Genomic DNA, 144,179 nt, shown 5'->3' on the forward strand with positions numbered 1-144,179 from the left:
ATTTGGAATGAAATGGAATGGAATGTGGCATGGAAAGGAATGGAATTCACAATGGAATGGAATATTATGGAATGCGGAATGGAATGGAATCGAATGTGGAATGGAATGGAATGGGATGTGGAATTGAATGGAATGGGAAGTGGAATGGAATGGAATGGAATGTGGAATGGAAAGGAATGGAAGGTGGAATGGAAGGTGAAATGGAATGTGGAATGGAACATGGAATGAAACCCCTAATGGAAAGTGGAATGGAACGTGGAATGGAATGGAGAGCAATGTGGGATGCAACGTGGAATGGAATGGAATGGAATGTGGAATGCAATGTGGAATGGAAGGTGGAATGGAATGGAATGGATTGCATCATGGAATGCAATGGAATGGAATTGAATGGGATGTGGAATGGAATGGAATTGAATAGAATGTGGAATGCAATGAAAAGGAATGGAATGCGAAATACAATGGAATGGAATGTGGAATGGAATGGAATGGAATGTAATTTGGGGTAGAATGGAATGCAGTGGAATGTGAAATGGAATGTGGAATGGAATGGAATGGAATGTGGAATGGAGTGTGGAATGGAATGGAATGGAATATGGAATGCAATGTGGAATGAAAAGAAATAGAATGTGGAATAGAAAGGAAAGGAATAAGGAAAGGAATGTGGAATGGAAAGGAATGGCAAGTGGAATTGAATGGAATGGAAAGTGGAATGAAATGGAATGGAACGCGGGAAAGAATGTGGAATGGAATGCGGAATTAAATGGAATGTAATGTGGAATGGAATGCAATGGAATGTGGAATAGAATGGAATGGAATAGAGTGGAATGGTAATGGAAAGTGGAATGAAATGGAATAGAATAAAATGTGGAATTGAATGGAATGGAATGTGGAACGGAATGCAATGGAATGTGGAATGGAAGAGAATAGAACGTGGAATGGAATGAGGAGTGGACTGGAATGGAATGTAGAATGAAATGGAATGGAATGTGGAATGGAAAGTGGAATGGAATGGAATGGAATGTGGAATGGAATGGAATATGGAATACAATGGAATAGAATGGAATGTGGAATGGAATGTGCAATGGAATGGAATGGAATGTGGAATGGAATGGAATAGAATTTGGAATGGAACATGGAATGGAATGTAGAATAGAATGGAAAGGAATGTGGAATGGAATGGAACAGAACATGGAATGGAATGGTAAGTGGAATGGAAGGGAATGGAACGTGGAATGGAATGGAATGGAACGTGGAATGAAATGTGGAATGGAACGTGCAATGGAATGTCGGTTGGAATGGAATGCAACATTGAAGGCAATGGAACGGAAAGTGGAATGGAATCGAATGGAAAGTGGAATGGAAAGTGTAATGGAATGTGGAATGGAATGTGGAGTGGAATGGAAAGGAATGTGGAATGGACGGTGGAATGGAATCTATTGAAATGTGCAATGGAATGTGGAATGGAATGGAATGAAATGTGGAATAGACTGGAATGAATTAAAATGGAATGCGGAATGGAATGGAGTGGACTGTGGAATGCAATGGAAAGGAATGGAATGTGGAATTGAATGGAATGGAATGTGGAATGGAATGAAATCGAATGTGGAATGGAAAGGAATGCAATACGGATTGCAATGGAATGGTATGGAAGGTGGAAAAGAATGGAAAGGAATCGAATGGAATATGGAATGAAATGGAAGGGAATTTGGAATGGAATGGAATGGAACGTGGAATACAATGTGGAATGGAATATGGAATGGAATGGGGAATGGAATGTAACGGAATGTGGAATGGAATGGAATGGAATGTGGAATAGAATGGAATGGAATGGAATGAAATGCGGAATGGAATGGAAAGGAATGTGGAATGCAATGGAATGGAATGCAACGAGGAAATGTATTTAATAGAATGGGGAATGGAATGTGGAAAGTAATGTGGAATAGAATGTGGAATGGAATGGAATGGAATGTAGAGTGGAATGGAATTGAATGGGGAATGGAAAGGAATGGAAAGGAACGTGGAATGCGGGACAGATTGCAATGGAATGTGGATTGGAATGTGGAATGCAATGGAATGGAATGACAAATTGAATGTGGATGGGAAGGTGGAATGGAACGCGGAATGCAATGGAATGGAATGTGGAATAGAATGGAATGGAAAGTGGAATGGAACTTGTAATCGAATGTGGAATGGAATGGAATGTGGAATGGAATGTGAAATGGAATGGAATGGAATTTTTAGACGGAATGGAAAGGAATGTGGAATGGTATGTGGACAGGAATGGAATGCACTGTGGAATGGAATGTGGAATGGAATGGAATGGAATGTGGAATAGAATGCTCAGTGTAGTGTGGAATGGAACGTGAAATGGAATCTATTGGAATGTGCAATGGAATGTGTAATGGAACGTTGAATGAAACGTAATGGAACGTGGAATGGAATGTGGAATGGAATGTGGAATGGAAAGTGGAATGGAATGGAATGGAATGGAATGTGGAATGGAATGTGGAATGGAACTTGGAATGATATGGAATGGAAGGTGGAATCTAACTTGTAATGGAATGTGAAATGGAATGTGGAATGGAACGTGCAATGTGGAATGGAATGAGGAATGGAATGTGGAATGGAAAAGAAAGCATTGTGGAATGGAATCTGGAATGGAGTGTGCAAATGAAAGTGGAATGGAACAGAATGGAATGTGGAATGGAACAGGGAATTGAATGGAATGGAACATGGAATGGAACATGGAGGGAGTGGAATGGAACGTGTAATGGAACGTGGAATGAAACGTCGAATGCAACGAGGAATGGAACGACGAATGCAATGGGCATTGGAATGTGGAATGGAACGTGGAATAGAATGTAATGGAAAGTGGAATTGCACGTGGAATGTAACGAAATGGAACGAGGAATGGAATCTGGAATGGAATGTTGAATGGAACGTTGAATGGAACGTGGAAGGTAACAGAATGGAACGTGGAATGGAAAGTGGAATGGAATGTGGAATGGAAAGTGGAATGGAATGTTGAATGGAATGGAATGGAATGTGAAATGTAATGGAGTGGAATGTGGAATGGTATGGAATGGAATGTGAAATGGAATGTGGACTGCAATGAAATGCAATGTGGAATGGAATGTGGAATGGAACGGAAAGGAATGTGGAACGGAATGTGGAATGGATTGGAATGGAATGTGGAATGGAATGTGGAATGGAACGGAATGGAATGTGGAATGGTATGTGGAACGGAATGTGGAATGGATTCTGGAATGGAATGGAATGAAATGTGGAATGGAACATGGAATGGAATCGACAGGAACGTGAAATAGTACTTGGAATGAAACGTGGAATGGAACGTGGAATGGAATGTGGAAAGGAGCGTGGAATGGAATGTGAAACGGAACGCGGAATGGAACGTGGAATGGAAGGGAATGGAACATGGAACGGAATGTGGAATGGAATGGAATTTAACGTGGAATGGAATATGAAACGGAATATGGGATGAAACGTATAATGGAAAGTGGAATGGAATGGAATGAAATGGAACGTGAAATGGAATGTGGAATGGAATATGGAATGGAAAGTGGAATGTAATGTGGAATGCAATGTGGAATGGAAAGGAATTTAATGTGGAATAAAATGTGGAATAGAATGGAATGGAATGCAGAATGGAATGAGGAATGGAATGGAATGGAGTGGAATGTGGAATGGAATGTGGAATGGAATGGAATGGAATGTGGAATAGAAAGTTGAATGGAATGGAATGGAATGTGAAATGGAATGGAATGGAATGTATAATGGAATGTGGAATGGAATGGAATGGAATGTGGAATGGAATGCAATGGAATGTGGAATGGAATGGAATGGAGTGGAATGTGGAATGGAATGCAATGGAAATTGGAATGGAATGTGGAATGGAATGGAATGGAATGTGGATCGAAATGTGGAATGGAACGCGAAATGCAATGGAATGCAGCGTGGAATGGAATATGGTTTGGATCGTGGAATGCAACATGGAATGGCATGTATAAAGGAATGTGGAATGGATTTTCGAATGGAACGTGACTTTGAACGGAATGAAATGTTGAATGGAAAGTGGAATGGAATGGAATGGAACGTGGAATCCAATGTGGAAAGTAATATGGCATGGAACGTCGAATGGAAAGTGGAATGGAATGGAATGGAACGTGGAATCCAATGTGGAATGTAATATGGCATGGAACGTCGAATGAAACGTGGAATGAAATGGAATCAAATGTGGAATGGAGTGAGGAATGGAATGGTATGTAATGTGGAATGCAATGTGGAATGGAATGAAAGGAATGTGGAATGCAATGCGGAATGGAATGGAATCGAATGTGGAATGGAAGGTGGAATGGAATGGAATGTAATGTGAAACGGAATGTTGAATGGAATGTGGAATAGAATGTGGAATGGAGTGGAATGTGGAATAGAATGTGGTACGGAATGTTGAATGGAAGAGAATGTAATGTGGAATGGAATGTGAAATGGAATGTGGAAAAGAAACTGGAATGGAATGAAATGGAATGTGGAATGCAAGGTGGAATTGAATGAAGTGGAACGTGGAATGGATTGTAGAATGGAATGAGGAATGGAATGTGGAACGAAACATGGAATGGAATGTGGAATGGAATGTGGAATAGAATGTGGAATGGAATGTGGAAAGGAATGGAATCGATTGTGGAATGGAATGGAATGCAATGGTATGGAATGTGAAATGCAATGGAATGAAATGTGGAATGGCATTTGGAAGGGAATGTGGAATGAAACGTGGAATGTAAAGTGGAACGAAAAGTGGAATGGAATGGAAGGGAACGTGGAATGGAATGTGGAACGGAATGGAATAGAATGGAATGAGGAATGGAAGTGGAATGGAAAGTGGAATGGAATGGAATGGAACATGGAGTGGAATGTGGAGTGGAATGGAATGGAATGTGGAGTGGAATGGAAAGTGGAATTGAATGGAATGGAACATGGAGTGGAATGTGGAGTGGAATGGAATGGAATGTGGAATGGAATGGAATGGAATGTGGAATGGAAAGGAATGGAATGAGGAATCGAACATGGAATAGAATGTGGAATGCAACGTGGAATGGAACGTGGAATGGAATGTGAAATGGAGTGGAATGGAATGTTAAATGGAATGGAATGGAATGGAATGTGGAATGGAATGAAATGGAATGTGGAATGGAATGGAATGCAATGGAGTGCAAAGTGTAATGGAAGGGAATTTAACGAGGAATGGAACATGGATTAGAACGTGGAATGCAACGTGAAATGGAACGTGGAATGGAATGTGAAATGGAATGGAATGGAAAGTGGAATGAAAAGTAATGAAATGTTTAATTGAATGCAATGGAATGTGGAATGGAATGGAATGGAGTGGAAAGTGGAATGGAACGGAATGGAATGGAATGCGGAATGCAATGGAATGAAATATGGAATGGAATGGATTGGAATGGAATGTAATGAAATCTAAAGAAAATTGAAACTGAATGGAATGGAATGTGGATTGCAATGCAATGGAATGTGGAATGGAATGCAGAATGGAATGTGGAATAGAACAGAATGCAATGTGGAATGGAATGTGGAATGGAATGTGCAAAGAAAGTGGAATGGAATGGAATGGAATGTGGAATGGAACATGGAATTGAATGGAAAGGAACGTGGAATTCAAAGTAGAATGGAATATAAAGGAAAGTGGAATGGAACGTGGAATGGAACGTTTAATGGAATGAGCAATGGAATGTGTAATGAAACGTGGAATTGAATGGAATGGAAAGTGGAATGGGACGCGGAATGGAATGTGGAATGGAATGTGGAATGCAATGTGGAATGGAACAGAATTCCATGCGGAATGCAATGTGTAGTGAAATGTCCAAAGTAAAGTGGAATGGAAAGGAATGGATTGTGGAATGGAGCTTGGAATTGAATGGAATGGAACGTGGAATGTAAAGTGGAATCAAACGTGGAATGGATCGAGAAACGTAAAGAGGAATGGAAAGTGGAATGGAATGTGGAATGGAAGGGAATGCAATGTGGAATGGAATGTGCAATGGAATGTGGAATGGAATGTGGAATATAATTGAGTGGAATGTGGAATGTAATGCAGTGGAATGAAATGTGGAATTGAATGGAATGGAATGTGGAATGGAATGGAATGGAATGTGGAATGGAATGGAACATGGAATGGAACGTGGAATGGAATGTGGAATGGAATGTTGAATGGAATGGAATGGAAAGTGCAATGCAATGTGGAATGGAAAGGAATGGAATGTGGAATGGAATGGAATGTGGAATGGATAGGAATGAAATGAGGAATGGAATGTGGAATCGAACGGAATGGCATGTGGAATGGAATGGAAAGGAATGAGGAAAGGAATGTGGAATGGAATGGAATGGCATATGGAATGGAATGGAATGGAATGTGGAATGAAATGGTATTTAACATGGAATAGAATATGGAATGGAATGTGGAGTGGAAAGTGGAATGGAATGTAATGGAACGCGGAATGGAATCGACTGGAATGTTTAATAGAATGGAATGGTAATGGAATGTAATGTAATGTGGAATGCAATGGAATGGAATGAAATGAGGAATTGAATGGAATGGATGTGTAATGGAATGGAATCTAATGGGGAATGGAATGGAATGGAATGTGGAATGCAATTGAATGGAATGAAGTGAGGAATTGAATGGAATGGAATGTGGAATGAAGTGGAATGGAAGGTGTAATGCAATGGAATGGAATGAAATGAGGAAATGAATGGAATGGAATGTGGAATGAAATGGAATGGAATGTGGAAAGGAATGGAATAGAATGTGGAATGGAATGCAGAATATACTGGAATGGAATGTGCAATGAAATGGAACAGAACATTGAATAGAATGTGGAAGGAAATGGAATGGAATGGAATGTGGAATGGAAAGGAACGTGTAATTGAATGGAATGGAACATGGAATGGAAGGGAATGGAATGTGGAATGGAATGGAATGTGGATTGGAATGGAATGGAATTTGTAATGCAATGGAAAGGAATGTGCAATGACATGTGAAATGGTAAGGAGTGGAATGTGGAATACAATGGAATCGAATGGAATGCAATGCGGAATGGAATGGAATGAAATGTGGAATGGAATGGAAAGTATTGTGAAATAGAATGGAATGGAATATGGAACGGAATGTGGAATGGAATGTGGAAAGGAATATGTAATGGGATGTGGAAGGAAATGTGGAATGGAATGTGAAATGGAAAAGATTGGAATGTCTAATGGAATGTGGAATGGAATGTGGAAAGGAATATGGAATGAAATGTCAAATGGAATGTGGAAGGGAACGGAATGGAATGTGGAATTGAACAATTGGATTGTGGAATGGAATGTGGAATGGAATGTGGAATGAAATGTGGAATGAAAAGTGGATTGGAAGGGAATGGAAAGTGGAATGCAATGCGGCATGGAATGGCATGGAATGTGGAATGGAAGGTGTAATTGAATGTGCAATAGAACGAAATGGTATGTGGAACGTAATTTGGAGTGAAAAGGAATAGAATGTGGAAAGGAACGTGGAATGGAATGGAATGCAATGTGCAATGGAAAGTGGAATGAAATGGAATGGAATGTGGAATGCAAAGTGGAATGGAAAGCAACGGAATGTGGAATTGAATGGTTTGGAATGTGGAACAGAATGTGGAATGGAATGTGGAATTGAATGGAATGAAATGTGGAATAGAATTGAATTGAATGGAATGGAATGGGAATGGAATGAAATGGAATGATGAATGCAGTGGAATGGAATCAAATGAGGAATTGAATGGAATAGAATGTGGAATTGAATGGAATGGAATGTGGAATGGAATGGAATGGAAAGTGGAATGCAATCGAATGGAATGAAATGAGGAATTCAATGGAATTTAATGGGAATGGAATGGAATTGAAAGTGGAATGCAATGGAATTGAATGAAATGAGGAATTGAATGGAATAGAATGTGGAATGGACTGGAATGGAAGGTGTAATGCAATGGAATGGAAAGAAATGAGGAATTGAATGGAATGGAATGTGGACTGGAATGGAATGGAATGTGGAAAGGAATGGAATAGAACGTGGAATGGAAAGTGGAATGGACTGGAATGGAATGTGCAATGAAATGGAACGGAACGTTGAATAGAATGTGGAATGGAATGGAATGGAATGGAATGTGGAATGGAAAGAAACCTGTAATGGAATCGAATGGAATATGAAATGGAATGGAATGGAATGTGGAATGGAATGGAATGTAGATTGGAATGGAATGGAATTTGTAATGGAATGTAGTGGAACGTGCAATGGATTCTGGAATGAAATGTGGAATGGAATGTTGAATGGTATGGGGAATAGAATGTGCAATCTGTAATGGAAAGGAATGGAATGTGGAATGGAATGTGGAATAGAATGTGGAAAGGAAGGTGGAATGGAACGTGGAATGGAATGGAAAGGAACGGAACGTGGATTGGAACCTCGAATGGAATGGAACACGGAATGTAATGGGGAATTTAATGGAATGGAATGTGGAATGGAATGTGCAATGGAATGTGGAATGGAATGGAATGGAATGTGGATTGCAATGGAATGGAAGGAAATGTGGAACTGAATGGAAAGGAATGTGGAATGGAATGTAATGGAATGTGGAACAGAATGGAATGGAAAGTGGAATGGAATGTGGAATGGAATCTTGAATGGTATGTGGAATAGAATGTAGAATGGAAAGGAATGGAACGTTGAATTGAATGGAACGGAACATGGAACAGAATGCAATGGCATGGAATGTGGAAGGCAATGTGGAATGGAATGGAACGGAATGTGGAAAGGAATGGAATGGAATGTGGAATTGAACGTGTAACAGAATGGAATGCAATGAAGAATGGAATGTAGAATGGAATGGAATGGAATGGAAAGTGTAATGGAATAGAATGGAATGTGGAGTGGAATGGAATAGAATGTGGAAAGGAACGTGGAACAGAATGGAATGGAATGCAATGTGCAATGGAATGGAATGGAATTGAAAAGAATGTGGAATGGGAGGTGTAATGGAATGGTATATACTGTGAAATGAAATGGAACGGAAAGTGGAATGGAATGGAATGGAATGTGGAATGGAATGGAATGGAATGTGGAGTGGAATGGAATGAAATATGGAGTGGAATGTAATGGAATGTGGAACGGAATGCAATGGAACTTAGAATAGAATGTGGAATGGAATGTGGAATGGAATGGAATGGAATGTGGAATAGAATGGAAAGGAAAAGAATGGAATGCGGAAAGGAATGGAATGAAATGTGGATTGGAATGGAATGGAATGTGGAATGGTATATGGAATGAAATGTGAAATGCAATGTGGAGACGAACGGAATGGAATGTGGAATTGAACAGATTGTAATGTGGAATGGAATGTGAAATGGATTGTGGAATTAATCTTGGAATGGAATGCAATGGAAAATGGAAAGCAATGCGGCATGGAATGGAATGGAATGTGAAATGGAATGTGTAATGGACTGTGGAATAGAATGGAATGGTATGTGGAACGTAATTTTGAGTGGAAAGGAATTTGGAATGGAATGTGGAATGGAATGGAATGGAATGTGGAATGGAATGTGTAATGGAACGTGGAACGGAAAGGAATGGAATGTGGAATGGAATGGAATGTGGAATGGAATGAAATAGAACGTGGAACAGAATGGAATGGAATGCAATGTGGATTGGAATGTGGAATGGAATGTGGAATTGTATGTGGAATGGAATGTGGAATGGAATGGAATGGAATGTTTAATGCAATGGAATGGAATGTGGAATAGAATGGAATGGAATTAAATGTGGAATGGATTGGAATGGAATGTGCAATGAAATGGAATGGAATATGGAATGGAATGGAGAGGAATGTGGAATGGAATGAAGTGGAATGTGGAATGGAATGGAATGAAATGGAATGTGGAATGGAATGGAATGGAATGTGGAATGGAATGGAATAGAATGGAATGTGGAATGGAATGGAATTGAACGTGGAATACAATGTGGAATGGAATGTGGAATGAAATGTCGAATGGAAAGTAATGCAATGTGGAATAGAATGGAATGGAATGAAATGGAATGTGGAATGGAATGGAATAGAATGTGGATTGGAATGGAATGGAATGTGGAATGGAATGGAATGGAATGGAATGCGAAATGGAATGTGGAATGGAATGTGAAATGTAATGTGGAATGGAACGTGGAACGACATGAAATGGAAGTGGAATTGGATGGAATGGAACGTGGAATGGAATGGAATGGAACATGGAATGGAACTTGGAATGGAACGTTTAATGGAATGTGGAATGGACTGTGGAATGGAATGGAATGGAATGTGGAATGGAATGTGGAATGGAATGTGGAAAGGAATAGCAACGATTGAGGAATGGAATGTGGAATGGAGTGTGGAATGGAATGTGGAATGGAATGGAATGTAATCGTATGTTTCATGTATTGTGGAATGGAATGTGGAATGGAATGGAATGGAATGTGGAGTGGAATGGAATGGAATGTGGAATGAAATGCGGAAAGGAATGGAATGGAATGTGGAATGGAATGTGGAAAGGGATGTGGAATGGAACAGAAAGGAATGTGAAATGGAATGGAATGGAATTTGGAATAGAATGTTTAAAGGAACGGAATGGAATGTGGAATGGAATGCAATGGAACGTGGAATGGAATGTGGAAAGTAATGTGTAATGGAACGGAATGGAATTTGAAATGGAATGGAATGGAATGTGGAAATGTATGTGGAATGGAATGTGGAATTGAATGGAATGGAATGTGGAATGGAATGGAATGGAATATGGAATGGAATGGAGCATGGAGAGGAATGTGGAATGGAATGTGGAATGGAATGGATGGAATGTTGAAAGGAATGGAATGGAATGTGGAATAGAATGGAATTGAATGTAGAACGGAATGGATTGGAATATGGAATGGAAAGGAATGAAATATGGAATGGAAAGGAATGGAATGTGGAATGCAATCGAAAGGAATGGAATGGAATGTGGAATGGAATTGAATGGAATGTGGAATGGAATGTGGAATGGTTTGGAATGGAATGTGGAATGGAATGTGGTAAGGAACGGAATGGAATGTGGAATGGATTGATGAATGGAATGGAACGGAATGTGGAATGGAATGTGGTGTGGAAAGGAATGCAAAGTTGAATGGAACGGAATGGACTGAGGAATGGAATTGAATGGAATGGAATTTAATGTGGAATGCAATGTGAAGTGGAATTGAATGGAATGTGGAACGGAATGGAATGGAATCTGGAATGGAATGGAATGGAATGTAGAATGGAATGGAACGGAATGTGGAATGAAATGGAATGGAATTTGGAACGGAATGGAACGGAATGTGGAATGTAATGGAACGTGGAATGGAATGGAATGTGGATTGGAATGTAATGGAATGTGGAATGCAATGGAATGAAATGTGGATTGGAATGGAATGTAATGTGGAATGCAATGGAATGGAATGGAATGCGAAATGGAATGTGGACTGGAATGTGAAATGGAATGTGGAAGGGAACGTGGAATGGCATGAAATGTAACTTGGAATGGAATGGAATGGAACGAGGTATGGAATGGAAAGGAACGTGGAAAGGAACGTGGAATGGAACATAGATTGGAATGTGGAAAGGAATGTGGAATGGAACGGAATGTGGTATGCAATGGAATGTAATGGAAAGGAATGTGGAATTTAATGTGGAATGGAACAGAATGCATTGTTGAACGGAATGTGGAATGTACTGTGGAATGAAATCTGGAATGGAACGGAAAAGAATACGTAATTCAATGTGGAATTTAATGGGGAATGGAATGTGGAATGGAGTGTGGAATGGAATGTGGAATGGAACTGAATGGAGTGTGAGATGGAATGTGGAATGGAATGGAAAGAACGTGGAATGCAATGTAGAATTGAAAGTGAAATGAAACGGAATTGAATGTGGAATGGAACGTGTAATGGAATGTAACGGGACGTGGAATGGAACGTGAAATGGGAAGTGGCACAAGATGAAATGGAAAGTGAAATGGAATGTGGAATGGAATGTGGAAAGGAATGGAATGGAATGTGGAATGGAATGTTGAAAGGAGTGGAATGGAATGAGGAATGGAGTGGAATGGAATGGGAAATGTAACGTGGAATGGAATGTGAAAAGGAAAGTAGAATTTAAAGTGGATTGGAATGGAATGGAACGTGGAATGGAATGGAATGGAACGTGGAATGGAACGTGGAATGGAATGTGTACAGGAACGTAGAATGTAACGTGGAATGGAATGAAATGGAATGTGCAATGGAGTGGAGTGCAATGTGGAAGGAAATGTGGAATGGAATGGAATGGAAGGTGGAAAGGAATAGAATGGAATGTGGAATGGATTGTGGAACGGAATGTGGAATGGAATGGAATGGAATGTGGAATGGAATTTGGAAAGGAATGTGGAATGGAATGGTATGTGGAATGCAATGTGGAATGCAACGTGGAATGGAATGGAATGGAATGTGAAAAGGAATGTGGAATGGAACGGAATGGAATGTGACATGGAAAGGAATGAAATATGGAATGGAATGTGGAATGGAATGGAATGGAATAGAATGTGGAACGGAATGTGGAATGGAATGTGGAAAGTAATGTGGAATGGACAGGAATGGAATGTGAAATGGAATGTGAAATGCAGTGTGGAGTGGAATACAGAATGTAACGGAATGGAATGTGGAACGGACTGTGGAATGGAATGTGGAATGGAATGGAATGGAATGTTGAATGGAATGCAATGGAATGTGTAATAGAATGGATTGGAATAAATGGAATGTCAAATGGAATGTGGAATGGAATGGAATGGAATGTGGAATGGAATGGAAGAGAATATGGAATGGAATGGAGTGGAAAGTGGAATGGAATGTGGAATGGAATATGGAACGAAAAGGAATGGAATGAAATGTTGAATAGAATGTAATGTAATGGAATTTGGAATGGAATAGAATGGAATGTGGAATGCAAAGAATGGAGTGTGGATTGGAATGGATTGGAATGTGGAATGGAATGGAAGGTGGAATGGTATGGAATGCAATATGGATTGGAATGGAGTGCAATGTGGAATGAATTGGAATGAATTGGAATGCGAAAAGGAATGTGGAATGGAATGTGAAATGGAATGTGCAACGGAACGTTGAATGGGAGGAAATGGAAAGTTTAATGGAATGGAATTGAAGGAGGAATGTAATGGGGTAGAACGTGGAATGGAACGTTGAATGGAATGTGGAATGTAATGTGGTAAGGAATGTGGAATGGAATGGAATGGAATGTGGAATGGAATGAAATGGAATGGAATGGAATGTGGAATGCAATGGAATGGAATGGAAAGGAATGTGGAATGGAATGTGGAAAGGAATGTGGAATGCAATGGAATGGAAAGTGGAACGCGATGGAATAGAAAGTGAAATGGAATGTGGAATGGAATGTGGAAATGAATGGAATGGAATGTGGAATGGAATGTGGAATGGATTGGAATGGAATGGGGAATGGAATGGAATGGAAAGTGAAATGTAATGTGGAATGGAATGTGAAACGGGAAGTGAAATTTAATGTGGAATGAAATGGAATGGAACGTGGAAAGGAATGTAATCGAACGTGGAATGGAATGTGGAGTGAAACGTGGACAGGAACGTAAAATTTTACGTGGAATGGAATGAAGTTTAATGTGGAATGGAGTCGAATGGAATGTGGAATGGAGTGGAATTGAATGTGGAATGAAATGTGGAATGGAATGGAATGGAATGTTGAATGGAATGTGGAATGGAATGTGGAATGGAATGTGGAATGGAATGGAATGGAAAGTGGAATGGAATGTGGAATGGAAAGTGGAATGGGATGTAAAGGTATGTGGAATGGAATGTGGAATAGATTATGGAATGGAATGGAATGGAATGTGTAATGGAAAGGAATGGAATACGGAATAGAATGTGGAATGGAATGGAAAGTGGATTGGAATGGAATGGAATGGAATGGAATTGAATGGAATCTGCAATGGAATGGAATGGAATTGAGTGTGGAATGGAATGGAATTTAATATTGAAAGGAATGGTAAGGAATTTGGAAAGGAATGCAGTGGAATATGGAATGGAATGGAATAGAAATTAATGTGAAATTGAATGGAAAGGAATTTTGAATGTAATGGAACGGAATGTGGAATGGAATTGAAAGGAGTGTTGAATGTAATGGAATGCGGAATGGAATGGAATGGAATGTGGAATGGAATTCAATGGAATTTGGAAGGGAATGCAATGGAATGTGGAACGTAATGGAATGGAACGTGGAATGGAACGTGGAATGGAACGTCCAATGTAACATGGAATGGAATGGAACGCATGGTGGAATGGAATGTGGAATGTAGTGGAATGGAATGTGGAATGGAATTGAAAGGAATGTGGAATATAAAGGAATGGAATGTGGGATGGAAATGAATGGAATGTTGAATGGAATCGAAAGGAATCTGGAATATAATGGAATGGAATGTGGGATGGAAAAGAATGGAATGTGGAATGGAATGAAATGGAATGGAATGTGGAACAGAATGCAATGGAACGGAATGTGGAATGGAATGGAATTGAATGGAAGTTGGAATGGATTGTGGAATGGAATGGAATGGAATGTGGAATAGAAAGTTTAGTGGAATTTAATGGAATGTGGAATGGAATGTCGAATGGAATGTGGAATAGAATGGAATGGAATGTGGAATGGAATGGAATGGAACGTGGAATGGAATGGAATGGAACGAGGAATGGAACGTTTAATGGAACGTGGAATGTAATGGAATGGAATGTGGAATGGAATGTGGAATGGAATTGAATGGAATGTGGAGTTGAATGTGGAATGGAAAGGAATGGAATATGGAATGGAATGGAATGGAATGTCTAATGGAATGTGGACTGAACAAAGGAATTGAATGTGGAATAGAATGGAATCGAACGGAATGTGGAATGGAATTCTGAATGAAATGTGGAATGGAATGGAATGAAATGGAATGTGGAATGCAATGGAATGGAATGTGGAATGGAATGTGGAATAGAATATGAAATTGAATGGAATGGAATGGAATGCAATGTGGAATGTTATGGAATGGAATGGAATGTTATGAGGAATGGAAGGGAATGGAATGTGAATGGAATGGAATGGAACGTGCAATAGAATGGAATGGAATGTGGAATGGAATGGAATGGAATGTAAAGCGGAATAGAATGTTAAATGGAATGGAATGGAACGGAATGGAATTTGGAATGGAATTGAATGGAATCTGGAATTTAATAGAATGGAATGGAATGTGTAATGCAATGTAATGAAATGTGGAATGGAATGTGGAATAGAATGGAATGGAATGTGTAATGTAATGGAATGGAATGGAATATGGAATGGTACGGAATGGAATGGAAAATTATGTGGAATGGAAGTGAATGGAATACGCAATGGAATGGAATAGAACCTCGAATGGAATGTGGAATGGAATGGAATGGAAAGCGGAATGAAATGTGGAATGGAATGGAATGGAAAGCGGAATGAAATGTGGAATGGAATGGAATGGAATGTGGAATGCAATGGAATGGAATGTGGAATGGAATGTGGAACAGAATATGAAATGGAATGGAATGTAATGGAATGGAACATGGAATAAAATGAAATGCAATGTTCTTTGGAATGGAATGGATGGAATGTGGAATGGAGTGGAATGGAATTTAATGGAATGTGAAATTGAATGGCAAGAGGAAAGGAAAGTGTAATGGAATGGAATGGAATGGAATATGGAATGGAATGTGAAATGCATTGGAATGGAATGGAATGGAATCTGGAATGGAATGGAATGCTATGGGGAATGGATTTGAACGGAATGGAATGTGGAATGGAATGGAATAAAATGTGGAAGGTAATGGAATGGAATATGGAAGGGAATGGAATGTGTAATTGAATGGAATGGAATGGAATGTGGAAATTGGAATGGAATGCCATGTAATGGAATGTGGAATGAAATGGAATGTGGAATGGAATGGAATAGAATGGAATGTGGAATGGAATGGATTGGAATGGAAGGCGGTATGGAATGGAATGTGGAATGGAGTGGAATGGAATGTGAAATGGAATGGAAGGCGGAAATGAATGGAATGGAATGTGGAATTGAATGTGGAATGGAACGTGGAATGGAATGGAAGGGAATGTAACGTGAAATGGAACATGGAATGCAACGTGGAATGTGGAATGGTATGGAATGTGGAATGAAATGGATTGGAATGGAATGTGGAATGGAATGGAATGTGCAATGGAATGGGGTGGAATGGAATGTTGAATGTGAAATGGATTGGAATGGAATGTTGAATGAAATGGAATGTGCAATGGAATGGGGTGGAATGGAATGTTGAATGTGAAATGGATTGGAATTGAATGTGGAATGGAATATAATGGAGTGGAATGCAATGGAAAATGGAATGGAATGGAACGGAATGGAATGTGGAATGGAACGGAATGGAATTTTTTGGAATGTAAAGTAATGTGGAATGTAATGGAATGGAATGTGAAATGGAATGGAATGCAATGTGGAATGGAATGGAATGTCTAATGGAACGGAATGGAATATGGAATGGAAGAGAATGGAATGTGTATTGGAATGGAATGGAGTGTGGAATGGAATGGAATGGAATTTGGAATGGAATGGAATGGAATGTGGAATGGAAAGGAATGGAATATGGAATGGAATGGAATGGAATGTCTAATGGAATGGGGACTGGACAGTGGAATTGAATGTGGAATAGAATGGAATCGAATGGAATGTGGAATGGAATTCTGAATGAAATGTGGAATGGAATGGAATGAAATGGAATGTGGAATGCAATGGAATGGAATGTGGAATGGAATGTGGAATAGAATATGAAATGGAATGGAATGGAATGTGGAATGGAATGGAATGTGGAATGTTATGGAATGGAATGGAATGTTATGAGGAATGGAAGGGAATGGAATGTGAATGGAATGGAATGGAACGTGCAATAGAATGGAATGGAATGTGGAATGGAATGGAATGGAATGTAAAGGGGAATGGAATGTGAAATGGAATGGAATGGAATGGAATTTGGAATGGAGTTGAATGGAATGTGGAATTTAATGTAATGAAATGGAATTTGTAATGCAATGTAATGAAATGTGGAATGGAATGTGGAATAGAATGGAATGGAATGTGTAATGTAATGGAATGGAATGTAATATTGAATGGTATGGAATGGAATGGAAAATTATGTGGAATGGAAGTGAATGGAATATGCAATGGAATGGAATAGAACATGGAATGGAATGAAATGGAATGTGGAATGGAATGGAATGGAAAGAGGAATGAAATGTGGAATGGAATGGAATGGAATATGGAATAGAAATGAATGGAATGTGGAATGGAAAGGAATGGAATGTGGAATGGAAAGGAATGGAATATGGAATGGAATGGAATGTAATGGAATGGAACATGGAATAAAATAAAATGGAATGTGCTATGGAATGGAATGGATGGAATGTGGAATGGAGTGGAATGGAATTTAATGGAATGTGAAATTGAATGGCAAGAGGAAAGGAAAGTGTAATGGAATGGAATGGAATGGAATGTGGAATGGAATGGAATGTGAAAAGAAATGGAAAGTGGAATGGAATGAAATGTAGCATGGAATGGAATGTGTAATGGATGGAATGGAACGGAATGTGGACTGGAATGGAATTTGGAATGGAATGGAATTGAATGGAATGTGGAATGGAATGGAATGGAATGGAATGTGGACTTGAATGGAATGGAATGTGGAATTTAATGCAATGGAATGTGGAATGCTGTGTGGAATATAATGGAATGGAAGGTGGAATATAATGGAATGGAATGTGGAATGGAATGGAATGGAATGTGGAATGGAATGTGAAATGGATTGGAAGGAAATGGAATGGAATGTGGAATGGAATGGAATGCTATGGGGAATGGATTTGAATGGAATGTAAGGTGGAATGGAACGGAATAAAATGTGGAATGTAATGGAATGGAATATGGAATGGAATGGAAGGTGTAATTGAATGGAATGGAATGGAATGTGGAAATTGGAATGGAATGCAATTTAATGGAATGTGGAATGAAATGGAATGTGGAATGGAATGGAATAGAATGGAATGTGGAATGGAATGGATTGGATTGTAAGGCGGTATGGAATGGAATGTGGAATTGAATGTGGAATGGAACGTGAAATGGAATGGAATGGAATGGAACGTGAAATGGAACATGGAATGCAACATGGAATGTGGAATGGAATGGAATGGAATGTGGAATGGAACGGAATGGAATGGAATGTGGAATGGAATGGAATGTGCAATGGAATGGGGTGGAATGGAATGTTGAATGTGAAATGGATTGGAATTGACTGTGGAATGGAATATAATGGAATGGAATGCAATGGAAATTGGAATGAAATGGAGTTGAATGGAATGTGGAATGGAACGGAATGGAATTTTTTGGAATGTAATGTAATGTGGAATGTAATGGAATGGAATGTGGAATGGAATGGAATGGAATGGAATGTGAAGTGGAATGGAATGCAATGTGGAATGGAATGGAATGTCTAATGGAATGGAATGGAATATGGAATGGAGGAGAATGGAATGTGTATTGGAATGGATTGGAATGTGGAATGGAATGGAATGGAATTTGGAATGGAATGGAATGGAATGTGGAATGGAATGGAATGGAATACAGAATGGAATGGAACGGAATGGAATGTAGAATCGAATGGAATTGAATTGAATGGAATGGAATGTGGAATGGAATGGAATGGAATGTGGAATGGAACGTTGAATGGAATGTGGAATGAAGTGGAATGGAACGTGGAATGGAATGGAATGGATTGGAATGGAGTGTGGAATGAAATTGAGTGGAATGTGGAATTTAGTTTGGAATGGAATTGAATGGAATGTGGAATGTAATGTTGAATGGAATAGAATGGAATGGATTGGAGTGTGGAATGGAATTGAATGTAATGTGGAAAGTATTGGAAAGGAATGTGGAATGGAATGGAATGGAATGTGGAATGGAATGGAATGCAATGTGGAATGGAATGTGGAATGGAATGTAATTGAATGTGGGATGGAATATGTAATGGAAAGGAGTGGAATGCTGAATCAAATGAAATGGAAGGTGGAATGAATGGAACAGAATGTGGAATCGAATGTGGAGTGGAATGGAATAGAATGTGGAATTGAATGTGGAATGGAGTGGAATGTAATGAGGAGTGGAATCGAAAGGAATGTGGAATGTAATGGAATATATTGTGGGATGGAAACGAATGGAATGTTGAATGGAAAGGAATGGAATGTGAAATGGAGTCTAATGGAATGTGGAATGGAATGAAATGGAATGGAATGTGCAATAGAATGCAATGGAATAGAATGGAATGGAATGGAATGCAATGGACTGGAAAGGAATGGAATGGAGTGGAGTGAAATGGAATGGAATGGAGTAGTGTATTGGAATGTAAAGGAGTGGAAAGGAATGGAGTGGCTTGGCGTGGAGTTGATTGGAATGGAGTCTAATGGAGGGAAGCGTAGTGGAATGGAGAGGAATGGAATTTAATGGAGTGGAATGGAGTGGAATGTAATGCAGTGTAGTGGAATGGAATGGAGTGGAGTGGAGTTTATTGGAGTGGAATAGAGTGGAATGGAATGGAGTGGAGTGGAACGCAGTGGAGTGGAGTGGAGTGGTTTGGATTGGAATGGAATGGAGTGGAATAGGATGGAGTGGAATGGAGTGAAGTGGAGTGGATTGGGGTGGAGAGGAATGAAATGGAATGGAGTGTAATGCAGTGGAATTGAATGGATTGGAGTGGAATGGAATGGAATGAAATGGAGTGGAGTGGAATGGAATGGAGTAGAATAGACAGGAATGGAATGGAGTGGAATGGATTGGAGTAGAGTGGAATGGAATGGAATGGAATGGAGTCGAATGGAATGGGATGGAGTTAAGTGGAGTGTAGTGGAGTGGATTGAAGTGGAGTGGAATGGAGTCGAATGGAATGGAGTGGAGTGAAATTGAATGGAGTGTAGTGTAATGGAGTGAAGTAGAATGGAACGGAAGTGGTTGGAATGGAATGCAATGGAATGATGAAAAGCAAGGTGAGCTGAGACTGTGTCACTGCATTCCAGCATTTGTGACAGAGTGAGATCCTTTGGAAAGAAAGGATTGGAATGGAATGGAGTGGAATGCAATGGAATGGAGTAGACCGGAATGGAGTGGAGTTGGGTGCAATGGAATGGAGTATAGCAGAATGTCATGGAGTGGAATGGATTGGTGTGGAGTGGAATGGAGTTGACAGAAGTGTAACGAAATGGAGTGGCGTGGAATGGAATGGAGTGGAGTGGACTGGAGTGGAGTTGAGTAGAATGGAATGGAATGGAGTGGAATGCAATGGAGTGGAGTGGAATGGAATGGAGAGGAGTGGAAAGGGATGGTATGGAATGGAGTGGAGTGCAATGGAATGGAGTGGAGTTGAATGGAATGGAGTGGAGTGGAATGGAATGGAGTGAAATGATATGGAATGGAATGTAGTGGAGTGGAATCGTGTGGAGTTGAGTGGAATGGAATTGAGTGGAGCAGAAAGGAATGGAGTGGAGTGGAATGGAATGGAGAGGCATGGAATGGGATGGAATGGAATGGAGTGGACGGGCATGAAATCTAGAGGACTGGAATGGAATGGAATGGAATAGAGTGGAGTGGAATGGAGTATAGTGGTGTGGAGGTGAGTGGAATGGAGTGGAACGGAATCGGATGAAATAGAAGTAGTGAGTTGGAGTAGAGTGGAGTGGAATGGATTGGAACGGAATGGAACGGAATGGAACAGAACGGAGCGGAACAGAACAGAGAAGTGTGTGCTGAGGTTGTGCCACTGCGCTACAGCCTTGTGACAGATGGAAATCGTGTTGAAAGAAAGGAGTGAAATGGAATGGAATGGATTGGAGTGGAGTGTAGTAGAATTGAGTGGAATGGAATCGATTGGAATGACATGGAACGGAATGGAATGGAATGGAGTGGAATGTAATGGAAGGGTGTGGAGTTGAATGTCATGGAATGGAGTGGAAAGCAATGGAGTGGAATGCAACGTAATTGAGTGGAGTGGAGTGGAGTGGAATGGATTGGATTGGAGTGTATTGGAGTGGAGTGGAGGCGAGTGGAATGGAGTGGAATGTAATGGAATTGAATGGAGTGGATTGAAATGCAATGGAGTGGAATAGAGTGCAACTGACTGGAATGGAGTGTAATGCAATGGAGTGGAATGGAAAGGAGTGGAGTGGATTGGAGTGAAGTGGAATGGAATGGAGTGGAGTGGAATGGAGTGGAGTGGAGTGGAATAGAGTGGAGTGGAGTAGAGTGGAATGGAGTGGAGTGCAATGGATTGGAGTGGAATGCAATGGAGTGGAATGAAGTGGTGTGGAGTGCAGTGGAATGGAGTGGAGTGGAATGGAATTGAGTTGAGTGGATTGGAATGGACAGGAGTGGAATGCTGTGGAATGGGATGGAGTGGAGTGAAATGGAATGAAGAGTAGTGGAATGAATGGAATGGAGTGGAGTGGAATGGACAGAAATGGAATGGAATGGAATGGAGTGGAGTGAAGAGGAGTGCAGTGGAATGGAGTGGAGTGGAATGGAGTGGAGTGGAGTGGAATGGAATGGAGTGGAGTAGAATCTAATGGAATGGAGTGGAGTGGAATAGAATGGATTGGAGTGGAACGGAATGGAATCGAGTGGAATTGAATGGAATCGAATGGAATTGAATGGAATGAAGTGGAATGGAATGGAGTGTAGTGGAATTGAATGGAGTGGAGTGGAATAGAATGGACTGGAGTGGAATCGAGTGGAGTGGAGTGTAATGGAGTGGAGTGGAGTGGAGTGGAATAGCGTGGAATAGAATGGAATTCATTGGAATTGAAAGGAAAGGAAAGGAATGGAAAGCTTTGGAATGTAATGGAATAGAATGCAGTGCAATGGAAAGTTGTCCTGTAATCTGAGCTGAGATTGTGCCACTGCACTAAAGCCTGGCTGACACAGTGATATCCTGTCGAAAGAAAGGAATGGAACGCAATGGAGTGAAATGAAATGGAATGGAATGGAGGGGAATGAAGTGGAGTGCAGTGGAGTTGAATGGACTCGAATGGAAATGGAAGTAGTGGAATGGAATGGTGTGGAGTGGTGTGTAGTGGAGTGAAATTGAATGGAATGAAATGGAATGGGATGGAATGGAATGCAATGGAATGATGAAAAGAAATGTGAGCTGAGATTGTGCCACTGCACTCCAGCCTTTGTGACAGGGTGAGATCCTGTGGAAAGAAAGGAATGGAATGGAATGGAGTTTAATTGTATGAAATAGAGTGGAGTGGAGTGGAGTGGAGTGGATTGGAATGGAATGGAGTGGAGTGGAACGGAATGGATAGCAGTGGAATCCTATGGAAAAGGATGGAGTGGAGTGCAATGGTATGAAGATGAGTGGAATGAAATGGAGAGGAATGGAATGTAGTGGAGTAGAATGGAAAAGAATGGAGTAGAGTGGAGTGCAGTGGAGTGGAATGGAGTGGAATGGAATGGACTGGAGAGGAGTGCAGGGAAATGGAATATAATGAGGTGGAATGGAGTGGCATGGAATGGAGTGGAGTGGAATGTAATGGAATAGAATGGAGTGGAATGGAAAGGAGTGGAGTGGAATGGAATGAAATGGAGTGGAATAGAATGGAATGGAATGCAGTGGAATGGAATGTAGTGAAGTGGAAATGAATGGACGGGAGTGGAATGGAATTGAATGGAGTGGAATCGAGTGGAGAGGAGTGGAGTGGAGTGGAATGGAGTGGAGTTGACTAGAATGGAGTGGAGTGGAGTGGAGTGGAGTGAAGTGGAATGGAGTGCTGTCCAGTGGAGTGGAGTGGAATGGAGTGGAATGGAGCAGAGTGGAGTGGAATGGAGTGGGGTGGAATGGAGTGGAGTGGAGTTCAATGGAATAGAGTGGAGTGGTGTGGAGTGGAATGGAGTCCAGTGGAGTGTAGTGGAGTGGAGACTACTGAAGTGGAGTGGAGTGGAGTGGACTGCAATGGAATGGAATGGAATGGAATCAATTGGAGTGGATAGGAATGGAATGGAATGGAAGGGAATGGAATAATGAAATATAAGCTGAGATTGTGCTACTGCGCTCCAGGCTGGGTGACAGAGTGAGATAATCTAGAAACAAAGGAATGTAACGGAATGCAGTGGCATGTATTGGAATGGAGTGGACTGGAGTGGAGTGGAGTGAAGTGGAGTGAAGTGGAATGGAGTGGAATGGAATGGAGTGGAGTGGAATGTAATGGAATGCAGTGGAGTGGAATGGAAAGGAGTGGAGTGAAGTGGAGTGGAGTGGAATGGAGTGGAATGGAATGGAGTGGAGTGGAATGTAATGGAATGGAGTGGAGTGGAATGGAAAGGAGTCTTGTGGAATGGAATGAAATGGAGTGGAATGGAAAGGAATGGAATGCAGCGGAATGGAATGGAGTGGAGTGGAAATGAATGGACGGGAGTGGAATGGAATTGAATGGAGTGGAATTGAATGGAGAGGAGTGAAGTGGAGTGGAGTGGATTGGAGTGGAGTTGACTGGAATGGAGTGGAGTGCAGTGGAGTGGAGTGGAGTGAAGTGGAGTGGAGTGCTGTCGAGTGGAGTGGAGTGCTGTCGAGTGGAGTGGAGTGGAATGGAGTGGAATGGAACGGAGTGGATTGGAGTTGAATGGAGTGGAATGGAACGGAGTGGAGTGGAATGGAGTGGGGTGGAATGGAGTGGAGTGGAGTGAAGTTGAATTGAATAGATTGGAGTGGTGTGGAGTGGAATGGAGTCCAGTGGAGTGAAGTGTACTGGAATGGAAAGTACTGAAGTGGAGTGGAGTGGAGTGGAGTGGAGTGGAATGGAATGCAGTGGAGTGAAGTGTACTGGAATGGAAAGTACTGAAGTGGAGTGGAGTGGAGTGGAGTTTAATGGAATGGAATGGAATCTAATGGAATGAACTGGGGTGGAATGTGATGGAATGGTATGGAATGGAAGGGAATGGAATAATGAAATATGAGCTGAGATTGTGCTACTGTGCTCCAGGCTGGGTGACAGAGTGAGATAATCTAGAAAGAAAGGAATGCAATGGAATGCAGTGGCATGTATTGGAATGGAGTGGACTTGAGTGGAGTGGAATGAAGTGGAGTGGAGTGTAATGGAGAGGAATGGAATGGGATGGAATGGAATGGAATGAAGTGGAGTGGAGTGTGGTGGTGTGGTGTGCGGTGGAATGGATCGTATTGGAATGGAATGGAGTGGAATGGATAGAAGTGCAGTGTATTGCAGGGGTCAGGAGTGGAAAGGAGTGGAATGGAATCGGATGTCATGGAATGTAATGGAGTGGAGTGGTGTGGAGTGGTACAAGATGGAATGGAATGGTATTAAATGGAATGAAATGAAATGCAATGGAATTCAACAGAATGCAACGGAATAGCATGCAATGCAATGGAAAGTTGACGTGTAATGTGAGCTGAGATTGTGCCACTCCACTCCAGACTGGGTGACACAGTGATGTCGTGTGGAAAGAAAGGAATGAAATGGAGTGTAGTGGGTTTGAATCGAGAGGAGTGGAAGGGAATGGAGTGGAGTTGAAAAGAATGGAGTGGATTTGAAAGGAATGGAATGGACAGGAGTGGAATGGAATGGAGTGCATTGGTATGGAGAGGAATGGAATAGAATGGAGTGGCTTGGAGTGGAGTGGATTGGAATGGAGTCGAATGGAGTGGAGCGTAGTGGAGTGGAATGGAATGGAATTTAATGGAGTGGAATGTAATGGAGTGGAGTGCAATGGAATGGAGTGGAGTGGAGTGTATTGGAGTGGAGTAGAGTGGAATGGAATGGAGTGGAGTAGAATGGAGTGGAGTGGAGTGGATTGGAATGGAAGGGAGTGGAATAGAATGGAGTGGAATGGAGTGGAGTGGAGTGGATTGCAGTGGAGAGGAATGAAATGGAATGGAGTGGAATGCAGTGGAATGGAATGGAGTGGAGTGGAATGGAATGGAATGGAATGGATAGGAATGAAATGGAGTGGAAAGGAATGGAGGTGAGTGGAATGGAATGGAGTGGAATGTATAGGAATGGAATGGAATGGAGTGGAGTGGAGTGGAGTTGAGTGTATTGAAGTGGAGTGGAATGGAGTCGAATGGAGTGGAATGGAGTGGAATGGAATGGATTGGAGTGTAATGGAGTGAAATAGAATGGAATGGAATTGGATGGAACGGATTGCAATGGAATGGTGAAAAGAAACGTGAGCTGAGACTGTGTCACTGAACTCCAGCATTTGTGAGAGAGTGAGATCCTTTGGAGAGATAGGAATGGAATGGAATGGAGTTTAATGCAATGGAATGGAGGGGAATGGAATATAGTGGAGTGGAATGGAGTGGAGTTGAGTGCAATGGAATGGAGTGGAGCAGAATGTCGTGGAGTGGAAGGGATTGGTGTGGAGTGGAATTGAGTTGACTGGAGTGGAATGGAATGCAGTGGCATGGAATGGAATGTAGTGGAGTGGACTGGAGTGTAGTTGAGTAGAATGGAATGGAGTGGAGTGGAATGCAATGGAGTGGAGTGGAATGGAATGGAGAGGTGTGGAAAGGGATGGAATGGAATGGAATGGAGTGGAATGCAATAGAGTGGAGTTGAATGGAATGGGGTGGAGTGGAGTGGAGTGGAATGGAGAGGAGTGGAGTGGAATGGAATGGAGTGGAAGGAGATGGAGAAGAATGGAAAGGTGTGGAGTGGAATGGAGTGGAGTTGAGTGGAATGGAATTGAGTGGAGCATAGTGGAATGGAGTGGAGTGGAATGGAATGGAAAGGCGTGGAATGGGAAGGAATGGAATGGAGTGGAGTGGAATGGAATCTAGAGGAGTGGAATGGGGTGGAATGGAATGGAATGGGATGGAGTGGAATGGAATAGAGTGGAGTGGAATGGAGTGGATTGGAGTGCAATGGAGTTGAGGGGATTGGAATGGAGTGGAACAGAGTCGGATATAATGGAATGTAGTGGAGTGGAACAGACTGGAGGGGAATGGACAGGAATGGAACAGAACGGAATGGAACAGAACAGAGCGGAACGGAACAGAGAAATGTGTGCTGAGATTGTGCCACTGTGCTACAGCCATGTGACAGACGCAGATCCTGTCGAAAGAAAGGAGTGAAATGGAACGGAATGGATTGGAGTGGACTGGAATTGAGTGGAATGGAACAGAATGGAAATGCATGGAATGGAATGAAATGGAGTGGAATTGAACGTAAGGGTGTGGAGTGGAATGCAATGGAATGGAGTGGAATGCAATGGAGTGGAATGCAGTGGAATTGAGTGGAGTGGAGTGGAGTGGGATGGATTGTATTGGAGTGGATTGGAGGGGAGTGGAGTGGAGTATAATGGAGTAGATTGGAAAGGAATGGAGTGTAAAAGAGTACAATGGAGTGGAATGGAGTGTAATGGAATGGAGTGGAATGGAAAGGAGTGGAGTGGAATGGAACGGAATGGAATAGATCGGAGTGGAGTGGAATAGAGTGGAATGGATTGGAATGGAGGGGAATGGAATGGAGTGGAATGGAATTGAATGGAGTGGATTGGAATGAAATGGAATGGAATAGAGTGCAATGGAGTGGAATGGAGAGTAACTGAATGGAGTGGAATGGAATGGAGTGGAGTGGAGTGAAGTGGAATAGAAAGGAGTGGAGAGTAATGGAGTGGAGTGGAGTGGAATAGAGTAGAGTGGAGTGGAGTGGAATGGAGTGGAGTGAAGTGGAATGGAGTGGAGTGGAATGGAATGGAGTGGAGTGGAATGGAATGGAGCAGAGTGGAAAGCAGTGGAGCTGACTGGAATGGAATGGAGTGCAGTGGGATGGAGTAGAGTGGAGTGGAATGGAATGGAGAGGAGTGGAATGCTATGGAATGGGATGGAGTGGAGTGCAATGGAATGAAGAGGAGTTTAATGGAATGGAATGGAGTAGAGTTGAAAGGAATGGTATGGAGTGGAATGGAATGGAGTGGAGTGGAGTTGATTGGAGTGCAGTGGAGTGGAGTGGAATGGAATAGAGTGGAACGGAATGGAGCGGAAAGGACTGGAATGGAATGGAGTGGAGTGGAGTGCAGTGGAATGAAGCAGAGTGGAACAGAATGGAGTGGATTGTAAAGGAATGGATTGGAGTGGAGTGGAATGGAATGGATTGGTGTGGAATGGATTGGAATGGAGATGATTGGAATGGAAGGGAGTGGAGGGGAATGGAATAGAGTGGTTGGGAAAGCAATGTAACGGAGTGGAGTGGAATGGATTGGAATGGAGTGGAGTGTATTGGATTGGAGAGGAGTGGAATGGAATGGAGTGGCACGGCGTGGAGTGGATTGGAATGTAGTGAAATGGAGTGGAGTGGAGTGAAGTGAAATGGACTTTAATGTGAGTGGAATGGAGTGGAAGAGAATGAAGTGGAATGGAATGCAATGGAGTGGAGTGGAATGTATTGGAGTGGGGTAGAATGGAATGGAATGGAGTGGAGTGGAATGGAGTGGAGTGGAGTGGAATGGAATGGAGTGGAATAGAATGGAGTGGAATGGAGTGGAATGGAGTGAAGTGGAATGAAATGGAATAGAGTGGACTACAGTGGAATGGTATGGAGTGGATTGGAATGGAATGGAGTGAAATTGACAAGAATGGAATGGAGTGGAGTGGAGCGGAGTGGAGTGGAATGGAGTGGAGGGGAATGGAGTGGAATAGAGTGGTATGGAATGGAATGGATTGGAGTGTAATTGAGTGGAATGGAATGGAATGGATAGGAATGGCATGGAGTGGAGTGGATGGGAGTGGAGTGCAGTGGAGTGGAGTGGAGATGAGTGGAGTGGAGTGGAGTGGAATGGAATGGAATGGAATGGAGTACAGTGCAATGCAATGGAATGGAACGGTATGAAATGGAGTGGAATAATGAAATGTGAGCTGACATTGTGCCATTGCACTCCAGGCTTGTTGACAGAGTGGGATACTCTTGTAGGAAAGGAATCGAATGGAATGCAGTGCAGTGGAATGGAATGGAATGGAATGGAGTGCAGTGAAGTGAAGTGGAGTGTAGTAGAATGGAGAGGATTGGAAAGGAACGAGATGGAGTGGAATGAAGTGGAATATAGTGCGGTTTAGTTGAGTGCAGTGGAATGGAGAAGAATGGAATGTGATGGAATGTAATGTAGAGGAGTGGAGCGAAGTGGAGTGGACAGGAGTGGAAAGGAGTGGAATAGATTCAGATCTAATGGAATGTACTGTAGTGGACTGCAGTGGAGTGTAACGGAACGGAATGGAACGGAACAGAACGGAACAGAAAGGAACGGAAAGGAGAAATGTGTGCTGAGATTGTGCCACTGCACTACAACCTGTGTGACACAGGGAGATCCTGTTGAAAGAAAGGAGTGTAATGGAATGGAGTGGAATGGAATGGAATGTAGAAGAGAGGAGTGGAATGGAGTGGAATGGAATGGAATGGAATGGAATGCAATGGAATGCAAGGGAATAGAATGCAATGCAATGGAAAGTTTGCATGTAATGTGAGCTGAGATTGTGTCACTGAACTCCAGCTTGGGTGACAGTGATATCCTGTCGAAAGAAAGGAATGGAATGCAATGGAGTGAAATGGAATGGAATGTTATACAATGGAGTGGAGGGGAGTGACATAAAATGGAGTGGGAAGGAATGGAGTGTAGGGGAACGGAGTGGAGTGGAATGCAATGGAATGGAGGGGAGTGAAGTGGAGTGGAGTGGAATGGAGTGGAGAGGAGTGGAATGGCATGTAATGTAATGGAATGGAGTTGAGTGCAGTGGAATGCAATGGAGTGGAGTACAACTGAAAGTAAGGAGTGGAGTGAAGTGGAGTGGAATGGAATGGAGAGCAATGGGATGGAATGGAATCAGTGGAGTGAAGTGGAGTGGAATGCAATGGAGTGGAGTGGAGTGCAGTAGAGTGGAGTGGAGTGGATTGGAATGGAGTCTAATGGAATGGAGTGGAATGGAATGGAGTGGAATGGAGTTGAGGGGAATGGGGTGGAGTGGAGTGTAATGGAATGGCATGGAGTGGATTGGAGTGGAATGGAATGACTAGGAGTGGAATGGAAGAGACTGGAATGGAATGGAGAGGAGTGGTATGGAATTGAAAGGAATGGAGTGGAATGGATTGGAGTGGATTGGAATGGAATGGAGTTAAGTGGAGTGCAGTGTAATCGAGGTGAGCGGAAGGGAGTGGAGTGGAGGGGATTGGACTGGAGTGGAAAGGAGGCGAGTGAAATGGAGTGGAGTGGAGTGGATTTTAGTGAAATGGAATGGAATGGAATGCAATAGAGTGGAATGGAGTGGAGTGGAATAGAGTGGAGTCGAGAGGAATGGAATGGAATGAAGTGGAATGGAGTAGAATGGAATAGAGTGGAGTGGAATGGAATGGATTGGAATGGAATGGAATGGAGTAGAGTGGAGTGCAGTGGAATGGAATGGAGTTTAGTGGAATGGATACGAATGGAGTGGAATGGGATGGAATGGAGAATAATGGATTGGAGAGGAGTGGAACAGAATGGAATGGAGTGGAATGTAATGGAGTGGAGTGGAATAGCGTGGAGCGGAGTAAAGTGGAGTGGAATGGAGTGGAATGGAGTGGAATGGAATGCAGTAGAATGGAGTGGAGTGGAATGGCGTGGAGTGGAGTCGAAAGGAATAGAATGGAGAGGAAAGGAGTGGAGTGGAATGAAGTGGAGTGGGATGAAATAGAATGGAATGAAATGGAGAGGAGTGGAATGGAATGGAATGAAATGGAGTGGAATGATGTGGAGTGGAAAGGAATGGAATGGAATGGAATGGGGTGAAGTGGATTGTAGTGGAGTGGATTCGAGTGGAGTGGAATGGAGTGTAGTGGTATGGAGTGGAATGGAGTGGAGTTGAATGGAATGGAATGGAGTGGAAACGTGTGGAGTGGAATGGATTGGAATGTAATGGAGTCGAGTGGAGTGGAGTGGAATAAAGTAGAGTGGAACGGAATGGAATGGTGTGGAGTGGAATGGAATGGAGAGGAGTGGAATGGAATGTAAGGGAAGGGAGTGGAGTGGAATGGAATGGAGAGGAGTGGAATGAGATGGAGTGAAATGGAACGTAGTGGAATGGAATGTGGTGGGCTGGAATGGAGTGGAGTAGAGTGGAGTTGGGTGGAATGGAATGAAGTGGAATGGAATGGAGTGGAATGGAGTGGAGTGGAGTGGAATGGAATGGGTTCGAATGGAGTGGAGTGGAATACACTGGCGTGGAGTGGAATGGAAAGGAATGGAATGGGGTAGAATGGAGTGGAATGTAATAGACTGCATGGGACTGGAAAGGAATGCAATGGAATGGGGTGGAGTAGAGTGGTGTGGAGAGGAGGGGAGTGGAATGGAGTGCAGTGGAGAGGAGTGGAGTGGATTGGAATGGAATGGGTTTGAATAGAATGGAGTGGAATGCAGTGGAGTGGAGTGGAGTGAAATGAAATGGAATGCAGTGAAATGCAGAACAATGGAAGGGAGTGGAGTGTAATGGAATGGAACGGAGTGGAGTGGAATGGAAAGTTCTGGAGTGAAATGGAATGGATTTGTGTTTAAAGGAGTGGAGAGGAGTGGAATGGAATGCAGTACAGTGGAGTGGAGTGGAATGGAGTGGAAGAGAATGGAGTGTAGTGGAATGTATTGGAGTTGATTGGAAGGATTTGGAATGCAGTGGAACGGAACGGAGTGAAGTGGAACCTAACGGAGTGGAATGGAATGGTTTGGAATGGAGTGTAGTGGAATGGAATGGAGTGGAATGGAATGGAGTGGAGTGGAAAAGAGTGGAGTGGAATGGAATGCAATGCAGTGGAGTGGAATGGTATGGAATGGAGTAGAATGGGGTGTAATGGAGTGGAGTGGAGTGAAGTGGAATGAAATGGATCAGAATCGAATGGATTGGATTGGAATGGAGTGGAGTGGAGTGAAACGGAGTGAAGTGGAGTGGAGAGGAGTGGAACGGAGTGGAGTGGAAAGGGGTGGAGTGGAATGGAGTGGAGTGGAGTGGAACGGAGTGGAGTGGAGAGGAACGGAGTGGGGTGGCTAGGAACGTAATTAAGTGGAGTGGAACGTAATGGAGAGGAGTGGAATGGAATGGAAAGGAGTGGAATGGAATGAAATGGAATGCAATGGAAGGTAATGGAAAGGAATGGAACGCAATGGAATGGAATGCAATGGAATGGAATGGAATGGAATAAAGTATTGCGAGCTGAAATTGTGCAACTGCGCTCCAGGCTGGGTGTCAGAGTGAGATACTCTCGAAACTACGGAATGGAATGGAATGCAGTGGAATGAAATGGAATGGAATGGAATGGAGTGGACTGGAGTGAAGTAGAGTGAAGTGGAATGGAGTGGAATGCCGAGGAAAGAAATGGGATGGAATGGAATGGAATGAAGTAGAGTGGATTTAGGTGGAGTGGACTGCAGTGAAATGGTGAGGAATGGAATAGGATGGAGTGAAGTGGAGTGGTGTGGAGTGGAGAGGAGTGTTATGGAGAAGAATGGAATTGGATGTAATGGAATGTAGTGGAGTGGAGTGGAATGGAACGGAACGGAACGAGACAGAAAGCCATGGAATGGGACGGAATGGAGAAATGTGTGCTGAGATTGTGCCACTGAGCTACAGGTTGTATGACATGGGGTGATCCTGTCGAAAGAAAGAAGTGGAATGGAATGGATTGGAAAGTAGTGGAGTGGAATTGAGTGGAATGGAATGGAATGGAATGGAAGGGAATGGAGTGGATTGGAGGAGAGCGGAACAGAAAGGAATGGAACGTTATGTAACGGGATGGAATGTGAGATGAGATTTTGCCATTGTGCTACACACTTGGTGACAGAGTGAGATACTCTCGAAAAAAAGGAATGGAATGGAATGCAGTGGAAAGGAATGGAATACAATGGAGTGGAGTGTAGTGGAGGGGAGTGAAATGGAGTGGAATGGAGAGGAATGGAATGGGATGGAATGTAATCGAATGAAGTGGAGTGGAGTGGGTTGGAGTGGAGTGGAATAGAATCGGATGTAATGGAGTGGAGTGGAGTGGAGTGGAGTGGAGTGGAACGGAGTGGATTGGAATGGAATGGAATACAATGGATTGGAATGCAATGGAATGCAATGGAATGGATAGAATGCAATGAAACGTTGTCATGTAATGTGAGCTGAAATTGGGCTACTGTACTCCAGCCCAGGTCTCACAGTGATAGCCTGTTGAAATAAAGGAATGGAATGCAATGGAATGAAATGGAATGGAATGGAATGCAATGGAGTGGAGTGGAGTGGAATGGAGTGGAATGGATTGCGATGGAGTGGAATGGAATGCAGTATAGTGGAGTGGAGTGGAGTGAAATAGAATGGAATGGAATGGGATGGAATGGTTGCAATAGAATGGTGAAAAGAAATGTGGGCTGAGTTTGTACCACTGCAGTACGGACTTTGTGACAGAGTGAGATCCTGTGGAAAGAAAGGAATGGAAAGGAATCGAGTGGAATGGAATGGAATGGAGTGGAGTGGTGTTGAGTGGAGTGATATTGAATGGAGTGGAGAAGGGTGGAAAGGAGTGGAGAGGAGTGGATTGGAGTGGAGTGGAATGGACTGGAGTGGAGTGGAATGGAATGGAGTGGAATGGATTGGAAAGGAATGGAATGGAGAGTAGTGCAGTGGAATGGAATGGAGTGGAGTGGAATGGAATGGAGTGAAGTGGAAAGGAATGGAATGGAGAAGAGTGTAATGAAATAGAATGGAATGGAGTGGATTGGAATGGAGTGGAGTGGATTGGAATGCAGTGGAGCAGAATTGAAAAGAGTGAATAGTGGTGGAGTGGATTGGGCAGGAGTGGAATGGAGTGGAGTGGATTGGATTGGAATGGAATGGAGTAAAATGGAGTGCAATCGAATAGAGTGGAGTGGAATGGAATGGAGTGGAATGGACGGGAATGGAATGGAATGGAGTGGAGTGGAGTGGAATGGAATGGAGTGAAGTGGAAAGGAATGGAATGAAGTAAAGTGGAATGGAATGCAATGCAGTGGAGCTGTATGGAATGGAGTGGAGTGGAGTGTAAAGGAGTGGAGTGGAGTGCAACATAATGGAATTGAATGAAACGGAATCAAGAAATGTGTGCTGAGATTGTGTCACTGCTCTTCATCCTGTGTGACAGAGGGAGATCCTGTCGAAAGAAAGGAGTGGAATGGAAGGGTTTGGAATGGAATATCATGGAATGGATTCGATTGGAATGGAATGGAATTGAGTGGATTGGATTGGAGTGCAATGGAATGGAATGGAATGGAATGGTGAAATGAAAAGTGAGCTGAGATTGTGCCAATGCACACCAGGATGGGTGACAGAGTGAGATCCTGTCAAAAGAAAGGAATGCAATGGAAGGGAGTGGAATGGAATGACATGGATTGGAGTGGAGTGGAGTGGAGTGCAAAGGAGTGGAGTTGAATGGAATGGAGGGGAGTGGAATGGAATGGACTGCAGTGGAGTGGAACAGAGAGGATTGGAATGGATTTGAGTGTAGTGGAGTGCAATGGAATGGAGTGGAGTGGAATGGAATGGAGTGCAGTGTAATTGAATGGAATGGGATGGAATGGAAAGGACTGGAGTGGACTGGAATGGAGTGGAGTTGAGGGAGTGGAATTGATTGGAGTGGAGTGGAGTGGAATGGATTAGAATGGAAGGGAATGGTGTGGATTGGAGTGGAGTGGAATGGAGTGGAAAGGAATTTAGTGGAATGGAATGGAATGGAGTGGAGAAGAATGGAATGGAGTGCAGTGGAATGGAGTGCAGTGGAATGGAGTGCAGTGGAATGGAGTGGATTGGAGTGGAATTGAGTAGAGTGGAATGGAACGGAGTGGAGTAGAATGGAATGGAGTGGAATGGAATGGAGTAGTGTGGAGTGGAATGCAATGGAGTGGAATGGAATGGAATGAAGTGGAATGGAATGGAGTGGAGTGGAATGGAATGGAGTGAATTGCAGTAGAGTGGAATGGAATGGAGTGGAGTGTGGTGGAGTGGAATTCAGTGGAACGGAGTGGAATCGAATGGACGGGAGTGGAATGGAATGGAGTGGAGAGGAGGGGAATGGAATGGAGTTTGGTGGAATGGAATGGAATGGAGTGGAAAGGAGTGGAGTGGAATGGAATGGAGCAGTATGGAACGGATTGGAGTGGAGTGAAATGGAATTTAGTGGTGTGGTGTGGAGTGGAGTGGAGTGGAGTGGAACAGAATGGAATGGAATGGAATGAAGAAATGTGGGCTGAGATTGTGACACTTCTCTTGAGCCTGTGTGACAGAGGGAGATTCTGTCGAAAGAAAGGTGTTGAATGGAAGGGATTGGAATGGAATAGCATGCAATGGATTGGAGAGGAGTGGAGTGGAATTGAGTGGAATGGAGTGGAGTGAAGTGGAATGGAATGGAATGCAATGGAATGGAATGGAATGTTGAAATGAAACCTGAGCTGAGATTGTGCCACTGCACACCAGGAGGGGTATCAGAGTGTGATCCTGTCAGAAAATGGAATGGAATGGAATGGAATGGAGTCGAACAGAGTGAAATGGAGTGGAGTGGAGTAGAGTGCAGTGCAAAGGAGTGGAGTTGAAAAGAATAGACTGGAGTGCAATGGAATGGACTGGAGTGGAGTGGAAAGGAAAGGATGGAATGGAGTCTAGTGGAGTGGATTACAACGGAATTGAGTGGAGTGTAATGGAATGCAGTGGATTGGAATGGAATAGAGTGGAGTGGAATGCAATGGAATGGGATGAATGGAAAGGAGTGGCGTGTACAGGAATGGAGTGGAGTAGAGGGAGTGGAATTGATTGTAGTGGAGTGGAGTGGATTGTAGTGGAGTGGAATGGAATGGAATGGAATGAAGTAGACTGGAGTGGATTGGAAAGGAGTTAAATGGTGGGCAATGGAATGGAGTGTAACGGAATGGAATGTTGTGGAGTGGAATGGAAAGGATTGGAGTGGAGTGAAGTGGAGTGGAATGGAATGGAGTGGAGTGGAATGGAATGGGTGTTGTGGAATTGAATGGAGTGGAGTGGAATGGAGTGGGTGGGGTCGAGTAGAATTTAGTGGAGTGGAATAGAGTGGAATGAAGTGGAATGGAGTGCAGTGGAATGGAATGGAGTGGAATGGAATCGAGTGTAGTGGAATGGAATGGAGTGGAATGGAATGCAATCGTCTGGAGTGGAATGGAATGGAGTGGAAATGAATGGAATGGAGTGGAGTGGAGTGGAATGGAATGGAGTGGAGTGGAATGGAGTGGAGTGGAGTGGAATGGAGTGGAGTGGAGTGGAATGGAGTGGAGTGGAGTGGAATGGAATGGAATGGAGGGGAATGGAATGGAGTGGAGTGGAATGAATTGGAGTGGAGTTGAATGGAGTGGAGTGGAGCGGAATGGAGTGGAGTGGAGTGGAATGGAGTGGAGAGTAGCGGAATGGAGTGGAGTGGAATGGAGTGGAGTGGAGTGGATTGGAATTCAATTGCGTGGAATGGAATGGAATGGAGTGGAGTGGAATGGAAAGATATGGAGTGGAATGGAATGGAGTGGAGTGGAATGGAGTGGAGCGGAGTGGAATTCAGAGGAATGGAATGGATTGGAATTATATAGAGTGGAATGGAGTGGAGTGGAGTGGAGTTAAATGAAGTGGAATTGAGGGGAATGGAGTGGAATAATGAAATGTGAGCTGAGATTGTGCCACTGTACTCCAGGCTGGGTGAAAGAGTGAGACACTCTCGAAAGAAAAGAATGGAATGGAATGCAGTAGAATGGAATGGAATGGAATGGAGTGGACTGCAGTGGAGTGGAGTGGAGTGAAGGGGAATGGAGTGGAAAGGAGAGGAATGGAATGGAATGCAATGGAAGGGAATGAAGTGGAGTAGAGTGGGGTGGGGTGGAGTGCAGTGGAATGGAGCGGAATGGAATGGTATGGAGTTGTATTGAGTGCAGTGGAGTTCAGTGGAGTCTAGAGGAATGGAATGGAGTGGAGTGGAATCAGATGTAATGGAATGCATTTTAGTGGACTTGTATGGAGCACAAAGGAATGGAATGGAATCGAACGGAATGGAACAGAACGGAAAGGAATGGAATGGAATGGCGAAATATGTGTGCAGATTGTGGCACTGCACTATAAGCTGTGTGACAGAAGGAGATCCTGTCGAAAGAAAAGAGAGGATTGGAATGGAATGCATTGGTGTGGAGTGAAGTGAAATTCAGTGGAATGGAATGGAATGGAACGGAATGGAAAGGAGTGGAATGGAATGGAATGGAAAGGAATGGAATGGAGAGGATTGGAGGGGAGTGGACTGAAGCAGAATGGAATGGAATGGAATGGAATGTGAGCTAAGATTGTGCCACTGTGCTCCAGGCTGTGTGAGAGAGTAAGATACTCTCCAAGGAAAGGAATGGAATGGAATGTAGTGGAATGGAATGGAATAGAATGGAGTGGACTGGTGTTGAGTGGACTGAAGTGAAGTAGAGTAGAGTGGAGTGGAGAGGAATGGAATGGGATGGAATGGAATGGAATGAAGTGAAGTTGAGTGGGGTGCAGTGGAGTGCCATGTAATGGAGTGTAATGGAATGGGTTGGAGTTGAATGGAGAGGAGTGGAGTGCGGTGGAGTCTGGAGGAGTGGAATGGAGTGGAGTGGAATCGGATGTAATGAACTATAGTGCAGTGGAGGGGAGTGGAGTGGAACGGAATGGGTTTCAACGGAATGGAACCGAATGAAATATAATGGAATAGAACGGAGTGGAATGGAATGGAATGAAATGTAATTTGTTGGAATGAAATGCAATGCCTGGCAATAGAATACAATGCAATGCAATGGAAAGTTGACATCCAATGTTAGCTGAGATTGTGCCACTAAACTCCAGCCTGGGTGACACAATGATATCCTGTTGAAAGAAAGGAATGGAATGCAATGGAGTGAAATGGAATGGAATGGAATGGATTGCAGTGGAGTGGAGTGGAGTTGAGTAGAGTGGAGTGGAGTGGGATGGAGTGGAATGGAGTCGAATGGAATGCAATGGGGTGGAATGGAATGGAGTGAAGTGGAGTGAAGTGGAGTGAAATAGAATGGAATGGAATGGTATGGAATGGAATGCAATGGAATGGTGAAAAGAATTGTGAGCTGAGATTGTGATACTGCACTCCAGCCATTGTTAACAGAGTGAGATGCTGTGCAAAAAAGGAATGGAAAGGAATGGATTGGAATGGAATGGAACGAAGTGGAGTGGAGTAGAGTGGAATGAAGTGAGTGGAGTGGAATTGAGGGGAGTGGAACGGAGTGGAGTGGAAAGGACTGGAGTGGAATGGAAAGGAATGGAGTGGATTGGAATGCAATGGAGTGGAGTGGAATGGAATGGAGTGGAATGGAATGGAATGGGGTGGAGTGGAATGCAATGGCGTGGAATGGAATGGAGTGAAGTGGAACGCAGTGGAGTTGAGTGAAATGCAGTGGAGGGAGTGGAATGGAATGGAATGGAGTGGAATGGAATAAAGTGGAGTGGGATGGAGTGTAGTGGAGTGTATGGAGTGGAAAGGAGTTGAGTGGAATGGAATGCAGTGCGGTGGAAAGGAGAGGAGTGGAATGGAATGGAGTGGAGTGGAATCGAACGGATTGGAAAGGAATGGAATGGAGTGGAATGGAATGGAATGGAGTGGAATGGACTGTAGTGGAGTAGAATGGAATGGGTTGGAGTGGAATGGAATGGAGTGGAGAGGTATGGACGGGAGTGGAGTGGATTGGAATGGGTTGGAGTGGAATGGAATGGAGTGGAGTGTAATGGAGGGGAGTGGAGTTAAATGGAATGGAGTGCAATGGAATGGAGTGGAGATCTATGGAGTGGAGTGGAGTGGAATGGAATGGATTGGAGTGGAATGTAATGGAGTGGAATGGATTGGAATGGAATGGAGTGGAGTGGGATGGAGTGTAGTGCAATAGACTGGAATAGAATGGAATGGAATGTAGTGGATTGGAATGGAATGGAGTGAACTTCAATGAAATGGAGTGGAGAGGAAAGGAATGGAATGGAGTGGTGTGGAATGGAATGTAACGGAAGAGAGCAGAATTGAATGGAGTGGAGTGGAGTGGAAGGAAATGGAGTGGAGTGGGATGAAAGGGAATGGAGTGCAGTCGAGTGGAATGGAGAGGAAGGGAATGGAATAGAGTGGAGTGGAATGGAATGCACTAGAGTGGAGTGGAATGGTATGCACTAGAGTGGAGTGGAATGAAATGGAGTGGAATGGAGTGGAGTGGAGAGGAGTGGAGTGGAGTAGAGAGAAGTGGAGTGGAATCGAGTGGAGTGGAATGGAATGGAGTGTAGTGGAGTGGAGTGGAGAGTAGTGAAATGGAATGGTATGGCGTGGAATGGATAGGAGTAGACTGGAAGGGAATGGAGTGGAGTGGAAAGGAATGGATTGGGCTGGAAAGGAAAGGAATGGGTTGGAGAGGGGTGGAGTGGAGTGCAGTGGAGTGGAAAGGAATGGAATGGAGTGGTGTGGAATAGAATGGTATGGAATGGAGCAGAATGGAATGGAGTGGATTTTAGTGGAATGGAGTGGAGTGGAATGGAACGGAATATAGTGGAATGGAGTTCATTGGAATGGAGTGGAGTGGAATGGATTTGAGTGGAGTGGAATGGAATGTAGTCAAATGAAGTGGAATGGAATGGAGTGGAGAGGAATGGATTGGAGTGAAATGGACTGCAGTAGAATGGAATGGAGTGGAGTGGAAGGGAATGGAGTAGAGTGGAAAGGAATGGAATGGAGAGGTGTGGAATGGATTGGAATGGAATGGAGTGGAACGGAATGCAGTGGAGTGGAGTGAACTGGAATGAATTGAAGCAGAAAGAAATGAAGTGGAGTGGAGTGGAAAAGAGTGGAGTGGAATGGAATAGAGTGGAGTGGAATTGAGTGGAATGGATTGGAGTGGAGTGGAGTGGAGTGAAATGGAATTGAATGGAATGGAATGAAGAAATGTGTGCTTAGATTTTTCCACTGCGCTGTAGCTTGTGTGACAGATGGAGATCCTATTGAAAGAAAGGAGTGGAATAGAAGTGATTGGAAAAGCATGGCAAAAAATGGATAGGAGTGGAGTGGAGAGGAGTGCAACGGAATAAAATGGAATGGAATGGAATGGAATGGAAAGGAATGGAATAGAATGGAATGGTGAAAAGAAATGTGACCTGAGATTCTGCCACTTCACACAATCCTGGGTGAAAGAGGGAGATCCTGTAGAAAGTACGGAATGGAATGGAATGTATTGGAATGGATTGAAATGGAGTGGAGTGGAGTGGAGTGGAGTGGAAAAGAGTGGAGTGGAATAGAATGGAGTGGAGTGGAACGGAATGGACAGGAGTGGAGTGCAATGGAATGGAGTGGAATGGAGTGGAGTGGAATGAAATTGACTGGAGTGGAAAAGAATGAAGTGGAGTGGAATGAAATGTAATGGAGTGGAGGGTAGTGGGGTGGAGTGGAATGGAGTGGAGTGGAGGGGAATGGAGTGGAGTGGAGTAGTGTGGAATTGATTGGCATGGAGTGGAAAAGAGTGGAGTGAAGTGGAACGGAATGAGATGGAATGGAAAGGAGTGGAGTGGACTGGAATGGAGTGGAGAAGACTGAAATGGTTTGGAATGGAGTTCAATGGAATGGAGTGGAGTGGAAAGGAATGGAATGGAGTCTAGTGGAATGGAATGAAGTGCAGTGGAATGGAGTGGAGTTGAGTGGGGTGGAGTGGAATGGAATGGAGTGCAATGGAATGGAGTGGAATGAAGTGGAGTGGAGTGGATTGGAGTGGAGTGCAGTGGAATGGAATGTAACAGAGTGGAATGGAATGGAACTGGGTGGAATAGAGTGGAATGGAATGAAGTGGAATGGAATGCAGTACAGTGGAATGGAATGGAGTGAAATGGATAGGAATAGAATGGAATGAATTGGGGTGGATTGGAGTGGAGTGAATTGGAGTGAACTGGAATGGAGTCGAATGGAATGGGATGGAGTGGAATGGAATGGAGTGGAGTGGAGTGGAGTGCAATAGAATGGAATACAATGGTATGGAATGGAATGCAATGGAATGGTGAAAAGAAATGAGAGCTGAGACGGTTTCATTGCATTCCAGCATTTGTGACAGAGTGAGATCCTGTGGAAAGAAAGTAGTGAACTGCAATAGAGAGGAATGCAATGAAATGGAGTAGAATCGAATGAAATGGAGTGGAATGGAGTGGAGTTGAGTGCAATGGAATGGAATGAAGTGGAGAGGAGTGGAGAGGAGTGGAGTGGAGTAAAATTGAGTGGAGTGGAGAGGAAAAGATTGGAGTGAAATGGAATGGAATCAGATGGAATAGAAAGGAGTGGAGTGGACTGGAATGGAATGGAGTGCAGTGAAATGGATTGGAATGGAGTTCAGTGGAATGGAGTGTTGTGGAAAGGAATGGAATGGAATCTAGTGGAATGGAATGGAGTGGAGTGGAATGGAGTGAAGTTGAGTGGGGTTGAGAGGAATGGAACGCAGCGCAATGGAATGGAGTGGAGTGGAGTGGATTGGAGTAGAGTTCAGTAGAATGGAATGGAACGGAGTGGAATAGAGTGGAATGCAATGGAACGGAGTGGAATAGTGTGGAATGGAATGGAGTGGAATGGAATGCAATAGAGTGGAATGGAATGGAGTGGAATGGATAGGAATGGAATGGAATGAATTGGAGTGGATAGGATTGGAGTGAATTGGAATAAAGTACAATGGAGTCGAATGGAATGGGATGGAGTGGAATGGAATGGAGTGGAGTGTAGTGGAGTGAAATAGAATGGAATGGAATGGGATTGAATGGAATGCAATGGAATGGTGAAAAGAAATGTGAGCTGAGACTGTATCACTGCACTCAAGCATTTGTGACACAGTGGGATCCTGTGGAAAGAAAGTAATGAACTGGAATGGAGTGGAATGCAATGGAATGGAGTAGAATCAAATGGAGTGGAGTGGAATGGAGTGGAGTTGAGTGCAATGGAATGGAGTGGAGTTGAATGGAGTGGAGTGGAATGGATTGGAGTGGAGTCGAATGGAGAGGATTGGAGTGGAATGGAATGGAGTGGAGTGGAACGGAATGGAGTGGAGTGGAATGGAGTGGACTTGAGTGGAATGGGAAGGAGTGGAGTGGATTGGAGTGGAGTGGCGTGGAATGGAGTGGAATGGAGTGGAGGGGAAAGGAATGGAGTGGAATGGAATGGAGTGGAGTAGAATGGATTGGAGTGGAGTGGAATGGAATGGAGATGAGTATAATGGGATGGAATGGAATGGAATAGAGTGGAATGGAATGGAGAGGAATGGAATGGCATGGAATGGAATGGAATGGAGTGGAATGGAATGGAGTGGAGTGGAGTACAGTGGAGTGGAGGTGAGGGGAATGTAGTGGAAAGGAATCGAATGTAATGGAATATAGTGCAGTGGAGTAGAGTGGAGTGGAATGGAGTGGAATGGAACAGAAGAGAAAGGAACAGAATGGAATGGAATGGAACGGAGAAATGTGTTTTGTTATTGTGCTACTGCGCTACAGCTCTGTGACAGAGGGAGATACTGGGGAAAGAAACGAGTGGAATGGAATGCAAAGGAATGGAATGGAATGGATTGGTGTGGAGAGGAGTGGGATTGAGTGGGATGGAATGGAATGAAATGGAATAGAATGGAATTGAATAGAGTGGAGTGGAAAGGAATGGTGTAGAGTGGAATGGAATGGAATGGAATGTAGTGGAATGGAATGGAGTGGAGTGGAAATGAGTGGAGTGAAGTGGAATGGAGTAGAGTGGAGTGGAATGGAGTAGAGTGGATTGGAGTGGAATGGAATGGAGCAGATTGGAATGGAAAGGAGTGAAATTTAGTGGATTGGAATGAAATGGTGAGGAGTGGAATGGAATGGAATGGAATGGAGTGGAATGCAATTGAGCGGAGTGGAGTGGATTGGAATGGAGTGGAGTGGAGTGGAATGGAGTGGATTGAAAAGGAGTGGAGTGGAGTTGAGTGGAGTGGAATAGAATGGAGTGGAATGGAATGGAGAGGAATGAAGTTGAGTGGAATGGAGTCGAGTGGAGTGGAGTGGAATGGAATGGAATGGAGTGGAGTGGAAGGGGTGGAGTAGAATGGAAAGGAGTGGAATGGATTGGTAAGGAATGGAATGGAGTGGAGTGGAGTTGAATGGAATGGAGTGGAGTTGAATGGAATTGAGTGGAGTGGAATGGAATGGAGTTTAGTGGAATGTAATGCAATGGAGTGGAGTGAAATGCAGTGGAGTGGAATGGAATGGAGTGAAGTGGAGAGGAGTGGATTGGGCTGAAGTGGAATGGAGTGAAGTGGGCTGGAATGGAGTGGAATGGAATGGAAAGGAGTGGAATGGAGTGGAATGTAATGGAGTGGAATAGACTGCAATGGAATGGAATGGAATGGAGTGGAGGGAATGGAATGGAATGCAGTGGAAAGGAATGGAATGGAGTGGATTGTAATGGAATGGAATGGGGCTTTATGGAAAGGAGTGGAGTGGAGTGGAATGGAATGCAGTGTATTGGAATGGAATGGAGTGGAATGGACTGGAATGGAATGGAATGGAGAGGAGTGGAGTGCAATGGAATGCAGTGGAGTTGAAAGGAACAGAATGGAGTGGAGTGGAGTGGAATGGAACGGAGTGGAGTGGAAGGGAATGGAGTGGAGTGGAGTGGAGTGGAATGGAATGGAATGCAGTGGAGTTGAAAGGAATTGAATGGAGTGGAGTGGAGTGGAATTGAACGGAGTGGAGTGGAATGGATAGGAGTGGAGTGGAATGGAATGGAGTGAAGTGGAGTGGAGTGGAATTGAATGGAAAGGAATAAAGTGAAGTGGAGTGTAATGGAGTCGAGTGGAATGGAATGGTGTGGAGTTGGGTTGAGTGTAGTGGATTAGAATGGAATGGAATGGAATGGAATGGAATGGAATGAAGAAATGTGTGCTGAGATTTTGACACTGCTTTTTCAGCCTTTGTGACAGAGGAAGATCCTGTTGAAAGAAAGGAGTCGAATGGAAGGGATTAAAATGGAATGGCATGGAATGGATGAGTGTGGAGTGGATTGGAATTGAGTGGATTGGAGTGGTTTGCAGTGGAATGGAATCGAATAGAATGGAATGGAATGAAATGGTGAAATGAAATGTAAGCTGAGATTGTGCCACTGCACACCAGGATTGGTTACAGAATGAGATCCTGTCCAAAGAGAGGAATGGAACGCAATGGAGTGGAATGGAATGAATTGGAGAGGAGTAGAGTGGAGTGCAAAGGAGTGGAGTTGCATTGTTTGGACTGCAGTGGAATGAAATGGACTGGAGTGGAGTGGAATGGAAAGGTGTAGAATGGAGTGGAGTGAAGTGGAGTTGAATGGAATGGAGGGGAGTGGAGTGGAATGGAGTGGAGTGGAATGGAATGGAATGGAATGGAGTGGAGTGGAATGGAATTGAGTGGAGTAGAGTGGAATGGAGTGGAGTGGAGTGGAGTGGAATGGAAAGGAGTGCAGTAGAATGGAATGGAGTGGAAAGTAATGGAGTGGAGAGGAATGGAATGGAATGGAGTGGAATGGAATTCAATGGATTGGAACGGAATGGAATGGAGTGGAATTTAATGGAGTGGAGTGAAATAGAATGGAATGGAATGGGATGGAATGGATTGCAATGCAATGGTGAAAAGAAATGTGGGATGAGATTGTGCTACTGCACTGCTGCCTTTGTGCCAGAATGAGATCCTGTGCAAAGAAAGGAATGGAATGGAATGGGGTGGAATGGAATGGAAAGGATTGAAGTGGAGTGGAGAGGAGTGGAGCGGAGTGGGAAGGAAGGGAGTAGAATAGAATGGAATGGAGCCGACTGGATTAGAATGGAATGGAGTAGAGTGAAATGGAAAAGACTGGAATGGATTGGAATGGAATGGAATTGAGTGGAGTGGAGTGGAATGGAATTGAGCAGAGTGGAAAGGAATGGAGTGTAGTGGAATGGAATGGAGTGGAGTGGAGTGAAATGCAGGGGAGTGGAATGGAATGGAGTGAAGTGGAGTGGAGTGGATTGGACTGAAGTGGAATGGAGCGGAGTGGGCTGGAGTGGAGTGGAATGGAATGGAATGGAGTGGAATGGAGTGGAATGGAATGGAGTGGACTGGAATGGAATGGAGTGGAATGGACTGGAATGGAATGGAATGGAGTGCAGTGGAGGGAATGGAATGGAGTGCAATGGAAAGGAATGGAATGAAGTGGAGTGGAATGGAATGGAATGGAACTTTATGGAAAGGAGTGGAGTGGAGTGGAATGGAATGGAGCATAATGAAATGGAATGGAGTGCAGTGGAGTGGAGTAGAATGAAATAGAGTGGAATTGAGTGGAGTGAAGTGGAATTGAGTGGAGTGGAGTGGAGAGGAGTGAAGTGGAATGGAATGGAATGGAATGGAATGCAATGGAATGAAGAAATGTTTGCTGATATTGTGCCACTGCTCTACAGCCTGTGTGACAGAGGGAGATGATGTAGAAAGAATGGAGTGGAATGGAAGGGATTTGGAATGGAATGGCATGGAATGGAGTTGGGTGGAATGGAATTCAGTGGATTGGAGTGGAGTGCAGTGCAATGGAATGGAATGGAATGGTATGGTGAAATGGAATGTGAACTGAGATTGTGCCAATGCACACCAGTATGGGTGACAGAGTGAGACCATGTCTAAAGAAAGGAATGGGATGGAATGGAGTGGAATGGATTGAAATGGAGTGGACTGGAGTGGACTGGTGTGCAAAGAAGTGGAGTTGAATGGAATGGAGTGGAGTGGAATGGAATGGAATGGAGTGGAGTAGAATGGAGTCGAGTGTAGTGGAATGGAATGGAATGAAGAGGAGTGGATTGGAATGCAGTGGCGTGGAATGGAATGGAGTTACTCAGAGTGGAGTGGATTGGACAGGAGTGGTATGTAGTGGAGTAGAGAGGAGTGGAGTGCAATGGAATGGAATGGAGTGGAATGAAATGGAGTGGAGTGGAATGGAAAGGAATGCAATGGAGTAGAGTGGAATGGAATTGAGTGGATTGGAGTGGAGTGGAGTGGAATGGAGTGGAGTGGAGTGCCATGGAGTGGAATGGAGTGGAGTGGAGAGGAAAGGAACAGAGTGGAATAGAATGGATTAGAATGTAGTAGAATGGAGTGGAGAGGAATGGAATGAAATGGAATGGAGTGGAATGGAATGTAGTGGAGTGGAATGGAGTGGAGTGGAGTGGACTGCAATGGAATGGAATGGAGTGGAATTGACTGGAATGTAGTGGAGTGGAATGGAATGGAGTTAAGTGGAGTGGAGTGCATTGGACAGGAGCGGTATGTAGTGGAGTGGATTGGACTGGATTGGGTGGAGTGCAATGCAATGGAATGGAGTGTAATGGAGTGTTGAGGAATGGAGTGGAGTTGAGTGGAATGGAATTGAGTGGAGTGAAATGGTATGGAATGGAGTGGAATAGAGTGGAGTGGAGTAGAGTGGAGTGCAAACGAGTGGCGTGGAATGGAATGGAGTGGAATGGACTGGAATGGAGTGGAGTGGAATGGAATGGAGTGCAGAGGAATTGAGTGGAATGGAGAGGAATTGAATGGATTGGTGAGGAATGAAATGGAGTGGAGTGGAATGGAGTGGAGTGGAGTGGAATGGAATGGAGTAGAGAGGTGTGGAATGGAGTGGAGTGGAGAAGAGTGCAGTGGATTGCAATGGAATGGAGTGTACTCAAATGGAATGGAGTGGAGAGGAATGTAATGGAGTGGAGTTGAATGGAGTGTAGTGGATTGGAAATGAGTGGAATTGAATGGAGTGGAATGGAATGGAATATAATGGAGTGGAATGGAGTGGAGTGGAGTGGAATGGAGTGGAGTGGAGAGGAGTGGAATGGAGTGGAGTGGAGTGGAATGGAGTGGAATGGGGTGTAGGTGAGTGGAATGGAAAGAAGTGGAGTGGAATGGAATGGAATGGAGTGGAATGCAATGGAGTGGAGTGGAGTGGAGTGGAGATGAGTGGAGTGGAAAAAAATGGAATGGATTCGAATGGAGTGGAATGGAATAGAGTGGAGTGGAATGGAATGGAGTGGAGTGGAGTAGAGGGGAATGGAGTGAAGTGGAGTGGATTGGAATGCAGTGGAGTGGAATGGAATGGAATGGAGGGAAGAGGAATTGAATGGAATGGAATGGAATAGAATGGAATGGAATGGAATTGACTGGATTGAAGTACAGTGGAGTGGATTGGAGTGGAGTGGGGTTTAATGGAGTGGAAAGGAGCGGAGTGGAAAGGAATGGAATAGAGTGAAGTGAAGTGTAATGGGATGGAATCGAACGGTATGGTTTGTAGTGGGGTGGAGTGGAAAGTGATGGAGTGGAAAGTGATAGAGTGGAGTGGAATGGAATGGAGTGGAATGGAGTGCAATGGAGTTCAGTGGAATGGACTGGAGTGGACTGGAATGGAGTGGAGTGAAGTGGAAGGAAATGGAATGGAGTCTAATTGAAAGAAGAAATGTGTGCTGAGATTGTGCTACCACGCTTACACCTGTGTGACAGAATGAGATCCTGTAGAAAGAAAAGAGTGGAATGGAAGAGATTGGAATGGAATGGAATGGAACAGATTGGAGAGGAGTGGAGTGGAATTGAATGGAGTGGAGAGGAGTGCAGTGGAATGAAATGGAATGGAATGGAATGGTGAAATGAAATGTGAGCTGAGATTGTGCCACTGCACACCAGGATGGGTGACAGAGAGAGATCCTGTCAAAAGAAAGGAATGCAATGGAATGGAGTGGCATGGAATGGAATGGAGTGACATGGAATGAAATGGAGTGGAGTAAGGTGGAGTGGAAAGGAGTGGAGTGGAACTGAATTTAGAGGAGTGAGAAGGAACGGACTGGAATGTAGTGGAATGGAATGGAGTGGAATGGAGTGTAGTGTAGTGGAATGAAATGGAGTGCAGTGGAATGCAATGCAGTGGAGTGGAATTTAATGGAATGCGATGCAATGGAAAAGGGTGGAGTGGACTGGAATGGAGTGGAGTAGAGGGAGTGAAATTGAATGAAGTGGAGTGGAGTGGAATGGAATGGAATGGAATGGGACCGAGTGGAGTGGAGTGGACTGGAATGGAATGGAAAAGAGTGGAATGGAATGGAGTGGAATGGAAAGAAATGGAGTGGAGTGGAATGGAATGTAGAGGAGTGGCATGGAGTGGAGTTGAGTGTAACGGATTTGAGTAGTGAGGAATGGAGTGGAGTGGAAAGGAATGTAGTGGAGTGGAGTGGAATGGAGTGGAGTGGAGTGGAGTGGAATGGAGTGGAGTGGAGTTGAATGAAGTGGAAAGGATCTGAATGGAGTGGAATAATGAAATGCGAGCTTTAATTGTGCCACTGCACTCCAGGCTGGGTGACAGTGAGATACTCTAGAAAGAAAGGTTTGGAATGGAATACAGTGGAATGCAATGAAACGGAGTGGACTGGAGTGTAGTGGAGTGAAGTGCAGTGGAGTGGAATGGAGAGGAATGGAATGCTATGGAATTGGATGGCCTGAAATGGAATGAAGTGGGGTAGAGTGGGGCAGAGTGGCATGCAGTGGAATGGAGCAGAATGGAATGGGATGGAGTGGAATTGAGTGGAGTGGAGTGCAGTGGAGTGGAGAGGAGTTGAATGTAGATAAACGGAATCGGATGTTATGGAATGAAGTGAGTGGAGTGGAGTGGAGTGGAACACAGAGGAACGGAATGGAATGAAAAAGAATTGAACGGAATGGACCAGAACGAAATGGAGAAATCTGCTTTGGGATTTTGCCACTGAGCTACAGCCTGTGTGACAGAAGGAGATCCTGTCGAAAGAAACGAGTGGAATGGAATGGAATGGATTGTACTGGAACGAAGTGGTATTCAGTGGAATGAAATGGAATGGAAAAGAATGGAATGGAGCGGATGGAGCAGAGTGGAGTGGAGTGGAATGGAACGGAATGGAATGTGAGATGAGATTGTGATACTGCACTCCAGGCTGGGTGACAGAGTGAGATACTCTCGAAAGAAAGGAATGGAATGGAATGCAGTGAAATGGAATGGATTGGAGTGGAGTGGAGTGGATTGGAATGGAATGGAGTGGAGTGGAATGGATTGGAGTGGAGTGGAGTGGAGTGGATTGGAATGGAATGGAGTGGAGTGGAATGGAGTGGAATGGAATGGAATGGAGTGGTATCGAATGGAAAGGAGTGGAATGAAATGGAGTGGATTGGAATGGAATGCATCGGAATGGAATGGAATGAAGTGGAATGGAGTGGAATGGAATAGCATGGAGTTGAATGGAGTGGAATGGAATTTAGTGGAATGGAGTGGAGTGGAGTGGAATGGATTAGACTGGATTGGAATGGATTGGATTGGATTGGAATGGAAAGGAGTGGAGTGGAATTGAGTGGAGTGAAATGGAATGGAGTGGAGTGGAATGGAGTGGAGAGTAGTGGAATGGAATGGAGTGGAGTGGATTGGAGTGGAGTGAAATGGAATGGAGTGAAGTGGAATGGAATGGAATGGAGTGGAGTGGAATGGAATGGAGTGGATTGGAGTGGAGTGCAATGGAATGGATTGGAATGGAGAGGACTGGAGTGTCATGGAGTGGAGTGGAGTGGACTTGAGTGGAGTTGAGTGGAGTGGAACGAAATGGAATGGAATGGAAGGAAGAAATTTGTGCTGAGATTGTGCCACTGTGCTTCAGCCTGTGTGACAGAGGGAGATCTTGTCAAAGAAAGGAGTGTAATGGGAGAGACTGGAAAGGTATGGGATGGAATGGATTGGAGTGGAGTAGAGTGGAATTGAGTGGAGTGGAGAGGAGTGCAGTGGAATGGAATGAAATGGAATGGTGAAATGAAATGTGAGCTGAGATTGTGTAACTCCACACCAGCATGGGTGACAGAGTGAGATCCTGTCAAAAGAAAGTAATGGAACGGAATGGAGTGGAATGGAATGAAATGCAGTGGAGTGTAGTGGAGATGACTGGAGGGGAGTGGAATGGAGTGGATTGGAATGGAAAGGAATGGAGTGGCATGGAATGGAAAGGAGTGGAGTGGAATGGAATGGAGTGGGGTGGTATGCAGAGAAGTGGAAACGACTGGAGTGGAGTGGAATGAAATGGAGTGGAGTGGAATTGAATGGAGTGGAGTGGAATGGTATGGAAAGGAGTGGAAAGGAGTGGGGTGGATTGGAGTGGAGTGGTGTGGAGTGGAAAGCAGTGGAGCGGAATAGAACGCAGTGGAGTGGCATGGAGTGGAGTGGAATGGAAAGGAGTGGAGTGGAATGGAGTGGAGAAGAATAAAGGGAAGTTGAGTGGAATGGGATGGGGTCAAGAGGAATGGTGTGGAATGGAGTGGAATTGAGTGGAGTGGAGTAGAGTGGACTGGAAAGGAGTGGAGTGAAATGGAATGGAATGGAGTGGAGTGGAACGTATTGGAGTGGAATGGAATGCAGTAGAATGGAATGGAGTGGATTGGAATGGAATGGAGTGGAGTGTAATGAAGTGGAGTGGAGTGGAATGGAAGTGGAGTGGAGTGGAATGGAATATGATGGAATGGAATGGAATGGAGTGGAGTGGAATGGAGTGGAATCGAGTGGACTGGAATAGAATGGAGTGGAATGGAATAGAATGGAGTGGAATGGAGTTGAGTGGAGTGCAGTGGAATGGAGCTGTATGGAATGGAGTGGAGTAGAATGGAATGGATTGTAGTGGAATGGAGTGGAGTGGAACAGAGTGGATTGGAGTGGAATTGAGTGGAGTGGAATGGAATGGAGTGGAGTGGAATGGAATGGAGTGGAGTGGAATGGAATGGAGTGGAGGGGCCTGGAATGGAGTTGAGTGTAATGTAATGGAGTGGAGTGGAATGCTATGGAATGGAGGGGAATGAAGTGGAGTGGAGTGGAATGGAATGGAGTTGAATAAAATGTAGTGAAATTTATTGGAATGGAATGGAGTGGAGTGGAATGGAATGGAGTGCAGTGGAATGGAGTGGAGTGCAGTGGAATTGAGTGGCATCGAATGGACTGGATTGGAATGGAGTGGAGAGGAATGGAATGGAATAGAATGGAGTGGAATGGAGTGTAGTGGAATGGAAAGGAATGGAATAGAATGGAACAGAGTTGAGTGCGGTGGAGACGAGTAGATTGGAGTGGAATGGATTGGAGTGGAATGGAATGGAGTTAAGTGGAATGGAGTGGACTGGAGTGGAGAGGATTGGTATGAATTGGAGTGTGGTGGCGTGGGGTGGAGTGGAATGGAATGAAGAAGAGTGGAATGGAATTGAGTAGATTGGAGTGGAATGGAGTGGAGTTGAATGGAGTGGAGTGGAGTGGAATGGAATAGAATGGAGTGGAATAGAGCGGAGTGGAATGGAATGGACAGGAGTGGAATGGAGTGGAGTGGAGTTGAATTGACTGGAATGGAACGAAGTGGAGTTGGATGGAGTGGAGTGGAGTGGAATGGAAGAGAATGGAGTGGAATGGAGTGGAGTGGAGTGGAGTGGAATGGAGTGGAGTGGAGTGGAGTGGAATGGAGTGGAGTGGAGTGGAATGGAGTGGAGTGGAGTGGAATGGAATGGATTGGTGTGGAATGGAATGAAATGGAGTGGAATACAATGGAGTGCAGAAAAGTTGAGTGGAGTGGAACGGAATATAATGAAATGGAGTGGAATGGAGTGGAATGTTATGGAGTAGAGTGGAATGAATTGTAGTGGAGCAGAATAGAGTGGAGTGGAGGAGAATGGAGTAGTGTGAAGTGTAGTGGAACGGAGTGTAGAGGAATGGAATTGAATGGAGTGGAAAGGAGTGGAGTGGAATGAAATGGAATGGAATGGAGCAGAGTGGAGTGGAGTGGAGTGGAGTGGAGCCGCATGGAATGGAGTGCAGTGGAGTTTAATGGAATGGAGTGGAGTGTAATGGAATGGATTGGACTGGAATGGAGTGAAATGGAATGGAGTGAAGTGGAGTGGAATTGAGTGTAATGGAATGGGGTTGAGTGGAGTGGAGTGGAGTGAAATGAAATGAAATGGAGTGGAGTGGAATGGAGTGTATTGGAAAGGGTCGGAGTTTAATGGAATGGAGTGGAGTGGAGTAGAGTGGAGTGGGAAGGAATGGACTGGAATCTAGTGGAATAGTAGAGTGAATAAGAGTGGAGTGGAGAATATTGGTGCAAAAATTTGCAAAACACCTAGCAAACTGAATTAAACAATACATAAATAGGTAATTCATAATGACCAAGTGGGATTTATCCCAAGGATGCAAGGATAGTTCAACATGCAAATCAATGAATGTGATAGATCACATAAAGAGAATGAAAGGGCCAGGAACAGTGGTTCACACCTGTAATCTCAGCAATTTGGGAAGCCGAGGTGGATGGATCACCTGAGGTCAGGAGTTTGAAACCAGTCTAGCCAACTTGGCGAAGCTACATCTGTACTAAAAATACAAAAATTAGCCAGGCATGGTGGTGAGCAGCTGTAATCCCAGCTACTCAGGAGGCTGAAGAAGGAGAATCACTTGAACCCGGGAGGCAGAGGTTGCATTGAGCTGAGATCATGCCATTACACTCCAGCCTGGGTGACAGAGGGAGACTACATCTCAAAAAGCAAAACAAAACAAAACAAAAAAACAAGGACAAAATCCATATAATCATTACAATTATGCTAAAAAGTTTTGATAAAATTTAATATTCTTTAATAATAAAAAGCCCTTTGAAAACTGGGTATAGAATGAACATACCTCAACATAATAAAGTCATATATGACAGACCCACAGCTAGTATCACACTAAGTGGGGAAAAACTAAAAGCCTTTTCTCTAAAATCTGGAAGATGACAAGAATGACCACTTTTACCACTGTTATTCAACATAATGCTGAAAGTCCTATCTGGAGCAATCAGACAGGAGAAAGCAATAAAACGCATCCCAACTGGAAAAGAAGTCAAATTACCTTTTTTTTTTTTTTTTGCCAATGTTATAATGTTATATTGGAAAAGGCATAAATACTCCTCTGATAGGGTTTGAATGTGTATTCCCTCCCAAATCTCATATTTAAATGTAATTCTCAATGTTGGAGATGGGCCTGTTGAAAGGTGATTTAACCATTGGGGTGGATTACTTTAAATGGCTTAGCACCATCCCATTTGGTGCTATCCTCATGATAGTGAGTGAGTTCCCATAAAATCTGGTTATTTAAAACTGTGCAAAAACTCGCCCCTCTGTTTTTGGCTTCTGCTTTTTGCCCTATGATGTGCAAGATTCTGCTTCAACTTCTGCCATGACTGTAAACTTCCAGAGACCTCCCCAGAAGCATATTCCAGTACTATATGTTTTCTCTACAGCCTGTAGAATCATAAGCCACTTAAACCTACTTTGTAAAAAACAAATTATCCAGTCCTACTGTCATAGTGTTGCAAAAGCATATTCCAGTACTATGTTTTCTCAACAGCCTGTAGAATCATAAGCAACTTAAACCTACTTTGTAAAAAATTAATTATCCAGTCCCACTCTCATAGTGTTGCAAAAATAGCTTAATACAAAAATTGGCACCAAGGAATTGAAAATAGTTATAAGAATACCCCACAATGTGGAATCAGCTTTGTAATTGGGTAAACAGGCAGAAGTTGGAAGAATTTGTGGGATTCAGAAGACAGAAAAATGAGGGAAAGTTGAGATTTTCTTAGAGACTGGTTGAATGTCTGTGACCAAAATGCTGATAGTGATCTGGACAGTGAAGGCCGGGCTGAGAAGCTGTCAGATGAAAACTAGAAACTTATTGGGAGTGAAACAAAGGTCATGCATGTCGTCTTAGCAAAGTGGTTGGCTGAATTTCTGTCATGCACTAGGGATATAAAAAAGTTTGAATTTGAAATTGATGATTTAGGGTTTCTGTTGGAAAAATGTCTAAGCAGCAAAGCATTTGTGATGTGACCTGGCTGCCTCTAACAACCTATGCTCACATGTTCTAGCAAAAAAAAAATAAAATAAAATAAGTAGTAACTATACTTACAAAAGAAGCATAGTGTAAAAGCTTGAAAACTTTGCAGCCTAGTCATGTGGCTGAAATATAAAAAGCTTTTATAAGAGAGGAACTCAAGCAGCATATGGGTCAACCACTTGTTAGAGATATTTGTATAACCTAAAAAAAAGCAAGTGTTGATAGCCAAGACAATGGGAAAGAGAAACTGAAGGCATTTTAGAAATCTGAAAGGCAGCAACCCATCACAGGCCCTGAGGCATAAAAGAAGAGAATAGTTTCTGGGATCAGGTCTAGGACCTGCTGCCTTGGGTAGCTTTGGAACAAGGCTCACTGCATCCTTGCCACTGCTTCAGCTCAAGGTGTAGCTCATATTGACCCAGTTACAACTCCAGTCACTGCTTCAGAGGGTGCAAGCCATAATCTTGGTAGCTTCCATGTGGTGTTAGGACTGTGGGTTTACCAAATGCGAGTAGTTGAGACTTTGGAGCCTCCACCTTTATTTCAAAGGATGTATGAAAAGACAGGGTGTGCAGGCAGAAGCATGTTGCAGGTGTGGAGCCCTGATGGAGATCCTCTACTAAAACAATGGAGAAAAGAAATATGGGGTGACAGTCCCCAGGAAGGCTCCCCACTGGGTCATGGCCTAGTAGATATGTGAGGAGAGGATCATTGTCCTCCAGACCTCAGACCCCAGAATGGTAGATCTAGCTACAGCCTGCTCCTTGCACCTTGAAAAGCCAGAGGCACAGTATGCCAGCCCATGAGAGAAGCTGTGGGGGCTGAACCATGCAAAGTCACAAGGTAGAACCTTCCCAAGGCATTAGCATGCCCTCGAAATGGGACACAGAGTCAAAAATAATTATTTGGGAGCCTTACAATTCAATAACTGCCCTTCTGGGTTTCAGACTATCATAGATCCTGTGACCGCTTTCTTTTGGCTGATTTCTTCCTTTTAGAATAGGAGTATTTACCCAATGCCTCAGCCTCATTTGTATCTTGGAAGAACCTAATTTGTTTCTTTATGTTACAGGCTTATAGGAGGAAGAAATTAGCTTTGTCTTAGATGAGACTTTTGCCTTTTGAGTTAAGGCTGAAATTAGTTAAGACTTTGGGGATTATTGGGAAGTCATGATTGTATTTTGAAATATGAGAAGGATTTGAGATTTGGAACGGCCAGGGGCAAAATGATACAGTTTGGATGTGTATTCCCACCAAAATCTTATATTGAAATATAATCCTCAATGTTGGAAGTGGGCCTAGAGGGGAGGTGATTGAATCATGAGGGCAAGATTTCCAGGGACAGTTTGGCATCATTTCCTTTGGTGCCATTCCCACAATAGTAAGTTTTTATCAGAGCTGGTTATCTATAAGTGTGTGTAACACTTCCCCCCTGCCCTCGCACTTACCATGTGATGTGCAAGCACTGGATTTATTTTTCACCTTGTCAGTTGTCAGAGGCTTCCCCAGAAGCAGAAGCCAGTGCTATGCTTTCTGTACAGCCTGTAGAAACATGAACCAATGAAACCTATTTTCTTTATAAATTAACCTGTCACTGATTACTTTTTATAGCAATATGAGAATGGCCTAATACATCCACCAAAATATATTAGAGGTAATAACTTGAGTAAATTTGCAGAATACGAAATCAACACATACAAATCAGTAAGGTTTCTATACGCCAACAGTCAACAAACTGAAAAAGAATTCAAAAATGTAATACTATTTGCAGTAGCCACAAATAAAAAAAATATGTGGGAATTTACCAAAGAAATAAAAGTTCTCAACAATTAAAACTGTAAAACACTGATAAAAGAAATGAAAAAGGACTCAAAAATTGGAAAGATATTTTTATGTTCACAGATTGGAAGAATCAGCATTTTTTAAAAAATGTCCGTATGATCCATAGCAATCTATACACTTCATGCCATCTCTATCAAAATAACAGGCCAGGGGCAGTGGCTCATGCCTGTAATCCCAGCACTTTGGGAGGCTGAAGTTGGTGGATCATGAGGTCAGGAGTTCAAGACCAGCCTGGCCAACTTGGTGAAACCCCACCTCTACTAATAATACAAAAAATTAGCCAGGTATGGTGGTGGGTGCCTGTAATCCCAGCTATTCAGGAGGCTGAGGCAAAGAATTGCTTGGACCCAGGAGGTGGAGGTGGCATTGTGCCCAGATCACATCACTGCACTCCAGTCTAGGTGACAGAGCAAGATGCCACCAAAAAAAAAAAAAAAAAAGAAAAAAAAAAAAGAAAAAGAAGAAGACATTCCTCACAGATATAGAAAAAAAATTCTGAAATTTATATGGAAACATCAGAAAACACCATAATAGTCAAAGCTATGCTGAGTATATAAAACAAAACTGGAGGAATTCCATTACCTGGTTTTAAATTATACTACTAAGTTGTAGTAATTAAAACAACATGACACTAGCATAAAAACAGACATAAAGACAGATGGAACGAAATAGAGACCTGAGAAACAAACTCATACAGCTAAATTAATTTTCAACAAAAGTGCCAAGAACATACAATAAAAAATAAGACAGTTTTTGTAATAAATATGGCTGGTAAAACTGGCATTCTGTGTGAGGGACAAACATTCAGACGCTCATAGCAGTGTTCTGGAATCCTATGTGAGGGACAAACATTCAGACCACAGCAGGAGTGTTCTGGAATCCCCTGTGAGGAACAAACATTCAGACCCTCGTAGCAGTGTTCTGGAATCTTATGTGATAAACGTTTGGAACCCAGCAGCAGTGTTCTGGAACCTATGCGAGGGACAAACATTCAGACCCTCATAGCAGTGTTCTGAAATCCTATGGGAGGGGCAGCTAAATTAATTTTCAACAAAAGTGCCAAGAACATACAATAAAAAATTAGACAGCTTTTGTAATAAATAGGGCTGGCAAAACTGGCAAGCCATAGGCAGAAGAATAAAACTAGAACCCTATTTCTTGCCACTTACAAAAATCAAATTAAAATGAATTAAAGACTTAAACCTAACGCCTCAAACCATCAAACTTTTACAAGAAAACATTGGGGAAACTCTTTAGGGCATTGGTTTGGGCAAAAACTCCTTAAATAATGCCCCAGAAGCACAGACAACTAAAACAAACATGGACAAATCGGATTACAGAAAGTCAGAAAGCCTTTTTAAAGTGAAAGAAACAAGAAACAAAGTGAAGAGAAAATCCACAGAATGGGAGAAAATATTTGTAAATTATCCATCTGAAAAGCAATTAATAGCTACATGATATGGTTAGGATTTGTGTCCCCACCCAAATCTCATATTGAATTGTAATCCCCAGATGTTGAGGGAGAGATTGGTAGAAGGTGATTGGATCATGGGGGTGGCTTTCCCCATGCTGTTCTTCTGATAGTGAGTGATTTCTCATGAAATCTGATGGTTTTATAAGGGACTTTTCCCCCTTTGCTTCACATACATGCTCTCTCTCCTGCTGTCATGTAAGAGGTGCCTGCTTCCCCATCTGCCATTATTGGAAGTTTCCTGAGTCCTCCCCGGCCATGTGGAACTGTGAGTCAATTAAACCCATTTCCTTTATAAATTACCCAGTCTTGCCAGGTGCCATGGCTCATGCCTGTAATCTCACCACTTTGGGAGGCTGAGGAGGGTGGATCACGAGGTCAGGAGTTCAAGACCAGCCTGGCCAAGATGGTGAAACCCTGTCTCCAATAAAAATACAAACATTAGCCAGGCATGGTGGCAGGTGCCAGTAATCCCAGCTATTCAGGAGCTGAGGCAGAGAATTGCTTGAATCAGAAGGTGCAGGTTGCAGTGAGCCGAGATTGCACCACTGCATTTCAGTCGGGGCAACAGATCAAGACTACATCTCAGTAAATAAATAGATAACACAGTCTCAGGTATTTTTTTATAGCAGTGCAGGAACAGACTAATACACTACAATATATTGAGTTCAAAAAAGTCCATAGAAAAAATTAATAACCCAAATAAAGAGTGGACAAAAAATTTAAATAGACATTTATGAAAAGAAGACATACAAATGTGAAACAGGCAAATGAAAAGGTGCTCCAGATTACTGATCATCATGGAAATGCAAATCAAACCCAAAATGAGATATCATTTCACCCCAGTTAAGGTGGCTTTTATCCAGAAGTCAGTAAAAAACAAATGCTGGTGAGTATGTCGAGTGAAGGGAACCCTTGTACACTGCCGTTGGGAGCACATTTAAGGACAGTTTGGATGTTCCCGATATAACTAAAAATAGAGCTTCTATATGGTCCAGCAATCCCACTGCTCATTATATGCCTACAAGAAAAAAAATTAGTGAATCAAAGACCTATTGGCACTCTCATGTTTGCTACAGCAAGGTTTATAATAGCCAAGATTTGGAAGGAACCTAAATGTCCATCAACAGATGACTGGATAGAGAAAATGTGGTACATATACACAATGGAGTACTATTCAGCTGTAAGAAAGAATGAGAGCCTTCCATTTGCAATAACAAAAATGGAACTGAAAGTCTTTATGGTAAGTGAAATGTCAGGCACAGAAAGACAAATGTCACATGTTCTCACTATTTGTGGGTGCTAAAATTCAAAACAATTGGTGTCATAGAGGTAGAGAGTACAAGGACGGTTACCAGAGGCTGGGAAGGGCAGGGAGGGAACAAGGGGATAGTGGGGATGCTAAATGGGTAAAAAAAAATTGTTAGAAAGAATGAATAAGACAGCATTTGATAGCACAACACGGTGATTTTAGTAAAAAATAATTTAATTCCACATTTAAAAAAACTAAAAGAGTATAATTGGATTGTTTATAACACAAGCTATAAATGCTTGAGGGGACAGATACCCCATTTTTTATTATGTATTACTCATTGCATGACTGCATCAAAGTGTGTCATGTACCCCCAAGAATATATACACCAACTATGTACCCACAAAAATAAATTAAAAATTGAAATTGAAATTAAAATTAAAACAAAAGGGAGGAGAGTATAATGAGGCATGTGTGACCCATGGCTTGAACTAGCTTTTCAGGTTAACTTTGGAAAGTCCTTATCCAAGAAGAGAGGTCCATTTAATCAACAGGGGATTAGAAATTTATTTTTAGTTTATAAATGGAAAAAAGAAGGATTTTAAATCTTGAGCCATAATTCTCAGTCAATCAATCATTGCAGGGAACTCTGTTCTTTACTCTGGAGATAAACACTAGTTTTCTTTTCCATGGAATAACATCGCATTTCAAAATGTGGGGAAACATCTTGCAACTAAGAGGTGTGGCCTTATTAAATTTGATTTGGTTTCCATTGTAATTAATTTAATCACATGTGTTCTAGAGTTTGTCCTCAGTCTTCCCCTAGTATAGGCCCATGATCTGTTGAATTTGCTCAGCTCCCTGCTCAACAGCAGGAAATCAGAATTATTTAAAAACCTCAATGTGGCTGGGAATGGTGGCTCTCGCCTGTAATCCCAGCTATTTGGGAGGCCAAGGTGGGCAGATCGCTTGTTGTCAGGGGTTTGAGACCAGCCTGGCCAACAGAGGGAAACCCCATCTCTACTAAAGATACAAATATTAACTGGGTGTAGTGATTCATGCCTGTAATCCCAGCTACTTGGGAGGCTGAGGCAGAAGAATTGCTTGAACCAGGGAGGCACAGGTTTCAGTGAGCCAAGATAGTGCAGTGCATTGCAGCCTGGGCAACAGAGCAAGACTCTGTCTCAAAATAATTAATAATAATAATAATAAATAAGTAACAATAAAAATCTCATTTTGTTTCAAACAAAATTTATTTTGAATATCAACTGTATCAACTTGCATATTAACTATAATCATTTTGTTTATTTGATATCCAATCTTGAGAAATCTTTGAGGAGTAATTTCACTCTTTTCTGCCATTTTGGTAAACATACCAAATGCCATTAAACAAAATGCACAAAATTCCTGAGAAATACATTTTCTCCTTGAGGAGTAGACTTGCTGTGTTAGAGGAACTCATGGTTACCTAGCTTCTAGTTTAATAAACATGACTAGAATATTCTATCTTAATATGAGTAGCTAGGTACTCACAGGGCATCTAGAAGATTAATGTTCATGGTCTGAAAATAGTCACATTTTTTAACTGGCCACAAATTACAATTGCAGAATATTTGTGATCATACAAGACATCTTCCACCAAGTCTGAAAAATATATAAATGTCCTAGGAGTGCAGCATTTTTTGTAAGGATATTATTAATGAGCTAGCTTAGGTCAATGGGTTAATGGTTATTGTTAAAACGAATAGCCACGACTTTAGTGACTACATCTGCACCTTCCAAGTTTAATTATAACGCTTTATCTTTATAGTTACTTCTAAGTAGAGACACTAACAAAAGACAATGCATTCCTGCTCTTGTTTTCTGAGGATGTCCAACTCTGTAATGGAGTAATTTCTAATAAACTTGCTTCTTTCACTGTGCTCTCTAACTCACCTCAAATTTTTTCCTGCAGAAGATCTAGGAATCCTACTTTGTGGTCTGTATCAGGACCCTCATTTCCAGCAACATCTTTCAGCAACACCATGAACGGACAACAAGACAAGACCCCCACTCCAAGGAAAACAATCCACACGGAATCAATCAGCTGACACCTGGCAAGTGGGCTGTCTTTTAGAGTCGTGAAGCCATTCTGGTGGGCAACAATGATTATCCACTATTATCATACTCAGATTAGAGGCCAAGCCCACAGGGTTAGAGGCCCTGGGGAATATTGAGAAGAATGGATTTGGCTAAACAAGATGTTTGCCACTTTCTCTTTTTGGACTGTCCACCTTGTGCTTTTGGTCCCTCAACTGAGTGCTCTACATCTTGTCACCTTTCTGCTCATCACCTCTGTTTTGCAGTAGGCTGGAGGCTGCCCCAGGACAGAGGTCCCAAACAGTTTAGCTTTTACTTTCCTCAGCGATCCTCTGACTCTGAACTGACTGCTTGTTTAATTTGCCACTTGTCCAAGTAACACTGAAAAAAAGAATTGTCTTGGAACCTAGAATTTTTTTACCTTAATTTTCAGAAAAGCTCAGCAGTAACCTCGCCATCATGACTGAAGTTGAAATGTGGTATTTAAGAGCTCTACATGATAAGATCAGATATGCCCGTTTAGTGACAGCCTCTTTTATGACAACCCTTTGCAAACAATTACCCTCAAGATGGAGAACATGAGACATTTTCTTAACACTTTTCTCTCATTTCTTAACCATAACACCATCTTTGATGAGCTGGTATAGGGCAGCTGGACCCTGCTTTCTTAACCCAGCAGGTCACTTTTTCCTGAGAGAGTTTTGTCAGATTTGTTGTAGCAGTGTGAAAATGGACTAATACCATCAGAGTGAAAAGGTAACCTACAAAATGGGAGAAAATTTTCGCAACCTAGTCATCTGACAAATGGCTAATATCCAGAATCTACAATGAACTCAAACAAGTTTACAAGAAAAAACAAACAACCCCATCAAAAACTGGGCAAAGGATATGAACAGACCCTTCTTAAAAGAAGACATTTATGCAGCCAAAAGACACATGAAAAAATTCTCATCATCACTGGCCATCAGAGAAATGCAAATCAAAACCACAATGAGATACCATCTCACACCAGTTAGAATGGAGATCATTAAAAAGTCAGGAGACAACAGGTGCTGGAGAGGATGTGGAGAAATAGGAACACTTTTACACTGTTGGTGGGACTGTAAACTAGTTCAACCATGGTGGAAGTCAGTGTGGAGATTCCTCAGGGATCTAGAACTAGAAATACCATTTGACCCAGCCATCCCATTACTGGGTATATACCCAAAGGATTATAAATCATGCTGCTTTAAAGACACATGCACAGGTGTGTTTATTGTGGCACTATTCACAATAGCAAAGATTTGGAACCAACCCAAATGTCCAACAATGATAGACTGGATTAAGAAAATGTGGCACATATACACCATGGAATACTATGCAGCCATAAAAAATGATGAGTTCATGTTCTTTGTAGAGACATGGATGAAATTGGAAATCATCATTCTCAGTAAACTATCGCAAGGACAAAAAACCAAACACTGCATGTTCTCACTCATAGCTGGGAATTGAACAATGAGAACACATGGACACAGGAAGGGGAACATCACACTCTGGGGACTGTTGTGGGGTGGGTCTGGGGGGAGGGATAGCATTAGGAGATATACCTAATGCTAAATGACGAGTTAATGGGTGCAGCACACCAGCATGGCACATGTATACGTATGTAACTAACCTGTACATTGTGCACATGTACCCTAAAACTTAAAGTATATATATATATATATAAAAGAAAATGGACTAATATATTACAATATACAAGTTACAGCCTTCCTATTTCTCTTGTTTGATCTGACTCCTATTTTGCAGCTTCATTTGTTTTATAGAAGAGAAACTAAGAGGGAGGAAGTACATTATATACAGGCTTCTCTGATGCTTGGTCAGGATAAAAATTAAAATGGGCTTCTATATGTTTGATGGAGGAAAAGACAAAACAGGGATGGCACATAATTGATTACCCTTTTAATGCAAGTTACTCTTAATATTAGGCTTTTCTTAGCTGGGGCTGAACTCCCCCTGCCAATCAAGTAGGAGGCACAGCAGTGCCTGACTAGGACCCAAAAGAACTAGAATCTAGAAAAAACTAATGAATTAGGAAGAAAGTAGGATATATAGAGAAAAAATTATGATTGACTCCGTGAAGGAATAAAAAGTGTGATACAGCTTTTTAGTTTTATAAATTCTGGAAAATTACTCAGGGAAAAGATGAAAACCTAGCCTTATTACAAGGGTGGATAATTTAGACCTTGAGGAAATACACTAACACTGACCCTGACTCCAAAAAGGGACAGTCATTTCTAGGAGTTTAATTTATAGCACTGTCTCCTTCTTATATCTGCAGGAAGCTGCCAAAAGCAACCTTAGGCTTCCAGACTCCCATGGATCAGATTTTAGACTTGGATTTTGCAGTTTTCCATCACAGGAATTGAGCAGAGAAAACATAAAATAAAGCAAATCTTCCAAGAGGCCCAGCTTCTAGCTGCAGCCTTGTGCTCTCTACCACTTCAGAGGCAGCCCCGTAACCCCTGGCCCTCACAGAGGAAGTGAGAAGGTGAAAATCGCAGTATGTGCCTCTGGGCCACTGCGCCTTGGGTATAAATCTGTGTGCCTTCTGTAGGAAGGTAAGCCTCTGCCGAAGGAAATGCACTGTGCTTCCAAGGGAGCCATCATCAGAGCCCAGCAGACTCAAAAGTGGCGGGGCCTGATATTTCCTACCTCCACTCCCATTGGACTACTAGCTATCGAGAGATGAAGGAGCCTCAGGTGACTCTTGAAGTAGCAGGTAGGGGTATTAACTTCGTATTAGGTGTGGGAGCAGATTACTCTGTCCTGATTTAATACAATGTTCTCCTGTCTTCTCATGATGGACAAGCCCCAAAACACTCCTTTTTGTATCTTCTAAATTGTCCTCCAGAGTCTCTAGGTTTCTCGCCTGCCTTTTTAGTACTGTCTGATTGCCTGAACTCTTACTGGGGAGAGGTTTATTGACTGAGGAGACCAAGTCATGGTCACCTTCACAGATCATAAAGCATAGAAACTGTTACTTTTGTTCCTGACCCATCAGGGGAAAAAATAAGTTAAGAATGAGCTGTCACATTTACCACCTGAGGTGTTGTCTTAAGTAAATCTTGAGGTTTGGGCCACACAGGCTCTGGGAAATGCACTAAACACCTCCCCCATTGAAATCCAACTTCAGCCTAGTACTCCTCGACCTCAGAAGAGACAATATATTTTAAGGCAAGAAGCATGATGGGAAATTCAACCCCTTATTGCCAAATTCTTGCCATATGAGTTATTAAGCCCATGAGAGTCTCCTTACAATACTCGCATATTACCAGATAAAAAGCCTAATGGCAAGTACAGATTTGTCAGAACCCTTAGAGCATTAAGAAATGCCGTTGTCCCCATACACCTCATTGTCCCCAATACTTACCAAGTTCCAGAAGATGCAAGCTGGTTTACATTCTTAAATCTGAAAGATGCACTTTTCAGGATCGCAATGCATCCAGATTCATAATATGTTTGCCTTTGAGTGGACTGATCCAGATATGCATTCAGCCTCAAAACTAACCTGGACAGTAATCTCTGAAGGGTTCTGAGATAGCCCCCACTTATTTGAAAATGCTCTAGCTAAGGACTTAAAAATCTACAATTGGAAAGGGACACAATTATTCAGTATGTAGGTGACTTGCTCATTGCTAGCCCAACTAAAGAAGACTCATAATAATAATGTTAAGTTGGTAAATTTCCTGGGAACTTGCAGATATAGGGCATCACCACACAGAGCTCAGATTTTGATTGAAAGACTTAAATATTTGGAATCTGTCTTAACCTCTGGAACTGATCAAAATCCCTAGAAGATAAAAAAGTTATTTTAGTCACCCAAGAGTCCCTGTCCAAAAAATGACTGTGGGCTTTTTTAGGAGACTGCTGAGTACTGCTGCTTATGGGTGCCCAGATTTGGGCATGTAGCCAAGCCTTTATATGATACACTAAAGGGAAAGATTTAGAGCTCCTAGAATGTAATGAGAACTGCAAGCAAACCTTCAATACTCTCAAGGAGAAATTGGGCTCTGCTGCAGCCATGGGAGTCCCCAAGTTGGATGAACCATGTGTTCTTTATGTGACCAAAAAGCAAGGCATAGGCCTTCGGTAATCTTGTCCCAAAACTGGGGGACATTCCAAGGACAGTAGCCTAATTTTCTAAGAAGATAGACCAGGTGGCCTCAGGGTGGTCTTGATGTCTTAGAGCTATTGCTGCTACCACTTTTCTAGCAGGCAAAGCTAATAAAGTAACATTAGAACAGCACCTACAGGTTTTTGACTCCACACCAAGGGAAGGTGGTCCTAGAAGCTAAAGGGCAGCAGTGGATAATAAGAGAACGTTTACGAAAGTATCAGGCCTTATTGCTAGACATTCCAGACATAACCCTTAAAGCCTGCCAAACCATAAACCCAGCTACTTATCTGCCAGAGTCCACAGGTGCTTCTAGCCTTTCTGGCATACAGGTTGTATTAGTCTGTTGTCATGCTGCTAATAAAGACATATCTGAGGCTGAGTAATTTATAAAGAAAAGAGGTTTAATTGACTTACAGTTCCACATGGTCAGGGAAGCCTCACACTCATGGCAGAAGGCAAATGAGGAGCAATGTCACATCTCTTACATGGCAGCAAACAAAAGGGCTTGTGTAGGGAAACTCCCCTTTATAAAACCAAGAGCTGTAATCCCAGCACTTTGGGAGGCCAATGCAGGGGATGATCTGAAGTGAGGAGATCGAGGCTAGCCTGGCAAACATGGTGAAACCCCGTCTATACTAAAAGTACAAAAATTAGACAAGTATGGTGGTAGTCGCCTTTAATCCCAGCTACTCGGGAGGCTGAGGCAGGAGAATCGCTTGAACCCAGGAGTCAGAGGTTGCAGTGAGCCAAGGTCATGATAATGCACTCCAGCTGAGCAACAGAGCAAGACTATGTCTAAAAAATAAATAAATAAACCATCAGATCTCATGAGGCTTATTCACTGTCACGAGAACAGCATGGGAAAGACCCATCCCCCGATGCGATTACCTCCCACTAGGTCCCTCCCATGATATATAGGAATTATGGGAGCTACAAATCAAGATAAGATTTGACTGGAGACACAGCCAAAGCATGTCACAGGTTATGAAACAAACTTATTCTAGCAGGCCAGACTTAAGAAGGATGAGCCCCTAGACCATCCCAAGGAAGATTGGTTAACAGATGTAAGTTGTTTTATGCATCAGGAAAACGGGAGGGGTAGATATGCTATTAGTAGTAGGCACAAGCCTTGCTGCCCTCGACCTCAGCTCAAAAAGCTGAGTTAATTGAACTTACTCAGCCCCTGCAGTTGGGAAAGGATTTAAAAGTTATCATTTACACTGATTCCAAGTATGACTTTTTAGTGCTTCATGCTTATGGTGCAATTTGGAATGGGTAGGGACTCCTGACCCCCAAGGGCTTTTCCATACAACATCATTCAAATTTTGAGCTTGTTAGAATGCTGCTTTTCTTCCAAAAAGTGACTATAATTAATTGCAGAGGACATCAAAAGAGAGACTGACCATGTAAAAGGAAATGCCCTTGTAGATGCCACAGCCAAGGCCCCTGCACTGAAAGGGCCACTGAAGCTTATGGGCGTGCTAGACAGCATACATAGAACTGGGCCAGAACACTCTGAAGAAGAACAAAAATGGGCCAGGGTTTGCACTTCAGTCCAGGGCCCCTCTGGCTGGCTGAATGGTGGTAATAAATTGCTAATGCCAAGTACCAATCATAGGAATATAATTCAGCACTTTCATGATTATTTTCACCCTCGAAGGGATTCTTGGTTTCTGTTAATGTCTCATTTGTTTATAGGTGTAAATCTTTTCAAGACACCAAAACAGGTGACTCAGCCCTGTGATCTCTGTGCCTGACATGACCCAAATGGCCAGCAATTTTCTCCTTCTCCAGGGAAACCTGTGCAAAATTGAGGAACCTATTCAGGTAAGAACTGGCAACTCTAATTTACTCAGATACCTTTCTGCAGGAGATTCAAATATTTGCTAATGCTTACTGATAACTTCACTGGTTAGATCGAGGCATTCCCCACCCCATCTGAAAAATGTTTTCCAGAAGAAATAACTCCTCAGTTTGGGTAATCTAAAAGCCTGCAAAGTGGCAATGGCCTGTCTTTCACAGCAGGTGTATCCCAACACCTATCCTCAGCTTTAAGAATCCAATATTACCTTCACTCTGTGTGCAGAATGCAGTCCTCTGAAAAGGTGAGAGGGCTAATGCTACTCTAAAGAAGACTCCAGCTAAATCAGGCGCCTGACTATCTCTAACACCCATAGCTTACTGCGGGTTTGGACTGCTCCAAAGTAAAACTTATAATTAAATCCTGTTGAGTTAACATTCGGAAGACCTTTCCTAAGCATAGATCTCCTAATAGATGAAAAGACTCATCAATTACAACAATATGTCATCAATCTACGACAGGTGCAAAGGCACTCTGTGAATATGGAAACAAGAGTCTTCTCCTCCCACATGGGAGGAAAATTCAGTTTCAGCTCAGCTAGGGATTTAGTCTTACTAAAGATGTGGGAGGAAGTTCTCCAGCTGACCTGCATTCCCCAACGTGGAAAGGACCACAGCAGGACACCTGAGCTCTCCAACAGACGTTCAACGCCAAGGGATTCACAGGGGGGTACACCTGTGTGGAAGTAAAGCTGTTGCTTATTCTGGGAGCCAAATCCGAGGCTGAGGGAGGTGGGAGCGGGGCTATTTCAGCGTTGATGGAGGGCGGGCTGGGTAGCTGTGCGTCTGCTCCACCTTCTCGTGTTTCTCCTGCCGCTCTAATCCCGCCTTGGCCATGAGGGAAATCATGCTCACGCAGGCCGGGCAGTACGGGAACCAGATCGGCGCCAAGGTTGTATTTGACTCCATAAAAATTAAAATTTTGTATGAGAGAAAACTGCCTCAAAGTCAAAAGTCAACAGACTGGGAAAATAGATCTGCAACGTACATGACAGACAAAAAGCTAATTTGGGATATGTATATATATACATATAAATATATATACATATAAATATATAGATAGATAGATGTAAATATCCGTTTTTAACACTATTTAAAAAAGTATCGTCCTTTCCCCATTGAACAGTGTTGACACCCTTGTTAAAAATCATGACTATATATTTTTTTCTTTATTTCTATTGCATTCGTCCTTGTGTCCGTCTCTATGCTTGTACAGCATTGTTTTGCTTACTGAAGTTTGAAACCAGGAGGTGTTAGTCCTCTAACTTTGTTAGTTTCTAAGATTGATTTGGCCGCTTGGGGTTTTCGAGATTTCATCTGAATTTTAGAATAGGTTTTTCTATTTTTACAAATATTGGAATTTTTGTAGTGATTTTATTGAATCTGTAGAAGACTATAGATAACAATGGCACCTTGACAAGATTTTGTCTTCCAGTCCATAAACACATGACGTCTTTTCATTTATTTGTGTCATCTTTAATACTTTCATGCCATGTTTATAGTTTTTGTTGTACAGGCTTTTCATTTCCTTGGTTAAATGGGTTTCTAAGTATTTTATTCTTTTGATGCTATCATACAGGATACTGTTGTCTTGATTTCTTCTTCAGATAGTTTATTGTTATTGTAGAAATATAACTGATTTTTGTGTATTATTTTGTATCATGCAGCTTTGCTGAATTTTATTTATTGCATCTGAAAGTTTATTTCACAGAAACTAAAAGATTTTTAATATATAAAGTTATGTCATCTGCAAACAGATAATTTTACTTTCTAAAAAAATTGGAATATCTTTATTTATTTTACTCACCTTACTGTTTTAACTAACCAGAACCTTCAGTACTATATTAAATAGAAGTAGTAAAAGCAGGCATCCTTGTTTTTGCTCTTAGGGTAAAAGCTTTCAGTCTTTCACCATGTTAGCTGTGTTTTTTTTGTTTTGTTTCGTTTTTTGTATAGCATTATGTTAAGGTGTTTTCTTTCTTTTTATAGTTTATATTTTATCATGAATGTGGGTTAAATTTTGACAAATGATATTTCTTCTTTGATTAAGATGATGACATGAGGGTTTTTTCCTTCTTTATGTTAATGTGATATTATGCTGATTTTCATGTGTTGAAACATACTTTTATTTCAGGAGTCAATTATACCCATTCATAGTGTATAATCCTTTTAATGTACTGCTAAGTTTGAGTTGCTGGTATTTCGTTGAGGATTTTTGCATCAGCATTTATAAGGGATGTTTGTTTGTAGTTTTCTTATGGTGCCTTTGTCTGGCTTGGTGTCAGGGTAATACTGGACTCATAGAATAAGTTAGAAAAAATTATCTCCTCTTCAAAGTTCTGAAAAAGTGGTGTTAATTCTGCTTTAAACATTGGGTAGAATTCAACAGTGAAGCCCTCTGCTCCAGGCTTTTCTTTGTTGCTGGGTTTTTGATTACTGATGCAATCTTCCTGCTGAATCTCCTTGCTGAATAGGTTTAGGTTTATTCAACTTTTCTGATTCAGTCTTAGTAGGTTTTTTGTTTCTAGGAATTTGTTCATTTTATTTAGACTATTCAATTTTTTAATGTATAGTTCCTTGTGGTACTCTCCTACATCCCTTTTTTACTCCAAAAATTTGTTAGTAATGTACCCATTTTATTTTTGAGTTTAGTAATTTGAATATTGCCTTTTTTTCTTAGTCAATCTAGATAAAATTTTGTCAATTTTGATCTTTTTCAGAGAACAAACTAGGTTTTGTTGAGTTTTGATATTGTTTTTCTATTCTCTATTTCACTTATTTCCACTGTTATCTTTATCATTTTTTAAATTTTGCTAGCTTTTAGTTGTCCCTCTTTAATAGTCCCTCTTTTTCCCTCTGTTTTTAGTTCCTTAGGAGTAAAGTTGTTGATTCGGTATCTTATTTTTTATAATCACTTATAGCTACAAATTTTTCCCTTATGGTACTGTTTTTGATGTATTTCTTAACTTTTGGGATTTCATGTTTTTAATTGTCTCTAGATATTTTCTATTTTCTCTTGTGATTTCTTCTTTTATCCATCCTTGAGTGTTTCATACCTATATTTTTAGACATAAAATGTGTAACCTACAAAATTTTCTTGATTTGTTAGTTTTATTTGTTGTAAGTTTTTATTTCAGAATTAAGTGTGTGTATCAACATTTGTTATGTTCTCATAAACTTTGTAATACCTGGAGATTCCTGGTCCACATATGTAAGTCTCTACATGAATATTATTTTGAAGAATTTAACCTTCTGTTTTAATATTTCAAAGGTCTAAATGAAATTGAGATTTTGGTTTCTGAGATGAAATCATGGTAGGTGACTGAGAAATGCTTAAAAATTAGCCAGAACTTAAAATTAAGTTGAAGTTTACCTTCAACATTCAACCTGAATAAGTCACCCTGTATTGCTGGAATAAAGAATATGTCTTTAATGGTATAAAAGGAAACTTCAAAGAATGTTTTTCTTTCCCCAGTTGACATATAAATTAAAAGATGTAAAAAATTTTTATGGCCTCATGCATTTTTTGCTTTAGAATTCCAACTTTTTCTGGTTAAAATTTTTCCAAACATATTCCTGTGTATTTGAAAGACAATTTTTTAGTTGAAATGCTTAAGCAGTTAAATAAGGCCATGAAAGTTTCTTGAACTTGTGAGAATCCATGAGAAAATCTGACATTATGTTCTATTCTCTTGGAAGGTAGAAATATCGTTTGACTTCTGTTTTGCTGACAAGAAATGTCCTGAGCAAGACTACCTGGGACAATGATCTCACACATGGAAAACGTTGGAACTCATCTGCTTCCAATCTGCTTTTTTCCAAAAATTAGGGAAGTTCAGTTTTCCCTTCGATACTCTCTGTTACTACAAATCCCAATGCCAGGGCTGTCCTGCTACTACAAGTGACAATGACAAATATAGGCCTGAAGAAAGATGAACTGATGGCATTCCCAGCTTATTACCTCTCCTTGGGGGCCTTATCTCACGTACATGGATTCAACTCATAGACTCAGCTGGGTGAGGATCTATTATTCAGCTACATTAGAAGTGACTGCTTAAGACTCAGGTTTGTGGTGAAATGAGGCAGAATTTTCTCAATGAAGAGTAAGAATAATTTTCTCTTCAGAATTACCATCTTACTATCACCAAATCATAGCTAAAATGGGGAAATTATTCAAGAAGAAATAGAAATGTAACCTTATGAGGACATAAATTTAGAGATTTGTTGAGAGCACTTCATAATTTTATGGTGTTCTCTTTGAGCTGAGATTATTGTTGACTTTTCATTATAATGTATTAGCTGTTCTAGACTTTATGTATTTATGTAAAGTTTTCTTTGTTGTACTTTATGTTCTGTGATACATGGGCAGACCATGCAGTTTTGTTACATAGTTATACAAGTGCCATGGTGGTTTGCTGCTCCTATCAACCCGTCATCTACATAGGTATTTCTCTTAACGCTATTCCTCCTCTAGCCTCCCACCCCACGACAGGCCCCAGTGTGTGATGTTCCCCTCCCTGTGTCCATGTGTCCTCATTTTTCAACTCCCATTTATGAGTGGGAAAATACAGTGTTTGGTTTTCTTTTCTTTTTTCTTTTTCTTTCTCTCTCTCTCTTTTTTGAGACAATGTTTCAAGCTTGTTGCCCAGGTTGGAGTGTAATGGCATGATCTCGGCTCAACCCAGCCTCTGCATCCTGGGTTCAAGTGATTCTCCTGCCTCAGCCTCCCAAGTAGCTATGATTACAGGTATGTGCCAACATGCCTGGCTAATTGTTTGTATTTTTAGTAGAGACGGGGTTTCTCCATGTTGGTCAGGCTGATCTCAAACTCACTTCCTCAGCCTCCCAAAGTTCGGAGACTACAGGCATGAGTCACTCCTCCTGGCCTGGTTTTCTTTTCTTGTGTTAGTTTGCTGAGAATGATGGTTTCCAGCTTCATCCATGTCCCTGGAAAAGACATAAATGCATAGTATTCCATGGTGTATATGTGCCACATTTTCTTTATCCAGTTTATCATTAATGGGCATTTGGGTTGGTTCCAAGTCTTTGCTATTGTGAATAGCGCTGAAATAAACATGCAGTGCTGAAATAAACATAAAGTGCATGTGTCTTTATAGTATAATAATTTATAATGCTTTGGGTATATACCCTATAATGGGATTGCTGGGTCAAATGGTATTTATGGTTCTACATCTTTGAGGAATTTTCACACTGTCTTCCACAATGACTGAACTAATTTACACTCCTACCAACAGTGTAAAAGCATTCCTATTTCTCCACAGCCTCATTAGCATCTGCTGTTTCCTGACTTTAACAATCGCCATTATAACTGGCGTGAGATGGTATCTCATTGTGGTTTTGATTTGCATTCATCTAATGACCAGTGATGATGAGCTTTTTTTCATGTTTGTTGGCCGCATAAATGTCTTCTTTTGAGAAGTGTCTGCTGGTTTCCTTTGGCCACTTTTTGATGGGGCTTTTTTTTCCTTGTAAATTTGTTTAAGTTCTTTGTAGATTCTGGATATTAGCCCTTTGTCAGACAGATAGATTGCAAAAATATTCTCCCAATCTGTAGGTTGTCTGTTCACTCTGATGACAGTTTATTTTGCTGTGCAAAAGCTCTTTAGTTTAATTAGATCTCATTTGTCAATTTGGGTTTTGTTGCCATTGCTTTTGGTGTTTTAGTCACAAAGTCTTTGCCCATGCCTATGTCCTGAATGGTATTGCCTAGGTTTTCTTCAATGGTTTTTATGGTTTTAGGTCTTATGTTTAAGTCTTTATTCCATCTTGAGTTATTTTTTGTGTAAGGTATAAGGAAGAAGTCCAGTTTCAGTTTCTGCATATGGCTAGTCAGTTTTCCCAACATGATTTATTAAATAAGGAATCATTTCCCCATTGCTTGTGTTTGTCAGATTTTCAAAGATCAGATAGTTGTATGTGTATGGTCTTGTTTCAGAGTTCTCTATTCTGTTTCATTGGTTGTTTTTGTACCAGTAACATGCTGTTTTGGTTACTGTAGCATTATAGTGTAGTTTGAAGTTGGGTAGTGTAATGCTTCCATCTTTGTTCTTTTTGCTTAGAATTGCTTTGGCTATTTGGGGTCTTCTTTGGTTCATGAGAATTTAAAAATACTTTCTTCTAATTCTGTGAAGAATTTCATTGGTGGTTTAATGGGAATAGCATTGAATTCTTTTATAAATTACTTTGGGCAGTATGGATATTTTCAGGAATGAATTCTTCCCTATCTATGATCATGGAATTATTCTCCATTTGTTTGTGTCCTATCTGACTTCTCTGAGCAGTGGTTTGTAGTCCTCCTTGAAGAGGTTCTTCACTTCTCTTGTTAGCTGTATTCCTATGTGTTTTATTCTTTTTGTAGCAATTGTGAATGAATTTCATTCACGATTTGGCTCTCTACTTGCCTGTTGTTTGTTTATAGGAACACTAGCAATTTTTGCGCACTGATTTTGTATCCTGAGATTCTGTTGATGTGGTTTATCAGCTTAAGAAGCTCTTGGGCTGAGATGATCGGGTTTTCTAGATATAGGATCATGCCATCTGCAAACAAAGATAATTTGACTTCATCTCTTCCTATTTAAATACATTTATTTCTTTCTCCTTCCTGATTGCCCTGGCCAGAAATTCCAGTACTACGTTGAATAGGAGTGGTGAGAGAGGCCATCCTTTTCTTGTGTCAGTTTTCAAGGGGAACGTTTCCAGCTTTTGCTCACTCAGTATGATATTGGCTGTGGGTCTGTCATATATGGCTCTTATTATTTTGAGTAGTGATCTTTCAATACCTAGCTTATTGAGAGTTTTTAACATGAAGGGATGTTGAATTTTACTGAAGGCCTTTCCTGCATCTATTGAGATAACCGTGTTGTTTTTGTGTTTAGTTCTGTTTATGGGATGAATTACATTTATAGATTTGCCTGTGTTGAACCGACTTTGTATCCCAGGGATGAAGCCGTCTTGATCATGGTGGGTCAAGGTACCCTTATCAGTCTTAAGTTCAGTCTGTTTACATAATCTCATATTTCTTGAAGGTTTTGTTGTTCTTTCTTTTTTATTCTTCTTTCTCTATTCTTCTCTTCCTGTCTTATATCAGACAGATAGTTTTGAAGCTCTGAGATTCTTTCCTCCACTTGGCCTATTCTGTGAGTGATAGTTGTGGTTGTGTTGTGAAGTTCTCATGTTGTGTTTTTCAGCTCCATCATGTCAGTTATGTTCCTCTCTAAACTGAATATTCTGGTTATCAGCTACTGTGTTCTTTTATGATTTTTAGTTACATGCATTAAGTTAGAACGTGCTCCCTCAGCTCAGAGAAATTTGTTATTACCCACTTCCTAAAGCCTACTTTTGTCAATTCAGCCATCTCAGCCTCGGGTCAGTTCTGTGCCCTTGCTTGGTAGGTGTTGTTGTCATTTAGAGGAGAAGAGGCATTCTGCCTTTTTGAGTTTTCAGCGTTTTTGTGTTGATGCTTTCTCATCTTTGTGGGCTTATCTACCTTTGATCTTTGACGTTGCTGACTTTGTACAGAGTTTTTCATGGGGTCGTTTTGTTGATGTTGTTGTTGTTGTTTTCTGTTTGTTTTTAACAGTCAGACCTCTCTTCCCTAGGGCTAGGGCTCCTGTGGTTTTTGGGGGTCCACTGTGGACCCTAGTCACATCAGTCTCTCCTGCACCTGGTGGTATCACCAGTGAAGGCTGTAAAACAGCAAAGATGGCAACCTGTTCCTTCCTCTGGGAGCACCAGTCCAAGGGATTACTGACTTCATGCCAGCTGGAACCCTCCTGTAGGAGGTGTCTGGAGACCCCGGTTGGGAGGTCTCACCGAGTCAGGAGGAACAGGATCAGGGACTGCTTAAAGAAGCAGTCTGGCTGACCTTTGGCAGAGGAGGTGTGTTGTTCTGACCCCCAGGACTCTCCAGAGCCAGCTGGCTGAAAAAGTTCAGTTGGCTGAACTGGAGAGACAGCAGCTACCCCTCTCCCTGTGGACTTCATCCCAGGGAAAAATTAGAGTTCTGTCCATAGAACTCTGGCTGGAGTTGCTAAAATTCTATGGGGAGGCCCTGTCCAGTGAGGAGGGATGGATTTTGGTCTCACTTAAAGAAGCAGCCTGGCCACGATCAGTCACAACAGCTGTACTATGTTATAGGGGACTCTTCCTGTTCCCTGGTGCCAGCAGGCTAGAGTGGTCAACTCAAACCAAAGATAGAGCAGCTGCCTCTCTCCCTGCAAACTCGGTCCTCCTCTGGCTTTCTCCAGCCTGCTGCGACTGGCCAGCTGGAATTCCAAGCCAATGGGTATTGTGAGGTGCTGTGGGAGTGGGGCCTCAGAATGATGTCACCTGGCTCCCTGGATTCAGCCCCCTTCCTAAGGGAATGCAGAGATGTATCTCCCGCTTTGCTGGAATTCTCGGGGCAGAGTATGCAAAATTCCTGGGTTTCCATGCATGCCCCAGTAAGCCGGCAAGCACTCTGCTGAGACTCCACACAGCTCTTTGCTTCAGACCCAAGGCCGTGGTGGGTGAGCTCATGAAGGGACTTCCTGATTTGCAGGTTACAAAGATCCATTGCAGAAGCATGGTTTCCCGGGCAGAGTCACACAATTACTCATAGCCTCCCTTGCCTGCGAGTGAGGGCTCAGCTAGCTCCGTGCCACACCTGGGTGGATCATTGACTCACTTGCTTTTCCTGACTCTCTGTGGGTCGAGCTGTCTGCCTAGTCAGTCCTAATGCAAGAATCTGAATACCTCAACTGAAGGTGCTGAATTCACTCACAGTTTTCATTGCTCTCTGTGAAAGCCACGGGCCACAGCTGCTTCTAATCGGCCAGCTTGGCCCCATCTAAAGTATGATTTTGCAATACATGGGATGTTTTAAGTACGTAACAATAATGATATTTATTACAAATGTATTTTGTCTCAATGTGATACACAAATTGCTAATAAATCAATTCTTTTTTGGTTACTACAAAGCTATCTGGAAATGTAACGTCTGCCATTTATAAAATTTTTGTAGAGTTAATAGAACTTTACTTGAAGGAAGGCTGGCAATATGCATCAAGACTTCAAGCACTGGCAGTGAATTTGTGGAGTTTGAAGTGTTACTCGCATCTTGTTACTGGGATTATAAATTAGTACAAACTATATCAATTGTGATTAAACAATATATACCAAAATTATAAATGGAAATACCCTCTGATTCAGCAAATTCGTTTCCAGAAACTTACCCTACAGACATACTCATGATGCCTGGAATTATGTATGAATGGGAGAAAGTATTATACCATCTTTTTAATTAACAAAAGTCTAGAAATCACCTTAATGTTTATCAATCACATTAATGATTATCACCTTACTGTTTATTGAAATTATGGTTATTCATATGATAGAATACTATGTAGCTATTTGAAAAAATAAATTTTAAAAGGATGCTCAAAAATGATGTCCAAGATATGTTACAAAGTAATAATTCTGGGTGCAGAGGCAATTGTCTGATATGCCTCCATTCCTATAAAATCAGAATGTATATAAATTCATAGAGTATCTCTATTAACTTGTAACTGTTACAAAATTCAAAGTTAATGCAAGCAAGGCCTTTCTTTTTTAATGCTAAGACTCCAAGGAACTGCACAACATTTGAGAATTTCCAACACATGTCAATCTACCTTTGATCCTACAGATTTTAGGAAATGAAGCTCTTGAAAAATCAAGCATTAATATTCCTAGCTACAGTTGTTTGGGACATCATAATTAGAATGATCCATTCTTTGAAAGTCTGTAAAGTTTGCTCATACAATCATCTGGGCCTTGTCCTTCCTTTGTGAAAGATTTTATTTTACTAGAGGTTTTATGTTCTTCATGTTATAGTACTTCTTAGGTTTTCTATTTCTTCTTGATTTTTGAGTCAATTTTGGTACCACTTACTACCCCACAGGGTGCTTGGGCTCAGAACACATCAGTCAAAGAAAGAGAGAAGAAAGGAAGGCAGGAAGGAGGAAGGAAGAAAGGAAGGAAAGAAGGGGGCAAAGAAGGAAAGAGAGAAGGAAGGATGGAGGGAGAGAAAGATGGAGAGAGAGAGAAAGAAAGAGAGAGGGAAATGAGAGAGAAAGAAGGAAGGAGGGAGAGAAACAGGGAAACGGAAAGAAGGAAAGAAACAAGGAAGCAGGGAGGGAGAGAAAGAAGAAGGCAGAGGAAGGAAGAAAGGAAGGAATGAGGGACGGAAGGAAGGGAGAGAGAGAGGGAGGGAGGGAAAGAAAGAGAGAAAGGTGAAAGGTGGAGATGGGAAGAGAAGAGGAGCCAGCCACAGGCTACAGGCTGTTTGTTCACTCTTTTAGTTGACCCAGGCAGTTCTGCTTTTTAAATATTCCACCTTCTGCCATGAGTTACACTGTTCAATATTCATTCCTCAGAGCACTCAAAGGTCTATGTGTGCCCTGCCATGATGGAGCATGGCTTCAGCTCCCAAACACAACTCTCAGCCAAAATATTCATGACTGGTCCCTCCCATATACTCATCAATCCCCCATGTACGGTCTGCATTTGTCCCCCAGAGCTCAATTGTTGGAAACTTAATCCTCTATGTGACAGTGTTGAGATGTGGGGCCTAATAAGAGTGATTGGTTTATGAGATTCTGTCCCCATGCATGGATTAATGTCACTATCTCAGGAATAGGTTAGTTATCTTGGAGGTAGGTTACTTACCTTGGGAGTGGGCTTGTATAAAAAGCAAGTTCAGCCCCTTTTGCTCTCTTTCTTTTTCCAAGTCTTGCTCAGCTGCCTTCAGCCATGAGATAACACAGCAAGAAGGCCCTCACCAGATGCAGAGCCCTCATCCTTGGATTTCCTAGCCTCCAGAACTCTAAGAAATAAATTCCTTTTCTTTATAGATTCTCTAGTCTATGGTATTCTGTTATAGCAGCACAAAATCGGTTAAGATGTCCCATTACAGGGAGAGTGCTGTATCCACAGGGTTGAGATCATTGACTTAGGAATTGGAGTCTTATACAACATTCCTATGGGAGTTGGCCTCCATATTCCCTAACTTCCAGGAATCTCAAATGGTTATCTCAGAACAAAATATAGCCCAGATATTTTGCATTTGGCAATATTGCCCACTTTTCCACAACTTTATCATGGCAGCTTTGATGTGATCACTTCTATGATCCCTGAAAGGATATGAGTCCAAGATACTGCAAGGTTACAATCCAAGGATAGAAAAGCCCAGAAAAGGGTCCCATCACCTAGGTGATCAGTGCAGAGATATGTCACAAAGCCCCCGTAGGCAGAGCCTAGACAAGAGTTACATCACCTGGGTGACAGGCAAACAACAATGGCAACTTATTTTCATCCCCACTTCAGTCTTTGAGGTTAGACAGACCTGGATTCAAATCCAAGCTCCACCCCTCGCTGTGTGACCTTGCTCATGCTCCTAACCTCTCTGAGACTTGACTCTTCATTTGTGAAATGAGGATGAAGCCCCTTCTCTCAGGGGCTGTGGCAAGGATGAAATGAGTCATGCATTCATCAGGACAGGTGATGCAGTGTGACAAAGAAGCCACGAAACCTCAGTGGCTTCAACAGCAAAGTTGACTTCTTTTCTTTTTTTTTTTTTTTCAGGGGGTGGGGTGCGGTGGATGGAATCTCGCTGTGTCGACCATGCTGGAGTTCAGTGGTGCAATCTCAGCTCACTTCAACCTCCACCTCCTGAGTTCAAGAGATTCTCCTGCCTCAGCCTCCTGAGTAGCTGGGGCTACAGGCGCCTGCCACCACACCTGGCTAATTTTTTTGTATTTTTAGTAGAGACTGGATTTCACCATCTTAGTCAAGATGGTCTTGATTACCTGACCTTATGATCTGCCCACCTCAGCCTCTCAAGGTGCTGGGATTACAGGTGTGAGCCACCGCACCCGGCCTTGACTTCTCAATTAATTTCACATCCATCATGGGTCAACAAGGGGGCTCTGGTGGTCGTAGTCATTCAGAAACTCAAACAGATAGACCTTATCCCAGAAGATGCTCCCACAGTTCCAGAAAGAGTGCAAAGAAAACACAATCAGCCATGAACCACTTCTTAAATCCCATGCCCGGAAGGGATACACATTTCGTCTGTCACAGCTGTTGCCCAAAATGTCTCAGATGGCCGGGCACACTGGCTCACATCTGTAATCTCAGCCTTTTGGGAGGCATAGGCGGGCAGATATCCTGATGTCAGGAGTTGAAGACCAGTCTGACCAACATGGAGAAACCCTATCTCTACCAATAATACGAAAGTTTGCCGGTCATTGTGGTGGGTGCCTGTTAGCCCCAGCTACTCTGGAAGCTGAGGCAGAAGAATCACTTGGACCTGGGAGGCAGAGATTTCAATGAGCTGAGACCAGGCCACTGCACCCCAGCCTGAGTGACAGAGTGAGACTTCATCTCAAAAAAAAAAAAAAAGTCTCAGGCTGTGTCTGAACTAGGAAGGTAGAAAGAATAGTCATTTCAGTTGCCCCAAACCATCGAAACAAAGATGCAGATCGTTGATGTAAAATTACAATTAGTTCCTACCCACTCCTTTTCAGCTTCTCTTCGTTGCTATGAGCGAGCGTCTCCAGTGTCAGTTTTCAGTCTGTTGCCTCCCAGCTCCTAGCGCACGTTTCAATAAGTGCACTGTGATAAACTGGGAAACACCGTTCAATATACCCTCTGGAAATGAACATTCTGCGGGCATCTAGGTAGAGGATGGAGAGACTGCAGGGGTCAGGAGCTCTCTGGCTGGGCCTTGATCATGTTCAAGCCCCAACCACAGACCTAGGTATGGTCCCTCAGCCAACTTGTAGCCTTGGCTTGCAATATCTTGACATGGAAACCAAAACGCAGCAGGGACCATGTGATCAGAAAGTTCCTGAAATTTTCCCAGACCCCCTCTAGTACCCCTTTTGCAATCTGCACATAGTGACCTGTATTCTAGAGGATGCACACAGAACTGCCATTTCTTCTGTCAGACCCTGCGGGACTCACGCATTCTGGAGGCTTCCTTCCCTACAAAGGTAGCCAGACTCCCGCCATGCATCCCTGCACCAGCGATTCACGGCCAGCTCCCTCAACTGCACTCCAGTGGCTCGTGGCCGGCTCCCTCACCTGCCACAACGCCTCATGGCCTGCTCCCTCCCCTGCACAACAGCGGTTCATGGCCAGCTCCCTCCCCTGCATTCCAGCAGCTCACGGCTGGCTCCCTCACCTGCACCAGTGGCTGACAGCAGGCTCCCTCACCTGCACTCCAGTGGGTGGCCTAGTGCTTGTGCAAAAGCTGCTGACGAGCTCCAGCCTGCCCAAATCCACAAACGTCTCATATGTGGTGGCTGAACCATATTTTATGACGTCCGAACACCTTTCAAATCTGTACTTCCTTGGGTACCTCCCTCTGCACTAGGGCACAAGGCAGAGTTGCTTTATGTCTTACAGTGACTCTTTTATCATAGTTGCAATCCTTTATACTACACTTCCCCTTTAGACACACTATGTGGTTTCTATCTCTTGATGGAACCCAGGCTGCTACACAACTTAACCCATGCAATTGCACTTCATTGGCTCTTCACCATTGGCCCAAGATCATGCTCCACCACCCCTCTCTGCCCCCTGGCTTTCTTTCCTTAAGTGAAATTCCTAAACGCCCTCTTTGTGCTCAAAGCTTACCTGCTCTTCCTTCCCTATATTCTTGTCCAGACACAAAAATCTGATGCTCTGGCAAATGCAGAAATGGGGAGAAGGCAGGGGAATCATTTATCCTCCTTTAGGTAAGCACTGAGGGTTATGTCATTCCATTGTGTGAGGAATAAATAAATGAGGCATAGAGAGCTGCCATGATTTGCCTAGACCAATGAAGTTGTCATGGCTGAAGTGGAACAAAGGTTTAGGTGTCCCGAATATCAGTCCAGCTCCTATGCCTTCAGAACATGCCATGGAGGGAGGCACCAAGGGACCCCACTTATGCTGAGCACTCAGGGGTACCCAGGTGCTGAGAGTGGGGACGTGACAGGCTGAGTTGTCTCAGTCCAGTCCTCCTACACCAAATAAGGATGGAAACCCTCACATAATAGAGAGGGAACAAAGCCAGGAACTATTAAGAGGCTGATGCCTGGAAGGCCTGGGAAGAATGACAGGGAGATTGGAGCAGAACAGAGGCCCTAAATGGGGACAAGGGGAAGGAAGTGGCCTCAGTGGCCAAATGGCACCTGCCCACTGCACAGAGGCTGGAGACTTGAGTTCCATCTAGTCCTTATCAACTACAATCATTCTGCCCTATGGCTCAACTAGTCCTGGAGAAAATGTGTTTTCTGCAGTCTGGGGAGGTGAGAATAAAACAATTCAGCCTTAAGAAGTTGAAAGCCCAGGAAATCATAGCACGTGGAGATGGGATTCATATGTAAACTTCCTGCCCTTGACTTCTGGTTTGGCCACGTGACTCACTTTGGCCAGTGGATGTGGTAAAGTGGTTGTCCGCCCATTCTCAGCCTGGGTGGTGAGCTAAGAGCCCTTCACATTTCCCTTTGTTCTTTGCACTCCTGCCATTGCCATGAGAAGAAGGCACCCTGGCAGGCCCCAAACCCAGGAGGATCAGAGACACTTGGAGCAGATCCAGCTCAGCCACCACAGTTCGAGCTGAAACCTCCCAAGAAACCCATGCCCATGAGTGAGAAATTGTGACCTATGGTCGTAGGCCTCTGAGTTGTGGGGTTATTTGTTACAAAACGAGAGTTAACTAATAGAGATTTCTACCTCATATCCCTATGAATCAAAGAACAAAGGAAATAAAACAAAACGTGAAAAGCAGATTTCCAATTTTTAGAAGAAAACAGAGGACAGATTTTATGACACTAAGCAGAGAAAAGCTTTTTTTAATATGACACAAAACACAGACACCATAAAAGAAATTACTGATAAATTCAATCGTATTAAATGTAGAAGCTTTGATGTGACAAAAGAGGCAATGAATAAAGTTAAAAGACAAAGACAGTGCATGATATGGTTTGGCTGTGTGTCCCCACCCAAATCTCATCTTGAATTGTCCTCCCATCATTCTCCTGTGTCGTGTGAGGGACCTGGTGGGAGATAATTGGAATCATGGGAGCGGCTCCCCCATACTGTTCTCCTGGTAGTGAATAAGTCTCACGAGAACTGACAGTTTTATCAGGGGGTTCCACTTTTGCATCGTCTTCATTTTTCTCTGGCCACCGCCATGTGAGAAGTGCCTTTCACCTCCCACCATGATTCTGAGGCCTCTTCAGTCATGTGGAACTGTAAGTCCAATTAAACCTCTTTTTCTTCCCAGTCTGGGGTATCTCTTTATTGGCAGTGTGAAAATGGACTAATATAGTGCACCAAAAGGGAAAACATATTTGTAAGGTATTTGGCCGAAAAAGCGTTGATATCCAGATCATTAAAATCAAAATTGGCCAGACGTGGTGAGTCATGCCTGTAATCCCAGCACTTTGGGAAGCTGAGGTGGGTGGATCACCTGAGGTCGGGAGTTCGAGACCAGTCTGACCAACGTGGAGAAACCCTGTCTCTACTAAAAATACAAAATTAGCCAGGCGTGGTGGCACTTACCTGTAATCCCAGCTACTCAGTAGGCTGAGGCAGGAGAATCGCTTGAACCCAGGAGGCAGAAGTCGTGGTGAGTTGCAATCATGCCATTGCACTCCCACCTAGGCATCAAGTGCAAAACACCATCTAAAAAAAAAACAAAAAAAGCACTTACAAGTCAGCAAGGAGAAGCCAAAGACCCAACAGACATATGGGACAGGAGCAATTCACAGAGGAGGAGACCCGAAAGGCTGGGAAAATCAAGGTAGGCATTCAGCTGCACAGCAAAATCCACAAACAATATCAGAAAGTGCGATAACAAATATTGACGAAGATGAGTGAAGATGGATGTGCACACTGCTGGCGAGGGGCATAGTGAGGTATCCAGCCCCAAGGTCATCTGGCTGTGCTTCGTAGGAAGGAAGGGCTGACAACAGACCTGTCCCAAGACTCCAAGCCTCACCAGGTTGTGTGCAGGCCTTGGACCAGAACATCAGCATCACCTTGAGGTGGGGGTTGCAGGGGGGGTTGCTCGTCCTCTCCTCACCAGAAATGCAGAATTCTAGATTCATCTGGAAGACATAGTTGGAGGGAAAAGCAACTTTCAGGAGAGTATGTACGGACTGATATTTGTATAGAATTGTAAAAACAGACCAAAGAGCACTATCTATTCTTCATGGACAGGCACACTAGGTATTAATCATGGATGTAAAGACACACATTGACTTCAGAATAGTGGGGAAGGAGGCGGTAACTGGCCTAGAAAAGGGACATATAACTCGAGAGTCAGCATAAACAAGGCTGAATCCGTAGTTTTCTTCCCTTAAACTCTGGAGCAAATGCATCCAAAATCTGCCACGTTTGAATTTTAACTGGGAGGTACATGAAAGTTTGATGTCATTATCCTCTACATAGTCCTGTGTATTTGTAATATTGAGCCATATTTTTTAAACAATTGACACAGCATGAAAGGAAGCTTGCCTACATGGTAACAATGGTTATCTTTAGGTAGCAGAATTCAAGACTGCTTATTTTTCTTTTTTTCCTACTTGTATATTATCTCTATTTCCCTGTGTGAGGATTTAAGACTGTTGTGATGAAAAGGCTAGTATCCTAACTCCATGCATCATAAGCACACACCGTGCCCTGGCTGGCAGGACGGGGAGGAGGGAGCATGTCTGTTCACCTGGCCAGCCCTGGGAAACTCTGCAGAGAAAGACACAGACACTTTCTCTCTGCAGCCAAAGAGTTAAGAAGGCTTGATGTGAAATGAATTATTCCAGGGGAGCTAAATCCCAGCCTTATCTAATTCTGTATCCTGAGGCTGATTAATTTCAACTCTAAAATAAAATAAACATCATCTATAAATAGGGATTAAATACTCAGCTGGGTCCTTATTTGAACAAACTGACATATATTTTATGGTATGGATTCATGGGGCCTGTGGTGGGGCGAGGGGTATCTGTGGGGATGCTCTCTGAGCTAAGGTGAGAAAATCGACAGGGCTCCTGGATTCCGGAGTGCATTCACCTTTAGCTTCTTGTCTGGATGCCTGCAGAAAACCAAAGAGCCACCCTGTGGCAGGATCTTCACACAGGAAGTGGGCTTGTGCCCTGTGTCCCTGAGGGAGAAGGGATTAGTGGAGGGAGTAGGTGAAGATTTTGGAGGAAGCCCCTGATGTTCTTAGAAAACAGTAGGAAAGAGATTCCCTTGCCTGGGCATTGTTCCCAAATAGGAGACAAGAGCATCAACTAAAAACAGAGACTCCCAGCTCCCTCCATGGTCCCTGAGTTCAGAAGGGAACCCATGGAGGTGGGGCAACTAAAAAATTGAGTGTGCTATCTGACATGTGCCTGGAGGGACCCACGAACCTGAATCAGGCATGAGAGTGGGCAGCTGGTGGATTCTGCCAGGCTGGCAGCACAAAGTCAGGCCGAAGTCCCAAGAACAAGCCATGTCTGCAGAGGCCTCTACTGCATCCCTGCCTCATGGGCACAATGTCACAGGACAGAATTACATCATGTGGGAGACCATGGGCAGTGTAGGTGTCATAATGGAGCTGGACCCAGAAGGTCCCAGACCCAGGTACATCTATGTCTTTGCTATAGTCAATGTTTTTGTGCCCCTAAAATCCGTGGTTGAAACCTAACCCCTGATAGGTTAGGTTTGAATTAGGAGGCAAAGACTTTAGGAAGTGATTTAATCATGAAAGCAAAGACCCCATGAATGGGATAAGTGGCCTTGTAAAAGGGAACCAAGGGAGCTTGTTCTCTCCTTCCACCATGTGAGGACACAGCTAGGAGGTGCCGTCCATAAGGAACAGGCCCTCAACAGACACCCAATCTGCCACTACCTTGACCTTCCACTTGCCAGCATCCAGACCTATGAGACATACATTTCTGCTGCTTATAAGCCCCCTAGGCTAAGGTATTTTGTTATGGTACCCCAAATGGAATAAGAGAGCCTCTGACCATCTTGAGCAACTCACTTATCTGCTGAACTCTCCACAGATTTAACTGTGATGAAATCCCTTCAATAGATGTATATTGAATACTTACTTTGTATAAGGACACACTGTGTTATTAGATAGGGTGTAAAACAATTCACAGTTCCCCAGGGGTAGGTACTGACATAACTGAAGAGCAAGCCCAAGTTGCTGTGGCCAATGGGGGAAGGGGTGGGTGTCAGAGAAGAAGAGAACATGCTAGAGTCCCTGTCTGCAGCAATATTGGAACGTCTAATGGATGGTTCCCAAAGTGGTGACTTCTCATCTTCTTACAAAAACTCATAGTTGTCCCTGTGTAAAGTCTTCCAGAAATGCAGAACAGCTGAGAATATGCAGATCAGAAAAGAGAAGAGGACAGAGAGAGCACATTCTTCGCATCAGCAACCACGGACTTCTTGCAGGAAGGAAAGCATTTCTCCTGGATCCCTGGGTAGCAGATAAACGTACAGAAATACATTTGTTGGGTATTTGGTTCATGGACATTGAACATTTGCAGACTGGAAGGCTGAGAATCTTCTCCAACTAGATGGTGTGGGGCGTGGAAGTACAGGAAGGGATCAAAGTAGGAGGAAAACAGAGCAATGAGAAGGGAGCTCTCAGCATGACCAATACAGAGACCTGTGTCTCTCCTACCAACATTACGAGCTAATGTATAATGATTGCAGGTCTGCAAAAGGCATGGTTTCCATATCACATGTGGCAAGTTCTGATGACTACCCTGTGTGACAGGTATTGTTGTCAGAGGTAGAGAGTTGCTAAATAACCACACGCAACTGGTGGAATGCCGGAGAGTTTGTTTTAATTGGTCATCTTCCTGTTTGCTTTCTATTTGTCCCATATGTAGTTTGTTGTCCTTTTCCTCTTTCTCTGACTTCTTTTGAATTTGTTGAGTATTTTTATTTCATTTAATCTTCTTTGTTGGCCTTTTACATATAACTATTTTTGCTTGGTTTGGTTTTGAGTTTTAATCATTACTCTATGGTTTATGGTATATCATATGGTTTGGATCTGTGTCCCTACCCAAATCTCTTGTGGAAATCTAATCCCCAATGCCAAACGTGGGGACTGCAGGGATGTGATTGCATCATGGAGCCAGTTTCTCATGGTTTAACACCATCCCCGCTTGGTATCACATAGCAAGTGAGTTCTCACAAGATCTGGTTTTTTAATAGTGTGTGGCAACTCCTCCTCTCTCTCTTCCTCCTGCTCCAGTCACATAAGATGCGCCCGCTTCCCCTTTGCCTTCTGTCATGATTGTAAGCTCCCTGAGGCCTCCCCAGAAGCCAAGCAGAAGACAGAATCACGTTTCCTGTACAGCCTGCAGAACTGTGAGCCAATTAAACCTCTTTTCATCATAAATTCCCCAGTCTCAGACATTTTTTTTTTTTTTGAGACGTAGTCTCACTCTGTCGCCCAGGCTGCAGTGCAGTGGTGCGATCTTGGCTTACTGCAACCTCTGCCTCCCTGGTTCAAGTGATTCTGCTGCCTCAGCCTCCAAAGTGGCTTAGCTGGAACTACAGGCATATGCCACCAAGCCCACCTAATATTTTTTGTATTTTTAGTAGAGACAGGGTTTCACCATGTTGGCCAGGATGGTCTCAATCTCTTGAACTCATAATACACCTGCCTCAGCCTCCCAAAGTGCTGGGATTACAGGCGAAAACCACCATGCCCAGCCCCAGTCTCAGACATTTCTTTTTTTTTTAGTTTATTTATCATTTTTTAAAATTATTATTATACTTTAAGTTTTAGGTTACATGTGCACAATGTGCAAGTTTGTTACATATGAATACATGTGTCATGTTGGTCTGCTGCACCCATTAACTCGTCATTTAGCATTAGGTATGTTTCCTAATGCCTTACTCCCCCCTTCCCCCAACCCACAACAGTACCCGGTGTGTGATGTCCCCCTTCCTGTGTCCATGTGTTCTCATTGTTCAATTCCTACCTATGAGTGAGAACGTAGAGTTTCGTTTTTTATCCTTGTGATAGTTTGCTCAGAATGATGGTTTCCAGCTTTATCCATGTCTCTACAAAAGACATGAACTCAACATTTTTTATGGCTGCATAGTATTCCATGGTGTATATGTGCCACATTTTCTTAATCCAGTCTATCATTGTTGGACATTTGTGTTGACTCCAAGTCTTTGCTATTGGGAATAGCGTGGCAATAAACATAAGTGTGCATGTGTCTTTATAGCAGCATGATTTATAATCCTTTGAGTATACACCCAGTAATGGGATGGCTGGGTCAAATGGTATTTCTAGAAGAATTGCCACCCTGACTTCCACAATGGTTGAGCTAGTTTACAGTCCCACCAACAGTGTAAAAGTGTTCCTATTTCTCCGCATCCTCTCCAGCGCCTGTTGTTTCCTGACTTTTTAATGATCTCCATTCTAACTGGTGTGAGATGGTATCTCATTGTGGTTTTGATTTGCATTTCTCTGATGGCCAGTGACGATATTGTGGTTTTGATTCACATTTCTCTGATGGCCAGTGATGATGAGCATTTTTCCATGTGTTTTTTTGCTGCATAAATGTCTTATTTTCAGAAGTGTCAGACATTTCTTTATAACAGTTCAAGAACAGACTAACACAGTATATGTTTTAAACTTAGCATTGGCTGCCATCTACATTATACCACTTCACATAGTGGATAAGAACCTTAAAACAGTGCCCATTCATTTCCCTCCTTTTGGGTTTTGTGTTATTGTTTTCATGCATTTTACTTCTATATGTGCTGTAAACTCACATTAATTTGTTATCATTTTTTGCCTTAGACAGTCAATTATCTTTTTAAAAAGCTTTTTATTTTTTATTTTATTTATTTATTTTTTGAACAGACAACCTACAAAACAGGAGAAAATTTTTGCAACGTACTCATCTGACAAAGGGCTAATATCCAGAATCTACAATGAACCCCAACAAATTTACAAGAAAAAAACAAACAACCCCATCAAAAAGTGGGCGAAGGACATGAACAGACACTTCTCAAAAGAAGACATTTATGCAGCCAAAAAACACATGAAAAAATGCTCACCATCACTGGCCATCAGAGAAATGCAAATCAAAACCACAATGAGATACCATCTGACACCAGTTAGAATGGCAATCATTAAAAAGTCAGGAAACAACAGGTGCTGGAGAGGATGTGGAGAAATAGGAACACTTTTACACTGTTGGTGGGACTGTAAACTAGTTCAACCCTTGTGGAAGTCAGTGTGGCGATTCCTCAAGGACCTAGAACTAGAAATTCCATTTGACCCAGCCATCCCATTACTGGGTATATACCCAAAGGACTATAAATCATTCTCCTATAAAGACACATGCACACGTATGTTTATTGCAGCATTATTCACAATAGCAAAGACTTGGAACCAACCCAAATGTCCAACAATGATAGTCTGGATTAAGAAAATGTGGCACATATACACCATGGAATACTATGCAGCCATAAAAAAGGATGAGTTCATGTCCTTTGTAGGGACATGGATGAAATTGGAAATCATCATTCTCAGTAAACTATCGCAAGAACAAAAAACCAAACACCGCATATTCTCACTCATAGGTGGGAATTGAACAATGAGAACACATGGTCACTGGAAGGGGAACATCACACTTCGGGGACTGTTGTGGGGTGGGGGGAGGGGGGAGGGATAGCATTGGGAGATATACCTAATGCTAGATGACGAGTTGGTGGGTGCAGCGCACCAGCATGGCACATGTATACATATGTAACTTACCTGCACGTTGCGCACATGTACCATAGAGCCTAAAGTATAATAATAATAAGAAGAAGAATAATAATAATAAAAAGAAAAAAATGCTTTTTAATGTTGTATTTTTGCTCAAACATTTGCCATCTCAGGTGCTCTACATTCTTTGGTGTACATCTAGACTTCTATCTGGTTTCACTTTCCCTCTGCCTGAAGGATTTCCTTTAATATTCCTTGCAGTGAGGACTTGCTGGTAATGTATTCTTCAAGCTTTTCAATGTCTGAAAGTCTTTACTGCACTATCATCTTTGAAAGCTATTTTTGCTGGGTGTAGAATTCTATACTGACAATCGTTTTATCCTTAAGTATTTTATAGAAGTCACTCTACAATCCTTTGGTTTGCATTGTTTCTGTTTTTTTTTATTTTTTTTTTTGAGACAGGGTCTCACTCTGTCACCCAGGCTGCAGTGCAGTGGCATGATTTCAGCTCACTGAAACTTTTACTTCGTGGTTTCAAGCAATCCTCTTGCCCCAGCCTCCCAAGTAGCTGGGACTACAGGCATGCGCCACCACAGCCAGCTAATTTTTGCATTTTATGTAGAGGCCAGGTTTTGCCATATTGCCCAGGCTGGTCTAGAACTCCTGGGCTCAAGTGATCATCCTGCCTTGGCCTCCCAAATTGCTGGGATAACAGGCATGCACCAACACATCTGGCATTGCGTTGTTTCTAACCAGAATCTGCCATCTTTTTTTTTTTTTTTTTTCTTTTGAGACAGAATCTCGCTCTGTTGCCCAGGCTGGAGTGCAATGGCACCATCTCAGCTCACTGCAACCTCTGCCTCACAGGGTCAAGCGATTCTCGCTGCCTCAGCCTCCTGAGTAGCTGAGGTTACAGATGCATGTCACCATGCCCTGCTAATTTTTGTGTGTTTAGTAGAGACGGGGTTTTCCCATGTTGCCCAGGCTGGTCTTGAACTCCTGGGCTAAAGTGATCATCCTGCCTCAGCCTCCCAAAGTGCTGGGATTACAGGTGTGAGCCACCACGCTCAGCCCATTTTCATCCTTGTTCCTCTCTGTATAATGTCCTTTTCCCTTTGGTAACTTTTCAGATTTTCTCTTTGTCACTGGTTTGGGGCAATTTGATTATGATGTGCTTCAGTGTGTCATCCTCATGTCTCTTGTGCTAAGGGTTCATTGGTTCTTAGATCTCTGGGATTACAGTTTTTCTCAAATTTAAAATTTTTCAGCCACAGTTTTTTCAAATATTTTTTCTCCTACTCCGCCCCACCTTCTTCAGGAACTGCAATTACAAATATATTAGTCCTGTTGGTGCTGATTTTCTGTTCAATTTTTTCCATTATTTTCTCCATGTTCCATTTTTGATAGTTTCTACTGCTACATCTTCCAGTTGACTAATCCTTTTTTGTATAACATCTATTCTATTTTAAATGCCATTTAGTATATTTTTCATCTCAGACATTGTATTTTTCATCTCTAGAAGTTCAAGCTGGGTCTTCCATGTCTCTACTTCCATGTTGTAGCTTCCCTTTACTTTCTTATTGTGGAATGTTATCATTACAATAACTGTTTTAATATCGTTGCCTACTAATTCCATCTTATTTGCAATTTCTGCATCTATTGATCATGTTTTCTTCTCATTATTGAGACATTTCCTTTTTCTTCACATGCCTGGTAATTTTCAGCTGGATGGCAGACAACATGAAATATATCTTATTGTGTGTTGGATATTGTTGGGTTCCTATAAATATTATTGAGCTATGTTCTAAGATGCAGTTAAATTATCTGGAAAGATTTTGGTTCTTTGAGGGTTTTCTTTTAGGTCTTGTTATTTAGGACCTTAGCAGCCTCGGCCTAGATCTAATCTTTCACACTGCTGAGGCAATTCTTTTCTGAGTGTTCCATCCAATCGTCCGGGAAGTATAAGATTTGTCCACTGTTGCTGGTGGGAACACCAAATATGCCTGGTTGCGTGGGAGGTTCAAGCATTGTTCTTTCTGTTTCCTTCAGGTATTTTTTCCCCCAGACTTGTAGTTTACACACATACATGTGCTGATCAGTATCTAACTGAAGACTCTGGAGCGTTTTCATTTTGTGACTTTGTCCTTTTCATGCCCTGAATACTCTGCCCTGCAGAGTTTATCTGAGCTTCTTTGGTCTCCCTGGACTCCGAGGTTATCTCCTCAACTCAGGACCATCACCAGGCTCAGCCTTGGTTCTCCCTTCCTGAGCTGTGGCCAAGAAATGGACTCCACTCCCTGATTCCCTTCTGTTCACCGCACCTGGGCAGTCCAGAGTCACAAGAAACCCTAGGCCATGTGGCAGAATGCCCACTATCCCCACTTCACCACACTGTACTCTCTCCATCCAGTGCTAGCTGCTGCCATGCTGTCTCACAGTCCAGAATGCTAGCCAGAGACCAGGCTTTCTGCAGTGCCTTGGCTGGGGCCCACATATAAGGATGGCCAAGCAGTGCTCCCAGAAACCAACAGATACCATCAATCGGTTTTACATCCGCCAGGCACTGAGAATCTCTGGACACCAGAAGTGTCCTCTGTTGCCAGAGCTGAACTCTCAGGTGAAGACTCCAGAAGGTCCTGAAATGTGGGCAGGCTCCCATCATTGTCTATCTGTGACCACAAGGACAAAGACTCTTTCCAGGGCTGGTGAGATGTCCAGCACACGTGGGACTCTGGAAAGCCCCTTTTCAACTTTAGGCCTTAGCTGGGCTCTCAATTTACCTCATGCCAGGCAGTGCACATTATGGGGGACACCACTGGGTGCTGGGAGGAGAATGGCAGTTGGCATGTGAGCTAGGATTGAGAGCCCACTGCTGTCTTCCCCCACCTGGCAGTGGGCCTGTTACCATCTCTGGCTTCTGTCCTCTTATCAGCCTCCTCTGCTACAATTGCATTTCTGGCAGGCAGTGGATCAGGGAAGCACTGGCAGTTGAGGACCATGTGGAGAACCTCTACTGGCCAAGCATTCCCAACCTGACATCAGAACAGGAGTACAGCAGTGCTGAGGTGAACCTGACAGGGAACTTTGAGACCATGAAGGCAGCCAACACTTCCAACTTACCACAACCTGCCTCTCCCATAGATTTATTGTAGACCATCTCAACCATCTCCATGTCAACAAGAAATGGTCCTCACTCTAAGCCATCACCCTTGGATTTAGATCATGGGGCTGTCATCTCTTTAGTATGGAAATGAAAAGCTTCAATTTCCACAAAAATGTAAGGTTTTGGGCTACAGCCTTATTAAAACAAAGAAATATGAGCATAGTGGTCTACAGATGGAATATCTGCGGCTCTACACAAACTGCTACTTCAAAGTATGATCACTGTCTTTTTGTCTGTTTCTTTAGCGTGGTAGGAAAATGTCAGAAATTTCCTTGGTCATAGGGAATATAAACCATAGTTTGAACAAAAGCAGCAATAAAGCTACAAACTATTTTTTGGTGAATTTGCTTAAGTATAAGATAGCTGATTGGGGCTTTATCATGTAAGGCTAGTTTGCTTAGTTTTCATTAAGTTTGTTAAACTTGAATTGTGAATAAATATATGGCTGATTCATATTGTAATTAAACTGCACATTGACATAAACTATACATTAAAAGTTGCTGCACATTGTCATCCAAAATAATACTTAGTTAAAACCAAAAATACTATGAACCAATGTCAATGAACCTACCCTAAAATAAAAATACAATTAACATGGAATTGCAAAACTAGAATGGGAGAAATATTTACCCATAAAATCTTGTTTGGAACATTGGTATAACACTAGAAAATATTTTTTCTAAATAACTACAATGTTCAACTGTGACTGTGCATCTGTGAAGACCAGGCATTTTGAATCATTGCCCTGTAGTGTGTGGCAGTACAATTTTACAGAAATACACTACAATAATTAATGAAATTCTCTAATGGGAAGATTTTAATGAATAAGTATTTACACTATAAATATTTATAATATTGGTGCTATTATTTCACAAAATAAAAAAGCTGTATTACAGCCTTTAAAAGCAAATAATAGCCTTACATTTCTAAATAAAGAAAAAATATAAATTTTATGAAATATTGTTAAAAGTAATTGATAAAATAAAAATTGGGGCACAAATTACATTATAGTTTGGATAGAGGTTGAAAAAAGTGAATGAAAGTTTTAAGGAGCCCTTTTTGCCTGCACTAAACTTAATCTTATAGGAGAACATTATAATATATATAGGGTTCCTACTGGCTATCTAATTTACTTTTCACACAATGTATAAGTCCTAGCCTATTGGTCTTAATATTTGAACCTAAAATAACACAAAAACATACAAGAGAACAAAATTAGGAAGAAATGTATGGAGACAGTGACATTATCAAGGTGGTGGAATAGGAGGTCCCTACTTTTGTATTCTCCTGCAGCAATAAAAACTAGTCAGCCATCCATCAACCAAAGTAACTTTATGAGAGATCCAGGCACAGTGGCTCATGACAGTAATCTCCTCCATTCAGGAGTCTGAGGTGGGAGGACTGCCAGGCCAGGAGTTCAAGAACAGCCTTGGCAATATAGTGAGCTTTGGGATAAAGGGCATTATGAAACCTTGCTAAAACCCAAGATCGAAAAGTGTCATTTTGAGAAGGCAGGCCCTTTGGTTAATAAGGTGTCATATTATCCAAAGCAATCTGTAAGTTAACTCAAATCCTTATCAAAATCCCTGTCCCACTTTTTATAGTAATAGAAAATGTAAGCCTACAATGTAGGCTGAATGGCCAAGCCAATCATGAGGAATAAGAAAAAAGCTGGGGACGTCATACTCGTGACTCACACAAAACAGTTCAAAAATCACTGTTTGTAGATAAACTGGGGAAACCGTTCTAAGTACTCAGTGGGAGCCACACTCACCCACACATCTGCAATTAGGCCCAGCATATAGCAGAACCTGCCCTAGTGCCTGCTCCACAGAACAAAGCCCTGAAGACAATCCAGCCTGCCCAAAAACATGACAGAACTCACAACTACACGTTCTCCTGGCAACAAACCCACTAAAAGTAAAACTCACTTCAGATTCGGCAGCCACCTTGTGACGCAGCTACAAGACTTTTTACTGCAAACCCAGTACAGATCTCATCAGCCTTGAGACCCAACAGATGAAGATCTTTACCTACTAAAAGCAGTTTATAAAAATGAAAAGAGGTGGCTGGGCACTGTGGCCGAAACCTGTAATCCCAGCATTTTGGGAGGCCGAGGTCAGGCGTTCAAGACCAGCCTGGACAAGATGGCGAAACACTGTCCCTACTAAAAATACAAAAATTAGCCAGGCATGGTGGTTGGCGCCTGTAATCCCAGCTACTCGGGATGCTGAGGCAGAGAATTGCTTGAATCCAGGAGGTGAAGATTGCAGTGAGCCAAGATCGTGCCACAGCACTCCAGCCTGGGTGACAAAGCGAGACTCCATCTGAAAAACAAAATAACAACAACAAAAAAATGAAAAGAGGTGTTTGCTAATTCAAATGCACAAACACCAATGCAAGTCTATATTATGACCATTCTAACGGTTCTATTTTAACATAGAACTGGAAGTCCAACATAGACTAATTAAGTCCTACGTCAAAAAATTAAGCCAGAAAAGCTAAAAGATCCAAATTGAAAAGAAGAAATAACGTCACTGTTTGTAGATGACATAATATTATATATAAAAAACATAAATAATACATTTAAATAGTGCATTTAGCTCATCTGTATATAAATAGTGCATCTAATAAATGCACTCAGTAAAGAAGCAGAGTATACAATTAACATACAGATATCAGTTTTGTTTCTATATGCTAGCAACAAACCAATAAAAAAGAAAAAAAATCTCATTTACAATAGCAACAAAATAATAGATTTCTCAGCAGTAAATTTAACCAGTGTGGTGAAAGATCTTTACAATAAAAAATAAAATATATTGATGAAAAAATTAAAAAAACACAAATAAATGTAAATATATTGCATGTTTATGGATTAGAAGAATATTGTCTAAGAGCCATATTATCCAAAGCAATCTGTAGATTAATTCAACTTCCTATCAAAATTCCTGTGCCACTTTTTACAGTAATAGAAAATAAATTCTGCAATGTATATAAAACTATAAGAAATATTGAAAGGCCAAAGCAATCATGAGGAATAAAACGAAAACTGGGGACATTATACTTTATTATTTAAAACTACATTTCAAGACTACAGTAAACATAATAGAATGGCATGTTTATAGGAACCCACACAAAAACCAATGGAACAGAATACAGAGCCCAGAAGTAAAACTATGCATCTAAAGTTAATCTTTGACAAGGGCCCTATGAATAAGCAATACAAAAAGTGTAGCCTTTTCAATACTTAGTGCTGGGAAAACTGGATACTCACAAGCACAATGATAAAACTTGATCATATTTCTTACGCCAGACACAAAAATTGACTTAAATTTAATACATAAATCCTTAAAAGAAAATCTTTAAAAAAGCATATGAAAAGCCTCCATGATACTGGCCTTGGCAATTTTTTTAAATATGATATCAAAAGTATAGCAATAAAACCAGACATAAAGCTGCAGTGTATTAAACAATTGTGAAAAGCAAAAAATAAGAAAACATTTAAGATGGGATAAAATATTTGCAAACCATATATGATAAGAGGATAGTATTCAAAATACAGCAGAAACTCATACAAATCAGAAACTAAACAATAATATTTATAATACCCAACTAAAAAATAGGCAAAAGACTAAACATTATTTTTTAATATTATTATACTTTAACTTTTAGGGTACATGTGCACAACGTGCAAGTTTGTTACATATGTATACATATGCCATGTTGTTGTGCTGCACCCATTAACTCGTCATTTAGCATTAGGAATATCTCCTAATGCCATCCCTCCCCCCTCCCACCACCCCACAACAGTCCCCAGTGTGTGATGTTCCCCTTCCTCTGTCCATGTGTTCTCATTGTTCAATTCCCACCTATGAGTGAGAACATGCGGTGTTTGGTTTTTTGTCCTTGAGATAGTTTGCTGAGAATGATGGTTTCCAGATTCATCCATGTCCCTACAAAGGACATGAACTCATCGTTTTTCATGTCTGCCTAGTACTCCATGGTGTATATGTGCCACATTTTCTTAACCCACTGTATCATTGTTGGACATTCTGTTGGTTCCAAGTCTTTGCTATTGTGAATAGTGCTGCAATAAACATACGTGTGCATGTGTCTTTATAGCAGCATGATTTACAATCCTTTGAGTATATACCCAGTAATGGGATTGCTGGGTCAAAAGGTATTTCTAGTTCTAGATCCCTGAGGAAACGCCACACTGCCTTCCACAATGGTTGAACTAGTTTACAGTCTCACCAGCAGTGTGAAAGTGTTCCTATTTCTCCACATCCTCTCCAGCACCTGTTGTTTCCTAACTTTTTAATGATCGCCATTCTAACTGACGTGAGATGGTATCTCATTGTGGTTTTAATTTGCATTTCTCTGATGGCCAGTGATGATGACCATTTTTTCATCTGTTTTTTGGATGCATACACATCTTCTTTTGAGAAGTGTCTGTTCATATCCTTCGCCCAATTTTTGATGGGTTGTTTGTTTTTTTCTTGTAAATTTGTTTGAGTTCGTTGTAGATTCTGGATATTAGCCCTTTGTCAGATGAGTAGATTGCAAAAATTTTCTCCCATTCTGTAGGTTGCCTGTTCACTCTGATGGTGGTTTCTTTTGCTCTACAGAAGCTCTTTAGTTTAATTAGATCCTGTTTGCCAATTTTGGCCTCTGTTGTCATTCATTTTGGTGTTTTAGACATGAGGTCCTTGCCCATGCCTATGTCCTGAATGGTATTGCCTAGGTTTTCCCCTAGTGTTATTATGGTTTTAAGTCTAACATGTAAGTCTTTAATCCATCTTGAATTAATTTTTGTATAAGGTGTAAGGAAGGGATCAAGTTTCAGCTTTCTATATATGTCTAGCTAGTTTTCCCAGCACCATTTGTTAAATAGGGAATCCTTTCCCCATTTCTTGTTTTTCTCAGGTTTGTCAAAGATCAGATAGTTGTAGATATGCGGCATTATGAGGGCTCTATTCTGTTCCATTGGTCTATATCTCTGTTTTGGTACCAGTACCATGCTGTTTTGGTGACTGTAGACTTGTAGTATGGTTTGAAGTCAGGCAGTGTAATGCCTCCAGCTTTGTTCTTTTGGCTTAGGATTGACTTGGTGATGCGGGCTCTTTTTTGGTTCCATATGGCCTTTAAAGTAGTTTTTTCTAATACTGTGAAGAAAGTCACTATTAGCTTGATGGGGATGGCATTGAATCTATAAATTACCTTGGGCAGTATGGCAATTTTCACAATATTTATTCTTCCTACCCATGAGCATGGAATGTTCTTCCATTCTTTGTATCCTATTTTATTTCATTGAGCAGTGGTTTGTAGTTCCCCTTGAAGAGGTCCTTCCTATCCCTTGTAAGTTGGATTCCTAGGTATTTTATTCTCTTTGAATCAATTGTGAATGGGAGTTCACTCATGATTTGGCTCTCTGTTTGTCTGTTATTGGTGTATAAGAATGCTTGTGATTTTTGCACATCGATTTTGTATCCTGAGACATTGCTGAAGTTGCTTATCAGCTTAAGGAGGTTTTGGGCTGAGATGATGGGTTTTTCTGGATATACAATCATGTCATCTGAAAACAGGGACTGTGTGACTTCCTCTTTTCCTAATTGAATGCCTTTTATTCCCTTCTTCTGCCTGATTGCCCTGGCCAGAACTTCCAACTCTATGTTGAATAGGAGTGGTGAGAGAGGGCATCCCTGTCTTGTGCCAGTTTTCAAAGGGAATGCTTCCAGTTTTTGTCCATTCAGTATGATATTGGCTGTGGGTTTGTCATAGACAGCTCTTGTTATTTTGAGAAAAGTCCCATCAATACCTAATTTATTGAGAGTTCTTAGCATGAAATGTTGAATTTTTTCAAAGGTCTTTTCTGCATCTATTGAGATAATCAAGTGGTTTTTGTCTTTCGTTCTGTTTATATGCTAGATTTCGTTTATTGATTTTCGTATGTTGAACCAGCCTTGTATCCCCAAGGATGAAGCCAACTTGATCATGGTAGATAAGGTTTTTGACATGTTGCTGGATTTGGTTTGCCAGTATTTTATTGAGGATTTTTGCATCAATGTTCATCAAGGTTATTGGTCTAAAATTCTCTTTTTTGGTTGTGTCTCTGCCCGGCTTTGGTAACAGGATGATGCTGGCATCATAAAATGAGTTAGGGAGGATTCCCTCTTTTTTATTGATTGGAAACATTTCTGAAGGAATGGTACCAGCTCCTCCTTTTACCTCTGGTAGAATTCGGCTCTGAATCCATCTGGTCCTGGACTTTTTTTGGTTGGTAAGCTATTAATTATTGCCTCAATTTCAGAGCCTGTTATTGGTGTATTCAGAGATTCCACTTCTTCATGGTTTAGTCTTGGGAGGGTGTATGTGTCCAGGAATTTATCCATTTCCTCTAGATTTTCTAGTTTATTTATGTGGAGGTGTTTATAGTATTCTCTGATGCTAGTTTGTATTTCTGTGGGATCCGTGGTGATATCCCCTTTGTCTTTTTTTTTTTTTGCGTCTATTTGATTCTTCTCTCTTTTCTTCTTTATTAGTCTTGCTAGTGGTATATCAATTTTGTTGATCTTTTCAAAAAAACAGCTCCTGGATTCATTAATTTTTTGAAGGGTTTTTTGTGTCTCTATTTCCATCAGTTCTGCTCTGATTTTAGTTACTTCTTGCCTTCCACCAGCTTTTGAATGTGTTTACTCTTGCTTCTCTAGTTCTTTCAATTGTGATGTTAGGGTGTCAATTTTAGATCTTTCCTGCTTTCTCTTGTGGGCATTTAGTGCTATAAATTTCCCTCTACACACTGCTTTGAAGGTGTCCCAGAGATTCTGGTATGTTGTGTCTTGGTTCTCATTGGTTTCAAAGAACATCTTTATTTCTGCCTTCATTTAGTTAAGTACCCAGTAGTCATTCAGGAGCAGGTTATTCAGTTTCCATGTAGTTGAGCGGTTTTGAGTGAGTTTCTTAATCCTGAGTTCTAGATTGATTGCACTGTGGTCTGAGAGACAGTTTGTTATGATTTCTGTTCTTTTACATTTGCTGAGGAGTGCTTTACTTCCAACTATGTGGTCAATTTTGGAATAGGTGTGGTGTGGTGCTGAAAATAATGTATATTCTGTTGATTTGGGGTGGAGAGTTCTGTAGTTGCCTATTAGGTCCGCTTGGTGCAGAGCTGATTTCAATTCCTAGGTATCCTTGTTGACTTTCTGTCTCGTTGATCTGTCTAATGTTGACAATGGGGTGTTAAAATCTCCCATTATTATTGTGTGGGTGTGTAAGTCCCTTTGTAGGTCACTAAGGACTTGCTTTATGAATCTGGGTGCTCCTGTATTGGGTGCATATATATTTAGGATAGTTAGCTCTTCTTTTTGAAATGATCTCTTTACCATTATGTAATGGCCTTCTTTGTCTCTTTTGATCTTGTTGGTTTAAAGTCTGTTTTATCAGAGACTGGGATTGCAATCCCTGCCTTTTTTGTTTTCCATTTGTTTGGTAGATCTTCCTCCATCCCTTTATTTTGAGCCTATGTGTGTCTCTGCACGTGAGATGGGTTTCCAGAATACAGCACACTGATGGGTCTTCACTCTTTTCCAATTTGCCAGTCTGTTCCTTTTAATTCAAGAATTTAGCCCATTTACATTTAAGGTTAGTATTGTTAAGTGTGAACTTGATCCTATCATTATGATATTAGCTGGTTATTTTGCTCGTTAGTTGATGCAGTTTCTTCCTAGCCTGGATGGTCTTTACAATTTGGCATATTTTTGCAGTGACTGTTACCGGTTGTTCCTTTCCATGTTTAGTGCTTCCTTCAGGAGCTCTTTTACGGCATTTCTGGTGCTGACAAAATCTCTCAGCATTTGCTTGTCTGTAAAGGATTTTATTTCTCCTTCACTTCTGAAGCTTAGTTTGGCTGGATATGACATTCTGGGTCCAAATTCTTTTCTTTAAGAATGTTGACCATTGGCCTCCACTCTCTTCTTTCTTGTAGAGTTTCTGCTACCAGATCTGCTGTTAGTCTGATATGCTTCCCTTTGTGGGTAATCCGACCTTTCTGGCTGCCCTTAACATTTTTTCCTTCATTTCAACTTTGGTGAATCTGATAATGTTGTGTCTTAAAGTTCACTTCTCGAGGAGTATCTTTGTGGTGTTCTCTGTATTTCCTGAATTTGAATGTTGGCCTGCCTTGCTTGATTTGGGAATTTCTCCTGTATAATATCCTGCTGATTGTTTTGCAACTTGTTTCAATTCTCCCCGTCACCTTCAGGTCCACCAACTAGACGTAGATTTGGTCTTTACACATAGTCCCATATTTCTTGGAGGCTTTGTTCGTTTCTTTTTATTCTTTTTTCTCTACACTTCTCTTCACGCTTCATTCCATTCATTTCATCTTCTATCGCTGATACCATTTCTTCCAGTTGATCGCGTTGGTTACGGAGGCTTGTTTATTCATCACGTAGTTCTGATGTCATGGTTTTCAGCTCCATCAGGTCCTTTAAGGACTTCTCTGCATTGGTTATTCTAGTTATCCATTTGTCTAATTTTTTTTCAAAGTTTTTATCTTCTTTGCCATTGGTTTAAACTTCCTCCTTTAGTTTGGAGTAGTTTGATCTTCTGAAGTCTTCCTCTCTCAACTCATCAAAGTCATTCTCTATCCAGCTACGTTCCATTGCTGGTGAAGAGCTGCGTTCCTTTGAAGGAGGAGAGGTGCTATGATTTTTAGAGTTTCCAGTTTTTCTGGTCTTTTTTTCCTCATCTTTGTGGTTTTATCTACCTTTGGTCTTTGATGATGGTGATGTACAGATGGGCTTTTGGTGTGGATGTCCTTTCTGTTTGTTAGTTTTCCTTCTTACAGTCAGGACCCTCAGTTGCAGGTCTGTTGGAGTTTACTGGAGGTCTACCCCAGACGCTGTTTGCCTTGGTATTGGCAGTGGTAGTTGCAGAAAAACGGATATTGTTGAACCAAAAATGCTGCTGCCTGATCTTTCCCCTGGAAGTTTTGTCTCAGAGGAGTACCTGGCCGTGTGAGGTGTCAGTCCAACCCTACTGGGGGGTACCTCCCAATTAGGCTACTCAGGGGTCTCGGACCCACTTGAAGAGGCAATCTTCCCATTCTCAGATCTTAAGCTGCGTGCTGGAAGAATGACTACTCTCTTCAAAGCTGTGGGACAGGGAAATTAATATCTGCAGAGGTTATTGCTGTCTTTTGTTTGTCTGTGCCCTGCCTCCAGAGGGGGAGCCTACAGAGACAGGCAGACCTCCTTGAGCTGTGGTGGGCTCCACCCAGTTCGAGATTCCCAGCCACTTTGTTTACCTACTCAAGCTTGAGCAATGGCAGGCACACCTCCCACAGCCTCACTGCCACCTTGCAGTTTGATCTCAGACTGCTGTGCTAGCAATGAGCGAGGTTCTGAGGCCATAGGAACCTCTGAGCCAGGTGCAGGATATAATCTCCTGGTGTGATATTTGTGAAGCCCATTGGAAAAGTGCAGTATTAGGGTGGGAATGACCCAATTTTCCAGGTGCCATCTGTCTCCCCTTTCTTTGACTAGGAAAGGGAATTCCCTGACCCCTTGCAGTTCCCAGGTGACACGATGCCTCACCCTGCTTTGGTTTATGTGTGGCGCACTGTACCCACTGTCCAGTACCCACTGACCAGCACTCCCCAGTGAGATGAGCCTGGTACTTTAGTTGGAAATGCAGAAATCACCCATCTTCTGCGTCACTCAAGCTGGGATCTGTAGACTGGAGCTGTTCCTATTTAGCCATCTTGGCTCCACCGACCAAGACTAAATATTTTTTACAAACATATTCAAATGTCCAACAGGTGTGTAGAAATATGCTAAACATTACCATTCATGAGAAAATTGCAAATCAAAAGATATCACTTTACAGCAGTAGGAATGGCAAATATCAAAAAAAGAAATATGACAAGTGTTAACAAGGATGTGACAAAATATTTCTGTACAGTCTTAATGAGTTGTAAACTGGAAGAGTCATTATGAAAATTAGTATGCAGGTTATTTTAAAAAATTGAACTATCATACAATCCCGAAATTCCACTTCTGTCTATAAACAAAATAAAATCAGCATCTCAAAAATAATCTGCACCCCTGTATTCAATGAAGCGTTATTCACAACTGTCAAGGGTAGTTTTTTTTAAAAAAATGACTTATCTGTAGATGATGAATGGATAAGGAAAATGTGGTATAAATAGACAACCACATATTATTCACCCATAAAAAAGAATGAAATTCTGCTATTTCAACAACATGAATGGACCTGAGTACATTATGCTACACAAAATAGGTTGGGCACAGAAAAACAAACAGTGTATGTTCTCACTTAAATTGAGAATTTAAAAAGCCTGAACTCACAGAAGCTGAGAGTACAATGGTAAAGAACAGGCCTGGAGGTAGAAAAAATGATAAGGTGTTCAAAGAGTACAAACTTTCAGTTATAAGATAAATAAGTTTTGGTGGTCTAATGTATAGCTTTAAAATGTAGTTAATAACAGTGTTTTTTATGCTTAGAATTTGCTACAACAGTAGGAGACCTCAAATGCTCTCACTGCAAAATCATAACCATGTGAAGTGACATAACTTTTCATCAACTTAATTGTATTAAACATTTTACAATATATATACCTATCAAATTATTATAATTTAGTCAAAACATAATTATGCAATTTTTATTGGTCAAAAAATTAATGTTATGTGCACATGCATATATTCACATAAGTGTGTATATACACATATATAAAACATATACATATATATCAATTACATAAGTTGTTATGTATATACTTGTGTGTGTTTATATATATATATATACACACATACATATCAGTGACAAAATCCTAGTAAGCTTCAAACTAAACAAGAGAAAATTATAAAATGATAACTATTTAAAAATCAGGAAACAAATGGGTATTTAATAGATGCTCAGCAATATTCTAAGTTACTCAATGGCAAAGTACATGTTTTAAATGTAGAAAGTAGATACATTAAACCATATTACAGTTTAGGAATTATGGCACAGAGTGTTTACAGTTTTAGCCTCAATACATACCAAAAACTTAAAATTTTGAAGTAAAATAACATTAGGTTTTATTATATGGGGCAGATGCTTAGTGTTCTGATAAAATTATTGAGTATGAATTTCCGTAGAATCACATTTGAAACCTTCACAGGATATGAAATTATAAAGCAGAAAACATATGACACCTGGATGTGGTGTCTTTGCAATTTTTAAACCAAATCCCAATATCTCCACTACTCTTACACATTTTAGACAAGATTCAAAATGGAAATTAGAATATGTTTAACATAGAGTTCCTTAAAAATCACAGATGGTCCCATGTCCTCAAAAGCAATAAAAGAGCAAGCAGTCAGGTCCTCCAGTCACTTGCAAGCCATGCAAAGGGTTTGATTTTCTTTGTAACTTAGATGAATGATCATTGAAGTGGAAGTCCAGTCCTAGAAAATTGAAGAGCATGGGGCAGAAGATGTTTGTCTCTAATGAAAGTAAGAGAAAGAAATCAGGGCTTCTCAGAAAAGATTTCCATTGGAGCAAAACTTCGCAAACCACACTTTAAGATCTGGCTTTCTCCTTGACCTTTGGACATCTCATCCGTGTCATCTGCCTTATTCACTCCCACCTCTTTGGATGTTTGGCTACTATCTCCTGTCTCCTCACACTCTGGGGCTTTTTCTTTTTCTCAATGTAGGTGATCAGGTTTAGCTTAGAGAACAGCGAAGGACTCTGTATTAGAAAAAGTAATATGACTTATGCTGTGATTTTCCAATTACTACTTAGTCCTGTGCTCAGTGGAAAAAAACAGAACATTATAAAAGAGTCTAAAAATGTAATACCAAATACAATTTCCTCACAGAAAAATTATGATATTTAAAAACTTTTCTAAATTTGTGGGTCCTTAGCTCCACGACCCAGTGCTGCTGAATCAAAACTTGTTGGTGGTTGTCTGGCCATGGGGACCCACACCTCTGATCCCAGCACTTTGAGAAGCCAAGGCAGGCATATCACTTAAGCCCAGGAGTTTGAGGCCAGCCTGGGCAACATGGCGAGACCTAGTCTATGGGTTGAGGGTGGTGAGGAGGGGGAAAGGTGATGGTAATGCGAGGTGGTAATGCGATTATAAGGTGTGGGCAATCATATTTTGTGCCTCTAAATTTGTGCAGTTACCACTAATCTAAAATTAAGGATACATATCAGCTGAAGAAAGAAAAATATTTATGTCGAGATGAAACCTCCTCGTGGGGATCCGCAGCTGCAATACCGCCAGGGGGCAGCATCCCACCTCTTCCGCCTGGCTACAGCCCCACCAGGAGCCCGGCTCCAGCCGGGGCGCTGTGGCAGGTACTAGACCCTGAAGGCACAGGCTAGGGTTTACTGCCCTCTGGGTTGTCTTCCCACTCCCCGGACCCCAGGCAATTCAATTCATCGATCAAGCGCCACTGCAACCATCCAAGCTGGGGCAGCAGGTCCCACAGTCGCTAGCCAAGACCTCCGCTCCAGAACACGTGGGCTGCTTTCCCCGAGGGAAGGACATTGTCTTTAACAGCCACGAAGAAATCCGTCCCTGTGCACCCTATTTCCCATTGCCACCGACTTTGTGTAAACTCTAGTCCTCAGGACACGAGAGAGACCCAGGCCTGACCACATGGACATGCTCAGTGCCACTGCTTCCACCAGATGGACGGGTGCACTCTACAAATCTCAGGGACCACCACACCAAGGAGACAGAAGGACCCTACGAAATGCATCCCCAAAGCAACCAACAAATCCAAGAAAAAAAAAAAAAACACGTCTCAGGGCTCCGTTGGTTTTCCCGCTTGGGCAGTCCTGACCCCCTGTTCTAGCTTGGCCCAAGCACCCTCCACCTCACCCCGGCCTGCTCAAAGGTGCCCTGTCTGCCTGAGCAGAGCCTCCCTCTCCAAGGCTCTGTCTCTCTTGCTCTACAACTCCCTCACCATCTCCCTTTCTCTATTTCCCCCTCCACCTCTCACTCTTCTGTCACCTTCTGTCTCTCTCCTCCTCCAACTTTCTCTCTCTCCCCACATTCCTATCTCTCCATCCCAGTCTCCCTAGCTCTCTTTCAAGCTGTGTCTGTGTCTTTGTCTGTATGTCCTTGTGTGTGTGTCCGAGTGTGTGCATGTGTGCCTGTGCACGTGCACCTGTGTGTATCTGTGTGTGTGTCGCGGTGGGTTTGCTCGTGCTGTTGATGTGGTGTGTCTGGGTATACGTCAGCCCCTCTTTCCCGGGATCAGACTGCTGGGGCTCTAGTGCCACCTGGCGCAAAGCAGGGCCTTCTAGTCCCGTTGGCCACAGGCGGGTCCTCTTCGGGACAAGCGATGATGGTGTGGGCATTGTGAGAAAAACGGCTGAGCAGACTGTTCAACCCTGGGCAGCCCTGGCGGCTCTGGGTGTGTGGGGCAAGAGCGGGCCTTGCAGGAGGGGCAGCGAGGTATCCAAAACAATTTTTCCGCGGTAAGGCAGAGGACCAGAGGGGATCCCAGGACTGTGGGCCTTGAGCCCTAACGCCTCCAAATACACCCTCTCCTGAGCCGGACCCATGTGTTGTAATCTTGGGACCTCGTGAGCCAGTGGAAGGCCTGGAGTGTCAGTGAAAGGGAGGCCGCCTGGTGGGCCTGGAGCCAGGGCAGGGGACTGTGGCATCACAGCCTGACGACGGATTCCTGTTTCCTGCAACATGGGGAGTCTCCAAAATGGCCTGTTTGGAAACTGGAAAGGAGAGCAAAGACATGATGCCACTTTTCCACGCTTCGCTGGAGGTTTCTGTGTGCCCGCAGAGCTCGGGAAACAAACAGTCAACATGGTCATGCTTTCGGGGGCCAGAGGCCAGTGAGCAACAGACCACTTTGCAGAGGGCAAAGGAACGTGGAATCCGGAATCATGGTTCACTCGGCTTGAGTGTGACTCCTGTGTGGATAGGAGTATCTGCCTCGCACTCTGTTGCAGGCTTAGCGTGGGGATATGTCATCTGTGAACCATGTGGATGAAAAACATACAACCATTCGAGTCTCAGCTCTGCTCTTTCAGGAATTCACTCATTCCTTGGGAGGCAGAATTCGTCTGAATCGCTCCCAGTTAATGTAACCCAGGCTGGTAATCCTGAGGGCCGGTGAGGGCACTGTCGGCCTACGCGGCCTTTGGCCGAGCACTCAGCCTGCACTGGGCACCCAACATTTTCCCGGAGTTCGAGGTCCTGCTGGTCCTGGAGGCAGAAGACAGCTTTTCTCTTTGCCTTCCTTTCTCTGTTTCTTGCTTCTTTTCTCCCTCTGTCCATCCTTCCCTTTATTCTTCCTTCTCTCCCTCTCTCCCTCCCTCCCTATGTTCTTCTCTCCTTCCCTCTCTCCCTCCATCCATACCTCCCTTTCTCCCTCCTTCCCTCCCTCCCTTTTTCTCTTTTACTTTCCTTCCCTCCCTCCATCCCTTCCAAGGTCCCTCCGTTCATCCGCCCCTTCCTCCCTCTGTCACTCCCACTCACTTTGTCTCCATTCCTTTCCCCATCTCTGGCTGGCTTCCCTCCCGCCTAGAAAGGGCAGAACCACAGGTTGTGAGAGATCTCGGGGTCTACAGTTAGTTGCCAGGCACTCCACGTGATGCCGGGGAAGATGGCAGGGCACGGGTGGGTGAGTGATGGTGGAGCAGGGAAGCTGTGGAGTTGAGCCGCGGAAAGGAGAGCAGGCCTGGCCGCTGCCCCGGCCGGTGTTTCCCAGGGTGGAGATCTCCGCCTACACAACAGAAGAACGCGGGGGCGGGGGGAGTATACGGTGTGGGGGGGCTGGGGAAGGGAGGAGAGCCCTGCCTGGGCTGGTGACAAACCCTAGCTGGCTGCCTGTGGACCCACGCATGCACAGTAGACGGCCCATCTCTGAGTACCTGTGCTGGCTCTGAAACATCTGAGATGCTCAGGAAAGAATGACAGCCCTCCTTTCTGTGGAGTCTCTCGCTGGACCTGGACTCAGTTATCCTAGACAAGTCAGCTGGAAGGTAAGACACAGGTCTCCATACCAAGCCAGAGATTCACCGCAAAAGAAGGGCCAGCCCCCTGCCCCCATCCTGTCCCAACCCCGCGTCCTAAAGCTCCTCCAGCTGAGCCCAGTGTTCTTCCTGGCTGACGAGTGGTTACAGAAAAGTGGGCTCTTCCACGTCCTTCAACTCCCCCAGTGGCTCTGTTGCTAGGAAAGGATGTGCCTTTTGCTGAAATTCTGGGGTCGACAGGACCTCATATAACAGGGTGGATGTGAGTGCAGATGAATGCTTCAGCTCCTGTAGTGGTTGGGAGGGTGCCTGGATGGCTTACATCTGCTTCTGACATGCAGAGGCCTCCATGGGCGTCAGCTGCGGAGGTAGATGTGCCTCGGCTTCGTGTCCCCAAGCGCCCTGTCGACCTGGAGACCCTGGCCCCAGCCCCAATATGGACTCACTTGGGACGTGTGCGGTACAAGCACACCTTGCTCCTGTGACTCAGCCTGAGTAGCTCAAGTTGTCCCACTGAGCAGGCACCCAGAAGGCCGCCTTGCTGTGGGTCCTGGTACCCCTGCCATCTGTTTGACTCAACGTGAGCAGCCCAAGCTGTCCCATTGAGCACACACCCAGAAAGCCACAGTAGTGCGGATCCTGGTCCCCCTGCCATCAGTTTGGGTGCGGAGGTCACCCAGGTGTCTGAGGGTGGGACAGCGCCACTTCTGAAGAAGGCAGGGCAGCAAACCCAAAATCTCCGTGTGCCACGGCAGGTTGGGAGATTCCTTCTGCATGCGAAGCCTCACTGGGCTGCAGCAGAGGGGCGAGCCTTGCTGTCTGGCTCAAGAAAGCCCCCTGTTCCCCACGCCGTGGTGGGGGTGAATTGACAAAGGAGGGAGGGTGGCACCTTGGTGGGCCATGTTGCACAGGCTGCCTGCATGCACGGGTTCCCAGCCACCCTGGCCTGGATGCCTGAACTTTCGATTCTGACACGAAAACTGAATCCTGGACTCTAAAAGGCAGGTCTCTCTGGCCAGTTCGGGTAAGGGTTCTGCTCAAAGCATGCTAGCAGGGCATCTTTTTGTTCAGGTTACAAACGAGTCTCCTTTGCTGTCCTCGTCCTCAGGCTTCCGGAGGGAAGGGGCTGTCAGAAGGTGTCGGGAGAGCCATCGCGAGGGCACCTGGCCAGAATATCATGGACAGACATGGGCAGAGAGTGGCTGGCGGCTCCCACGTGCCTCTGTTGTTCTTTGTGCTGCACACAGGCCAGTCAGGAGTCCAACCCCGCCAATGGCCCTTATAAAGACCCACCAGCTTCACCCCTTCACGAATATGCATGAGCACCTAAGGGCCCTGGGTAACCCGCCCTCTGAAGCCAGAAACCACAGACCAGGGCCTTGTGTGGTAGGTGAAGCTGGGGCCAGATCAGCTGGGAAAGGGGGTCTTCCGGGGCTGGCTCTCTGAGTTCTCCAGAATTCTACAGAAACTGGAAGTTTCTCTCTTGGCTCACACACGATTTCAGGGAGAAACCACCTTGGAAGGGTGGCGTGTAGAACTGAACTTCCATGATAGTCTTGAGTTTTCCATGCCCACTCCATGAAGGCAGCAATGCCTGTGGGTGTCGCTGTTGCCGTGATAGTCTCACACAGGCAGGTGTATGGATCTCATTCATTTTCGTTTTTTCAAATTTTCATTCTTTATTTCTACCTCTTAAAGTCAACAATAAAGTCACAAGTGCAAAATGAATGCATTTAAACATATAAAAATACATTTCAGTTACAAGAAGTATGCAATGATCATGAAAATCTACTGTACACTTTGCCAAAGTCAAAGAATGAAATACAATACGGAAAAGCCTATCTTCAAATATATTCTTAACAAAAACTCTCTCCTACATAGTAAAAGCATCATCTAAACAGCAGTTCCAACCGAGAAAAAAAAAAAAAAAAACAGGGTAGATGGGACAGACAACTTTCCCCAGGTTTTCCAGATAAAAACGTGTGGTCATCAGGAATTCAAGGTAACTTCAAAAGCCACATTTAATTCAGAATAAAGTGAACATTTCTGACAGATGACAACAGTATGATACTGATTTTTTTCTTTCCTAGATACAAATGATATGGGACATTTCTTAACAGTTTACTAATCATCTAAGAATAACTGTAGAAATAACCCCAATTCCACCATCCTAGCCACTGGTATAAAACAAATAACCTTCTATTGATACTGTCTTTCACATAACTAAAGTATCCTCAATTACTTGGAACAATTTCATGTTTACACATGATCACAAACACTTGTTTTCAGATGTTGTGGAATTACTGGGGCTGAGATTTTTGAAACTGTGTCTGAATCTTAGCAGAGAGATAATAATCCTTTCACTATACATTGATTGGGCTTCCTTAACCTGATCTGAGCAACTACTGTAATAATAATCCTGGTGGTAATCCATGATACTCCCAAATTTTTCCCTTTAAGAAATATATAATCCATGTAACTCTAGCAAATATATTACATTGCACACTTTGTTAATAAGGAATGGCTCTTTTCAGGCCTTATTAGGAAAACAAACAAACAATGGCAGTTACTACCTGTTTTTTATCACTGATAAGCTACAATAAAGCTCAAATTTGGACAGTTTAATTGTGTGATATTAAGTAAAAAATGAAAACCATTATAGTTTTACCAAAAGAAACATAAAAATTATGGGAAGAAGTCAAATGAGAATGGCATGAGTCCCAAAGATTACATTATGATTCTGAACAGGATTTTCCAAAAAAAAAAAAAAAGCTATCTACATACAATTTATGTGAATATTTCTTGTACTAGAAAGATCCAAAGCAAATGTAGGCTTAGCCCTACCTTGTCAAGGATGAATATTCAGGGAAACTAGAAGTTCCATCTGCTAAAGTGCATCTGCTGACCAGGTCTACCATGGCCCTTCTACTTACAGACATCTAAGAAAGTGGCCTCACTCATGCTCATTCACTCGTTCTGTGGCCTATCAAGAGTCACACATAACGATGATTTTGCTTTTCTAAAAGAAACAAATACTTTATACAGTGAACTATAGAAAAAACATTTCTAAATATAATTTTAAAATTCTAGAGAGTGGGGGCAGCCAACATGGAGGAATAGGTACAGCTGAGGTCTACAGCTCCCAGTGTGAGTGACACAGAGATGGGTGATTTCTGAATTTCCATCTGAGGTACCAGTTTCATCTCACTAGGGAGTGCCAGACAGTGGGCACAGGACAGTGGGTACAGTGCACCGTGTGTGAGCCGAAGCAGGGCTAGGCATTGCCTCATATGGGAAGTGCAAGGGGTCAGGGAGTTCCCTTTCCTAGTCAAAGGAAGGAGTGACAGACAGCACCTGGAAAATAGGTTCACTCCCACCCTAATACTGCACTTTTCTGACAGGCTTAAAAAACGGCACACCAGGAGATTATATCCCGCACCTGGCTCAGAGGGTCCTACACCCATGGAGTCTCGATGATTTCTAGCACAGCAGTCTGAGATCAAACTGCAAGGCAGCAGTGAGGCTGGGGGAGGGGTGCCGCCATTGCCCAGGATCGCTTAGATAAACAAAGCAGCCGGGAAACTCGAACTGGGTTGAGACAACCACAGCTCAAGGAGGTCTGCCTGCCTCTGTAGGCTCCACCTCTGGGGGCAGGGCACAGACAAACAAAAAGACAGCAGTAACCTCTGCAGACTTAAATATCCCTGTCTGACAGCTTTGAAGAGAGCAATGGTTCTCCCAGCATGCAGATGGAGATCTGAGAACGGGCAGACGGCCTCCTTAAGTGGGTCTCTGATCCCTGACCTCCAAGCAGCCTAAGCAGGAGGCACCCCACAGTAGGGGCAGACTGACACCTCACACGGCCGGGTACTCCTCTGAGACAAAACTTCCAGAGGAACGATCAGACAGCAGCTTTCGTGGTTCATGAAAATCCGCTGTTCTGCAGCCACTGTTGCTGTTATAAAGACAAACAGGGTCTGGAGTGGACCTCTAGCAAACTCCAACAGACCTGCAGCTGAGGGTCCCGTCTGATAGAAGGAAAACTAACAAACAGAAAGGACATCCACACCAAAAACCCATCTGTACATCACCATCATCAAAGACCAAAAGTAGATAAAACCAAAAAGATGGGGAAAAAACAGAGCAGAAATGCTGAAAATTCTAAAAAGCAGAGTGCCTCTCCTCCTCCAGAGGAACACAGTTCCTCACCAGCAATGGAAAAAAGCTGGACGGAGAATGATTTTGATGAGTTGAGAGAAGAAGTCTTCATATGATCAAACTACTCCGAGCTACAGGACGAAATTCAAACCAAAGGCAAATAAGTTAAAAAACTTTGAAAAAAATTTAGACGAATGTATAACTAGAATAAACAATACAGAGAAGTTCTTAAAGGAGCTGATGGAGCTGAAATCCAAGGCTCAAGAACTAGGTGAAGAATGCAGAAGTCCCAGGAGCCGATGCAATCAACTGGAAGAAAGGGTATCAGTGATGGAAGATGAAATGAATGAAATGAAGCGAGAATGGAAGTTTAGAGAAAAAATAATAAAAAGAAACAAACAAACCCTCCAGGAAATATGGGACTATGTGGAAAGACCAAATCTACGTCTGATTGGTGTACCTGAAAGTGACGGGGAGAATGGAACCAAGTTGGAAAACACTCTGCAGGATATTATCGAAGAGAACTTCCCCAATCTATCAAGGCAGGCCAACATTCAGATTCAGGAAATACAGATAATGCTGCAAAGATACTCCTCGAGAAGAGCAACTCCAACACACATAATTTTCAGTTTCACCAAAGTTGAAATGAAGGAAAAAATGTTAAGGGCAGCCAGAGAGAAAGGTCGGGTTATGCACAAAGGGAATTCCATCAGACTAACAGTAGATCTGTCAGCATAAACTCCACAAGCCAGAAGAGAGTGGGGGCCAATATTCCTCATTCTTAAAGAAAAGAATTTTCAACCCAGAATGTCATATCCAGCCAAACTAAGCTTCGTAAGTGAAGGAGAAATAAAATACTTTACAGAGAAGAAATGCTGAGGGATTTTTGTCACCACCAGACCTGCCCTAAAAGAGCTCCTGAACGAAGCACTAAACATGGAAAGGAACAACCAGTACCAGCAACTGCAATATCATGCCAAATTTTAAAGACCGTCGAGGCTAGGAAGACACTGCATCAACTAACGAGCAAAATAACCAGCTAACATCATAATGACAGGAACAAATTCACACATAACAATATAACTTTCAATGTAAATGGACTAAATGCTCCAATTAAAAGACAGAGACTGGCAAATTGGATAAAGAGTGATGACACATCAGGGTGTTGTATTCAGGAAACCTATGTCACGTGCAGAGACACACATAAGCTCAAAATAAAAGGATGGAGGAAGATCTACCAAGCAGACGGAAAACAAGAAAAGGCAGGGGTTGCAATCCTACTCTCTGATAAAACAGACTTTAAAACAACAAAGATCAAAAGAGACAAAGAAGGTCGTTACATAATGGTAAAGGGATCAATTCAAAAAGAAGAGCTAACTATCCTAAATATATATGCACCCAATACAGGAGCACCCAGATTCATAAAGCAAGTCCTGATTTACTTACAAAGAGACTTAGATTCCCACACAATAATAATGGGAGACTTTAACACTCCACTGTCAACATTAGACAGATCAACGAGACAGAAAGTCAACAAGGATACCTAGGAATTGAACTCAGCTCTGCACCAAGCGGACCTAATAGACATCTACAGAACTCTCCACCCCAAATCAACAGAATATACATTATTTTCAGCACCACACCACACATATTCTAAAATTGACCACATAGTTGGAAGTAAAGCTCTCCTCAGCAAATGTAAAAAAGAGAAATCATAACAAACTGTCTCTCAGACCACAGTGCAATTAAACTAGAACTCAGGATTAAGAAACTCACTCAAAACCACTCAACTACGTGGAAACTGAACAACCTGCTCCTGAATGACTACTGGGTACATAACGAAATGAAGGCAGAAATGAAGATGTTCTTTGAAACCAATGACAACAAAGACACAACATACCAGAATCTCTGGGACACATTCAAAGCAGTGTGTAGAGGGAAATTTATAGCACTAAATGCCCACAGGAGAAAGCAGAAAAGATCCAAAATTGACACCCTAACATCAAGATTAAAAGAAGTAGAAAAGCAAGAGCAAACACATTCAAAAGCTAGCAGAAGGCAAGAAATAAGTAAAATCAGAGCAGAACTGAAGGAAATAGAGAAACAAAAATCCTTCAAAAAATCAATGAATCCAGGAGCTGGTTTTTTGAAAACATCAATAAAATTGATAGACCGCTAGCAAGACTAATAAAGAAGAAAATAGAGAAGAATCAAAAAGACGCAATAAAAAATGGTAAAGGGGTTATCATCTCCGATCCCACAGAAATACAAACTACCATCAGAGAACACTACAAACACCTCTATGCAAATACACTAGAAAATCTATTAGAAATGGATAAATTCCTCGACACATACACCCTCCCAAGACTAAACCAGGAAGAAGTTGAATCTCTGAATAGACCAATAATAGGCTCTGAAATTGAGGAAAAATCAATAGCTTACCAACCAGAAAGAGTTCAGGACCAGATGGATTCACAGCCGAATTCTACCAGAGGTACAAGGAGGAACTGGTACCATTCCTTCTGAAACTATTCCAATCAATAGAAAAAGAGGGAATCCTACCAAACTCATTTTATGAGGCCTGCATCATCGTGATACCAAAGCTGGGCAGAGACACAATCAAAAAAGAGAATTTTAGACCAATATCCTTGATGAACATTTATGCAAAAGTCCTCAATATAATACTGGCAAATCAAATATAGCAGCACATCAAAAAGCTTATCCACCATGATCAAGTGGGCTTCATCCCTGGAATGCAAGCCTGGTTCAATATACACAAATGAATAAATGTAATCCAGCTTATAAACACAACGAAAGACAAAAACCACATGATTATCTCAATAGATGCAGAAAAGGCCTTTGACAAAATTCAACAACCCTCCATGATAAAAATTCTCAATAAATTAGGTATTGTTGGGGCATATCTCAAAATAATAAGAGCTATCAATGACAAACCCACAGCCAATATCCTACTGAATGGACAAAAACTGGAAGCATTCCCTTTGAAAACTAAGAAGACTGGGATGCCCTCTCTCACCACTCCTATTCAACATAGTGTTGGAAGTTCTGGCCAGGGCAATGAGGCAGGAGAAGGAAATAAAGGGTATTCAATTAGGAAAAGAGGAAGTCAAACTGTCCCTGTTTGCAGATGACACGATTGTATATCTAGAAATCCCCACTTTCTCAGTCCAAAATCTCCTTAAGCTGATAAGCAAATTCAGCAAATTCTCAGGATACAAAATCAATGTACAAAAATCACAAGCATTCTTATACACCAATAAAAGACAAACAGAGAGCCAAATCACGAGTGAACTCCCATTCACAATTGCTTCAAAGAGAATAAAATACCTAGGAATCCAACTTACAAGGGATGTGATGGACCTCTTCAAGGAGAACTATAAACCACAGCTCAATGAAATAAAAGAGGACACAAACAAATGGAGGAACATTCCAAGCTCATGGTTAGGAAGAATAAATGTGGTGAAAATTGCCATACTGCCCAAGGTAATTTATAGATTCAATGCCATCCCCATCAAGCTAACAATGACTTTATTCACGGAATTGGAAAATCTAGTTTACAGTTCATATGGAACCAAAAAAGAGCCCACATCGCCAAGTCAATCCTAAGCCAAAAGAGCAAAGCTGGAGGCATCACGCTACCTGACTTCAAACTATACTACAAGGCTACAGTAACCAAAACAGCATGGTACTGGTACCAAAACAGAGATGCAGATCAATGGAACAGAACAGAGACCTCAGAAATAACACCGCATATCTACAACTATCTGATCTTTGACAAACCTGAGAAAAACAAGAAATGGGGAAAGGATTCCCTATTTAATAAATGGTTCTGAGAAAACTGGCTAACCACATGTAGAAAGCTGAATCTGGATCCCTTCATTACACCTTATACAAAAAATAATTCAAGATGGATTAAAGACTTAAACTTTAGACCTAAAACCATAAAAACCCTAGAAGAAAACCTAGGCATTACCATTCAGGACACAGGCATGAGCAAGGACTTCATGTCTAAAACACCAAAAGCAATGGCAACAAAAGCCAAAATTGACAAATGGGATCTAATTAAACTCAAGAGCTTCTTCACAGAAAAAGAAACTACCATCAGGGTGAGCAAGCAACCTACAAAATGGGAGAAAATGTTCGCAACCTACTCATCTGACAAAGAGCTAATATCCAGAATCTACAATGAACTCAAACAAATTTACAAGAAAAAAACAAACAATCCCATCAAAAAGTGGGTGAAAGACATGAACAGATACTTCTCAAAAGAAGACATTCATGCAGCCAAAAAGCACATGAAAAAATGCTCACCATCACTGGCCATCAGAGAAATGCAAATCAAAACCACAATGAGATACCATCTCACACCAGTTAGAATGGCGATCATTAAAAAGTCAGGAAACAACAGGTGCTGGAGAGGATGTGGAGAAATAGGAACACTTTCACACTGTTGGTGGGACTGTAAACTAGTTCAACCATTGTGGAAGACAGTGTGGCGATTCCTCAGGGATCTAGAACTAGAAATACTATTTGAGCCAGCCATCCCATTACTGGGTATATACCCAAAGGACTATAAATCATGCTGCTATAAAGACACATGCACACGTATGTTTATTGCGGCACTATTCACAATAGCAAAGACTAGGAACCAACCCAAATGTCCAACAATCATATACTGGATTAAGCAAATGTGGCACATATACACCATGGAATACAATGCAGTCATAAAAAATGGTGAGTTCATGTCCTTTTTAGGGACATGGATGAAATTGGAAATCATCATTCTCAGTAATTTATTGCAAGGAAAAATATCCAAACACCACATGTTCTCACTCATAAGTGGGAACTGAACAATGAGAACACACGGACACAGGAAGGTGAACATCACACTCTGGGGACTGTCGTAGGGTGGGAGGAGGGTGGAGGAATAACTTTAGAAGATTTACCTACTTGTAAATGACGAGTTAATGAGTACAGCGCACCAGCATGACAATGTATACATATGTAACTAACCTGCACATTGTGCACATGTACGCTAAAACTTAGAGTATAATAATAATAAAAAAAATTCTAGAGAGTTAAGATAACCTCATTTTTAAAAATACTGAAATTGTAAAGGGTCCATATAAAAAGCTGCATTAAGTACATACTTCCTATTATAATAATTCACTTGCTTTGTTCTTAAAATCTGTGTGAGAGAAGTCAATATTTTACTCATGTCTTTTGGAAAGAGATTCAAAAGCAAAAGTAGCAGTGCTGTAAAATTTCATGAAGTTTTTGGGACTTTTAAAATCTAAATTATTCAATATTTTGTATTTTTATTACACTCATATATTGCCCAGAATATATATACAGCAACACAGCAACAGTGATTGCAACAAAAGTAAGGTAAATAGGTCTACAATCATTTGATTTCCTTATTAGATAAATGAAGTATTCATAGAGGAAATGTAAATTCAGATCAGGTTACATAAGCTTAACTATTATTTAACCCTTATATAAAATTAAATCTAACACTCACCACTACAAATCTGTAAGGAATCACTGTCAGGAATCTATAGGACTTGGCTTGTGTTTACATTTGACCCACACTTAGAAATTTCATAAATGATGAGATGCAGGCCAAAGGGATTCCTCAAAGGGCTCCACCCAAAAGGAAAAGAAATAGTTAAACAGAGAATTACCACGTATGTATTTGTGGGTAATCAGCTTATTCTTCAGCCTCTAGACAGTGAGGAGGATGAAAAAATGGAAGAAGATAGCAAAGAAGAGGAAGAAAAAGATCACAGTGAAGCGATGAAGCTAGAGGAGCCACCTCAAAATTTTCTGAGTGAAAAAAATCATGAAACTGCCCCTCCCTGAATCTTTAAAAGCTTACTTGACATATTTTAGAGACAAATAACTTAGATCAAGAAGAAAGAATGCCTACTGATAATTCCTTTAGTCCTGAAAATGTAGCATTTGTGAGGAGTTAAAAGAATTATTTCTTTCATCAGAGCAAATTATAGTGGAAAAAATATCACTTGTTACTCTCAGTAACTTAAATTAGGTATTGAGTGAATAAAAGAATCCCTTTTATAAAATCTATTTTTCTTTAAATCTTGGAAAACTGTTGTTTTAACTCAAAGTGATTTCAAAGTGTAATGCAACAGTAGTCAAGACTTGTGTACCACAAATTCTTTTCTGTTTCCTTACGAATCTCGTTCATTTTCATGTAGAAAACGAGAGCGAAACTACAGAGAAAAGAAACGCCCGGTGCATCACGGCCTGACGATGGTTTCCTGTTTCGTAAGAAATGGGGAGTCTCCACTATGACCTGTTTCCAAAGAGGAAACTGGAAAGGAGAGCGAAAACACCATGCTGCTTTTCCACTATTCTCTGGAGGTTTCTGTGTCCCCACAGAGCTCGGGAAACAAATAGTCAAAATGGTCACGCTTTCGGGGGCTAGAGACACATGAGCAACAGGTCCCCTTGCAGAAGACAAAGGAACGTGGAACCCGAAACCATGCTTCAGTCGGCCTGAGTGTGACTCCTGTGTGGGCGGGACTATCCACCTCACGCTCCTTTGCAGGCTCAACGTGGGGCTATCTCATCTGTGAACCATGTGGATGAAAAATGGACAATCACCCGAGTCTCGGCTGATTGCTCTCTGGGTAATTCGCTTATTCCTTTGGAGACGAAATTCGTCTGAATCGCTCCCAGATGAAGTAACCCAGGCTGGCGATCCAGAGGGCCGGTGAGAGCCCCGCAGGCCGACGCGGCTGTGGGCCCAGCACTTAGCCTGCCCTGGGCACCCAACATTTTCCCGGAGTGCAAGATCCTGCTGGTCCTGGAGGAAGAAGACCGCTTTTCTCTCTGCCTTCCCCTCTTTGTTTCTTGCTCCCACCCTCCCTCCCTCTTTCCCTCCGTCCCTCCCTCAGTTCCTCCCTTCCTGCCTCCCTCCCTCCTTCCCTCTCTCCCTCCTATCCTTCCAAACCTTCCAAGGTCCCTGGGTCCATCCGTTCTTTTCTCCCTCCATAGCTCCCTCCCTCTCTGTCTCCGTTCCTCTCCCCATCTCTGCCTGAGTTCCCTCCCGCGTATAAAGGGCAGCACCCCGGTTTGCGCGGGGTCTCGGGTCTGCATTTAGCTATCAGGCACTCCACGGTGATGCCAAGGAAGCTGGCTGGGCAAGGGTAGGCGAGTGACGGTGGGGCGGGGAGACAGAGGTGGCGAGACGCGGAAAGAAGAGTAGGCTTGGCACCTGCCCAGGCCAGTGTTTCCCGGGATGGAGGTCTCCGCCCGCCCCACTGAAGAACGCGGCGGGGGCGCAAGAGGGAAGGGATGAGAGCTCCGCCTGAGCTGGTTAGAAAACGTAGGCTGCTGCCTGCTCACCCGCGCATGAGCAGTAGACACTCCACCTCCCGGTACCTGGACGGGCCCTGGGATCCCCGGGATGCTCAGAAAAGAATGACAGCCCTCCTCTGAGTGGAGTCTCTCATGGGACCTGGAACTCAGAGATCCTAGGCAGGTCAGCTGGAAGGGAAGACACGCCTCTCCATACCGAGTCAGAGGTTCACCGCGAAAGAGAGGCGGCCGCCCTGCCCCCACCCCGCCCCCACCCCGCGTCCTAAAGCTTCTCCAGCAGAGCCCGGTGTTCTTCCTGGCTGAGGAGTGGTTCCAGCAGAACGGGCTCTTCCACTTCCTTCAGCTTCCCCAGTGGCGCCGGGCCTAGGAAAGGTTGTGCCTTTTGCTGAAACTCTGGGGTTGACAGGAGCTCATCTAACAGGCTGCAGGTGAGTGTAGAGGAGCGCCCCGGCTCCCGGAGCGGTTGAGAGGTGCCTGGATGGCTTGCATCTGTGCTTGATGCGGAGGAGTCCAGGGTCGCTAGCTTCGGAGGTGGAGGTGCCCCGTCTTTGGTTTCCCACCCCGCCCTGGCGACCTGGGGCTCCAGACCCACCGCGGACTCCGGTTGGACGTGGGTGGTGCAAACACACCTTGCCCCTGTGACTCAGCTTGAGGGGGCCCAAGCTGTCCCACTGAGCACGCGCCCAGCAGGCTGCCGTGCTGTGGATCCTCGTCCTCCTTGCATTTGTTGGGGTGTGGAGGCCACCGAGGTGTCTGAGGGTGAGAAAGTCCTACTTCCAGAGGAGCCAGGGCAGTGAACACAAAAATTCCCACGTGCAATGGCAGGTTGAGAGATTCCTTCTGCATGCACAGCCTGGCTGGGCTGGAGTGGGGGGACGGCCCTTGCTCCCTGGCTCACGAAAGCCCCCTGTGAGAGAGCCCCAGGCATGCAGGGCGTGTGTGGTGCAGAAAGCCCCGTTCCCCACGCAGAGATGTGGGTGAACTCGATTGAGGAGGGAGGAGGATGACACCCACTGGGGGTGTTAATTAGTAACCACAGTGGCCTCAAAGAGCTCAAATGGAAGGAAGAATTGCACGTCTCTCACTTTAAGTAAAGAGCTAGAAATGATTAAGCTTACTGAAGATGTAAAATTTTCATTGCTAGAGAGACGTCAACACTTGGCTTCAAAACTTCAAAGGATGGGCTGACTGTCTTTGAGGACCACTGCAGTTGGTGGCTTTAAGTTACAGCCAATGCTCGTTGACCACTCTGAAAATCTCAGGGCTCTTAAGAATTATTCAAAATCTATTCTTTCTGTGCTCTAGAAATGGAATATCACAGTCTGAGTGACAACACAACTGTTAACAGTATGGTTTACTGAATATTTTAATCCCACTATTGAGACCTACGGCTCAGAAAAAAAAAAAAAAACGAGTCCTTTAAAGGGATTGCTGCTTGGCCTGGTGCAGTGGCTAACACCTATAATCCTTGCATTTTGGGAGGCTGAGGTGGTTGGATCGCCTGAGGTCAGAAGGTGGAGACCAGCCTGGCGAAAATTATGAAACCCCATGTCTAATAAAAATACAAAAAAATTAGCTGGGCATGGTGGTGGTACTTGTAATTTCAGCTACTTGGGAGGCTGACACAGAAGAATGGCTTGGACCCTGGAGGCGGAAGTTGCAGTGAGCCAAGACCACGCCAATGCCCTCCATCCTGGGCAACAAGAGGGAAACTATATAAAGGAGAAAAAAAAGGAAAGAAAAGAAAAAAGGAAAAAAGATTGCTGCTTATTAATAATTCTCCTAGCTACCCAGAAGCTTAGATGGAGATGTACTTGGAAATTAATGTTATGTTCATGGCTGCTAATACAATATCTATCCTTCAGCCTGTGGATCAAAGAGTGGTTTTGACTTTCAAGTGTTTTTATTAAATAATAAATGCATTTTGTAAAGGTATAGCTGTCATAGATAGTAATTTCTTTGATGAGTCTGGATAAACTGAATTGAAAACCTTTTGGAAAGGTTTCACCATTAATCCCTTCATGATATTTCAAACTCCTCCCGTGAATCACAAATGTCCTTAATAGCAAATGCCATTAAGGACATTTGTGTTTGATGGGAGGAAGTTGAAATATCAACATTAAAAGGAGTTTGGAAGAAGTTGATTCCAGCCCTCATGGATGACTTTGAGGGCTCAGGATGTCAGTGGAAGAAGTCCCTACAGATGTGGTAGAAATTGCACGACAATCAGAATTAGAATTAGGGCCTTAAGATGAGATTAAATTGCTGTAAACTCGTAATGAAACTTGAACAAGTGGCGAGTTGCTTGTTATGGATGAGTAAAGAAAATATTTTCTTGAGATGGAATCTACTCCAGGTGGAGATGCTATGAACATTGTTGAAATAACAACAAAGGATTTAGAATATTCCATAAACCTAGTGGATAAAGCAGCAGCAGGGTTTGAGAGGGTTTACTCCAATTTTGAAGGAAGTTCTACTGTGGATAAAATGTTATCAAACAGCATCACGTGCTATAGGGAAATCTTTTGTGAAAGGAACAAACTTCATTGTTTTAAGAAATTGACACAGGTACCCAAACTTCAGCAGCCCCCATACTGATCAGTCAGCAGCCATCAACATAGAGGCAAGACCCTCACTGTAGAGAAAAGAAAGAGAGATCAGACTGTTACTGTGTCTATATAGAAAGAAAAGACATAAGAGACTCCATTTTGAAAAAGACTTGTACTTTAAACAATTGTTTGGTGAAATGTTGTTAATTTGTAGCTTTGCCCCAGCCACTTTGCCCCAGCCACTCAGACCCAACCTGGAGCTCACAAAAACATGCGTTGTATGAAATCAAGATTTAAGGGATCTAGGGCTGTGCAGGACGTGCCTTGTTAACAAAATATTTACAAGCAGTATACTTGGTAAAAGTCATCGCCATTCTCTAATCTTAATAAACAAGGGGCAAAATGCACTGCAGAAAGCCGCAGGGACCTCTGCCCTTGAAAGCGGGATATTGTCCAAGGTTTCTTCCCTTGTGAAATTCTGAAATATGACCTCATGGGATGAGAAAGACGTGACTGTCCCCCAGCCCAACACCCGTTAAGGGTCTGTGCTGAGGTGGATTAGTAAAAGCGGAAAGCCTCTTGCAGTTGAGATAGAGGAAGGCCACTGTCTCCTGGTTGCCCCTGGGAACTGAATGTCTCAGTATAAAACCCGATTTTCCCTTTGTTCAATTCTGAGATAGGAGAAAATCCGCCCTATGATGGGAGGGCAGACATGTTTGCAGTAATGCTGCTTTGTTATTCTTTACTCCACTGAGATGTTTGGGTGGAGAGAAACATAAATCTGGCTTACGTGCACGTCCAGTCATAGTACCTTCCCTTGAACTTAATTGACATAGATTATTTTGCTCACATGTTTTTTGCTGACCTTCTCCTTATTATCACCCTGCTCTCCTACTACATTCCTTTTTGCTGAAATAATGAAAATAATAAGCAATAAAAACTTCTCCTTATTATCACCCTGCTCTCCTACTACATTCCTTTTTGCTCAAATAATGGAAATAATAAGCAATAAAAACTGAGGGAACTCAGAGGCCGGTGCCTGTGCAGGTCCTTTGTATGCTGAGTGCCGGTCCCCTGGGCCTACTAGTGCTTCTCTATACTTTGTCTCTGTGTCTTAATTATTTTCTCAGTCTCTCGTCCCACTTGACTAGAAATACCCACAAGTGTGGAGGAGCAGGCTGCCCCTTCACTCACCAGCAAAAAGATTATGACTTGGTAAGGTTCAGATATTCATTAGTATTTTTCAGCAATGAGGTATTTTAAGTTAAGGTATGTACATGGATTTTTAGACATAATGTGATCACTAATTAATTAATTAATAATTATTAAGTACTCATTAGACTACAACACAGTTTAAGCACAACTTTTATAAGTACTGGGAAACAAAATGTTTATGTGACTAATTTGATTGTAACATTTGCCTTATTGTGGTTGTCTGGAACCAAACCTACACTATCTCTGAGTATTCTTGAAAGTTTTTGGTTGTTCTTTGTTTTGAGAAGGGGTTTCTCTCTGTCACCCAGGCCAGAGTGCAGTGGTATGATCATAGCTCACTGCAGCCTCAAACTGCTGGGTGAAGTGATTGTTCTACCACAGCCTCCTGAGTAGCTGGGACTACAGGCATGCAGCACTATGCTTGGATATATATATATTTTTTTTGAGATGGAGTCTCGCTCTTTAGCCCAGGCCAGAGTGTAGTGGCTCTATCTTGGCTCACTGCAAGTTGTGCTTCCGGGGTTCATACCATCCTCCTGCCTCAGCCTCCCGAGTAGCTGGGACTACAGGCGCCCACACCAGGCCCAGCTAATTTTCTGTATTTTTAGTAGAGATGGGGTTTCACCGTGTTAGCCAGGATGGTCTCGATCTCCTGACCTTGTGATCCACCCGCCTCAGCCTCCCAAAGTGCTGGGATGACAGGAATGAGCCACCGCGCCCGGCCTGTCTTTTCTTTCTAGTGGCACAAGCCCCATGGAGTGTGGTGCGTCTGATCTACGATGCTTTTGAACAGTGTAGAAAGTGTTGCTGTCTGTATTTAATTTTTTCCTACATGTATGGCCACGATCGATCACAAGATCAATAAGCCCTTCTCCGTATTCTACTTCCCTTTCTAGCAATGGAGAACTTTGATTGGATTTTTCCTGCCTACAGGCAGGAATGAGTCTGCTGTTTTCTTTTTTAAACCCGAGGGGACTGAGCCTGAGGGCTTGGAGCGCGGCCACCCTCCCCCAACCCCCAACTGGTGATTGTGGTGGTGGTGGTGGTGGTTTTGTGTTCCAGCTCCTATTCTGTTGTTGTTGTTTCTGCTGCTGCTGCTGGTGCTGTCGTCGTTGTTTTGGTATTTTACAGACTTAGGGGGTGTACCTGCTTGTTTGTTAGATCAGCATACTACTGCCTCCGGATGTAGAAGTGGACCTCCAGTGTATGCGATACCCACGTGGCAAACGTTGTCTCTGACGGGCGATTTATTCATCCCTCATCCCCCTGTTGTTCTCCTCCTCCCTTTTGGAGTGTCTTTTATTTCCATCTTGATGACCTTGTGCGTACCCACTGTTTACCTCCCACTTTTAAGCAGAAGGCAGTTCACTGGGTACATACTTGCTTCCAGCTCTATCCATGTTGTGGGAAAAGACGTGAAATCACTCTTTTTTGTGCCTACACCATTAGAGAATTTTAACTTTCTTGGTGATTGTTTTTCTTTTTTCTTTTCTTTTCTTCCCTCCTCCTCCCCCTTTTTTTTCATTTTTTTCAGCTGGGCTCTCCTACTTGTGTTGCTCAGTTGATCAGGTTGGTCTCCTGGCCTTGACACTTCTCCCGTCACATCCACCGCCGGGTTGTTGAAATGAGCATCTCTTGTAAAATGGAAAAGACAAAAAAAAAAAAAAAAGAGGAAGACAAAAAGTATGGGGTGAACGTTTCTGTTGCTGCCTCCCAGGGTGTACCTTGGAACCGATAGGAGGGAGGGGGCTTGCCTGGGTGGGTTTTCTGTGCTAAATCCTCCCGGGGGCCTCTTTCCCTCTCCCCCTTGTCCCTGCTTCTCCCCCAGCCAAGGCTCCCACCGCCACTGTGGGATTTTCCGTGGGAGAGGTATGGGAGAGGACTGATGCACCTTCCAGATCTATATCCTGCCAGACGTCTCTGGCTCAGCGTCCCCCACCGGCTGCCTGCCACCTTCCAGCGAGCTCTGAGGCTGATGCCCCGCCCCCCTTCATGTTCCACCACCCTCCCCTGGCTGGCCGTTGCCTGGTGACCCCAAGGGAACTGCGATGACGCTTTCTTTTTCCTTTTTTTAAAATTTTATTATTATTATACTTTAAGTTTTAGGGTACATGTGCACAACGTACAGGTTTTTTACATATGTATACGTGTGCCATGTTGTTGTGCTGCACCCATTAACTCGTCGTTTAGAATTAGGTATATCTCCTAATGCTGTCCTTCCCCCCTTCCCCCACCTCACAACAGTCCCTGGTGTGTGATGTTCCCCTTCCTGTGTCCATGTGTTCTCATTGTTCAATTCCCACCTATGAGTGAGAACATGCGGTGTTTGGTTTTGTGTCCTTGCGATAGTTTGCTGAGAATGATGGTTTCCAGTTTCATCCATGTCCCTACAAATGACTTTAACTCATCATTTTTTATGACTGCATAGTATTCCATGGTGTCGAATCCTCCAGTGAAGACTTCCACCAGATGCCCTGGGTGGGCCGGATGGGATGAGACTGGACCACCCCGGACCATGCTGTTCTTGGGGGTATGTTGACATACAGGGTGGACTGGCAGCCCCAGCATTGTAAAAGGTGTCCAGGTATGGAAATGTCACATAGGATGTCCTCCGTCCCGTCAGCCTGCCTTCAGCTTGTCAGGCATGAAGACAACTTCCCATCAGAACCTCTTTTCTTTCCTTTCTCCACCACACACATGAGACGCATGAGAGGGAGAAACAGCTCAATAGATACTGCTGACCTTCATTTGTGGAATCTTCAGTCATCTACATACAGACAGGTGAATAGACAGGTACCCAAATCAAACACCATTTCCGCGTCCTCATGGTGGGATTGGTCTCTCTCTCTCTCTCACACACACACACAATTTCCACATCTAGCTCACAAACCACACTAATTTACTGTTTTCACAGTACGCAGTGTGAGTAAAACCCACCCCACCCTCCACCCGGCGGTTGACAAAACTCCTTCTCTACAATTTATAAAAAGGATCATCTGGGCTGGGCACAGTGGCTCACGCCTGTCATTCCAGCACTTTGGGAGGCCAAGGTGGGTTGATCACTTGAGGCCAGGAATTCAAGACCAGGCTGGCCAACATAGTGAAACCCCATCTCTATGATAAATAGAACAATTACCAGTTCTGGTGGCATAGGCTTGTAATCACAACTACTCAGGAGACTGAGGCAGGCGAGTTGCTTGAGTTAGGGAGGCCAAGGTTGCAGTGAGATGAGATCCTGCCATGGCAATTATTGAGAATGAGCGAGACTCTGTCTCAATAATAATTATAATATTATTATAAGATTAGTTTTGCATGGTAATACCTGCATGTAGTCACAGCTACTTGGGAGGCTGAGATAAGGAGAAGAACACTTGAGGCCCCACAGGTCGAGGCTTCAGTCAGCTGTATCCTGAGCAGTCACCAGTCAAGGAGATATGCCCCTCCCCGTTTTTTTTCTTTTCTTTTCTTTTTCTTCTCTTTTCTTCTCTCTTCTTCTCCCTCCCTCCCTCCCTCTCTCCCTCTCTTTCTTTCTTTCTTTCTTCCTTCCTTCCTTCCTTCCTTCCTTTCCTGCCTGACTGCCCTCCTGCCTTTCTTCTTTCCTCCCTTCCTCCCTTTCTTCTTTCCTCCTGACTCAGCCTCCCAAAGTGCCAGGATTACTGGCATGAGGCACCATGCCTGCTTGGCCTAAAGAGACACCCTTTGAAAGTAAGACACAGACAGCGCCTTCCAGTGATCTGATTGATTGATTGACTGATTTAGAGGCAGCGTCTCACTCTGTCACCCTGGCAGTGGTGCCATCATAACTCACTCACTGCAGCATGGACACTCCTGGACTCAAGTGATCCTTCCACCTCAGCCTCCAGAGTAGAGTACCTGGGACCACAGGCATGCACCACTGTGCCCAGATAATTTTTATTTACTTATTTATTTTATTTCCCGAGACACAGTTTCTCTCTGGTTGCCCAGACTGGAGTGCAATGGCTTGATCTTGGCCCACCACAACATCTGCCTCCTGGGTTCAAGCGATTCCCCTGCGTCAGCCTCCCCAGCAGCTGGGACTGCAGGCATGCGCCACCACGTCTGGCTGATTTTGTATTTTTAGTGCAGACGGGGCTTCTCCATGTTGGTCAGGCTGGTCTTGAACTCCCGACCTCAGGTGATCCGCCCTCCCCGGCCTCCCGAAGTGCTGGGATGGCAGGCATGAGACACCGAGCCTGGTCTTCATTTTTCAATGTTTTTCCACAGATAGGTTCTCATCATTTTGTTGCAACCCTCCTGACCCAGTGCCTCAAAGTGCTGGCGTGACAGGCGTGAGCCACTGCGCCAGGACTCCGGGGAATGATTCACGACCATGACCACTGTACTGATTCTTTCTTTCTTTTTTCTTTCTTTTTTCTTTCTTTCTTTCTTTCTTTCTTTCTTTCTTTCTTTCTTTCTTTCTTTGTTTCTTTCTTTCTTTCTTTTCTTTCTTTCTTTCTTTCTTTCATTGATGATTTTTTTATTATTGGTTGATTGATTGATTGATTTTGAGACGGAGTCTCACTCTGGGCGAGGTGAGGCAAGGCGAGGTGCAATGCTTTGGAAGCCGCAGCACCGCCTTCTAAAGCCCCATTCAAATGCACAAAGCCCGATTCACTTCCTGGACTTGGATCTGATGCCTTCCATTGCCTGGGGTTTCTCTTTATTCAGAAGCTTTTACAGGCACAACCCCACCCAGAGGCTGGCTACGGCTGAGGATTACGGGATGTGGTGGGGCTGGAAACTCTTTCCCCCATTGTTGCAAGCTCAGCCAAGATATCTCCTGACCCCCATCGCTTGCTCACCCTTTGAGATCCCCTCCCTCCACCACCTTGGAGGCTGACCTCTTACTTTAATTTCTGTCTTTCTTCATTTCCTACGTTTGAGGAGTGTGTGCAGGAATTAGGGTGTGTAGGGGGAGGGGGTGTGGGGTGGGGACAGAGGGGAACGTCCTAAGGGTCGATTTAGTGTCATGCCTCTTTCACCGCCACCACCGAAGATGAAAGCAACAATCAGTTAAATACCGCGTGTTCTCATCCATAAGTGGGAACTTATAGATGAAAGTTCTGCGTGGGCAGAACGAGGGACACGAGAGACGCGGGAGCCTACTTGAGGGAGGAGGGGTGGAAAGAGAGACAGCTTCAGGAGAAACCAAAACAAAATGAAACATGAAAACTGTCGAGTACTGCGCTCAGTGTCTGGCTCATGAAATCATCTGCACACTGAACCTCACATCAGAAGCTTACCTACGAAACAATCTTGCACGTGTATGCTTGAACAAGAAATGAAAGTTAGAGGAGAAAGAGAGAGAGAGGGAGAGAAGGAAAGAGAGAGAGAGAGAAGTGAAACGAAACACCACCTCCTTGACCTGAGTCGGGGGTTTCCAGCCTTTTGGGGGAACATTCAGCGACAATGTAGTATTTGGGCCTGTTCTTTTTTTCTTCGTTTCTTTTTTTTGGACTGAGTCTCTCTCACTCTGTCACCCAGGCTGCGGTGCAGTGGCGCTCTCTTGGCTCACTGAAACCTCTGCTTTCCGGGTTCCAGTGATTCTTCTTCGGTAGCTGGGATTACAGACGCCCACCATGACATACAGCTAATTTTTCTATTTTTAGTGGAGATGGTGTTTCTCCATGTTGGCCGCATTGGTATTGAACTCCTGACCTGAAGTGATTTGCCCTCCTGGGCCTCCCAAAGTGCTGGGACGACAGTTCTGAGCCTCAGGGATTTCAGCCTTTAAAAGTGCCGGCCCTGCCACCTTTCGCTGCGGCCCTTACACTCAGAATGACGTGTCCTCTCTGCCATGGGTTGACTCTTTGAGTCCCCTATGCCATTGCACTCTAGCCTGGGCAGCAAGAGCGAAACTCCGTCCCCCCACCTTCCCGTGCAAAAAATAAATAAGTAAATAAATAAATAAATAAAATATCTACACATGACCTATAAGTGCGTGTTCCCATGAGTGATTTCTAATAAATGGCACTGTACACTGAAAGTAGTGGCTCACGTCTGTCATCCCAGCACTTTGGGAGGCCGAGGTGGGTGGGTCACGAGGTCAGGAGTTGAAGACCAGCCTAGCCAACATGGTGAAACCCCCTCTGTACTGAAAATACGAAACTGAGTCGGGCGCGGTGGGGCAGGCACCTGTAATCCCAGCTACTCGAGAGGTTGAGGCAGGATAATCACTTGAACCTGGCAGGCGGAGGTTGCAGTGACCCGGGATGGCGCCACTGCCCTACAGCCTGGACGACAGAGTGAGATTTGGTCTCTAAATAAATAAATAGAAAGAAAGAAAGAAAAGAAAAGAAAGAAAAGAAAAGAGAAGAGAAGAAAACAAAAAAAGAAAAGAAAAGAAAAGAAAACCAGAAAAGAAAGAGAAAATGAAAGAAAAGGCACTATATCACTACTCGGCCAGGACCTTCTCTGTTTCTGTGTTTCTCTCTGTCTCTCTCTGTCTGTCTTTGTCTTTCTCTATCTGTCTCTTTCTCTGTCTCTTTCTTTCTCTCTATCTCTGTCTATCTCTCTCTGCCTGTCTCACTGTGTCTGTCTTCTGTCCAACTCTCTTTCTCTGCCTGTCTATCTCTCTCTGTCTCCCTCCCTGTCTGTTTCTCTCTCTCTCTCTGTCTCTCTCTTTCTGTCTGTTTCTCTCTGTCTCTGTCTGTCTCTGTTTCTCTCTGTCTCTCTCTGTCTGTCTCTGTTTTTCTCTGTCTATCTCTCTCTTTCTTTTTCTGAGTCTCTCTGTCTGTCTCTCTCACTCTCTCTCTCTCTGTGCCTATCTTGTCTTACTGTCTTTCTCTACCCGTCTGTCTCTCTTTCTGTCTGTCCCTCTTCCTCCCTTTCTGTCTCTCTCCCTCTCTCTCTCACTCTCTGTCTGTCAGTCTCTCTTTCTGTCTGTTTCTGTCTCTCTGTCTCATCTCTGTCAGTCTCTCTTTCTGTCTGTCTCTGTCTGTCTCTCTCTGCCTGTCTCTCTCACTGTGTCTGTCTTCTGTATTGCTCTCTTTCTCTGCCTGTCTGTCTCTCTCTCTGCCTGCCTTTCTGTTCTCTCTCGCTCTTTCTCTCTTTCTGTCTGTTTCTCTCTGTCTGTCTCTGCCTGTCTCTTTCTCTGTCTGTCTGTCTCTCTCTCTCTTTTTTTTTCACATGGAGTCTCACTGTGTCGCCAATGCTAGAGTGCAGTGGCACCATCTCGGCTCACTGCAAACTCCACCTCCCAAGTTCACGCCATTCTCCTGCCTCAGCCTCCCGAGTAATTGGGACTATAGGCACCTGCCACCAAGCCCGACTAATTTTTTGTATTTTTAGTAAAGACGGGATTTCACCGAGTTAGCCAGTATGGTCTCGATCTCCTGACCTCGTGATCCACCCTCCTCAGCCTCCCAAAGTGCTGGGATGACAGGAATGAGCCACCACACACGGCCTGTCTCTCTCTTTCTTTCTTTCGTCTCTCTCTCTCTCTCTGTGCCTATCTTCTGTCTTACTCTCTTCTCTGCCTGTCGGTCTCTCTCTCTCTGTCTGTCTCTCTCCCTCCCTGTCTGTTTCTCTCTGTCTCTCTCACTCTCGCTCTCTCTGTCTCTCTCTCTTGCTGTTTCTCTCTATCCATCTCTGTCTGTCTCTTTCTCTGTCTGTCTCTCTCTTTCTTTCTCTCTGTCTCTGTCTCTCTCTCCCTCTGCCTGTCTCTCTCACTGTGTCTCTCTTCTGTCTTACTCTCTTTCTCTGCCTGCCTGTCTCTCTCTCCCCCCTCTTTCTGTTTCTCTCTATATATCTCTCATTCTCTCCCTCTCTCTCTGTCTGTTTCTCTCTGTCTCTGTCTTTCTCTCTCTGTCTCTGTCTCTCTTCCTCCCTGTCTGTCTGTTTCTGTCTCTTTCTCTATCTCTGTCTCTCTCTTTCTGTTTCTCTCTGTCCATCTCTGTCTTTCTCTGTCTGTCTCTTTCTGTCTGTCCCTCTCTTTCTCTCTGTCTCTTTCTCTCTCTCTGCCTGTCTCTCTCACTGTGTCTGTCTTCTGTCTTACTCTCTTTCTCTGCCTGGCTGTCTGTCTCTCTCTTCCTCCCTTTCTGTCTCTCTCTGTCTCTCTCTTTCTCTTTCTCTCTGTCTGTCTCTGTGTGTCTGTCTGTTTCTCTCTTTCTCTGTCTCTCTCTGTTTCCTCTCCGTCTGTTTCTGTCTGTCTGTCTCTCTCTCTGTCTCTCTCCCTCCCTGTCTGTTTCTCTCTGTCTCTGTCTCTGTCTCTTTCTCTTTCTGTCTGTTTCTCTCTGTCTCTCTCTGTCCATCTCTGTCTTTCTATGTCTGTCTCTTTCTCTGTCAGTCTGTCAGACCCCTCATGAAGGAGAGGGCCCTGCCCCTTCCATGAAAGTGAGAAGGGCCTGCTTAGAGAGGCTGAGAGGAATCCAGACAGACGGGCCTTGCTATGCTTCACCACTCGGTGTACGACTTTGGGAGGTCGAGGCCGGGTCCCCACTTGGATGGAAGGGGCATTTTCAGTCTTTTCTCTCCATCACGTGTGGCGTCCCTACTTCTCGTATTTCTGTGATAAGCTCCTCGACTCAAAAATACCTGGTTAAGGCCGGGCGTGGTGGCTCACGTCTGTCATCCCAGAACTTCCGGAGGCCGAGTCGGGGGATCACTTGAGGTTGGGAGTTCCAGACCAGCCTTGCCACCACGGTAAAACCCCGTCTCTACAAGAAATACTAAACTGAGTCGGGTATGGTGGGGTATGCCCCTGTAATGCCAACTACTCGGGAGGCTGAGGTGGGAGAATCACTTGAACCTGGGAGGCGGAGACTGCAGTGAGCCGAGATCATGCCACTGCACTACAGCCCGGGCTGTAGAGTGAGTAGGACTCTGTCTCTAAACAAATAAACAAATAAATAAATAAATAAATAAATAAATAAATAAATAAATAAATGCATTCTTTTCCATGCATCGGTTGTCTTCGGGCGTCATCTAGCGGCCACTGTTATTGAAAGTCTAGGTGATATGGAGGGAGGTCTTGCTTACTTCACTAAGCCTGGGCAACGGGTTTCTCTCTCTCCCTTCTGGAGGTCCCTCCCTCTCTCCCTGGTTGCCTAGGGAACCTCCGCCCTGGCGGGGGCCCTATTGTTCTTTTATCAGCGCTTTAGTTTTCTTTGTGTGTTGGTTTCTTTCATGCACATAGACTCTTCTACTTGGGTTTTAGGAGGGGTCACTTTAATTTTCAAGTTGCCCCCCGGCTCCCCCCACTACCCACGTCCCTTTACCTTCATTTAGTGAGTCAGTTAGGCGGGTTCCCCCCAAACCCCCCCACCCCCCGCCTCCCAACACCCTGCTTGGAAACCTTCCTGAGCCTCGCTGATGTGCCTCCCTCTTCTCTCCCCTTCCCCCACCCGTTACCGGCAATCTCATTCTTGCCAGGCTGACATTTGCAACGGTGGTCATCAGGCCTCACTCAGTGGCCACCGTTTTTGAAGATGGGGGTGGCACGGTCCCACTTTCCTGGAGGGAGCTCAGACCGATGGCATATCCCTTGACCCGTGTGGGCAAGCGGGCGGGCCTGCTGTTGTGGGGTTTTTTCCCCCCACCTCCCTCCTCAGGCCTCCCTCCCTAGGAAAGCTTCACCCTGGCTGGGTCTCCATCACCTTTTAACATGATGTTTTAGTTTCTCCGCCCTCCAGCCAGTATAGTTTCACAATGGGAATGGCTTCACAGCTCTAGTCTGGGCATTCTTAGTATTTGCCCATAATAGAAACGTTTTCTGAAAACTAATACTTTGCTCACTTAAGATTTCCAGGGATGGTGCCTTGGCCCGTGTTTGTTGTTTTGTTTTGTTTTGTTCTTGTTTTTCCTTTTTCGTATGTATTTCTTTTCAGGTGAAGTAGAAATCCCTAATTTTCAGGAAGACGTATCTTTTCCCCAAGACATGTTAGCTGTTGTTTTCTCCTGTTGTTAACTAGCGCTTTTGTGAATCTCTCAACGTGTAGTGAGAGCCGGTTGATGTTGACTTCAGAACATCTTATTTTCTAGAAATCCATAAGCGAATGCTGCTGCTGCTCCTGCTGCTGCTGCTGCTGCTCTTGTTGCTGTTGTTGTTGTTTTCAAAGCACACTCCGGCCACCCTTTACGGAATCAAAAGCGTTATAAAATATGTGTAATTATTTCCTGACCACGTCATTCCTCCTCCTCTCTCTGTCTCTCTGTCTCTCTTTCTCTGTCTCTCTCTCTCTCTGCCTGTCTGTCTATTTTTCTCTCTCTCTCTTTGCCTGTCTCTCTCACTGTGTCTGTCTTCTGTCTTACTCCCTTTCTTTGCCTTTCTGTCTCTCTCTCTCTGCCTGTCTGTCTCACTCTCTCCCTGTCTGTCTGTTTCTCTCTGTCCGTCTCTGTTTTTATCTCTGTCTGTCTCTTTCTTTCTCTCTGTCTCTCTGTCTCTGTGTGTCTCTCTCTCTGCCTGTCTCTCTCATGGTGTCTGTCTTCTTTCTTTCTTTCTTTCTCTGCCTGCCTCTCTCTCTCTCTCTTTCTCTCTCTCTGTCTCTCTCTGTCCATCTCGCCTTTCTCTGTCTGTCTCTTTGTCTGTCTGTCTGTATCTCTTTCTTTCTTTGTCTCACTGTCTCTGTCTCTCTCTCTGTCTCTCTCACTTTGTCTGTCTTCTGTCTTATTCTCTTTCTCTGCCTGTCTGTCAGTATCTCTCTCTCTCTCTCCCTGTCTGTCTCTCTCTCTCCCTGTCTGTTTTTTTCTCTCTCTTTGCATGTCTGTCTCTCTGTCTCTGTCTCTCTGTCTCTCTCTCTCTGTGTCTGTCTTCTGTCTTACTGTCTTTCTCTTCCTGTCTGTCTGTCTCTCTCTCCTTGTCTGTTTCTCTCTGTCTCTGTCTCTGTCTCTCTCTGTCTGTTTTTGTCTCTCCCTCTGTCTGTCTCTTTCTCTCTCTGTCTCTTTCCCTCTGTCTCTCTCTTTCTTTCTCTCTGTCTCTCCAACTGTCTCTGTCTCTGTGTGTGTGTGTGTCTGCTTTCTGTCTTACTCTCTTTCTCTGCCTGTCTGGCTGCCTCTCGGTCTGTCTCTCTCTCTGTCTATCTCTATCTCTTTCTGTCTCTGTCTGTCTTTCAGTTTCTTTCTGTCTCTTTCCATCTGTGTCTTTCTCTGTGTCTTTATCTCTCTGTCTCTCTCTGTCTTTCTCTTTTTGTGTATCTTTGTGTCTCTCTGTCTGTCTCTCCGTCTCTGTCTCTGTGTCTCTCTCTCTCTCTTGCTCGCTCACTCTCTGGCTCTCTCTATCTCCCGCCCTCTCTTTCTTGGCAAAATAAGTTCAAGTACATCTAATTTAATCCATTACCACAGCCTGAATTCTTAACTTTAGACATCCCAAATTTGATCTCCCTACAAAATGCTGTACAGAACTGGAGAGTTGATTTCTGGACTTGGATACCTCATAGATACTACATATTAATAAAGATCCAACCCTAAAATCTGGGGTTGCATCTATCTCGACTGTCTCAAAAAATCATACCTCTGTTCACCTAGGATGCTGGGAGGGTTTTCTCAATGTGCATCTGTTCATGTCCTTCATGACCTATGACCAAGCCCTGTCCGTTCTGTCTGAAATATGTATCTGCAAACACTTCTCTCCATTTCCACAACTACCCATGGCCCATTTTGGAACCACTGGCTCTTTGAAAAAAAATCCCTGAAGTGGCTTTGGCTTTTTGGCTAGGAGGTCTAAACCTGCTGAGAACTTTCTTGCCCAGGATTCTGTGTGAACAAAAATGCTTCTGCTGGGAGCTGGGATCCTCGGTACCATGCTTGCTAGCACTGGATGAGTCTCTGGAAGGACGCACGGGACTCCACAAAGCTGACCTGTCCCACCGAGGTCAAATGGATACCTCTGCAATGGCCCGAGGCCTCCAACTTACATCACTGTAACAAACCGTTACCTTCAGCATCCTTGTGAGCCTGCACAAGGCCCCGACTCCGGGGAGACTCTTGGGAGCCCGGCCTTCCTCGGCTAAAATCCAAAGGGATGGTGACTTCCACCCACAAGGTCCCCACTGAACTGCAAAGATGTGGAGCGTAGGTCAGAGAGGGGACCAGGAGGGAAGACGTCCTGACAGGCAATGAGTTCCCTAGGCTCTGGCCACCCCACTCACATCCCATGTACTGGGCACCCATGGGACACCACCGCTTTATCCCCTCCTCTGTCCACAGCCGCCCCAACCCCACCCCACAACCCAGGCACACACGCTGGAGGTTACAAAACCACACGGCCTGAATAGAGCCTGACGGAGTGAGAGCTCATTTCACGAAGCGGGGGGGTGGGTTGGGGTGGGGTGGGGTGGGGGTTGGGGGTCTGTAGAGAGCCCAATTCTCCCTCGTGGGTGGCTACAGGATACAAATGAATATCGCTTCTTAGGCAGAGGGGCTTCTTTAGGCCGTCACGTTTGCAGGACTGTCTCTCAAACCCTTCCTTGAGGCCACAAAATAGATTCCACTCCACCCATCAATGTTTCCCCGGGTGCTGAATGTATCCTGTCAAGAGACCTGAGCCTGACACTTTGAGTTAAACAACTTTATTGGCTTTCTGTGTTTGTTTGCTTCTGAGAGGGAGTCTTGCTCTGTCCCCCCATGGCTGGAGTACAGTGGCATGATCTCAGCTCACTGAAACCTCTGTCTCCTGGGTTAGAGTGATTCTCCTGCCTCAGCACCACCACACCTGGCTCATTTTTTTATTTTTAGTAGACACAGGATTTGACCCTGTTTCATTGGTTTTTACTGGAGATTCAAGATTTGAGTCACACCTCATTGTGTGCCATATAATGACTTCTTTTTTTTTTTTTTTTAAAGCACAATATATCTGCTTTATTTGAGTGGCTTTGTATATCGTTATAATTGTGTTATAGATGAAGGAAAGGTATTAAACATGGTGCTAATGATAGTAAAAGTGAAAAGAAAAGAAAGGCTATCTATTTTGTAGATAGAATAAAGTTGCTCAGTATTTAGAGTTACCTAAATACGTCAGCATTTAAACTCCTCCTACTAAAAGCGTGCCAGTCTGAATAATCCTCCTTGAAACACAATTTTTGATATGGTTAATGTTTTTAAGTATGTGACTCCTGCAGAATAGCTGGACAGAAAATACACATTTAAAAAAGAACAGCACAAGGATCCACCAGACTTGGGAAAAAATCAAAAACAACACAAGCCTTATGAAGAACTGAGTTCTTAAAATATTATGGAGAACATGGCTATTGGAAGAGATGGCAATATTGGCAAGTTGATTGTTACATTGGTCAGCAATAGCTAGCACTATTTTTTTGGCAATCTTTCAGGCACTGCAACTACTACTGCAAAATTATATATAGTCCATTAAACAACATAATCACAAATCAAAAAATATTTTAGTAATATAATGCTTCAGATTTAGAAGCAAATCAAGTGTTAAAATTCAACTGCTATAATAACTAACCCCAAAGATAATCGTATCTGACAAAAAAGCTTCCGCAGAGTTACTACTTCAGAATTATACTTTCTCTTGATATTTATTTTATTTTATTTTATTTTATTTTATTATTTTTATTTTATTTTTTTCTTGATAAGGCGTCTCACTCTGTCGCCCAGGCTGGAGTGCAATGGCATAATCTTGGCTCACTGCAACCTCCACTTCCCAGGTTTAAGTGATTATCCTTCCTCAGCCTCCTGAGTAGCTGGGACTACAGGCGCCTGACACCATGCCCAGCTAATTTTTATACTTTTAATATAAGTGGGGTTTCACCATATGGTCTCGATCTCTTGACGTTGTGATCTGCCCACCTTGGCCTCCCAAAGTGCTGGGATGACAGGCATGAGCCACCATGCCTGGCATTCTCTTGATATTTAAACTTTTAAGTCAGTCCAGAGAAATATGATAAATGTCAACAGTAAGTATGGTGTTGAGGCAGAAGTAGGACCAAACTTTTTCATATGTTATTCAGTTGATAACAATATGACCTGGGTAGTAATTTCCTATGTTTCTACTTATACACAAATACAAAAAAGTAAAACAGAGATACTGCTAAATAAAGGATACATTAAGTTCTTAATAGTAACTCAATAAACTGGAACATTGTCAAAAAGCACCTAGTGAACTTTTTCAGTGTTTTTTTCTATTATCCAATAAGTGAATTAGGCTATTCCTTTCCAATTTCCCAAGCACTTTTTGTCCCTATCACCATTTCTGTGTTCGAAGAAAAATTAACAAATCAAGTAAAAAAACTAAACAAGCAAAAAAAAAAACACAACTACAGTATCTGCAAAAGTTTTGTAGAAGACTGAAACTGTTGAGTATAAGCATCTCGTATTCTATTATCATTAGTTAACTGAAGAGTTTGTTAAAGACATACATTTCATAAAAAAAGTTAGTTTGAAGTTATTGACCAGTATGTACCATTCCTAAGTATTAGTAACCAAATTCATGACAATAAAGAGCTATCTAACAAGAAAAATTAGTGACTACCAGCACCATCAACAAGACTTTGTCTTTACAATTCATTACCACTTACCATGCATTGTAATGTCTAGGATTGACTCTGATAGCATTTCAAAAACAAGCTAACGCTTTGTCCAATTCTTCAGTTAAGACAAACTCTCGCCCTAATAAAGTATAGGCATAAGCATAATTTGGATCCACTTGGATAGCTCTCTGGAAGAATTTAATTGCAATATCGTGTTCCCGTTGCAGACTGAAACAGTTCCCTGCAGCACACCAGGCCTCTGGAGAATTTTTATCCATGTCTGTTAAGTCTTTTGACAGAAATGAAAGAGCGACATCTTTTTGAAGATGCCAAAGTGTTGTAGAGTAGATTTCCATGCCTTCGAATCTATAATTCTCAATCCTTCTAACCTCTGAGAATATTCTTTCGGCTTGCATGTACTCTGAAAGTTCAAAATAGGACCTTCCAATGTGGCACATTACCCAACCAGTATTGTAGTGGTGAGAAGGTAGATGGCTCAAAATATTTATAGCTTCTTTGCAGTGGTATGAACATAAAGCTAAATAACCTTTCCCCCTTTCATGAGGAAGGCTCATCAAGCCTTCTGCTGCTGCTTTTTGTAGATTAAAAGCCTGAATCTGAGGTGTGATTGTGGATATTTCCTCTTCTGAATTGATGGAAGAGTCCAATTTTGTAATTTCCAGGTTTTCATTTATAGTAGATTGAGTTATTCCTCCTTTATTATTTTTACTTTTTGTTTTTCTCTTTGGGATTTTAGGTGGAAACTTCATTTTTAATTTCTTCCTATTCTCCTTGGTTGTGGAACTGTCACTAGTAAAGAGTCATGAACTTCTTCGATGCAGTGCATTTGGGGGAGATGTCATAGTGGGGCTCATTACCTGAGGTGTTGTAGTTATTTATGGACCAGAACTTTCTGTTAGTGAAAGAATTGGAGTTACCTCTCGGCTATTTCCACTCTGCGAGAAGACAGACTTTGCTCCAGTTTGGCCAATTCTGGCAACAGACTTTTTTGAAGGGGCTCCGGTGGATGGCACATCAATTACAGAAGGTGTATTAGTGTAGTTTTGTAAATAAGATCCATCTCCATGACTTGGGGTTTCTAATGGCAAAATCCCAAAACTTGGGGTAAATGGACTAAGAGCTGCTTGTCCTGTTAATAAACTTCGACCAGTTTTTGGTTTATTTTGAACCTGTTTAGATAACATGGAAGTTCCTGTTCCCAGTGGGACAGTTTCAGGTGAAATTACAGCTGAATAAATAAAAGACACTGGGGAATCTGTATTCAAGGAGTACTTTGAATTGGAAGATTCTAAACTGACTCTGTTTAATTCAGTTGTGTCCTGGGGTGTTTCCATAAGAATCGTCTCAGGCTGTCTGTGACATAAACTGTGATTAAGTACTTGTGTTGTGCAAGAGTTGGGCAGACAGTTGCTAAAGTTCTGTAAAGATGTGAATTTAAATGTTTGGCCAGGATCTGGCTTTTCACCTATTTCACGTAACGATTCAAAGGGATACCAGAGGAAATGATTTAAACTAAGTCTCTTTTGGTAACATTCTTATCCTTTAGCAAGCCGATCTGTCTTGCAATATACACGTCCTGACAATGGAAGGGGAAAGCAAACTGAATCACCAAACTCAGTAACGATATCATCATGGCTTTTCTGCTTATTAAACACTCCACCAGATAAGATTTGTTCCCATTCTGCAAGCTTACTGAGATCAACACAACATTTTGCAAGCAGGTATTTGCATTGTGGTGTAGGACAACTATGTCTTTTCAAGAGTCTATATGCTTTATAGGCCTTTCCTGGGAGGTAAGAACAGGTCGCCATTAAAAACAAAGCTTCTTCTGAGTGTACTTCTGCATAAAGGCTTTCTGTGAGGAAAACCTCATCTCGGTAAGCATAGTGGTTTAGTGCTTGCCATATAGCAGCCTGGACGGGTTCCTGCAGCACTGTCATCCTCGAGGCAAAGGCCCAATTTCTGCAGTGCCTCAGGAAACCCTCACACCACCCACACCCCTCCCCCCTGTAGCAGCTCCGGCCCTGCCAGCCTAGGCTCATTTAAATTCACCAGTTACCGGGGGATGGGGGTGGCCGAGCCAGAATGACTTCTTTATCCTGCCGACTCTGGAAAGCCTGGCCTCTTGTGATCCATTCCAAAGCGAAAGTCACCTCATGTTTGGGAAACAGATCCACTCCCAAGTTCAGTGGAGGGTTGTGGCATGTAGGACGAAGGACTCTCTTCCATCTGATTTGGTCTGCACAGCAGGGCCTAGGGCTGGAGTCCTCTCTGTGAGGACCGCTGTCTCCCTCTACCTTGGGTTCCATTGGCCCCACCCTGGGACATGGGCCTTGGCAGATTCTGGCCCTTCCTGGCCCTTAAGTTGCTGTCAGAAACCCCATCTCGTGTTCGGATGCCCTGAATAACTGTGGCTCTAGCCTCTCTGGAAACATTGGAAATCTCTCCTCTACACATGGTCACCTAAAACCCCAGGAGCTTGGGACACACATCTGCCATCACCTCACTGCTTTCGGGAGAGAATGCTGAGAGTCTCTTGCCAACTCTCTCTTGACTTGAGTTCTTCATGGGTGTGTGGTTAAGACATAGTGAGACCAGATGTATTAACTCAGGCCGGGTGCTGGTGGCTCACGTCTTTAACCCCAACACTTTGGGAGGCCGAGGCTGTAGGATCCCTTGAGGAATAGCCTAACCCTGGGGAGGTTGAGGCTGCAGTGTGTGAGCCATAATGGTGTAATTTGGATCCAGCAGTTTTCTAAACAGTCATTTTGTAGAATCTGCAAAGAGATATTTCTGAGCCCATTGAGGCCTATGGTTAACAGGGAAATATTTTCAAATAAAAAGAAAACAGAAGCTTTCTGAGAAACTTCTTTTTGATGTGTGTATTCATCTCACAGTGTTGAAACTTTTTTTTATTGAGCAGTTTGGAAACAGTCTTTTTGTAAAATCTGCAAAGGGATATTTCTTAGCCATTTGAGACCTAAGGTGAAAAAGAGATATCTTCACATAAAAACTAGACAGAAGCATTCTGAGAAAGTTCTTTGTGATGTGTGCATTCATCTCACAGAGTTGAACCTTTCTTTGGTTTGAGCAGTTTGGAAACAGTCTTTTTTTTAAATATGCAAATGGATATTTGTGAGCCCTTCACAGCCTATGATGAAACAGGAAATACCTTGACATAAAAACTAGACAGAATCTTTCTGAGAAAATGCTTTGCAATGTGTGCTTTCATCTCACAGAGTTGAACTTTTCTTTTGATTGAGCAGTTTAAAAACAGTCTTTTTGTAGAATCCACAAACGGATATTTGCAGAGCTTTTAGGCCTATGGTGAAAACGGAAATATTTTCACAAAAACACTAAAAAGAAGCTTTCTGAGAATCTTCTTTGTCATGCCTGGATTCATATCACAGAGCAGAACCTTTCTTTTGATTGAGCAGATTGGAAACAGTATTTTTGTACAATCTGCAAATGGATATTTCTGAGCCGTTTGATGCCTGTAGTGAAAAAGAATTATCTTCACATAAAAACTAGACAGAATCATTCCGAGAAACTTCTTCCTGATGTGTGCATTCATCTCACAGAGCTGAACCTTTCTTTTCATGGAGCAGTTTGGAAACAGTCTTTTTGTAGTATCTGCAGAGGTATAATTGTGAATGGTGTAAGGACTATGGTGAAAAAGCAAATTTCTTCACATAAAAACTAGACAGAAGCATTTTGAGAAACTTCTTTTTTATGTGTGCATTCATCTCACACAGATGAATCTTTCTTTTCATTGAGCAGTATGGAAAGAGTCTTTTGGTTCAACCTGCAAAGGGATATTTCTGAGCAGTTTGAGGCCTATGGTGAAAAAGTAATAACTTCACATAAAAACAAGACAGAACTACTGTGTCTTTTCAAGAGTCTATATGCTTTATAGGCCTTTCCTGGGAGGTAAGAACAGGTCGCCATTAAAAACAAGGCTTCTTCTGAGTGTACTTCTGCATAAAGGCGTTCTGTGAGGAAAACCCCATCTTGGTAAGCATAGTGGTTTAGTGCTTGCCATATAGCAGCCTGGACGGGTTCCTGCAGCACTGTCATCCTCGAGGCAAAGGCCCAATTTCTGCAGTGCCTTAGGAAACCCCCACCCCACCCATCCCCCTCCCCCCGTAGCGGCTCTGGCCCGGCCAGCCTCTGCTCATTTAAATTCACCAGTTACCGGGGGATGGGGGTGGCCGAGCCAGAATGACTTCTTTATCCTGCTGCCTCTGGAAAGCCTGACCCCTTGTGATCCATTGCAAAGCGAAAGTCACCTTATATTTGGGAAACAGATCCACTCCCATGTTCAGTGGAGGGATGTGGCATGTAGGACGAAGGACTCTCTTCCTTCTGATTTGGTCTGCACAGCGGAGCCTAGGGCTGGAGTCCTCTCTGTGAGGACCGCTGACTCCCTCTACCTTGGGTTCCATTGGCCCCACCCTGGGACATAGGCCTTGGCAGATTCTGGACCTTCCTGGACATTAAGTTGCTGTCAGAAACCCCATCTCGTGTTCCGATGCCCCGAATAACTGTGGCTCATGCCTCTCTGGAAACATTGGAAATCTCTCCTCTTCACATGGTCACCTAAAACCCCAGGAGCTCGGGACACACGTCTGCCATCCACCTCACTGCTTTCGGGAGAGAATGCTGAGAGTCTCTTGCCAACTCTCTCTTGAGTTGAGTTCTTCATGGGTGTGTGGTTAAGACGTAGTGAGATCAGATGTATTAACTCAGGCCGGGTGCTGGTAGCTCACGCCTGTAACCCCAACACTTTGGGAGGCCGAGGCTGTAGGATCCCTTGAGGAATCGCCTAACCCTGGGGAGGTTGAGGCTGCAGTGTGTGAGCCATAATGTTGTAATTTGGATCCAGCAGTTTTCTAAACAGTCATTTTGTAGAATCTGCGAAGAGATATTTCTGAGCCCATTGAGGCCTATGGTTAAAGGGAAATATTTTCAAATAAAAAGAAAACAGAAGCTTTCTGAGAAACTTCTTTTTGATGTGTGTATTCATCTCACAGTGTTGAAACTTTTTTTTATTGAGCAGTTTGGAAACAGTCTTTTTGTAAAATCTGCAAAGGGATATTTCTTAGCCATTTGAGACCTAAGGTGAAAAAGAGATATCTTCACATAAAAACTAGACAAAAGCATTCTGAGAAAGTTCTTTCTGATGTGTGCATTCCTCTCACAGATTTGAAGCTTTCTTTTCTTTGAGCAGTTTGGAAACAGTCTTTTTTTAAAATATGCAAATGGATATTTGTGAGCCCTTCACATCCTATTATGAAACAGGAAATACCTTGACATAAAAACTAGACAGAATATTTCTGAGAAAATGCTTTGCAATGTGTGCTTTCATCTCACAGAGTTGAACTTTTCTTTTGATTGAGCAGTTTCAAAACAGTCTTTTTGTAGAATCCACAAATGGATATTTGCAGCTCTTTTAGGCCTATGGTGAAAACGGAAATATTTTCCCAAAACACAAAAAGAAGCTTTCTGAGAATCTTCTTTGTGATGCCTGGATTCATATCACAGAGCAGAACCTTTCTTTTGATTGAGCAGATTGGAAACAGTATTTTTGTACAATCTGCAAATGGATATTTCTGAGCCGTTTGATGCCTGTAGTGAAAAAGAATTATCTTCACGTAAAAACTAGACAGAATCATTCCGAGAAACTTCTTCCTTATGTGTGCATTCATCTCACAGAGTTGAACCTTTCTTTTCATGGAGCAGTTTGGAAACAGTCTTTTTGTAGTATCTGCAGAGGTATAATTGTGAATGGTTTAAGGACTATGGTGAAAAAGGAAATATCTTCACATAAAAACTAGACAGAAGCATTCTGAGAAACTTCTTTTTTATGTGTGCATTCACCTCACAGGGTTGAAATTTTCATTTCATTGAGAAGTTCAGAAACACTCTTTTTGTAGAATCTGAAAGGGATATTTTTGAGTCCACTGAGGCCTGTGGTGAAATAGAAAATATCGGTACATAAAAACTAGACAGAAGCTTTGTGAGAAACTGCTTTGTGATGTGTGCTTTCATCTCACAGAGTTGAACCTTTGTTTTGATAGAGCAGCTTGGAAACAGTATTTTTGTGGAATCTGCAAATGGATGTTTGGAGTGCTTTGAGGCCTATGGTGAAAAAAGGAAATATCTTCACATTAAAACTAGACAGAAGCATTCTGAGAAACTTATTTGTGATGCATGCATTCATCTCACGTTGTTGAGCCTATCTTTTGATTTAGCAGATTGGAAACAGTCCTTTTGTTGTATCTGCAGAGGGATATTTATGAACGGTTTGAGGCCTACGGTGAAAAAGGAAATACCTTCACATACAAAGTAGACAGAAGCATTCTGGGAAACTTCTCTGTGATGTGTGCATTCAACTCACAGAGGTGAACCTTTCTTTAGATTGAGCAGTTTGGAAACAGTTCTTTTTTAGAATCTGCAAAGGGATATTTCTGAGCCCATTGAGGCCTAGGATGAAAAAGAAATATCTTCACATAAAACTGGATAGATGCATTCTGCAAAACTTCTTTGTGATGTGTCCATTCATCTCACAGATTGAACCTTTCTTTGGATTGGGCAGTTTGGAAACAGTCTTTTTGAAGAATCTGCAAAAAAATATTTGTGAGCTCTTTATGGCCTACGGTGAAATAGGTAATATCTTCACATAAAAACTAGACAGAAGCTTTCTGAGAAACTACTTTGTGATGTGTGCTTTCATCTCACAGAGTTGAACCTTTCTTTTGAATGAGCAGTTTGGAAACACTCTTTTTGTAGAGTCTGTAAATGGATATTTGGAGCACTTTGAGGCCCATGGTGAAAAAGGAAATATCTTCACATAAAAACCAGACAGGAGCATTCTGAGAAACTTCTTTGTGATGGGTGTATTCAACTCAGAGAGTTGAAGATTTCTTTGGATGCAGCAGTTTGGAAACAGTCTTTTTGTAGTATCTGCAGAGGGATACTCATGAGCAGTTTATGACCTATGGTTGAAAAGGTTGTATCTTCACAAAAAAAACTCGACAGATCCGTTATGAGAAACTTCTATGAGATGTATGCATTCAACTCACAGAGTTGAACATTTCTTTGGATTAAGCAGTTTTCTAAACAGTCCTTTTATAGAATCTGCAAAGGGATATTTCTGAGCCCATTGAAGCCTATGGTGAAAAAGGATATATCTTCACATGAATGCTAAACAGAAGCTTTCTGAGAAACTTCTTTCTGATGTGTGCATTCATCTCACAGTGTTGAAACTTTCTTTTGATTGAGCAGTTTGGAAACAGTCTTTTTGTACAAGCTGCAAAGTGATATTTCTGAGCCATTTGAGGCCTGTGGTGAAAGAGAAATATCTTCACATAAAAACTAGACAAAAACATTCTGAGAAATTTCTTTGTGATGTGTACATTCATCACACATATTTGAACCTCTCTTTTGATTGAGTAGTTTGGAAACAGTCTTTTTTTAGAATATGCAAAAGGATATTTGTGAGCCTTTTCAGGCCTATGGTGAAATAGGGAAAATCTTCAAATAAAAACTGGACAGAAGCTTTCTGAGAAACTTATTTGTCATGTGTGCCTTCATGTCACAGAGTTGAACTTTTCTTTTGATTGAGCAGGTTGGAAACAGTCTTTTTGTAGAATCTGCAAATGGATATTTGCAACGTTTTATGCCTATGATGAACAGGAAATATTTTCACATAAAAACTAGACAGAAGCATTCTGAGAAACTTCTTTGTGATGTGTGCATTCATGTCACAGGGTTGAAACTTTCCTTGGATTCAGCAGTTTGGAAAGAGTCCTTTTGAAGAATCTTCAAAGGGATATTTGTGAGCCCATTGAGGCCTATGGTGAAATAGGAAATATCTTCACATAAAAACTAGACAAAAGCTTTCTGAAAATCTTCTTTGTACTGTGTGCTTTCATCTCAAAGAGTTGAACCTCTCTTTTGATTGAGCAGTTTGGAAACACTCTTTTTGTAGAATCTGCAAAGGGATATTTGGAGTGCTTTGAGGCCTATGGTGAAAAAGGAAATATCTGCACATAAAAACTAGACAGAAACTTCTGAGAAACTTCTTTGTGATGCGTGCTTTCATCTCAGATTTGGACCTTCCTTTTCATTGAGCAGTTTGGCAACAAGTCATTTTGTAGAATCTGCAAAGAGATATTTGTGAGCAGTATGAGGCCTATGGTGAGAAAGTAAATATCTTCACATAATACCTAAACAGAAGTATTTTGAGAAAACTCTTTGTGATGTTTGCATTCATCTCACTGAGTTGAAACTTTCTGTTCATTGAGCAGTGTGGAAACATACTTTTTGTGCAATCTGCAAAGGAATATCTGTTTGCAGTTTGAGACCTATGGTGAAAAAGTAATATCTTCACATAAAAACAAGACAGAAGCATTCTGAGAAACTAATTTTTTATGTGTGCATTCATCTCACAGAATTGAACCTTTCCTTTGATGAAGCAGTTCAGAAAGAGTTTTTTGTAGAATCTGAAAAGGGATAGTTGTGATCCCTTTGAGGACTAAGGTGAAATAGGAAATATCTTCACATAAAAACTAGACAGAAACTTTCTGAGAAACTTCTTTGTGACGTGGGCTTTCATCT

Source organism: Pongo pygmaeus, chromosome 16, assembly GCF_028885625.2.
Source record: "Pongo pygmaeus isolate AG05252 chromosome 16, NHGRI_mPonPyg2-v2.0_pri, whole genome shotgun sequence".
Lineage (NCBI taxonomy): Eukaryota > Metazoa > Chordata > Mammalia > Primates > Hominidae > Pongo > Pongo pygmaeus.